This window comes from Brassica napus, chromosome C9 (assembly GCF_020379485.1).
Source record: "Brassica napus cultivar Da-Ae chromosome C9, Da-Ae, whole genome shotgun sequence".
NCBI lineage: Eukaryota > Viridiplantae > Streptophyta > Magnoliopsida > Brassicales > Brassicaceae > Brassica > Brassica napus.
In genome coordinates, this window is record NC_063452.1 from 58,471,386 (window position 1) to 58,599,270 (window position 127,885).

The window sequence follows — 127,885 nt, forward strand, 5'->3', positions numbered from 1 at the left end:
ATCCAAATTTTGATTAACAGTCTACATCTTGAAGACTTGAACTATATAATGACTGAAATTGCCTCATGTTTCACCATTGTCATCATCCATAACTAAGTCTTCAACAACTAATATAAATTAATTTCTAAGTCGTTGATAGACATTCATGCGTTTTCATATATACAATGGAATGGGATCTTTGATAATTTACCCCCAATGCTACAGGAATCGCAATGGGACCTTTGATGAAATCTCAAACATGTTCACCGATATTGAAGAGCTCGATAATGGAAAATAGTTCTGTTGCAAACTTTAATGTAAGACATGTTTATTGCTTGGTTGGACAGGTTTATGAAGATGTAAATAAATATAACTACGGTTATTGTAGTCAACCGAAACATTTTTATATGATAGAAAATGAAAATTTTCTTATCCGAATAAGAATTTTTTTAGAAGGTACGTTTAAAATCATTCTATGGACGCCACATCAGCATATAGTGCTCTGAAAAAGGACACATCAGCATGCTAATTTTGTAAATAATACAAAGTAGAAGTTTACTATTTTTAAAATGATTCTTTTTTATATATATTGGATTATATATTTCTCATCAAATACCACAAATTAATTAAAAGTTAACAATTAATAATTTTCTTTTTTTCCTTAAATAAAAGTTACGAAATTACCAAAAATGAATAAAATATATATTTGACAGTTAATGATTTTAATAATAGAGATTTGGTAACAGTTTACATATCCTTCATTATTTTTATTTAATATTATATTATTAAAATAAATTAAACAATCAAATTAACCATTTAATAATTTTTTTTCGCATATATTACATTTTAAAATTTTAAAAATTACGATAAATTACTAAAATTATTAAAAGCTTCAAATTGAAATTTTTGTGATCAATGTTTAAATTTTTTGTTATAGCAAGGTACAAATGATTATAAAACCATATGAGTAAAAATGATATTTATATATATTTAGATTAATAAATATATCTACAAATATATTAAATTATATACCTCATAAATATTTTAATTTAAAAATTTGCATTGAACAAGCATTGCGAAATTAATATTTTAATTTAGAAATTTGTATTGAAAGATTATAACTTATTAAAAATATTAAAAGTTCCACACTAAAATTTTTGTTATTAATTGTTTAAAATTTTAGTTAAGAAAACACAAATGATCATAATACCATATGATTATAAAGTTTCATTAAATAGATAGTAATATTAAAAATATACTATATATCTATGTTAATATTATTTAAATTTAATTACATGCCATATAAAATAGATAAAATAATTGTTTAAATTTATTTACCATAAATGATTGTAAGTAAATAAAAGTAATTTTTAATTTACGTACTTGTGTCAATTTAATTATATATATAACAGTTAATAATTTTCAGTTATTTAATATATTTTATTAATTTGTTTCATAATATGTAAGAAGGTTAAACAAATAATAATACACAAAATTAATTTGTATATAAAATTTTCATTCCGCACAAAGCAAAGATCTTAAACTAGTCTATACTTTATAAAAGTTGAGATTATAAGCCATTGAACGCGTCCACATATGATTTAAAACCACCAATAAAAATATGACAAATCATATTTGTAGTTTATTATTTTTTAAATGTTTAGTATTTCAAAAAATTATATTAAAAAAAAAATTAAAATTCCATATATAACTTAAACTAACAAAATAAATATTAACATTTTTCAACTTGCTTTAAAATAATAAAATAAAAAATTAAAAGTAAAAAGTCTATAAGCCCTTGAAAACATCCATATAGGATTTTAAAAAAAAACAATCATATTATGACACATCATTATATTAGTTTATCATTGATAAAAGATATTAATATTTCCAAAATTATATTAAAAACGAAATTAATATTCCATATAGAACTTAAACTAACAAAATAAATATTAACATTTTACAACTTGATTAAAATGTTAATTGTTATAGTAAAATGGAGAAATTACTTGTTTACCACTTTCATGCTAATACTTTTCATATATAACACCACTAAATGGACATTTTCAAAAATATTTTCTTCATTAAGTGGCAAAATACTTTTATGCCCTTGTTCTTTATATATATAATAAATAAATGAAAATCTAAAAAAATATAAAATAATTTTTTTAATTTTTTTCGAATTATACTATTTCGAAATTCAAATCCTAAAACTCAACTCTAAAACCCTAAACCATCAATCCTAAACCATATATTTTTGAAATACAAACTCTAAACCCTATACCATCAATCCTAAACCATTTTTTTTTTAATACGAACTCTTAACCCTGAAACATCAACTTTAAACCCTAAAGCCCGAAACATCAACTCTAAACCCTAAACCCTAAACCTTCAACTTTAAACCCTAAAACATCAACTCTAAACCCTAAACTTTAACTCTAAACCCTAAACCACCAACACTAAACCCTAAACTATCAACACTAAACCCTAAACCCTAAACCCTAAAAAGTAAACTCTAAACCCTAAAACATCAACTCTAAACCCTAAACCCTAAACCTTCAACTCTAAACCCTAAATCCTAAACCCTAAACCCTAAAACCTAAAACCCTAGAGTTAATGTTTTAGGGTTTAGATTTGAAGGTTTAGGGTTTAGGATTTACGTTTAGGGTTTAGAGTTGATGTTTTAGGGTTTAGATTTGAAGGTTTAGTGTTTTAGGGTTTAGGGTTCAAATTTCAGAAAAATATAGGGTTTAAGGTTTAGGGTTTACGTTTAGGGTTTAGAGTTGATGTTTTAGTGTTTAGATTTGAAAGTTTAAAGTTTAGGATTTAGAGTTGATGTTTCGGGGTTTATGGTTTAGAGTTGATGTTTCATGGTTTAGGGTTTAGAGTTGATAATTTAGGGTTTAAAGTTAATGTTTTAAGTTTAGATTTAGGGTTTAGGGTTTACGTTTAGGGTTTAGAGTTGATGTTTTAGAATTTAGATTTGAAGGTTTAGGGTTTAGGGTTTAGAGTTGATGTTTCGGGATGTAGGGTTTAGAGTTGATGTTTCGTGGTTTAGAGTTTAAAATTGATGATTTTAGGGTTTAGAGTTGATGTTTTAAGTTTAAATTAGTTAACCATATGTTTTTTTTGTCAAAGTTAATCAAAATGTTATAAATGCATTTTACACTTCATTAGTGTAAACATAAAAAGTGGTACTCTGAAAATGATATTTTTGGCAATTTCCGTAGTAAAATGGAAAATCAGAAGGAAATTCGTAATATTAACAAAACATTATTGTTTTCTCAGGTATAATAATTGTAAGAATATATTTTATAAAAAATAAAATGGTAATCTAATGTTAAAATAGTAATGGTAACAAAAAATCATCTAAAAATTCACAATGTATAAAAAGGAATTTTCTAATATCACAAAAATATGAAATTTGATGTTAAAGAAGTTAAAATAACAAAAAAAGCAAAACATCTAAAATGGAAAATTCACTTAGTACATAAAATAAGAAACTGTTTAATATATGAAGTATTAGGGTGAGTATAAATAGTTGCCAAATATCCTAGACTTTTCAAAATTTACTTTGACAAAGAGAGAGAGACTAAAAAGAAAAGAGATATTTACATAATTGTTGCTTGTGAAGTTTAAACATGTTTTAAATTATCGTTTATCTACTCATTCATTGAGAATATGTCTAATATGATCTAAAACCACTATTCACAAAATGACACATCAAAATTTTTATTATCTATTTATAAAAATGTTAATAATACAAGAATTGTTTATTTCAAAATATAGTGTAAACCAATATAAAATAAGGTAAATTTACAAAAGTAAAACATCATATATAAGCTAAATTAATATATAATATATTTTAGAATATTAATATAAAGCAATAAAATAAATAATAATTAATTTTAAAATGCAAGAATTTTAAAACTATAACTATATAAATTTAAATCACGTGATTTGAAAGTTTAGGCTATATGCTATTGAAAATATTCAAAATAACATATATTATACATAAATTGATGCTATAAATCATTGAGAATGTCCACTTATTATCTTAAAACACCAAGGAAAATATGTCAAATCACCATTTTATTTATTATTTTAAGAAATATCAAGATTTAAAAACTATTACTTTCGAAATTAAAAAAATATAATAAAGTTAGTCAACAAAAGTGGCAAAATCATTAAATGTATCCTTTGATATATAAAATAAGTCTTTGGAAAATTTATATAAACTTATAACTAAATCTTAAAGAATATGTGAATTAAAATAATAATAAAATATGAATATAAAGCACATGTGATTTCAAAATTAAGGCTATATGTTATTTAATTCTAAGGTTTTCACATAGAATTACAAATATCTTCAGAAATATAACAAATCAGCATCTTAATTTGATATTTTATATTTTAGTTTTAAACTTTGTTTCACTAACATAAAATGAAAGTAAAATAAGGTACCAAAGAAAATAATTTTTATTAAAAATGCTAAGTTGATACATAAACTAAATATTTGAAAATTAAATATGTAAAATTTTAACTAATAAAAAGAATATTTTTTTAAGAAATAAAATTAAAAAATAATCATGTATCTAAAAACTAAATTAAATACAAATATTTAAATTGAAAAGTAAAAAAATATATTTAAATTTTAGATTGCTATTGATACTAACTTACTTAAAAGTTAACATAAAAAGAGTTTGAAAAGAAAAAAAAATCAAAATTATGTCCACCATTCTTTTACTTATATGCTATTAAAAATATTTATATATAATTTGAAAATGCCAACAAAACATGCCAAATCATTATAATAGTTTAATATAAATCTTACAACTTCTAAAAAAAATCTATGAAAATTAAAATTTTAAAAATATTAATTAGGATGAACAAAAAAGAGAAAAATTAAATAACTTGATTTATATATGCTAAGTTCTTCAAAAATTAAAATCAACGAACTGATAAACTTTATGTTAAAGTATGTCAAGATATACAAATAGCTTATACATCAAAATAAAATATATGTTTAAACTGAAATTAGATGGTTTACAATAAATTTACAATTTTTTATTTAAAATAAAGGTAAAGTAATCCACTTGTGTAAGACACATATGGTTAATTAAACCGTTTTAATGTGTTTTCGAACTATTTTATTAATAAAATGAAATATAGTTATTTACTCATCGACAATTAAAATTTAATAACAGTATTGTATTATGTTTTGACACAATATTTTTAAAAAAATTGTAATTCAAATTATCAGTAACCTAATCAAATAGGCTTTTGTTAAACAAACCTTAAAACAATTTATAGTGTACAAGATTTTTTAAAATACAGTAATTCACAATAAACCAAAGTATACGATGACTCTTCATGCCTTTAATCTAATTCACCAATAAAAATTATAGGATTAATGCTTATAAAATTTATTAAAGCAATTAACATAACATGTAAAACTAAAAACGATCTCACATGAATTCCATTAAAAAAGATATTTTATGAACAATTCTAATAAAATATATGAAAACATAAAAATTTAAGTATGCTCCAAATAAATAGTTGAAATTTCTAATAATTTTTACATATTGACATTAAAGTATAATCCCAGTAACAACAAAAAAGAATGATATGGAGAATACTTACTATACATTCATCAATTAGAGAATATATTATTTAAGAATATTAATCAATAAATCGAAAATATGAAATTTGACAAAATAAGAACAATTAGAAAAAAATATCTGTGAATTATTAAAACATAATAGTCCCAACATAATATATAATGTAACTAGATCAAGTAGAATATATATCTAATATTCTAAGTCAAGTAGAGTATAATTTATTTTACTAAATAAAATATTACTTAATGTTAGTTTAAAATTCTATATATATATATATATATTTCCCCTTTTCTTATATATAACAAAAATATTTAATATTATTTAAATTTCATCAAAATATTTATTATGATTAAGAACTAAATCTAGATATTATACTTTTTGGTATGCATTTAAAAGGAACTAAATAATAGTATTTGAAATACATATATTTACACTATAAGTATATAATATCATACTTTCATTGTAAAATGTGGTAAATACAAAGAAAAGTTGGACATTGTGCATTTGAACTAATCTTTTATGTCATTCAAATAGAAAATAGATAAAATTATAATTGAAATATTTATAATAGTGTAGTATTAATTAATGCGCATTGAAAATCTTTATATGTTTTTTAAAAATATGATTAGTAAACAATATAAATACACATACATTTACAAATACAAACAAAGAATTCTGAATGTTTGTTATTTAAATGGTATGATTTAATCAGAACTTAAATATGAGAAATATTAAAGCATACTTTGAATACAATTATATAGAAAACTGTATATATGGCATTTAAATATTATTATTTTAAAATTATTTATAAAATAAAACTAATTATTAATACAACTTCCTCCACACACCACATATTTCTCTCCCGCCTTTCTCACCCCCACGCGCCGATCGTACCTCCTACTGCTCCACTTGTCCTCCGTCGTCCGACATCGACAGTGGTTACATACAGGCCTATACTCAAAAAATCTCATTACTAATCACAAGCTCTCCGTCCATTTCAAATATGACTGCTATCTACACGTTAGCCTCCGCCACTCGACTCTCCGTTTCGCTCCCGAATCATCACGTGCTTGCTTCCCACGCGTCGCCGTTTTCATTGGCCGTTAGCAACTCTTTCCTCCTCGTCTCCAGAGTCTTCATCGGCATCATCGACCCTAGCTCGATTCCCGTTGTCCAGTTCTTGTGGAACTCGCGATAAGGTTGTTGTGGATGATAACTCCCCATTTGCTCGCTTCTTTCGTTCCACCGAACCCACCGTCGAGAGGGTGATTAACAACTAATCCATCAAACCTTTTTTTGTCATATTACTCTGTTTCTTCTTATCTTATGGTCTCTATTGAGCTGTGACATGACTGGAAAGTTGAATAAAACAGATCATATTTGATTGCTTGTGATGTGTTTGTGGATGGAGCAGATCATATTTGATTTCCGGTTCCTGGCACTCTTGGCAGTAGGAGGTTCGCTACTTTTTGTTGGTTCTTAAATCTGAAATGTTCCGACACAACTACAAACATTCTCTCTACTTAAAAGTAGTGAGTAACTATGTAGGGGTGCGTCTATGTCATGGAAGCATATAAAGTCTACTGGACTAACTGTGTCAAAGGCATCCACAAGGGCCAAATGGTTTTACACCTCGTCGAAGCTATTGGTAAAATTCCTATATGTATCAGAATGTATGACCTATTGATTCTCTGTGAAAATTTTGATTTGTAGATGTTTATCTGGCTGGGACAGTAATGCTAATATTTAGTATGGGTTTGTATTGACTCTTCATCAGTAACTCACCTCCTGATGTCCCTGCTGAATCCGACCCCTCAAAGCCTCTTCTCTATTTGGAATGTTTTGCCATGAAGGAGAGACCGAAATGGATGAAGATCAGCTCGCTTGATGAGCTCAAAAGCAAAGCTGGACATGTTATTGTCATGATCCTTCTTGTGAAGATGTTCCAAAGAAGCAAGATGGTTACCATCGCCACTGGACTTGATTTGTTATGTTATTCCGTTTGCATTTTCTTGTCATCTGCTTCTCTCCATAACCTCCACAAAGGACTCTTTTACGGCTTAGCTTTGAGAGTCATAACTCTTCCACTTCTGTCTTTTCCGATCTATGAGTTTTAGCTTTACTTTGATCTCTCCTGATCAATCAATGATTTGCATTCCTAATTGTCGTCTTCAAAACTGTAACTTCTATATGACGATTCACTCTTCACGTAATCCTCCACTATATATACGATGCTCCAGATTTACACGGCTGAGATATATATTCATCACTCTTCCACCACATATACCTCTATAGGAGTGACTCTTAAAAGTCCCTAAACCCATCAACGCAACAATCTCTCCCACCGTTTTTTTTCCGATGACCTGGTCCCCATATCCTCCCAGAACCGGATGCTAATTGGTCTTCAACTAATCTTCATCGACGAGAAGATATTCTATTTCGATTCCTTGAGCTTAAACTGTTGGGTTTTCCCTCATTAGCACAAGAATAATAACTAATCAAGTTATAACCCAAGAGCCCAAGAAGAGGAGATATGTAGAGAAAAATGGAGAAGGATGAAGAAGTGTGTAGAAGAAGAATTGTGTAGAAGAAGAGAGAAAGTTATGGAGTTAGATATTTTGAAATAAATAATAATTTAGAGAAATCTAGAACTTGTTGGAGTATGCTCCTCCACTTGTATAAATAGGGGTGCTTGGCACCATTTGTAATCATCCAAGAATCAAGAAAACAAAGAGAGAAAACATTTGTAAGAGAGAGTTCTCAAAACAAAATCTTTGTAAACCTTTTCCTAAATATAAAGAGTCTTCTTCTTAAATCTTTTAGTTGTCTAATCCCATCTTCATCTCATCGATATTGGGTAATATTCCCAACAAGTGGTATCAGAGCTAGGCTCAAACATAACATCAAGACCTGTGAGATTCAAGATGGAGGCCACCGTTACCTTTGAAGGTGACATGTTCAAGCTCACGACGGACAACTTCTCTTATTGGAAACCGATGATGGAAGATCACCTTTATTGTAAGGATTTGCATGAACCCATCATCATGAAGGAGAAGCCGGAAGGAAAGGATGACAAAACATGGGAAATACTAAACCGAAAGGCGGTTGCTGTAATCCGTAAGTACATTGACCGATCTCTCTTTGAATATGTTTCTACCTACACAAATGCTTTTGAATTATGGACAAAACTTGAATCCATGATTCAAAAGAAAACACCTCGAAACAAAGCTCTTCTTGTTCGACGGTTGGTAAAGTTGGAGTACAAGGATGGCCAGAGCATGATGGAGCACTTGAACAATTTCAAGGGGATTGTAAATCAGCTTAACAAAGTTGATATGAAGGTTGAAGACGAAATGCAAGCCCTTTTACTCCTTAGTTCACTACCGGAGAGTTGGGACACACTAGTTGTCACTCTAAGCAATTCAGCACCGGAGGGAAAGCTTACCATGGACACCGTCACTGATAGCCTTCTAAACGAAGAAGTTCGCAGGAAGGAGCGAGGTTCGAGTTCTTATTCAGAAGCTAACATTGTTGATAGACGAGGTAGAGAAGAGACTCGTGGCCAAAACAGAAGCAGAGGACGAGACCAATCTCGAGGAAGATCTAAGTCACGTCCGAGAGTTACTTGCTATTACTGTGGCAAACCGGGTCACATGAAGTCGGAATGTCGGTTTCTCAAGAAAGACAAACAAGCCGGTAATATCAAACCAGACCGGTTCAATCCTACAAAGAAGCATGAAGACAAGACTACCACCATTGTGGAAGACCAGAGCGAAGAATTATATCTCGTTGGAGAATGTAATCTTAGCTCTGATGATAGCTCATGGATCGTTGATTCTGGTGCTTCTTTTCACGTCACCCCTCATGGAAGCTTCTTCACAACCTATCAAAGTGGTGACTTTGGTAATGTTCAAATGGGAAATCAAGGAAGAAGCAAGATCATTGGAAAGGGGGATGTTATTCTTACATCAAACACTGGATGTAAGATAGTTCTCAAGGATGTGAGACATGTTCCCGACATGCGACTCAATCTCATATCAACCGGGAAGCTCGATGATGTCGGCTTGGACAGTCATTTTGGTGGTGGCAAATGGAAGTTAACCAAAGGAAGTTTGATCATGGCTCGAGGAAGAAAAGAAGGCTCATTATACGTTACTCAAGCCAAGCTTTGCAAGGAAGAAGTAAACGTTGCAAGTGATGACATCGATATATGGCACCGAAGACTCGGGCATATGAGTGAGAAAGGTTTAAATATACTTTCTCGCAAGAAACTTCTTCCTGATATGAAAGGTATTTCTCTCTCACCATGTCATGATTGCTTAGCCGGAAAACAACATAGGGTCGCTTTCCGAAGATCATCTACGCCTATGAGAAGAAAGCATATTCTTGATCTTGTGCATACTGACGTATGCTCCATGTCCGAGAAATCCAATGGAGGGGCATCATATTTCGTCACCTTTATTGATGACCATTCAAGGAAGGTATGGGTATACCTTTTGAAGTCAAAAGATCAAGTTCTTGATACTTTCAAGGAATTTGTAGCCCAAGCAGAGCGAAGTACGGGTCAAAAACTCAAGTGTGTTCGATCTGACAATGGTGGAGAGTACCGAGGTCCCTTTGAAGCGTTTTGCAAAGCTCATGGAATCAGGATGGAGAAGACACCACCAAAGACGCCACAACTGAACGGGCTAGCTGAAAGAATGAATCGAACGATCACAGAAAGAGTTCGGTGCATGCTCTCTCACGCTAAACTACCCAAGCCATTTTGGGGAGAAGCCATAAAGACTGCAGTGGACGTCATAAATCTTACACCATCAGTTCCTTTGGAAGGCGATGTCCCGGAGGAAGTTTGGTCGGGTAAGAAGGTCTCTTACAACCATTTGAAGGTGTTCGGTTGCAGAGCATTTGTCCATATACCTAAGGATGAACGAGCCAAGCTAGACTCCAAGACTAAAGAGTGCATCTATCTTGGGTCACCAAGAGATGATTTCGGCTATCGGCTTTGGGATCCGGTTAACAGAAAAATTATCCGAAGCAGAGATGTTGTTTTCTTCGAAGATCAAACAATCGAAGCAATCAACAAATCAAAGAAACCAAAGCTAAGGGTTGTAAGGAATGAAGATTCTCATAAGCTTCAAGATCATGAACAAGTGATTGGAGATGAGGGCGAAGGGGATCCTATCATGGATCCGAATGGTGATGAAGGTGAAGAAGAAGTTCAAGTGGAGCCAGAGGAAGAACATGAGCCAAGAAGGTCTGGAAGAGAGACAAGACCATCTGTAAGATATTATCGAGATGAGTACGTTAATCTTACAGATGAGGGGGAGCCTCAAAGCTATGAGGAGGCCATAGGAGACACTCATAGAGATGAGTGGGTTGAAGCTATGCAAGAAGAAATGCAATCCTTGCATGATAATCACACTTATGAGCTGATGAAGCTACCAAAAGGAAAGAGAGCCTTGAAGAACAAATGGGTGTACAGGTTGAAGTATGAAGAGAAAAGCTCAAATCCAAGATACAAAGCTCGATTGGTTGTGAAAGGATTCAACCAAAAGAAAGGCATAGATTTTGAAGAAATATTCTCTCCAGTGGTGAAGATGTCCTCTATCCGAGTGGTTCTTGGTCTAGCAGCGGTTCTAGACTTGGAGATTGAACAACTCGATGTCAAGACGGCCTTTCTACATGGTGAACTCGAGGAGGAGATCTATATGGAGCAACCTGAAGGATTCAAGGTTCCAGGAAAAGAAGACTTGGTGTGCCGATTAAAGAAGAGTCTTTACGGTCTCAAGCAAGCTCCAAGACAATGGTACAAGAAGTTTGACTCCTTCATGGTGGATCATAACTTCAAGAAAACCAAGAATGATCATTGCGTTTTCATAAAGAGGTACGAAAGCGGCGACTTTCTCATATTATTGCTCTATGTTGATGATATGTTAATTGTGGGTCAAGATCGCAACAAGATAGCCGCATTAAAGAAAGATTTGGGAAGGTGTTTTGCGATGAAAGATCTGGGGCAAGCGAGACAGATTCTTGGAATGAAGATCACTCGGGATAGGCCAAAGAAGCTTTTATGGTTGTCCCAAGAACGATATGTTGAAAGGGTGTTGGAGAGATTCAACATGCACAAAGCAAAGCCGGTGAGCACTCCACTTGGTGGACATTTCAAGCTAAGTTCGAAGCAAAGTCCAACAAGTGAGAAGGAGAAAGAGGAAATGAAGACTACCCCATATGCATCAGCAGTGGGCAGTCTCATGTATGCTATGGTGTGCACCAGACCCGACATTGCCTATGCTGTAGGAGTTGTGAGTCGCTTTCTAGCGAATCCAGGAAAGGAGCATTGGAAAGCAATTAAGTGGATCCTACGCTATCTACGAGGCACAACGAAGAAGTGTCTATGTTTTGGCAATGAAAAATTGGAGCTGAACGGTTACACCGATGCAGATTGGGCTGGTGATAAAGATTCAAGGAAATCAACATCAGGCTTTGTTACTACCTTTGCAGGGGGAGCTGTTTCCTGGCAATCGAAACTACAAAAGTGTGTTGCCTTATCCACCACGGAAGCAGAATACATCGCAGCAACGGAAGCATGCAAGGAGATGCTATGGATGAAGAATTTCTTGCTTGAGTTAGGAGTAAAACAAGAAAAGTACAACATGCTATGTGACAACCAAAGTGCTATTCACCTAGCAAAGAATCTAACATTTCACTCTCGCTCGAAGCACATCGACATTCGGCATCATTGGATTCGAGAAGTTCTTGAAGAGAAGCTTCTACATCTCAACAAGGTACACACCGATGAAAACTGGTCAGACTTTATGACTAAGGTATTACCGATCAAGAAGTTTGAAGATTGTTGCAAAGGCACGGGGATGACAACGGTTTCGGGCTAAATCGGGAAGGGGGAGATTTGTTGGGTTTTCCCTCATTAGCCCAAGAATAATAACTAATCAAGTTATAACCCAAGAGCCCAAGAAGAGGAGATATGTAGAGAAAAATGGAGAAGGATGAAGAAGTGTGTAGAAGAAGAATTGTGTAGAAGAAGAGAGAAAGTTATGGAGTTACATATTTTGAAATAAATAATAATTTAGAGAAATCTAGAACTTGTTGGAGTATGCTCTTCCACTTGTATAAATAGGGGTGCTTGGCACCATTTGTAATCATCCAAGAATCAAGAAAACAAAGAGATAAAACATTTGTAAGAGAGAGTTCTCAAAACAAAATCTTTGTAAACCTTTTCCTAAATATAAAGAGTCTTCTTCTTAAATCTTTTAGTTGTCTAATCCCATCTTCATCTCATCGATATTGGGTAATATTCCCAACATAAACCTGTATTAATTGTTTGATCTGAGGTTTGCACTTTTAATTGTTATTATTGTGCAGTGTTTGGGTTGCAAAAAGACCACCTGGTTACGGTTTTCTTGATTTCGAAGACTCAAGGGACGCCCGCGACGCCATCCGTGACTGAGATGGTAGCAAATAAGAATATTTTTAAAATTATCACAGTGAAGCTGATGTGTTATTGTGTGGGTTTAAGAGTTCAATATTTTTGTTTATGTCAGGCAAGAATGGATGGAGAGTAGAGCAGTCTCATAATCGTGGGGGTGGTGGATGCCGTGGTGGTGGTCGTGGAGGAGGTGATGGTGGTCGTGGCCGTGGTGGTTCTGATTTTAAGTGCTATGAGTGTGGCGAGTCTGGTCACTTTGCATGTGAATGCCGCTCCTGTGGTGGTGGTGGTGGCGGCGGCTCTAGGAGGGGTCGAAGTCCTTCTCCTCGTGGTCGCAGCCGTAGCCGAAGTCCTCCAAGATACAGAAAGAGCCCAACCTATGGAGGGCGCAGGTTCTTTGTTATTTGACATATATATATATTTTTTTTTTTAACGAAAAAAGAACTAGGTGTTCTTGGAAATAAATAATCTGTCAGATAAGTTATTTGCTGATGAACGATCACCTTTGTGTGTTCAATTAAGAAACAAAATGAAAAGGGGAAGGGTGGGCATTCAAAAAATTGAAGTTGGGACCAATACCACCTAAAATGAGTTCTGCATCACACCAAATACGTAAGAACGATACTAGGGAAAAAAAACAAAGAAAAGATTAAACAACATTTTTTTCGTAACAGAAAGATTAAACTACATTTCTCGTATTAGTTAGAGTGTCAGTCATATTAGTTATTTTTGGATTCCGAATTGAATTATATCACAACATCTGTTAAATGGGACAAAGATTAGAATTTCATGTTTCAGTTACATATACAGTAGAATTTCAATAAATTAATACTTGATAAATTAATAAACACGATAAATTAATTAAAAAATCCAATTCCGAGTTGGCCATGTTCAAAATACGACACAAATCGATAAAATAATAAAATAATAATTTTTTTAATAAAATCTAATGTAAATATATAATTCTATTAAAGTCATAAATTAATAATTCATATATATAGTGTTTATATAACTACAAACAAATCATTCTATTATTTGTTTTATATTCACAATGATGTTCTATTTTATTTTTCTTAATATTTCAATATATTTTGATAATATTTGGTAAAATTATATCTAAAACTACATTTAAATTATATGAAACATATGGTACACACCAAATAGTATAACAAAATAATATAAGTGTAATTTTCAATTTTTTTTATTAATATATGTATGACAGAATCAACTATTTAACTTATTTTATATAAAAATATATTTTAAAAATAGAAAAGTTCTAAAAAAAAATATTTGATTAATAACTCTGTAAATTAATAAAATTCCATATTCCCAAAAATTATTTTATAGAGTTTTTACTGCATATTTATTTTAAAATAATAAAAAACTTTTAAAATTTGATTTTGACAGTTACGTTCAATGTTTGGTTTTTTATATAATTTTTTGGTTCTAAATGTATATGTCTAGGTGTTTATGAAATTATATTCGGTTTTCGATCAGTTATTTCAATATATGTATGATTAATAAAATTGAGAACCGGTTAATACATGAAATTTCTTTTATTCCAAATAACTTCGGTTTTTGAAAATTTATGGTTATTTAGAATAAATATACCGGTCGGATAAAATACAAGGTAATCACTGTTTTCATATAGGAATATGGGTCTACATCCCCATATTTATTGCTTAGTCATGTTAATATTAGGCCTGAGATTTTTATCCGAGATCCGGATTCGATCCGGATCCTATCCAAAAATCTGGATATCCGGAATGGCCGAATCCGGATCCGGATAATAAAATGTTGGATCCGTCAAAGCCGGATCTGGATCCGGATATTTTAATATTTTAGTCCGAATATCTGGATCCGTAAGTTTTATTAATAACTATTTCAAAAATAATAATATCTATATATAAAAATTATTTTTTTATTTAATATATTTCATTTTTATAATAGTATATATAAATTTTATGTAAATTATGTAATATTATACATAGAAATAATTAAAAAACATTATATATTTTTTATTTTTAATTATTGTTAATATTTTATATATATTAATATTATTTTTTATTTATTTTAAGGATCCAAATCCGGATCCGGATCCTTATCCGGCGGATCCATAATTTTACTATCTTTATCTGGATCCGATTGTCGGATATCCTTCTAAAAATTGTAATATCCGGCGGATATCCGATCCGTCCCAGGCGGATTCAAAATTGAAAATCTGTTTTGTAATAACACAATGTGGTAAATGGAAAAATATTAAAATTATTATATTTTATTTTCAAATCAAACAAAAACATAAAAAATAAATAATCAGAAAACAGGTTAAATAGATATGTAAACATTTACAAAATTTAATAAAATATTAAAATAAAACAATTAACATATTAAGTCAAAAAATCAAAATCAAAATTTTAAATAAAAATATATAATCCGCGCGTAGCGCGGAAACGGACCTAGTATATATAACGTTTAATGATATTTGTTGTTTAAGGATTTGAGACTATCATTAATTCAATAAAAATGTAAGAATTAGAGATGCAGGGCTCACCGGCAATTTGGCTAGTCTAGACTTGTGAGCAATATAGCCCTAAGGATGGCCTGTTTGAATTCTGATCCACCAGTAGACATAAGTTGATAGTTTGTTGCCACGTTCAGGATCAAATCTCTCAGCTCCTCTAAGTAGCCCTATGCTTCCTTCTTGAATCAGGTCTTGAAGATCAACTCTTTGCATTGGTATCCTGTGGCAATAGAGACATACAAGCCTCCGGTAAAAACGAGTGATCTTTTCTCTCGCTTCTCTTCTTCTGCATAATATCTCATAAGCGCTACGCTTCTTCTTCCCTTTGCCAGTATTTGACAGCAAAACTGATACAATTTCGTTATCTGCAGCACTTGGTCCAAGGTTTTCAAGTATAGCTCCTTTCTGCTTGTTACCAGAAAAAAAAAGAAAGTTTTTAAGTACTTGCCTCGATGAGATATTCGAAAACTTTCCATAAATGATGCAAAATTATATACCTATACCTTGAGGTACAAGCAAAGCTGAACCTCTTCTAAACGACTCAGAAAACCAGAACGTGAAGCTCCAACAGGAACATTAGATCGTTCTACTTCTTGGTCAATATTTTCATCTTCTTCAGGCTCTAGACGCTCGAAACCTTCTCTTCTTCTCCTCCTTCTCCTCCTTCTCTTCCTCCTCTTTTCTAACTGAGATCCCCATTTTCCAGGATTGATCATCACAGAGCTCTCAGCCGCTCTATCCACAGTGGCATTATTGAAAAACAAAGTGGTACCAAGCTTTATGGATGATGAAGAAGGAGATGGTTGACATTGGTGACTTGTTCTGAGTAACGGAGAAACTGTTGGGAGAGGAGGAGAGGGACACATGGTGGCGGTGGTGGGCCGGTGGCTGTGGGCCGGTGGCTGTGGTTGATATGGTGGCCATGGATGAGCTGCAGCGCTTCCACACCGTAGATTTTTTTTCTTTTATCTTCTTTTTGGTCCAGTGGATGGAAGCAGAAGATAATTCGCTCTTGGGTTACTTATTATATCATAGAGACTGTCATCTATAGTTATCCCCTAAACTATATTTGCAAAATGATTTTGCCCCATGTACTTTCTACAATCAATTTCACAAAACAAATATGAAGTAGCTACTGAAATTGATGACATGTCTTATGACTTAATATGACATAGACAATTGCATTTAATGTTAATTTATATTTTTGGTAAACTTTCTAAAATATGGTAATAACTCATATATTACATTTAATGTCAATTTATATTTTTAGAAATTTTTGTTAGAATATGGAAATAACTCATAAATCATCATTAAAATAAATATATTCAAATATGACATTATAAATTTTGAAATATAATTTAATTATATATTTTTTAATTATATAATTTTATTACTAAAATTTTCAAAAATGTATACAATTTTTTTAGAAAATTATAAAAATTTAATCGTAAAATCATTATTTTCTTATATATCTACAAATTTTATAAATATTGTTTAATTTTAATTTTTGGTAATTATGCAACTTTTACAAATGTATTTAATATATTTAATTAAAATAAATAAATAGAAAAATCTATCTAAGATTATAATTTCAACTCTATACATGCATATTCTTAAATATAATTTTATGTTTAATTAAATCAAATTTATATTAAAATATTGGTACGAAGAAGCAAATTTATAATATTAATAAAATTTTATTTTAAAATATAATTTATATTTATCTGTTAAAAAATATTTAAAATTTTTTTTACTGCAGGAAGACACCTAGTCACCAATTAAATTTGGTGGAGTTGGTTTCTTTTATTTTTGTTTTTATTTTTGACGAAATTAGATTAAAGTTATGGCTAATCATGGTTTAATCGCGGGATAAAAAAATTAAGTTGCCAAAAATTAAATTCTGTGGAATAAAAACTGTGTAATGATTTTTTTTATGATTGGATAAATTTTTGGGGATGGTAAAAACATGTCATATTGATCAAAATACTTTCTATACTATTTCAAATTCTCAGGCGTCAGATATTGTGGCTCAAGCTCTTTCTCCTTGTATATCAGACACTACTAACGAGAAGCTCATATCCACCCCCTCACCAGCTGAAGTCCAAGAAGCTATGCTTGCCATCCATCCAAATAAGGCCTCGAGACCTGTCAGATTTTCAGCCAGTTTCTTCCAATCTAACTGGAGTTCAGTGGGGCCTGCAATCACCTGAGAGATACAAAGCTTCTTCTCTACTGGACATATGTATGCAACAATCAATGCCACACACTGACACACATTAGGCTTATTCCGAACATGGCAAGTCCTAAAAAAATTTCGGGCTATAGACCTATTGCCCAATAAAATATCTACTACAAAGCTATTTCTTAAACTCCTTGCTTTAAGGTTAAAGCCATTGCTACAAGATCTTAGATCAGAGAATCAGTCGGCATTTATACCTGAGAGAGCTATCACGGTAATGTGCTCATCACACACACAAAATACTCCACTTCCTCAAGATCTAAGAATTCGAGAAACATTGAGCTATGGCTGTGAAGACAACATCAATAAGGTTTACGATCGTCTTGAGTGGTCTTTATCAAAATAGTCTTCGAGAGAATAGGTTTCCAAGATCTTTGGACAACTCGGATACTGCAATGTATTTCTATGGTGGAAAATTTATTCCTGATCAACAATGAGGTTCAAGGAAATTTCAAGCCATAGCATGGAATTTGACAAGGGGACCCTTTGTCCCCTTATATCTTCATTCACCGGAGGAGGTTCTCTCCGGACTCTGCAAAAAAAAAATTCAACAAAAGGGTTCCTTGTCAGGCATTAGGGTCTCAAATCATAGCCTTAGACTCAATCCTTTGTTATTTGCGGACGATACAATGTTTTTTACTCAGTCAAATTCACAAAGTTGCACGGCTCTAATGAAGATCCTAAAGGAATATGAGCTAGCATCAGAGCAAAAAATCAACGTGACAAAATCCTCTATTTTATTCTCAACTAAGACTCCTCAATCAGTCAGAGATAGAGTTAAACCTCATCTCGCTATTGAGAAGGCAAGCGGAGTAGGGAAGTATATGGGTCTCCCAGAGCACTTTGGAAGGAAGAGGAGAGATCTTTATGCATCCATTGTGGACTGTATGAAACAAATGGCTATTAGCTGGACCTCCAGGTTTCTCTCTACAACAGGCAAGATGACACTTCTGCAATCACTGCTATCACCAAACCTTCTTAAGCAATGTCATTCTTTCAACTTCCCACGAGTCTCTGCAGACAAATCCAATCAGTTTGAACTAGGTTCTGGTGGGATAATAATATGGATAGCAAGAAGAAGATATGCTGGGTTTCTTAGGAAAATTTAACAAAGCCTAAAGTTTGTGAGGTCATGGATTTAGAGATGTTTAGACCTTTAATCATGTGCTCCTTGGGAAGATTGCCTGGAGACTGATTAATAATCTTATTGACTCCTCTCACGCATCCTACTAGGGAAGTATTGCTACAATTCCTCCGTTTTGACTACAACAGTTCCCTCATCCTCCTCACATAGATGGAAAAACATCCTCTTGGGACTAGACCTTCTGATCAAACAAATCTTGGCAAAACCATTGGAAATGGTAATACCACAAAAGTATGGAGTGATTCTTGGATTCATCCAACGAGCAACCTTTGAAGCTTTGGTCCCCTTGCGGAAGAAAACCAGGACCTATTAGTGGCAGATCTTCTACCTCGAGAAATAAAAGAATGGAATGTAGCTAAGATAAACAACTTATTCCCAGAGCTTATTAATCATATCCTCAGACTATGCCCAAGTATCCTTGACTCGGAGGACTCCTACGTTTGGACATGTAATATTTAACACTATCTTAGACAGATTTTCTTAATTTAAACATTTAAAAATGAGATTTTAGAGAAATGTCATTTTAGTTTTATTACATGTGAATAAGTTAGAGTTCAGTCTTAAATTTGTGAAACACAGAGAAAATGTTAATTTGAGATGTTAATATTTTAAAAAGTATTTTTAATACAAATTTCAAAATAAAATATTTATAGTTAATTATTCAATAAACTAACTTATCATAACGAAATATCATAATTTAAAAAAAATATATTTTAATTCAAATAATTAAGTTTTGTTTTTGGTATTAAATATTCAAATTAAGAATTTATACAAATATAACTATATAATAACTCATATATTTGGTGTATATCGCATTTTTAGTTTATTTTCAATGAATTAATATTAAAACGGAATAGTATATCCTTAAACATTTCTTGCATTAATCAAATTATATCTTTATTAAACTTTAAAAGAAATGATCTAATGTGATTGTTAAAACCATCTCGTATTTGATTAATATATTGCATGATTTATGATCTTACCCGTGAAATATATAATCGAACGAATATCAACTATAACATGTTCCACTATATTCTAAATGATATAAATATTTTTTAAAATTTTAAAATTTTATTTTTATCAAGTAAACATACATTTATTTAATATTTGTGTTTTTAAAAAGATATAGTAAAATTTTATTAGATTTCAAGATTAATAAACATTGTATGAAAATATTTTTAGTTGTTTTATTTTTTAATTATTTAAATAATTATTTTGGTACAAAATTACATTTAATAAAAAATTTAAAGGACAGTTCAATAATAAAAATTGTACATGAAAAAGATCATGTACTTATGTTTTCATATATAAGATTGTAATAACTATTCTATTTGATTTTCTTAATTTACATATTTAGAAAAAAAATTATGAGAAATATGTTATTTTTAGTTTTAAACTTTTAATACATGTGTATAAGTTTAGATTTCATTATTTAAGTTCTGAACCAAAGCAAAAGCGTTAATTTGAAATGTTAATATATTTATACTTAAGCTGTGAAACTTAATTTGTAATGAAAATTGCAAAAATATTTAGATTTATTAAATTAACGAACCTGTAGTATGACACGATATCATAATTTCTTAAAATAATATTTTAATTTTAATAAATTAATTATTGTGAATTTAATATGTATTGCCTAGACGTTTAATATATTTTTTTAATATGTTCATATAAATTTTAATTATGTTTTTAATATTTATATTCATATTAATTTTATATAAATACTACTATATAATAATCAAAATAGTATAATTATTTTATTTGATGTGTCTTGCACTTGTTTAGTTTGTTAGCAAATTAAAAGTAAAACAGAGTAGTATATCGTTTAATATGTATTGTATTGATCAAATTATGTTTTATAAACTTTTAATAAAAATAGATTAATATGTTTGTTAAAGCCTTCTCGTATTTAATTAATATATTTTATAACTGATGAGATAAACCATAAAATCTATGATCATAAAAAAATCAACCTTAACATGTTCCACTATATTATAAAATTGTATAATATTAGTTAATTTAAATATTTTTATTTTTATCAAGTAAATATATATTTAACTAATATTTATATTTTCAAAAATATATAGTAATATTTGATTAGTTTACAATCTTAAAAAACATGTATGAATAGCGTTTAGTTATTTTAGTTTAGAAATATTTAGATATTTATGTTATTACAAATATACATTTAATAAAAAAAAATTAAAGACTATTCAACTATAATAACCACACATGAAAAAATTTGTGTACTTCTATTTTAATAGATAAAATTATAAACATATTCTATATAGGTTTTCTTAATTTAAATATTTTTAAAATAGACTTTTATGAGAAATGTCACTTTAGTTTTATTACATGTGTATAATTTTACATTTCAGTCTTAATTTTGTGAAACAAAGCAAAAGTTTAATTTGATATGTTAATATATTTTATATTTTATATTTGAAAAAATAATTTATAATAAAAACTGCAAACAAAATATTTATAGTTATTCAATTAACTTACGTACTATAACATAATATCATATTTTGAAAAATTAATATTTTACTTTTATAAAATAATCATTGTAAGTTTAATATGTATCGAGTTGATTTTTTATATATTTCTTTCATAGAATAACATATATTCATACAAATTTTTACTTGTGTTTTTAATATTCTATATTCAAATTTTAATTTTATATAAATATAACTATATAATAATCAAAACTTAATAACTAGATTAGTTTGTGTGTCTCGAATTTATTTAGTTAATTTAAAAAACAAAATTAAAAGTGAGACAGAATAGTATATCGCTTAACATGTCTTGCATTGATCAAATGATGTTCTTAGAAAAAAATTAATAGAAATGAGTTAATGTGATTGTTGAAATTATTTTTTTATTTGATTAATATATTTCATGATTGATGTTCTTACCCATAAAATATATAATCTTAAGACTATCAACCATAACATGTTCCACTGTATTCTAAAATAATACAAATATTAGTTAATTTTAATATTTATGTTTTTGAAAATATAGTAATATCTTATTGTATTGTAATTTTTTTAAAAAAATCTGTATGAATATCTTTTAAGTTTTAATATTTTATTATATTGTTTCGATTTGGTGGACATGATTGGTTATCCAATCTAGTGTCAACGATTGCTTATGAGCTAGTCTCGTTCCGCCTTTTAGAAGATGGTTTTTCGGGCTTCACCTTCTCTCGTATCCCTAGATCCAAGAACATGTGTGTAGACTCTCTTGCCAAGGAAGCAAGGTGTAGGTGTTCTCTTTTTGTATGTAGATCAGATTCGACCGAACTGAGCGTATGTTCAGAATAAATCAAACCCGACTACCACTTAATCTTATAATATGGATGTTGATAAATTAAAAAAAAATTATAGTTATTTTATTTGAAAACTAGGTGATTTTTCCGTGCTCGTGCACATATATAAATATTTCTAAAGTAAATATATTATAATAATTGATTGCAACTTACATTTAATATTAAATTAATTTATAATTTATATGCATCATTTATATTAATAATATTATATTACTTAAATATTTTTATATATGTTATATCTAATCGATTTTGTTGTTTTTAGTTGATTTAGTTATCATTTGGGTAAATTAGATTGCATATATGAATTCAACTGTAATATTTTTTATTCTATATATTAAAATTTTGATTAATTTCTTATTTATATTTAGGTGGTTGTTATCTTAGATATGTAAATATATTTTATGAAGATTATGTATAACTTAAGATATATTGTGCTTAGAATAAAATAAAATAAAATAAACTAAAGTGTATGATTTCAAATTACATAAATTAATATAACGAAACGATAATATTCTGAAATCTCATTTATATATATAAATTTTACAAAAAAAATAAATTGTAACAGTTGGTTAATATTTTATTTTCATTTTTAATATTTTTTGAGTTGTCCTATGATTTATATTTATAAGTTCGAATCATTCATGTTGTGAGTATATTGAGTTCCATATATTCTTTCAAATTAAAAATGAAGTATAATTATTTTTTTATTATAATTAAGTCAAATGTGCATGTATTTTCATAACATTTATCAAATTATATGTTGATTTTTTTTAAAAAAAAATATTAGAAAATAAAGGATGATCAATATGAAGTTACATGCGTAAGTAGATGATACATTTTTGAAAGCTCATGTACACATATCAATATTTACAATAATTAAAATATTTTAAAGATTCTAAATAACTTTATGCCTTTGATTTATTGAATGAAAACTAAAATTTATTTGAATAATCTTAAAAATGAGAATTCAGATTTGCTTTGGTATTTTGATTATGGTTCTATTAAGTTCCACAAATACAAAAACATAAAATTTAAAATCATATTTAATATTAAGAAAAAATAACTTTAATAATGATAAAATATAATATATCTACCTCATTAAACTATTTTGTAACTATTTGATCAAACGATGTTTATTTTAGAATTGTTTTTTTAGTTTTTTTTAATATCTCTTAAAGGAAGCTGTAAAAAATTGTGATTGTATTTAAAACTAATATTATATAAGTAAAATATAATTTATAGATATTTTTTGCTGTAATTGAAAGATATTATAGTCAACTAAATTTATGAAACTCTTAAAAATAAGCAGTAAAAAAATTGTGATTGTATTTAAAATAAAATAAATTGTGAAAAATAAATAAAACATTTCAATATTACTAATTATAAAATATTTTTAGATAATTAAAAATATATTAGTTTATGTTACTTAATTATTTTATGTAATCATCTAAGAAAATATATAGGCATATAAAAATATTTTTATTAATTTGAACTTTTTTGTATTGTTTAAATTATGTTTTAGAAGAAATAATATTTTTGTTTCTAATATCAAGATTATATGTGTAAATTGTTTTTAATGAAATCATGTTATATAGAAATTTATAATTTTCATCTAAGAAAATATAGATATAAAGAAAGTATTTTATTAGTTCAAAATAATATTTTATGTTATTTAAAGATATTTTTTAAATGTAATATTACTATTTTGTGAACTTTCCTTTTTGGTGAAATCATAATATATATACAAATATTTTCGTTTTTCAATTCTTCTTTTTTTTAACTTTATAAAAAAATTTCGTTTTGATTTTATGTGTATATTTTTCGAAATTTTTTAAAAAGGAAACTAAATAAAATAATAAATAATAGTATCTTTAATGTAAGTTAATTCATTAATGGTATCAGTATAATCAACCATCGTGAGAGTTAACGTGAGAGCGACACATAGGAAACTGATTTCTCAAATAATATTATAGAGATATGTAAATATTTATGTTAATACATTAATGCATTTAGTAGTAATTAGGTCTCATATACCTTATACCTAGAAAAAACATAATTAGATAAATACCTTAAACATCTCTCTCCCTAGCGAGGTAAGTGTCGTCAGAGAAGATTATCAACCACTATCAAATCCGTCGATTGATTATTTCAGCGTCGGTTTTAACTCCCTAGCGAGGTGAATGTCTTTCGAACAACTGTTTCGCGATTTCAAGTAAAAATTCTCCTCTCATTTACCATATCTATTTTTAACATGTTTTAGTTAACTTCGTTTATGGTCTTGACGTCGAATGCACCTTCGACTGTAATCATCTAAACTCATTGAAGTTTTAATTTAATATAAATATTTGGTGTTGAATAAAAGTAACTGTATAACCAAAAAACAATAAATTCAATAAACAAAATTTTAAGGAAGAAAAATAATTTGTGTTCTTAGAAACTTCATTCTCCTCAGTATCATAATCAAGGCAGACCCAAATTTCAAAAATAAAGATACATATCATAATAGTCTTTTTATTTGTAAGATAATAATATAATATCCGATATAGTAACAAAATGTAAATGATGAAACCTAATGCTATTTTAATTGATAATAAAGTAATAAACTAAATATTTTCAGATAGATACTAATTAAAGTTGAAGATATTTTATACTCTTTCTGGATACGAATGTAAGATATTCTATATTTTTATTTTGTATACAAATGTATGATGTTTTGAGATATAATTAATGTATTTATTTTTAAATTTAAATATAAATTAAAAAGTAAAATTATGAGTGTCAAAACTTTATTGATATAATCAAAAAGTAATAATTAAAATAGTATATTTATTATTTTTTAATATATGTGTAAAACCTTAAACATCTTATATTTAAATTTAGAGGGAGTATTACTCATTCGGTTGTTCATTCATGTGTTTACCTAGGGTGGGTAGAACTCTAGTTTTTACATTCAAAAGTGTGCTAAATATAGAAAATGTGTGATAGTGTAACTGAATTTTTAAAAGTTGTCTAAGCGGTAAATTGTTCCACCCAGTTTCCTTTCCGTCTCCATTATCCTACGTGACATCCAAAAAGACATTCCCACGGCGGTTACCGTATATCATATACGGAAAACAACTCTTTTTTTTTTATAAATTATGTATTACGTATCTGGAAATTAATTTGTATTTTGCTGTGAGATACGTCTTTTAGCATTCCGCTTCTCTTCAAATGATAGATCACAGCAACATTGTTTATGTTTGTATGTATAATGGAAACAATATTGTCTTTTAATAGTCTCTACTCTACTTTGTTGTCTCCATTAATTATGATAAAAAAAAAATTGAACGCCTCACAAGATCATTACAGTACAAGGTATTTAATTTGGTATCGTGCCACCATAGTCAATTGTCTCTTCTTTCCCATCTCCATTAATTATGAAAGATTTTCTAAAAAGGAATACATTAATGCATCACGTGTAATTCGATCTCATAATTAAATATATATACTAAAATATATAAAATGATTTTTATTACAAAAGTAATTATAAATATTATTTAATAGTAATTTTTTTTAATTCAGATCAAAAGATAATTGCAAAAGATTATTTGATAATAATTTTCTTTTTAATATTGTGACATGTGTCTAAATATATGATGATTAAAAATATATATAATAAGATAATAAAAACGAATTTTGAAAAAAAAAACTACTTCTAAAAATGATTTAATAGTAAAATTTTTCTTTTGAAATTATTTAGTAGTAATATTTTTTGAGAAATTTTTCTTTTTCAAAATCCTAAAAAATATATTTGAAAACAATTTATTTAATATAATTTTCATTTTTTAAAATTTTAATAAAAATATAATTATGAAGATCATATTGATCTTGGTTCCTTAAAATTTCTAATTAACATGATTGTGACATATGTCAGTTATATAGTTAAAAATATGATATGTGTTAAACTATCTATATATAATAAAATAATAAAAATGATTTTTCTTAAAAAATAATTATAAATATTATTTAATAGTCTAATTATTATTAACTTTTATTTTTATAAAAAAGCTTGGTTTGGTCAAAGTTATTAATTAACATGATTGTGACAAAGTCAGTTATATATTTGAAAATATGATATGTGCTAAACTATCTCATAATCAAAAATGTATATACTAAAATAATAAAATTATTTTTCTCAAAAAGTAATTATAAATATTATTTAATAGTATTATTATTATTATTATTTATTAAAATGTTTGTTTTAAAAGATACTAAACATGGAGAATTATAAAAGATAAATTTTCAATTTTAAGAAAAAAATGTTAAACAAAACCGAATTGTAAAATCTTACAAGTACAATAAATTATTTAATAAAAGCATGAAGAAAAACTAACTTTTAAATAAATATTATTACTTTTCTAAAAGTCTAACTAAAAGAAAATTGTAAAAGTGCTCTTATTATTTTCTTATAAGTAACTAATTTTGCTTTTTAATAGATAATTGTATGTTAAAAATTATGACCAAAAATAGGTATAAATATTTCACATCTATATTTAGGTTTAAGATTCTACATATTATTTTTACAAAACACAATAATATTTACATGAAAAGTATTACCTGAGTATTTTTCTTTTAATTTTTTTGATACAACTCAACTTTTTATTATCTTTATTACATCTTATGATGCTAACATAATTTTTAATTTTGATGTTGTTGTCGTACATGAGTATATATGAATATGATGAATATGTGTTTGTATGTATAAGACAAACTATATAAATAATAAACAACTTTTTATATTAAAAATAAAATAGTTGTATAAAAATCTTAAAAAAAATATAGAAAATAATTAATTTCTTTTTTAAAATTCTAAATAAAATAAAAATGTAAAAATTTTTACTTTTCTTATAATTAACTAACTTTACTTTTTAATAATTTTGTGTTAAAAAATATAAACCAAAACTAACTTCAAATATTTCACCTAATATGATTGTGACATGTGTCAGTTGAAAAAAATAGATTGTGAATGTTGCAATAAAAACTGTCATTATGTGAAAATAACTTATTATTTTCCTAAAATCTTAAATAAAAGAAATTTCTAAAAAAAGATTATTTTCTAATCTTAACCAATTAAGATTTTTTCTTTTAAAAAAAAGTTCTGACCACATAGAATTGTTAAATTTTATGCAATAGTAATTTGTACTTCAAAAAATTAATGATAAACATGATAGTAAAAAATATTTAATTAACAAAACAAATTGTAAAAATATTAGTGATATTGAAAAAAACGTATTTTGAAAATGTCAACTTTTAAAAAATAGTTAATATTAACTGGAAATAATTATTTGATAGAAATTTTATTTTTCTAAATCCTAGGCAAAATGTAATTGTAAAAGATTATGCAATATTAATTTTCTTTTCTAAAATCCTAAAAAACTGTAAAAGAATATTTGATAGTTGTTTCCTTTTTTTATAAAAGAAAATCTCAAACAAAAGAAATTTGTATCATATTTTTAAGTCATAACCAAAAGAGAATTGTAAAAAAAATATATTATAATATTTTTAAGACAGTATTTGATGATGAACATGATACTAAAAATTATTTAATTAACAGAAGAAGTATAACTAAAAATAATTATTTGATAGAAGAAGTATAACTAAAAGTATAACTACAAATATTTGTAAAAAAATATTTTATTATTTGATAGAAGAAGTATAACTAAAAATAATTATTTGATAGAAGAAGTATAACTAAAAATAATTAACAGAAGAAGTGTAACTAAAAGTATAACTACAGAGAAATTAATTTTAATATGTTATGTGACAGTAATTGTCCTTATCTAAAATCTTAAAAAAAAATTGTAAAAGAATATTTAATATTATTTCTTTTATTTTTAATTGTTAATAAAAAGGAGATCGATAAAATATGATTTTTTTGTTTTAAAAAAATCCTAACAAAATAAAAATTTAAAGCGTTTTATAATAAAATATTAAATTATTACATAAGAACATGTATAATGTTGTTATTGACTCGATTGTGTATTTGACTTTCATTTCTTTTTACTTTTCATTCAATTTCTTATTTGGGGTTCTGTTCAGTTTAAACATTTAGGTATAATGTTTTTTTAATCCTAAGTACAAAGTTTATAATAATTCATCTAGGTACCATACTTAAAAATACAAATATTAACTTGAATTTATGTGTAACAACATGTTTTAATTATAAAATAAATATAAAACAATATATGAAAAAAACATAAAATTCTAATAAAATGATTTATTATGTTATGGTTTTTATTAAATTAAAACATCAAACAAAACCCGTTGCAACTCAACGGGCTCATATCTTGTATGAAATAAGGGGAAGGTAGAATGTATATTCATTAATTAGTAGAATAAGTGAAACGCTAAAATATATATTCTAAATAGTAGATCAGTGTATAACATGTGGTTATTTGAGTAGCAAAAACAGAACAAAAAAATAGCATGATTGTCTATTCGGTATAATACCATTATTAAGTTGTCTTTCTAGTATAATTTTTTTCATAATACCAAAACTAACCTTGATTAATCAAATTAAATACATTAAACAAAATTTAAAAGCTTAACTGAACTTTAAAAGTTTAATAAAAAGGAAAATAATGTTTTAATTTAAAAGTTTTATTTTTTATTAAATAGTTTAATAAAACTAAAAAGTTCACAAACGTTTTATATTTTTTATAAAAACAAAACTATGCAAAACTTTATTTATAATGTTTATTTAATGTTTTATTAGAAACTTTCTTATAAAGTTTTATTTTTATTTATAAAGTTTTATTTTTATTAAAGTTTATTAAAAACGTTTTACAAAGTTTTATTTTTATTTTTCTACAAACATATTAAAAACGTTAATATTATTATTTTTTATTTATTTTTATTAAAAGGTTTAACTAAAAGGAAATAACTTTTTAAAAAAAAAGTTTAATAAAAAGGAAAAAACGTTTTTGACAAGGTAAATCGACCTGTACACATTTTAAGGAAGTTAGAATATTTTTTGAATATTTTCTTAACTGAAATTTCATCAATTTTCGCAAAAACATATTTTCTTATCCGTAGAAGACACTTTCTACACTGTGTAGAACAATGAAAAAAGTTCAGAATGAAATTTCTACCTCATGTAGACGTAAGAGTATTGTTTAGATTTCGCATTCCGAGAACTTTACAATATTTCATAAAAGTAGAAACTACATTACAAAGAAAAGTAGATATCATTACAATTAGTAGAATTTGCATTCTACATATTTAGAATTTTAATTAAAAGTAGATTGTTTCTTCTAAAAAAATTATATGAACTTGTATAATCTAGATTTCGTTTTCTACTAACCCATTTATGTAGCAGACAAAATTTACTTTTAGTAGAACATAATTTTTAAAAAAAAATATTTATTAAGTTTTTCAACTAAACAAAAATATCATTTTGTGTATATGGGTGTTTTAGTAATTTTTTATATTTTTAGTAATTTTTTTGATTCACGAAATTATTTATTTCATTAAGTTTCAGAAATGAAAAGGATAAAAGGAGATAAAATGAACAAAAATGGTTTTATACCAAAGGAACATTTTTTTGTTCTGTTTTGGCAATTTTCCCTGGTTATTTGACCTTTGATTTTAGATATAAGAAACTTGATTAGTCCAGTTACTCATCCCCTACACTATTTGCGAAGTGATTTTGCCACATGTCATTTCTACAATCAATTTCATAAAACAAATATGACATGGCTACTGAAATTGATGACATGTCTTACGGCTTAATATGACATGGACAATTGCATTTAATTTTAATTTATATTTTTGGTAAACTTTTTAAAATATGGTAATAACTTATATATTATATTTAATGTCAATTTATATTTTTGGATTTTTTTAAAAATATGGAAATAAATCATAAATCATTATTAAAATAAATATATTCAAATACGACATTATAATTTCGAAATATAATTTATTTATATATTTTTAAATTATACAATTTTATTACTAAAATTTTCAAAAATGTATAAAATTTTCTTTAGAAAATTATAAAAATTTAATCATAAAATCATTATTTTCTTATATATCTACAAGTTTTATAAATATTGTTTAATTTTAATTTTTGGTAATTATGCAACTTTTACAAATTTATTTAATATATTTAATTAAAATAAATAGATAGAAAAATCTATATAAGATTATAATTTCAAATATATACATGCATATTCTTAAATATAATTTTTTATGTTTAATTAAATCAAATTTATATTAAAGTATTGATACGAAAAAGAAAATTTACAATGTTACTAAAATTTTATTTTAAAATATAATTTATATTTATCTGTTAAAAAATATTTTAAATTTTTTTACTGCACATGGTGCAGGAAGACACCTAGTTTTATAGGTATATTGAGTAACATATGTTCCTTCAAACTAAAGTATAAATATTTTTATTATTATTAAACCAAATCAGATTGTTTTTTTATCGTATTAGTTCAGTTTTTTTTATCTTAGGTGTGTACGTAAATTTTAATAATATTTTCCAAAAATTTGATATATTTCTAAAAATATTATAAAAATAAAGTGATTATCAGTAGAAAGTTACATAAGATAAAATAAATCTTCGTTTATCTAATTATTTTTTTCTGTAATTATCTTAGAAAAAATATAGATATAACTAAAATACGTTTATTACTGTTAAAATATATTTTTATCTTACTTAAGATTGTGTTTTAAAGGAATTATGGTTTTCTTAATATCAAATTATTTTTTGTTAACTTTATTTTTGTAGGAAATCGCATTATATATATTTTATTCTTCTGATTTCTTTTTTAAATTTATAAATGTTTTTATTATATATTTTATTTAAAAAATAAAACTTCTAATTAACATAAATTATTAAATAAAAAGGAATATCAATTTTACTAATGATAATTATATGCAATATTTTTAATTTATTAAGGATGACTCAGTAATTAATCATCCTAAGAACAGAAAAACTGATTTATCAAATAATATTATAGAGATAGAGGCATGAGCGATCAGGTCTTCGGATCGGCTTCTAGCCATTTTCTTTTGGGTTTGGGTCCTTCGGGTCCTAAACATTAAGACCCAATAGGTACTTAAAAATTTTTGGTCCGGTTTCGGATCGGTTCTTCTCGGGTCTGAGTCGGTTCGGGTCTATAACTAAAATACCCATAAAATACCCGTAATTGTTCAGGTGCGGGTCGGGTTAGAGTATCTAGGATATGAAAAGGACATGACCTACCCAACTCCTTCAAATTTGGTCGATATTTTATATATATATCTAAAATTTTACAAAATAACTTAAATGAAACTATTAATAACTAAAATAAAAAAAATTTAAATTCTAAACTTTACATTTTAAAGGTTCATATTACTTAAAAATGTTACAAAATAATAACAAATATTAGTAATAAAAGATATTTCAACTAAATTATAAAATAATATATATAAAATAGAACACAAAATATCATAGTTTTGGATATACAAGTTTTTAAGTTGGGTACAGATCGGTTTTTACCGGGTCGGATCTATTCGGATCGGTTCTTTACGGATCCGGGTCTATTCGGGTCGGTTCCTTTCGGTTCCAGTGCTTTTGGGTAAAAATAATTTAGACCCAAAAGATACTTATAAATTTTCGGTTCGATTTCACGTCGGGTATTTTCGGGTCAGTTCCAGTTGGGTTTCCGGGTCCAGGTTAAAATGTCCACGCCTGTTAAGCAAAACAATAAATTACATTATAAATATTGGAATTTTTCTATTTTAAATATATCTTATATTTTGTTATTACCATAAACATGTGAGATAGATATTAGAAGAAAAGTAAAACATGACAGTTGGTCATAATAAGTTTAATTTACTAAATTCGACCTCATAATGACCTTTTTACCAATTTGCTCCACTATATATATATAAGGGAATAGAAGAGTTTAAGATCAGGATTAACGCTGAAACCCCTTTTTTATTTTATTTTTATTTTTTTTATTTTTTTTTGTCTGAGTAATAAAAAAATTAAAAACCAACCAATTGTGGGCCGCCACGTGTCAGTGGGACCCGCAAACAGTTCAAAAACTCACCAAACAGCGTTCCTTATTTTGGCTTTCCTTTAACCGATTTTTCCCTTTTTTGTAGCCCCCACCCCCACCTAAAAACCCCACTAAAAACCACTTTTTCCCCTCCCGTTAAGGACTATGCTGTAAATACTATTAGTCTAAACCCTACTGTCGTTTCTATATATTGTAAATCTCTGTACAATATCAATATACAACATTCCATAATAATATACACGCTCTTAATACACACATATATTCGAATCTGTGTGGTGCGCATTGATTATATTTCTAAGGCTTTTCAAATATTCAGTTACCGTATTTTAACATTCTTTCCTTTAAATTCTGGATTGCTTTGGGTTATAAGGTTGGGATTTCCTTGTGGTGGATTCAAATTTTAAACGTGGAAAATGGCTAAGGAGTACAATGAGGCGTTGTTGGAGAAGCACTACCACGAGGGATGTCCTGGTTGCAAAGTGGAGAAGATGAAGGAGGTCCGTCGAGGATATCCTTACCTGGAGCTCTCCTTCATCTGGATCGTAATACTCTCCACATGTAAGTTTGTCTTCCTCTTCTTTCGTGGGCTATTAGTAACGATTCTAGGGCTGGGACTTCGGATATTCGGTTCGGGTTCGGATAAGATCCGATCGGGTCCGGGTTTTTCGGATAAATGAATTCTATACCCAATGGGTACTTAGTAAATTTCGGTTCGGGTTTCGGATCGGGTACTACCGGTTTCGGGTCGGTTCCGGGTACCCGTTTCTTATGTGAATTATATAAATATTTACAAAATAAAATAATTATATACCAGTTTTTTATTTATTTATTTTATTTTTTTAAAAAAAGTTAATAGAAATCGTATATATATTAGTAATATGTATTAAATACAACGAAGTTGAACTAGTCTAGTGGTATTGCAGTTGTTGCTTTGCCTATCCAACCCGGGTTCAACCCTCGAAAGATACAAATCTATGTTTTTTAAGCATAGAATTCGGGTTAAACGGGTACCCGTTCGGTTTCGGGTAAAAACCGGAACCGAACCGATACCCATGGATAATTAACACTAATACCCATCGGATAAATTGCCTAGAACCGAAACTGAACCGAACCGGTCCATTTCGGGTCGGTTCTGGTTCGGGTATTCGGTTATGGATAAAAATCCCAGGCCTAAACGATTCTCTAAGCAAGCCTCTCATATGAATTTTCTTGTATGTTGTGCAGCTCTCTTCCCATTTCTTCATTGTACCCCTTCCTCTATTACATGGTGAATCTTCTTAATTTCTTAAGATAGGCTGTCTTCCAAGACCGTTCTTTTGTTGTCTCTCTTACATGTCTCTATTTTTACAGATTGAAGACTTTGGTGTTGCCAAGACAGAGAAAGACATTGGATATTATGCTGGCTTTATAGGTGAGATTATAACTTGTAAGTTTGTGCATTGTTGTCTCTCAATTATCTCTACTGATTTGATGTCCTTTTTTGCGACTTACAAGCGTGCGCATTCATGTTTGGACGAGCACTGACATCAATTTTCTGGGGAATAATGGCTGATCGATATGGAAGAAAGCCTATCATTCTCTTGGGAACCATCACAATGTGAGTGTATTTTCTTTTTACTGTTTTTTATCTCCCGTTTTTTTTCTTACTAACTGGCTTGGGTGGCTGTTGTAGTGCTGTGTTCAATGCTCTGTTTGGCATGAGCACGAACATTTGGATGGCAATTGCGACTAGGTTTATGCTTGGCAGCTTTAACTGTCTTGTTGGAACCATGAAGGGTGACACTCTTAACTCTTAGCTATATATATATATATATATATATAATTTTTTATTTTTGTTTTTTGTTTTTCATACATTTGTCTGTTCTAATATTATAGTGTAAAATTTGTAGGCATATGCTTCCGAGATCTGCCGTGAAGAATACCAAGCGACGGCAATGTCAGCTGTCAGCACGGCTTGGGGAATTGGCCTCATCATTGGCCCAGTTCTAGGAGGATTTTTAGCACAGGTAAAGTTTGATCATATTATCTGTCTAAATACTTGAACCCTGTCCATCTCTCCTTCGGATCATTTTTTACTGTCTGATTAATGCACATTCATTGTTCTCAGCCTGCAGACAAATATCCGAGTGTCTTCTCCAAAGAATCCATCTTTGGCAGGTTGGTTTTATTAATATCTGTTTAGTGTAATGTGTATAATGGAATACTCATGGCACTGCAATGCAGGTTCCGTTATGCCTTGCCATGTTTTACGATATCAGCTTTCGCTCTGGTCGTGACAGCACTGTGCTGTTTCATTCCGGTAATCTATTATTCCTTCATTGTCTAGTCTTCCTTTCTAAAAAAAGATACTATTAATTATTACATTTCTTAAGAGTTCTCTAACGGATGTTCTATGTATCTTAGGAAACACTTCACAACCATGAGCTGGATAATAAGACTTCAGATGATGACTCAGTTGAAGCACTTGAAGCTGCATCTCTTGAAACAACCGGGATGCCAGGAAACAACAAAAGGGCTTCTCTGTTTAAGAACTGGCCCCTCATGTCATCTATCCTAGTCTATTGCGTTTTGTGTCTGCATGACACAGTGTATTCTGAGGTAATAAAAGAACTAGCATTAAGACTTTAGGCTTTTGCAATTATAGATCCTTCGCCACTTCATTAGCTGGCTTGTGCTCTTAGTCTGAACGAAAATATTAATCACTGTTGCAGATTTTTGCTTTGTGGGCAAATAGCCCTTGTAAGTACGGAGGTTTGGGATACTCAACGAATCAGGTCGGCACTGTTCTCACGATATCTGGTATGTCTTATCATTTCACTGCTCTTCTTCATGTCTTGTGCATCTGCTTTAACTTGATTTTTAGTACGTGAGTTAACCAAGCCATTTTGTTTTAGGTCTTGGCCTATTCTTTTTTCAGGTCCTCCTCTATCCATCAGCCGATAGACTGCTAGGACCTGTGCAGCTCGCCCGTTTAGCCGGGGCACTGATGATACCTGTTCAGTTGAGCTATCCTTTTATAGCTCAACTCTCAGGTGTCACTCAAAGCCTTCTTTTGAGCTCTGCTTCTATCTTAGTCAACGTCTTCAGCGTAGACGATTTTCTTCCTTTCTCCATTTCGCATGTTAATACATTGTTTGACACATTTGATTTATGTGTGTGTAGATCTCTGCCATAACCGGCATGGTGATTCTCCAAAACAGAGCCGTGGTATGATTCTTAAATTCATCTTTTCCAGTATTGTTTTCACTAATTAATAACTCTCTAACTCTTATGAAACAACAGGATCAGCACCAGAGAGGTGCTGCCAATGGACTTGCGATGACTTCCATGTCACTCTTCAAAACAGTTGGACCAGTTGGTGCTGGAATACTGTAAGTCATTTCTCCATTTAACACAAAATAGATAGGTTTTCATCATTTCATGTCTTAAACTCACTTAACTTGTTTTTTTGCTTGACAGTTTCTCTTGGACTGAAGGGAGAAAAGATGCTCCTTTCTTACCAGGACCCCACATGCTCTTCTTCTTTCTTAACCTGATGGTCATTGTAGGAGTATCTCTTACCTTCAAGCCTTTTCTGGTCACAGCTAGAAGGTGAACTTCAGTGAAAGTGGTGCTAGGAAGATGTACGGATTCGTGGTTGCGTCCTTTTAATTCTAGTTCGAAATAAACCTTAGGATTTCCAGTTTCTTTATTTCCTTGTCTTGTGTGATTGAAGTTATCGGTTTGCTACTGTAATCAGATTTCCTTCGGTTATCGTTTTAATATAAATTTCTTTTGTTTGTCGTCTCAATTTAAATTTTATTGCTTTTATTTCAACCAGACTTGCAAAGTGAACGAAAGCTTTCTTCGACAAAGTGATGATTTAAGATTATCTGCAATCGTTTGCGCCAAAAGAATAAGGAGAGGATTAATTGTCATAATCACGAAGAAAAAGTACACCATGAAGCTTGTGCCTGCTATTAAAGTCTCTCTAAAATCGTAAAAGGCACATCTCCCTAGATAGTTCCTAGAGAAATTTGGATACATAACCATAATAAGGCACCACAAAATTAAGTTTGTAGAGGCTATGGTTTCTTACACCAAAAAAAAACTTATTCGAATCTTTTATATATCTTTAAAATATAGATTATTTTTGTATATATTTTGAATTGAATATGTACATTTATAATAAGATTATGTTTTATTCTATTTATGAAAACTAGAATGATATTATTATCAATCTTTTTTTCTTCCATCTCTTTTTCTCTCTCCCATATGTCGTTCTTTCTCTCCATCCTTAGTTTTACTCTCTCTAATATATAATGTTCAAATAATATATTGTTGTAATTTTAATCTATTTTACGAAACATACGATAGAATCGTAAGTACTCTCTCTCTCTCGTTTTTTTCTTTATCATCCCATCCTTTTTCATACTTCTATTTCTATTTGTCATCCTCTTTTTTTTTCCTATATTTTTACATATACACCGTACTATTTCATATATACCATACATTTCCCCATTTTCATCTCTCCTTATTCTTCTTTTTAATTCCCTATATATGTTTAGCTACTATACTCCCTTTGTTTCCAATTGTAGGTAGTTTTAGTAAAAAAAAAATTATTTCACAATATAAGTAGTTTACATATTTCGATGCACCTTTTTAATTTATTGGATATTATGTGACCATTGAAATAATGTTAGATTTTTTATAAATGGTTGAATTTATTGATTAAATGATATAGATATTTTAAAATAACAACTTTCTTAATATTAGTGTTTTTAGGTAAAACTACTTATATCTTAAAACAGAAGGAGTAATAATTAGTCAAAAAATATAGAATAGTAAATTTTTGTTCTTTGGAATATATCAGTCAAATATGTTCTTTCACATAATATAATATACACTAAACATTAGTCACACGAATAAATAGGTACTTTCATATTGTCTACTACTTAAGCTGCATTGAACTCTATAAATAAATAATATTATAAAAATGATATTATAATTTGTTATAACATCATGGTTAAAACGATATTCTATATCGCCGTTGTAAATAGAATGGCATATAACTGTAGTGTGTAATATACGCACGCTCACTCACCGCAAAAGTCTGTAATGTCTATTTATGTGGCAAAGTGACACATTTTTCGAGGCATGGCTATATGGTTAATCTTTTCTCTGCTATGGTTATACACCAAATCCACCCTAGTTTCTATCTACTTGGTTTCAGCTTCTGGTTTTTACTTTTAAGTGTGTTTTTTTAATTAATTTTTTCAAAGTAAAACCATCTTTTTGTTACTTGCTTTCTTAAATTTAAATAAAGACTGAAATGTTTTACAAGCCTTTGGAAACTAACCAGAAAACTTAATTAAGAAAATCCCTTTGTAAAGTTAAGGGAATAATCGATGATGAAGTTATAGACGGTGGAGGAAAGTCGAAGGCGATGAAGGTAGTCAATCCAAACGAATCCATCTCTGCATCATTTGTGAGGATCGAGTCGGATTAGTTTCTCTGGAGCTTTGAATCTTGTTCCTCAGTTGATGATCCATCAGCTTGAAGATCTGATCCGAAGAACTGAAGGTATTTGCATGCAGGCGGCCATTTCTCTCATTCAAGAGCCAATACATAGTTGCTTGCCAAGCGAGGATGGTCAAATTTCTTTCCGAATTTGGTGGAGGGAGAGTTCAGAGTTGTCATCTGTGCAAAACTGTCAGTCCATGCTCGTTGATGTATTAGTCGAAGTCTTCTAATCACCATCTTCCATAGATCATAACTGTACATACAATAGAAATAGAGGTGATCCCTTGATTCTCGTGTGGGGTTGCAGAGAAGGCAGCAATCGTCTGTTTGGATCCCCAACCTGATCAGTCTATCACGCGTTGGAATTCTTTCTTGAATCACTAACCATGAATGGAAACTATGACCTAGAATTGCTCTGGAGAACCAAACAGCATAAGCCTATATGACATCTGGTTGGGGTTCACTAAGGTAATCGTAAAAAGCTCTCGTTTTGAATATGCTTGATGTCTGACCATTTATCTCCCATTCATAATAATAATCTTGATTACTTTCGAACTGAATGGTTGTTAAGTAGGCATAGAGCTGCAGTTGAGGCTCAGATCGAGCTGGAGGAAGGCCTCCAAGTTCCATTAGAATACAAAGAAGAGACTGTGGCAAGTTGATGATACATAATCTAGAGCTGGACCCAGAGAGATAGTGTGAAGATCGCTAAAAGGTGACCAATTGTCAGTCCAGAACCTTGCTAATTCCCCATTCTGAAGCTGAAGCTTAATCAAGGGGAAAACAAGATGCTTGAGTTTTAGAAGCTTGTTGACTAGACGTGAGAAAGATTTTCGTGGAGGCGTGGTCGAATAATTATGCAGAGAGCCTTTGAGTATCACCTTCTTAAATCATTGGACCCAAGCTGAGCCAGGTCAAAAAAAAAATAACAATATTAGACAAAGATTGCATGCCTTATTCCATGATAGTAGGTCTTTAATTCCAAGCCCTACTTACCTTTTAGTATACCAATGTTTCCCAGGAGACTCTAGCTGAGTTATGACCTTCAATATTACCCTTCCACATGAGTATGCTACATAGAGAGTTGATTTGAGAGATGCAAGATTTCGACAATATGAAAGCCGAACACCCAAACGTTATGATTCCATATATCACATTAATCATGAGTAGTCTTCCCGAGAAAGAGAGAGACTTTACTGACCAAGAGGAGAACCGAAATTTTATTTGGTGTAATAGTGGCTCATAGTTAGTAAGATACATCATCCTGGAGTTGAGTGGAACACCTAAGTATCGGAACGGGAGTGTTCCTAGTGACATACATGTTGAAGCTTGTATCAAGTCTGTTTCGTCGGTTGAAAGTCCTTATGCAAAGAATCAAACTACTATACAAACATGTATATTCAATGACTGAGCATTTTATATTTGAAAACCAAAACCTTAACGTAGAGATCGTGGTGAATCAAACTACTATACAAATAACATTTTCATTGATTTTTTCTTCGGATTAATTAAATTTTACTATATGTCTCTACCAAAAAAAACTTAATATATACGCCATTTTAATATAAATATTTTTATGACATTCCAATTTACAACTAGAATAAAAAAATTAGTGAAAAATATGAAATCAGTCTCGTGATTGGATGATTTTGTGTAATACTATCTCTGTTTGGATAATGTTGTTAATGATTTTCGTTACATCATAGTTTTTCTTATAAGAACTTCAGCAGAAATGCTAACATATGTTTAAATCATTGCAACATTCTGAAAAGGAGAAAATATATGAAATGCTGTGAATGAGAGATACTAATTCAATTCTCACATTGAAAGTTTAGACAATGAGTATCTAATATATAAAGATATGTCAAACTCTAACTAATACGAGCTTTTTGGGAAGGAAACTAAAAGTAAAACCATGCGAATTTAAAGCTCAAAGTGGACAATATCGTACTAGTCAAACAATATAGAGTTGAAAATGAATTTAATAAATCTCAACATTGGTATCAGAACAAGGTTTATGCAAAAAGATCAAAATATCCTTCGAATAAGAATGAGACCGTTCGAAGTAGAAAGGGAGGTTGGGCAGAGATAAAGATCGATGTCGAAGCTGCGACAAGATAGGTGCTAAGTAATTTCGTTAAAGGAGAAGACATAAGATGAGTGTGGTCCTTGGTTTAAGGGTGAGAATGAGAGATATCAATTCAAGTCACACATTGAAAGTTTAGACAAATAATGTCTAATATATAAAAAGATGTCTAACTCTAATTAGTACGAATCTTTTTGGAAAGGAAACAAAAGATAAAATCATGCGGGCTTAAGGTCCAAAGTAGACAATAACATATAGAGTTAGACATGGATTTAATAAATTCCACGCGTGGTTACGCTCGAGACGGGAAAGATCGCTGGCTTTGCAGATGGTTCCATCGTGCTAGGCATGGATGAGACCAAAGTTTCTCTCCACTTCGTTACTTGTGTGCTAAGTGATTTCTTAGCTCTCACTGTATGTTTCAAACCTATTTTGATTATGAAGCTATTGTGGTTGTTTGTATATGTTGGCATCCTTTGAAGTAATCTATGATCCTGGTACCTTACTACCTTTATGCTGTACGTATTTTTTGAATTCACTGATGAGTCTATCTTCTGCCATGAGATGAGAAGTTTGTTATATATATATTATCAGGTTTACTGTCAAGAGAAGCAATACGCTTAAGGTTTGATTCCAAATACGTATATGTGTAGAAAAGTGCTCCAAAAGAGCGGGAACTTTTATGTGGCCGCCTCAACGGTAAGCCAATCAGACCATTGTTTCCTTCCTGGGTTCAGGTATGAATCCTTAGGAGATTGATCTATGTGGAAGTATCTTCTGGGGAATCTTCATTTGTTAAAATATTGTCACGTTGCAGATAATGGCAAGTGTTCTATCATCAGATGGGAAACAGGATCCAGATATTCTTACACCTGATGCATCATCGCCTGCGCTCATGCTATCGGATGTTTCATGGGGAGGACCCATTGGAGTCATCCGATTAGGTAGGATAGCTGGCCAGATTGTTGTGAGTCCAGCTATGGATGAGCTAAAACAAAATCTGTGTAATTGGTATGTTCCCTTAATTCATAGATTGTGTGGCCTTTTTCTCATTTCTTGTAATTTGGGTATGTGGTTGAAACCTTGTATAGCTCTTAGTTCAAGTAATCTTAATTTGATATCACTACAAGAAAACACGCCGAATTCCGACGGAGGTTCCGACGGACATCAATGTCGTCGGACATTTGTGACGGATTACTGACCAATTTCCGACCAAATCCAAAAAATGAAGTCGTCGGAATTCCGTCGGCCATTTCCGACGGAATTCCGATGAAACAAGGGTCGTCGAAATTTTCCGACGGCTTTTCGACGACATTCCGATAAAAAATGTAACCGTTGTAGTCGTCGGAAGTTCGTAGGTATATTCCGACGAATTTCCGACGACATTCCGATTAACAGTAAAGTCGTCGGAATTTCGTCAGTATTTTCCGATGAATTTCCGACGAACCATGTGACCGTTGCCGACAAATATATATGACCGTTGTATAGCCGTTTGAGATTGGACAATACCGACGGAATTCCGACGGACTGCTTTACATCCGTCGGAATTTCGTCGAAAAGTCGTCGGAGAGCCATAAGCAATTTCCTATAAATACAACCCCTCCTCATTCAACTCATTCACACTTCATTCTCTCTTCATTCTCTTTAGTCATAACAATTCCGTGAAAATCATGTCTTCAGAAGTTTATTATCGTTCGTGGATGGATAAGCCTCATTTGGATCCGAACACCAATTTGCTTACGGAAGAATACGTTCAAGGGATTGGAGAATTCATGAGGCTTGTTCAACAGCAACCGGATGCAAAAAGTGGTATGTTAAGATGTCCCTGCTCTTTTTGCAATAATAATAAGGTTATAAAAGAATTTGATATTTGGACTCATTTGTATATGAAAGGGTTTTCACATAATTATAAAGTTTGGTACCTTCATGGGGAAACTGGTTATGAATATGGTAGTACTAGCGAACCTCAGCCTGTTAGTGAACTTCAGCCTGATATTAGGTTAGAAGAATCTAGAATGGATATAGATTATGGTGTAGGTACTGAGCAGATGGTACATGATCATTATAGAGGGGAAGAACCAAATCCCGAATCTAGGAGATTTTTTGACATGTTGGATGCAGGAAAACAACTTTTGTATCAAAATTGTAGAGATGGTCATTCAGTCTTATCATCTGCAACTAGATTAATGGGTATTAAGACAGACTATAATTTGGCTGAAGAATGTATGGATGCGATTACTGATTTTGTCAAAGGTATTCTACCTAAGGATAACCTTGCACCGGGTTCATACTACAAGGTTCAGAAACTTGTTGCAGGTCTTCAACTACCGTATGAAGTGATAGATGTATGTATTGGCAACTGCATGATCTACTGGAGAGCGGATGAGACACGGAATGTATGCAAATTTTGTGGGAAACCTCGTTATCAGGGGACGAGGGGAAGAGTTCCGATCCCATTCAAAAGTATGTAAGCTGATCAGGTATGTAAGCTGATCCGATATACATCAGTTCATTCGCGGCGGAAACTTCAATATTATGATCCCTTCATTCTTGGTTCGCAAGCTGATCAGGTATGTCAATCTATTCATAATTTTTTACCAATATAATTAATTAATGTTATATATTTTACTAATACTTGTATAATTGATATGTATAGGTGTGCTACATCAGTTACCCTCGGGTGACGTACAGAGACGATCCATGGGTTACTGTAAAGCAAATCAACCCAAGAGGACGAGTGGATGGAACTTCTGATGATGATGAACCATTGCAACCAGAGTCTACCAGCAACGCCTAGGCAGTTGAAGATTTGGAAAATGTTCAACTCGTTGAGAATTCGACTGTGTTTGGACATGATGTTGTCGTACATTCAGAGCCAGAAGCCGAGGTTGGGGAGTTTGATGAAGATTCAGAAGATTCTGATTAGTTTTTTTTTTTTATTGGTCTGTCGGAAATCCCTCGCAATATACCGACGACATAGCGACGACATTGGGTTTCATTGAAATTTGGAAAGGTCGTCGGTAATTCGTCGGAATATACCGACGACATTTCGACGACAAGTTCGTCGGAATGTCGTCGGTATATTCCGACGAATTACCGACGACATGTGTTTCTATAAAATATCAATCATAAAAATCTATAAATTTAGATGCCAAAACTATGAAAATAACACATAATAAGTGTTTAGTATAGTATTAGATCGCAACCGTTCAAATATAACAACTCATTAAAATATTTATGTATGCATATCATTGTTTTCATAACATCTCATCTTAACATTATATACTTATACAATCATGTTCATATAAGCTTACACTACAAAAAATGTTGTTGTGTAAAATCGTGTTATAAAACATTTTTATTGTTAAATCTTTATGCAAATACTATATATATTATCAAAGATTTGGATTTTGCATTTAGAAACTTGAAATCAACACCCTAAACACTAAGTCGTCGGAATATACTGACGGACACATTCTGTCGGAATATACTGACGGACACATTCCGTCGGAAATTCAATTTGCCCGGGAGAACCAAACCGCTTGAAAATTTTCGCGACTCGGCATTTGGTATATTTTAATTATACCGACGGAATACCGACGAACCCGTGTCCGTCGGAATCCTCGGATATAATAACTCTCCTTCTTCCTTCTTCGTTATCTCCGCGGCCTCTCTCTCTCAAAACGAACACTCTCCGGCGATTTCTCCATCTCTCCGGCGATTCCGGCCCTTCTCCACCTCTCTTCACCGACAAATCCTCTTCTCACCCTCATATCTCTTCCCCAAGCCCCAAATCATGTAAGAATCATCCCAAACCTTCTTTTATATCAATTGTTTAGGGTTTTGGAAGTTAGATCTCGGATTTTAGGTTGTTTGATTGAAAATTTTAGGATTGAATGGATAGTTTAGGATATATAAGTTAGGATTGTTGTTTGGATTGTTGTTTTAGTTTTTTTTGGAACATTTTTTGATTTTTAAAAACGTTTTTTGATTTTTTTAAACGTTTTTATTTTATTTTTAAAAACGTTTTTCAAGTTTCCAGTAATGAAATATATATAATAAAACGTTTTAAAATTTTTAAAAAATATTTAACAACATTTTTCTATATTTATAAATTTTTTATAATTTTGTATACATATATATATATAAATCATGTATAATAAAAAATTTAAAATTTTTTATAAGTTTTCACTAATAAACTATGTATAATAAAACGTTTTTTAAAAAAAATTATAAATATTTAACAACATTTCTCTTCATTTATAAATTTTTTATAATTGTGTATACATATATATATATATATATATATATATATATATATATAAATCATGTATAATAAAAAATTTTAAATTTTTTTTATTATTTTTTATAAGTTTCTATGTATAATAAAAGGTTTAATAGTTTATAAAACCTTTTGTAAATATATAAATGAAAACATTAAAAATAGAAATGATTTAAAAATATGTTTGATGTATTATTATTTTTTTAGGGCCGAGGATGAACACCGTCCCGCAGCCCGTCTTCGACGTAGTTCGGTGAGCAGTTCCCGTGCATCGGGATCGTTTCATGACTCGGTTCCCGCATATATTCCCGCTCCAGCTCCCGCTGCCCCTCACGCTGCTGCTCAACAGGATCCGGGGGTCATGCCGGTTCATCTATTGGTTCAACAACCAGGTCGAGAGCATCTCCCGGTTCTCCAACCCAACCCACGACGAGGCTATAGCACTTGGTTAGTATTTTTTTTATTTGTACCGTTATGTTTTTTTTCCTTTAATTAACTTGCTAACTTGTATTTTTTTAAAAGGTTCACCAAGTCGAAAAATGGCATTAGCCGGAGCATCAACCAGATGATGTACTTCATGCTCCGTTTTGGATATCCAAAGTGGAGTGTGATCCCTTCCGACGAACGAGAGTTGTGGTTTCGTCAGTTTGCGGTATAGTAACTCTTTATTTTTCAAAAGTTTTTATATTTTTTTAATATATTTACTTATTAAATTGTGTTTGTTTTGTAGCAAGAGTTCAACTGGCGCTCCGATCTTACGGAAACAGTCCGTAAGAAATTCAACGAAAAGGCCATGGACTCTTATACAAAGCAGATAAACGCGTGGAAGACAGTTTGGCAGAAGAACAAGAGGCCACGGTTCATCAACGGGACGGTGTGGGAGCAGTTGATAGCTCATTGGGAGAAGGAAGAAACTGCAGAGACGTCTTCTAGGAACTCCAAGAACCGGAAGAGCGATCGTGGCGGAAAAGGTATGTATGTGCACAACCTCGGCGCTTGCTCTATGTCTACTAAGGAGGATGAACTTGTAAGTTTTTTATTATTATTTATCTTTATATTTTTTAAATAAATATTTTATACATTCCTTGGCTAATAATGGCGGTTTTTTTAGATCGAAACAAATGACGGTAATCCTGTTGATCGTCTCCAACTCATTAAGGTGGCTCACACTAACAAGACGACGGGCCAAATTCAGGACCCCGTGATCAAAGGTGTCGTTGATTTGGTGGAAGCTGAAATAGTTTCTCAATCTCAGCCTCTCTCTGATGACGGCGACTCTACGGGAGCTTCAACCAACTTGTCTCTATTGCAAATAAATGAGATGGTTGAAAAGGTAATTTTTTTTTATTAATATATTTTTTTTTTATAATGTCGATTACTAACTTGTCCCTATTTACTTACTTTAAATATTTTTGTAGGCGGTTCCTAAAAGGAAAGGAGGTCGTTTAGTTGGGTTGGCCCGCCGTTCTTCTTCGTATCCGGCATCTTCTTTGCAAGCTCCGTATGCCGATCCCATGATTCTCGAGGAGTTACATGACAAAGATGAACGGATTGGGGCATTGGAGGAGCAGAACACCACTATCCTTTCGGAGAATGCCACTATCCTTGCTGAGTTGGCATCCCAGAAGAAGTTCAACACCGAGATAATGCAGAAGCTAGATCGCTTGATGTCTTCGAGTTCATCTTAGTTTTTTCGGCTTTTTAAAACTTTCGTAATGTTTTTTTTTTCTATTTCGGTTTGTATGAATTTTAAACTTTCTGAATGTTTTTTTTCTATTTCGGTTTGTATGAATTTAAATTATATAATATTATTAGTTTTAAATTTCTGATTTTTTTAATTTATTAATATAAAAAAATATATAAAATTGCAAAATCAATTCGTTTTTAAAATTTATATAATTCGGTATATTCCGATGGACAATGGTCGTCGGAATATACCGACGGACAAATATCCGTCGGAATTTACCGACGAACCAATATTCGTCGGAATATTCCGACGGACAAATATCCGTCGGTATATTCCGACGGACAAATATCCGTCGGAATATTCCGACGACCATTGTCCGTCGGAATACACCGAGGAATCCACTACGTCGGAATTGTCCGAGGAACGATCTCCGTCGGTACATAGTTTTTCCGATGAACTCTGGTCTCGTGTGTCGGCATCGTAATATCGTCGGAAATTCGTCAGAATGAAGTTTCTCGGTATTCGTCAGAAAGTCGTCGGAAGTTCTGACGAAATTCCGACGAATTTTTTTTTTCCGACAAAACGATACCGATGGACAGGTTCGTCAGAAATTCGTCGGAATAGACAGATTCCGAATCTGTCTATTCCGACAAATTTCCGACGATTTCGGCCATCAGAATCTCCTTGTTTTTTTGTAGTGTATAGTCTTGCACAAGGGACAAACTATGATGATTGACGTTCAAGCCCGTGAAATCACAGATAAAATCTTGCTGCTGCTCCGAAGCTAGCTCACCCAGACCTATGTTTGACAACTTTGTTGGATCCCCAAGTACTGTTTAATAGTATATGTTTGACAACTTTGTTGGATCTCCTAGCACACACAACACAAAACCTAAGTATTTGAACGCAGAAAGAATCAAACCCTAAAACAGATTATAAAACCCAATATGTTTGGCAAAAAAGAAAAGGACTTACCTATTATGATCTAGTTTTGTAAATATAAAAACCATAATTTAAATTAGTGTTTGAGATTGGACTTTGTATTGTATTTTTTCTTATATGTATTTAAAACATTTTTCAAAATGGTTATTGGAAACTATTTTAGTAAAAATCAAATTTTGAATATATGTATATTTTTGAATCAATTTTTGATATATCAATTTAAATTAATATTTTGATTTGAAATATGTATATAAAGTTTAAATTTTGTTTTATGATTATTGTAGACAAAAGATCTTTTTAGCTAATTAGATTGAGTCATTTTTGTATATTTTAAAACTGACCCAAATATATAATATTATGGACTTCTAATTTTTCTTAATAACATAAACCTATTACTTTTTCTTCTTTAATATATTATTATCCATGTTTTCAAACAATATTATATCTATTTTTTACTGATATCCACGTTTTCAATCACTTCTTAAAGATACTTCTATTTTAATAAGATAGATTAGAGATTGACTTGCACGTCCGTGTGGGTGTTAATTTTTAGTTTTTTTATAAATTGATATTTTTTTTTCATGATTAATATTATATATTTTATATGTGTATTAAATGTATAAGTATATTTGAATATTTTTAGGTTTTTATATATCAGAATCGAACTCGAATCAAATAGGGTAATATGGTTACTATTGGTTATTTGGTTATTTTTAAGTTATGTTTAGTTTGATTTCAAACTACCTGAATTGAATAGATTAATATTGTAGCTTTAGTACAAATATCCAACCGGCTTCAAATACATTAGTTTTATTATATTTGTAGGTTTCTATATATCAAAATTGAATTCATCTTGACTTGGGAAGATCCGATTTGAAACCTACACGAAAATTTATAATATCCGAGTGAAGCCTAATTTTAAAACTCAAAAAACTTGATACCCAAAATAAATAACTCGTAGCTGAACAAATATCTGAATGTCTATGTCTAACTGATTATGTAAACAAAAAAAAATTGTTAACCATTTTGAATTTTTGTCACAAATAGAATAATTTCATTCAAATATGTCGATTTATTATAGTTAATATGTAAAATAATTGCTGTCAAAATATTATAATAAATATAATTAATGAAGCAGTTAAAAAGTGAGAAAATGAATGTAAGAGATAAATTAAAAATTGAAAACAAATAAATTTTGTATTGTTCTTCAATAATAAAATATATCAATTTATTTAGTAAAGTAATGGATTAAGTGGTTAGAATTGATTAAAAATAGAATAAAAATCTTTTAAAAATAGATAAGTATTATTTTGTACTACCATTCGTGTTTTCAAACAATTCTCATTTATATTGTTATTCGTTTTTCTAAACAATTCACATTTATGATGTTATTCATGTATTCAAACAACTCTTATTTATACCTCAATTTTCATAATATAGATACTACTTTTAGAAATATACGTTCATACAACATTAGTAGAAGATAAATCTACATCACATTTTTAAAATTAAATTCAAAATCAAACAAAACGATTAACATAATATTATAAGAATTAAACGTTGAGAAAAAAAATAAAATACAATTCGCGAGTAGCGCAAAGAAAAGAAACCAGTAATGTTAAAACTGATTGTTTCCGACTACGAAGAAAATAAAAAGATATTTGATCATGTAGTACCATATCGAAATCCGTTTTCAAATCATGGTAAAATGCGCATGAGTGATTTACGAGAGTATATTTATATGGAGAATGGGCCGATCTACGATTCTAAATTAAGCTGATTAGAACTTTTCGCTTTTGAGTCCAATGTATTGGCCCATCATTATAGAACTTTTACGCGATCCACTTACCGCGAAAGTTTAAATCATAGGATAAACCTGGACTCTTCTTAATACTGCATGCATATCGTCCCATATTTGATGGAAGTTGTTAATAGAAACTACATAATTAGTATGTTCTGAAAATTATAGCATTTAGGTTAAAATTGATTCTGGAAACTTCGTATATGATGAAAAACAGAACTAATAGGGCCGCCAAACCTAAGGATCCAAAATGTATGTGTTTTTGTTATATATTTTTTATAAAGCATATTTAATATATTTGTTTATTTAAACATTTTAGTACTTGTAAAATTTGTAAGTATTACTATTTTAAAATTTTAATTATTTTTATCCACAAATATAATAAAATTAGTCAATTTATGTTTTATTTCAACTTTATACAAATAGATATTACGTTTATGTGTTATAAAACATTGAAAGTTTTAAGAATATTGATGATATGGGGTGAAAAAAAAACTAGACTCAACATTGTATTGGTATATTCCCCTAACTCACAAATTCTGGCCTCTTTCTCATTTGCTGTAATTTGGTTTGATGTCAAACCTCGTGTAGTAGCTTAGCTCAAGTGATCTTGATTTGATATACGCTTGCACAAGGGATAAGACTATGATGATTGACGTTCAAGCCCGTGAAATTACAGAGAAAGATCTAGCAGCTGCTCTGATACTAGCTCATCCAGAGGTATGTTTGACAACTTTGTTGGATCTTCTAGTATATTGTAATAGTATATATAGTATTATTTGTGTGTATATATGTGGTCTTTACAGGCTGTCAAGTACATCGATCCCCAAACTAGATTGGCTGCGAAACAAAAGGAGTACAAACTGTCTATGCTTTCAGAGAAAACTTTAAACAAGGTGACTCATTTGGTTGTACAAATTGTCCATGCTCTCTCTACCATCACACTTGTAGCCCCGGGATATGGGCAAGTTGTCTTCCACTCACGTTGTTCATTCTCCTTCTCGCTTCCGTGATCGCGATGTTTAGCTAGCTAGGCGTTTGATCTTGGGGCAAGACAAGAATCAATGGTTATATTTTCTTCTGCTTTACAGTTTAAATTAGAGATTATTATTTAAGTAGCTGAGTGGTGTATGGAAAGAGAGTTATTGTTTTGCGTAAATTTGATGATTTGGCAATTTAACACCGTTTGACAAATTAAACACATGTCCAGGAACCAACTTTTTACTAATTAGGATTTTTTTTTTTGTATATATATTTGATGATTTTGCAAGTTCCGTAACGTGACCAGTCTAGTGATAATTTTTTGGACTCAATTTCTTTGTGTGTCATTAACCCAAGAAGGTTTGGTTTGTCACATTAAGTGCAAATATACTTTGTTCAATAACACCATATGTTTGTTGGTGGTATCATGGTTTCTAGAACTATAATTTTATTTATTTATTAGAGAGAACGGTTGTTGATAGAAAAACAGGAGCCTAATATTTATTAAGTAAAATGCAGACAGAATAAAGGTCTAAATTCATACAGCACAAACACACCCCCTCAAAAGCATTACTGGCGTTCAATCTGAATGGTGACGTGACTGATGTTGTATTCGGTCTTGATGTAGTCAATCACCTTGTCCAGAACCATATCTCCATCCGCCTCTGGTCTGACCTTCACATGACACACCAGTGTAATTTTATCAGGAGTGATGGACCAAATGTGCATCTCATGGACGTCCACTACTTCTTCCATCTCGCATACTCCCTTTTCAAGCTTGTCCGCGTCTATCTCTTGTGGGGTTGACTCCATTAAAACATCTAGAATGTTCCTAGACATGCCTAACGTTGTCCCCAACACAATCACTGAAAAGAGAAGGGTGCATATGAGATCAATGATCTTCCACTCAGGTTTGTACCAAATCACTGCCCCTCCTAGCATCACCCCCACGCTCTGGATTAAATCTCCCAAAGCATGAAGATAAGCTCCTTCCAAGTTTAGATTCCGCTTCTTCTCACTCCTAGTGCCATTTTCCTCGAGCAAGGCTTCAGATAGTTGTGGGTGGTGGTGGTGATCGTGTTGATTTTCATGGTCGTGGCCATGACCGTGACTGTGACCACCGTGGCTGTGCCCTAACAGAAAAGCCATTGCAAGGTTCACCATGAGACCAAATGCAGAGATACCAAACATGAGAGAGCCCTGAACTTCGCCACCGCCGTTGTGAAGTCTTGCGATAGCTTCGTATACTAAGAATCCAGCAAGAAGCCAAATCATCTGGACCGATACAAGGGCACCAAGGACCTCGATTCTGAAGAATCCATAAGACTTGCGTGGGGTTGCCTCCCATCCTGAAGCCCAAAGTGAGAACAAGGAAATTCCAAAAGCTGTTACATCCACGAAAAGATGAGCAGCATCAGTGAGAATAGCTAGGCTGTTGGCCTTAATGCCTCCGATCACTTCAACGACGATAAAGAGACTACATAGCGCAACCGCCACCAACAGTTTTTTCATCGCTGCTTTACGGTCCCCAGCCTCCCTTGATAATGAATTGGCATCAAAGAACAAGCAAGGTGTTTCTCCACATGTCTTCTTGGCTGCCTTCACCAAGCTTGCCTCGACTGATGAAATCTGAACCACGTGGTCGTGATGGCTTTCCTCATAGTCAAGTTGCCTTTGAACTTCCATCTAAACAGAGGAAGGAAAAAAAAAGTATAAACGCAACGAAACGTATATGTAGTTTAGCAGAATTAGACAAACTATTGACTCTGAAATAAAATACGCATCCAACCTACCTTTGAGAGAGAGAGCGAGATAGATGTGCAAAAAAAATCAGCAAGAAGAAAAACTACACTGATGAAGAGAGAACTAGGAACTTCCACAATGCTACTCGTCTCTCCTTCCATGATTATATATACAAAATCCTAGAATATTTGACTAGAGAAAAAGAAAGGAAACTAACTCGTGATTAACTTTTTTGGATTTGAACTATTTACTTTTGCCCAATTTCTTTCCAAAAGAAAAAAAGTTACGTCTGGGGTAATTTAATAGCATGTAAAAAAGTTAATTTGTTTTAAGTGAAAAGCAAGAAGAAATCAATTAATAGTGTGGGATGTCTTATTTTTATTACGATTTTTTTTTTTTAGATTGTTATTTATGCTATTACAAACTATGATAAATATTACAAGACAATTCTATAGAATGTACTTGCGCCATGCCGGAGATCTCCTATATGCTTTTCTCCATAAATCTGCATAATTCGCCTTTGCTAGGATTCGAAACTCAGACTTTCTGTTGTTTAAGTACTAATGAACCCTTAGTCAAACTATTAGACTAAGGGGGCTTCCACATTTTATTATCATTGGTTATAAAGTATAAAAATTTACCGAGTAAAAAAATCCTATCCAAACATGAGTATAAATATTGAGGGGACTATCTCATTATGACTACTTGGTACTCGAAGCAAATGTACAAGTATCCTAAGTAAACAACCTAAGCTCAGTATGATGTCTTTTTTTATGCTTCATCTCATTAACACTGTGCAGACACCACAAGATATTTTTTTTATTAAAAGTGTGCACCAAATCATGATTTCAGGTCTTTGGATAATATTCGAACATATAGGTATCTCAATTTTCTGTTTAATTTTGGATCAGTTTCAACAGAATTTTGGTTTGTTCGGATCGTATAACTAAATATTTATAGGGCCCGATTGGTAATGGCTGTAGGTTTAAAATTTTTGCTGTAAAAAAAAATCTGTAAATTTTTTTCTGTGGTTTTAAATTTTATTGCTGTAGAAATTTATGGAAAGCACTAAACAATTGTTTTGAATATTTGGCTCTACAGAGCACTTGCACAGCTGTAAGTTCTTTCAAAAGCTGTGATTTCAAAAAAAAATTTAAAGCTTGATTGCTCTGAATTTGATGTTGTAGAAATAAATAGGACTGTGGATAGCACCTACAGCAACTACTAATAAATAACCGATAAATTTCGAATGTGCTCCGGATTCAAATTGGTTTTGATACGTAGGACCAAAAAGATGTGAAGTACATAAACTATATGTATCTGAATAAAAACACACTTGAAAATCCAAAACTAATCAGAAAGTAATTACGAATATATATATATATATATATATATTCAAAAATCAAAATTTGTATCTTAAACATGAAACTAATTTGAAAAGCCGTACTTGAAACTTAAAATGTGCAAAAGAATACCCAACATATTTTTTTGTGTAGGTTCATACCATGAACTGAATTTGTATAATTTTTGGATTGGTTTTTGTTAGGGCTTCGGGTCTGGGCAAAATGTATCTCTGAATTAGAGCATATATATGTGTATATATCAGAGCATGATTATCCCCAGGGCCGGCCCTGGGCCAAGCCCAATGAAACATTCGCCTTGGACCCCAAAATTTTTGAAAATCTTTATATGTAAATAGGCCCCCAATTTGTAAAAAAAAAATTTTTAGACCCCCAAATTTTTGAAGTCTTTATTAAATGGTCTTGGGCCTCCAAACTTTCAGGACCGGCCCTGATTATCCCTAGAAACCCATAAGGTTTCTTAAATACATTTTAATGACTATTTAATTAATAAATTTTAGTTAAAGACCTTAGTTAAGAATCACCTAATTTTTGAGCTACAATGGTAGTTTCTTAATTTGAGTTTCTTAAAAAAAATGAACTTTTCTTAATCGTAACAGCAACAACAATAGAACCGAACCAAACCAAACAAAGCCAATCATATCCAGCGAGAGAGATTGTTACCTCCCATGGCCTGCAATGACCTTTTTGTGCAAGCGCAACATGGCAAACACCTTTGTAGTCCGGATTAGCCTACAGATGAGAAATGAAACTTTATTCACATGCAAGCAAGATAGGAATTCACAGTTTTCACTCCATGGAAATTTTCAAAACTACCATACTTTGAAATCTCTGCGGTCTGTGATATCATAGAAATATTTGATGTTCTGTTCCCTGCAGTACTCCCTCATAATGTCCACGTTGCGGTTTGCACGCTTATCAGTTGTAAATATTCAAAATGAATAATGTGGGATGTATTTTTTTTATTATGATTAGTATAAAAGTTAACATGTGATATCACAGAGTAAAAAAACAGTCCAAACAAGAGTATACATATTGTGGGACTATCATTTTTTGGACTACTCGGGATCACTCAAATCAGAAGTACAAGTATCCAAAGTTTTGTATTATAGAAGTATGCGTTAGCGTTACAAAGTGAAAAGTAAAATAACCTAAACTTGCTATGATGTTTTTTATGTTTCATCTCATTAACTCTTGTCCACACACCACAAGATATTTTTTAGTTAAAATATAAAGTGTGCACCAAATCATGATTTCGGGTTTTGGATAATGTTCGGAACAATATCCGTGTGTCTCTTTGGATGAGAGGTAATGGACTGGATAATGTTCGGAACAATATTCGTGTGTCTCTTTGGATGAGAGGTACTGGGGTGAATAAGGTCTGGGCGTTCAGGTTTTCGGGTCGGGTTCGGATCGGTTCTTTCGGAATCCGGATCCGGATCTCTCTGGTAGTAAACATTTAGATCCAGTGGATATTTGTAAATTTTCGGTTCGGAATAGTTATTATCGGGTCTGGGTCGGTCCGGATGTATAACTAAAATATCTATAAAATACTCATAACTTTTGGGTCTATAACGGATTCAGATATTTAGGATCTGAAAGGGACATAACACTCTCAAACTCTATCACATTTAGTTGATATTTGTCATATATATATCTAAAATTTTAAAAAATAAGTTAAATTAACCTATTAATAATTAAAATAAAACATTTTTAAACTCTAAATTTTACATTTCAGATTTTCATATTACTTAAAAATGTTACAAAATAATACAAATATTGTTAACAAAGATATTTCAACTAAATCACAAAATAGTATATAGAAAAGAGAACACAAAAAAACATAATTTTGGATATACATATTTTTAAGTCGGGTACAAATCGGTTCTTCTTGGGACGGGTCTATTCGGATCAGTTCTTTTCGAGTATGGATCTATTCGAGTCGATTTCTTTCGGTTCTGGTTCATCTGGTAAAAAAATTGGACCAAAAAGGTACTTGTAAATATTTTATTCGGCTTCGGATATGGTATTTTTGGATCGATTTCGGTTACAGTTTTCGGGTCCAGGTTAAACTGCCCAAGCCTAGGGCTGAACTAGAATGCTTAAGCTGATTATGACTTTTAGCGTTTGAGTCTAATGTATTGGCTCACTATTAAAGACATTTGGCAATACGTGGAAACCAATCTACTTCTACGCGAGCTACGTAGCGTCTTAAAGTCACTTGAGACGTGTGCCTCTCCTACAGCGAGTAGTCTTCACCCTCTTGACGCGAAAGTTGGAATCCCATTGGACTAAATTTTGGATTTTTCCTAATCATGCATGCATATCGTCCCATACTGATGAATATTGTTTTCTTTCTGAGCTTAAACTGATGGATATTGTTAATAGAAGTTACATAGTCTGTTCCAAAAACTGTAGCATTTAGGTTAAACTGATTCTGGAAAACTTCGTATTTGATCAAATAAAAGAACAATAAGTAACAGGACAACAAACCTAAGGATCCAAAGAGAGTATAAGTATATTGTGGGACTAGTATTATTATTAAGAGAAATTGTACCCTATAACCAAAAAATTCAAACTGAGCAAGTAAATTGTGATTTTCGGACTTGTATAGACTATAGATATTGATTTTCCCGTGCACATGCACGGATATAAATATTTCTAAAGTAAATATACTATAATAATCGATTGCTATTTACTTTTAATTTTAAATTAATTTATAATTTGTATGCATCATTTATAATAATAATATTATATTATTTTAATTATACATATGATTTTATATATGTTATATCCAACCGGTTTTGTTGTTTTTACAATCGATTTAGTTATCATTTGGATAAATTGGATTGCATCTCTGAATTCAACTGTAATATTTTTTATTCTAACTATTAAAATTTTGATTAATTTCTTATTTGCATTTAGGTGATTGTTGTCTTAGAAATGTAAATATACTTTATGAAGATTGTATATAATTTAAGATATATTGGGCTTATAATGATAATATTCTAAAGTCTCATGTATATATATAAATTTTACTAAAAACTAAATTATAACAGTTGGTTAATATTTTATTTTGATTTTAAATTTGTTTTGAGTTGTCCTATGATTTATATTTATAAAATGAATTACTATTCGTATAAAATTATATATTCTTATTGTAGTTAAATCTATGATTTTAGATATAAGTTGGATTAGTCGAGACACTCATGTTGTGAGTATATTGAGTTACATATATTCTTTTAAATTCAAAATGAAGTATAATTATTTTTATTATAATTAAGTCAAATCAAATCGATTTTGTTTATCGTTGAAATTTCCATGTATTTTCATAATATTTATCAAATTATATGTTGATGTTTTTTTAAAAAAATATTAGAAAAATAAATCAATGATCAATAGGAAGTTACATGTATAAGTAGTTGATACATTTTTGGAAGTTCATGAACACATATCAATATTTACAATAATTAAAATATTTTATGAATTGTAAATAATTTTATGTCTTTGATTTATTGAATGGAAACTGAAATTTAATTAAATAATCTTAAAAATGAGAATTCAGATTTGCTTTGGTATTTTGATTATGGTTCTATTAAGTTCCACAAATACATAAACATAAAATTTAAAATCAAATTTAATATTAAGAAAGCAAATAACTTTAATAATGATAAAATATAATATATCTACCTCATTAAACTATTGTGTAACTATTTGATCAAACGATGGTTATTTTTAAAATTTATTTTAGCTTTTTCTAATAACTCTTAAAAATAAGCAGTAAACAAAATTGTGATTGTATTTAAAAATAATATTATATAAGTAAAATATAATTTATCAATATTTTTTGTTGTAATTGAAAGATATTATAGTCAACTAAATATATAAAAAATAAAAAAAAAAATCAATAATACTAATTATAAACTATTTTTAGTAAATTAAACATATATCAGTTTATGTTACTTTATTATTTTATGTAATCATAGAAGAAAATAGATAGATATATAAAAATATTTCTATTATTTTGAATTTTTTTGTATTGTTTAAAATTATATTTTAAAATAAATAATATTTCTTTTTCTAGTAACATTATATACAAATTTATAATTTTCATCTAAGAAAGTATAGATATAAAGAAAGTATTTTATTACTTCAAAATTATATTTTATGTTATTTAAAAATATTTTTTAAATGTAATATTACTATTTTGTGAACTTTTCCTTTTTTATGAAATCATAATATATATACATATATTTTTGTTTTTCAATTCATTTTTTTTAACTTTATAAAAAAATGCCTTTTTATTATATGTTTTTTGAAAAATTTTAAAAAGGAAACGAAATAAAAAATTAATAATAGTATTTTGCATGTAATATTTTTAATTCATTAAGGGGTATCAGTGTAATCAATCATCGTCAGAGAACTGACTTCTCGAATAATATTATAGAGATATCCCGGAACAATAGCATTGTTCCGAAAATTATAGTATTTAAATATTTGGATTTGTATAGGTAATTGTAATTTTTGGTTTGGTTTTGACTCAATAACAATCAGATTTGGAGTGATTCAGTAAATTTTGATTATATATTGGATCAGAATTGTTTCAAAGATTTAAAACCCGAAAAGGACATGAAAATATATTCGAATAGAAAATACTTGAAACTGAAAATACTTACAAATATTAGAATATCAAAATATATTTCAGATAGAATCCAAATCTGAACAGAGACCCGTTGGTCGAGTACAAAAATACTTGAGAGATTCTGTAGTATGCGTGGCGTCACTTGAACATATAGTTTCGGGTTGGTTCCGGATAAAATGTGTGAATTAGTTGTAAAGATAATGGGCCGACGTATAATACTTGTGCTGTTATAACTTTTCGCTTTTGAGTCCAATGTAATGGTCCATTATCAAATCGATAATCTTATACAATAAAACAAACAGGGAGGGCAAATCTCGACACGTGTCGACATCTGATTTGTGCCGTGTTTTTTTACGTGCTTTTGTTTCTTAAGTCGTCTGATATGGAGATTGTGGACTGGACTGTCTGATTATGAAGAGTGTGAACTGGGCTGTCTGATATTTGAGCATGAAGCCCATAGTGGAGTCCAGTCTGTCTCAACCCACAAGTGATTTAGGGTTTCTCTCATTTTCTTCTGTCGGCTCGAACACACCAGCGAAGCCAGCGTTAGACTTAGATCGCCGTTCCCATATACATAACGCCTCAGATCTCCATAATTGCGTTCTTAACTTCGTTCTCCACGTTTTTCCTCCACTTATTTCATTTGAAGCCATCAAGAAACCTCTTCGCCTATCCCTGTAACTGGTTTCAGCTCTAGCTATAAATACGGTACTCATCATTCCTGCGATGATCAGTTTTTCCAAAGCGATTTTCAGAAGCAAATCGAAATTTCGAGGCAAGCACTTTCGTATCAACCGATCTCGATGGCGAATTCGTACACGCTTCTACAGAACTTGAGAGCCGGCCGTTGCTCAAACACCGCGGAGGTCCGCCTGCTGAGGTTCTGGGAGGCCAAGAATGTCAACAAGGGCGGAGAGCTTATTAGCGTTGACATGTTGCTTATCGATGAGAACGTAAGCACCGCCGTCTTTTACTGATTCCTCTCTATGTAGCTTCTTTATTAATATCTTGTCTTGATCTGTCTTTCAGTCTACGGTGGTCCACGGTTCAATCCCTGCGTCTCGCCAGCTTCGGTTCAAAAATCGTCTCAGCGAAGGCTCTGTCTACACTCTTAGCGGATTTGATGTCACGCGTAGCAGTCCCAAGTACCGGTTGTCTGATGCTCCTGTCTCTGTCCGTTTCAATGCTGAGTCTGATTTTGAGAAGCTACCAGCAACTGATAGGATCATACCGACCGAACACTTCCGTTTCCGACAGTACGACCAGATAATTGAGCTAGCAAACACTGGCAATCAGCTTCCTGGTATGACTTTGTTTATTTCTGCTTTTAATATAATTGATAATTGAACTGTCTGAGCATTTGTGTTTATTTGTATTACAGACGTAATGGGGGAGCTTTGTGCAATTAGGAGCACAATTACCGATCGTATCCCGGGGGCTCATCGCGTAATGCTAACCTTGCGACTTGAAAGGTGTCGACCACCCTCTATATTCCGTTTCTGGGGTTTAATTTGATTGTTTCATATTTTAAAACATAAAGCAAAGTTTTTCTAAGCAAAGAAACACGTAACTGCATGTGTTTTTTATTAAATTTGCCTTTGAATATAGTCAACAAATTCGTTCATTTTGTTATAGTAGTAGCACTTTTCGCATGTGTTGTCCATGTCATGACTGCTGCGATTATGTTGTGAGGAATAAAGATTTGCAGAGTTTTTTAGAACATAAAGCCAAGTTTTTCTAAGCAAAGGAACACGTAACTGCATGTGTTTTTTTATTGAATTTGCCTTAAAATTAGTTAACAAATTCGTTCATTTTCGCACAGAGTTCTTGAGGCTGAACTTCTAACGGGTACTCATGTTGGACACTATCCATCCTTTCACATTCCGCAGAAGGCAGTACCCAATCAAGCTGTGTTATTCAATGACTATAAATAAGAGCCAAGGTCAGAGCCTGAAGCAGGTAGCACTCTATCTTTCAAGGCCTGTTTTAAGTCACAGTCAACTGTATGTTGCTCTCTCCCGAGCAACATCACCGGAGGGTCTAAAAATTCTTGATGATACTGAGGGTGCAACTAGAAGAGATGTTGTCACAAATATTGTGTATAAAGAGATTTTCGCTGATCTCAGACCACGTAAGTCCAAACTACCCTAATCTAATGACAAAAGTTCTAACCAATTACAAATAGATAGCATCCACAAATCTACTCTGTTCGTTACAGGAAGCATCTAAGGAGATCAGTCCAATTACGAACTGACCCTAAGCCAGCTGCGATGTCCGGGTATCAGTGCAGTCAAACTGCAGAAAGAAACTTCAGGACCACTGTGTCTTCTTTGCATTTGTTTTTGTTTAAGTATTTTGACAAGATAAAAACGATTTAATGCGTTTCCATGTGTTCTACCGCAGACAAAGAAGTTTCGATGTTATGGCTGACAGCCTTGAGAAAAATAATGTTACTTTTGAGGATGTAGACTATAATTTAGTTTTTGTATTCATCAGTACTTCGTTGATCTTGAGTTCGAGTTTAGATTATATATGGCTCAGAGCCTCAGACTGTCTGTGTTAGTATGAATTCAATTGCAAACTTATCATGAGAAGTTACACTCTTGGACAACACGTAATAATATTTAGCTGTTAATATCATTAGTTGCTGTCTGTGTTAGCTGTTAAAGTTCATTTGCTCCTGTCCTTGCCAACCAAAAATCGATAAATTTAACTAAATTTTTGGAATACACCTTTCAGAAGAACGTGGCACCTCAAGGGCATCTTCATCAGTGCACATGAGTTAGCTTACAAAGTCATATTCTTTGGAGAATCTATTGTGGTATTTGAAGGTTACAAGAATGCTGCAACAACAATTACAAGTATACAAATACATAGTTTTATATAATAATTGTTGATGTGTTTGTGTAGTATTCACTCATTATGGTGTGCAGTTTAGATGATGTGTAGAAAATAATATTCCAACACTTTAAGTTCAACTGAGGTCAAATAAAACTTTTCTCAACTCCATGGACAATGCAAGAGTTCTCGCCCAAATATCATAGAGGCAGAAGAAGATGCATATAGAGGTGGAAGAGAATATTTTAATGTGTTTCGAATGATTTAGGAGAAGTATATGGCCTTGACGTACATTCAGGTAAGCTAATCATTGGCGCGGGTAAGGAATCTAAGGATTCTACCATTTTCGATTTCTTTTCAAGTTTTTGTTTGCATTTTTCAATTATGTTGACTCCTTTTTTAATTAACAACTTTCTCAGTTCATGCTACTCAGACTTAATAGTAAATACAAACCCACACATATATCGTATTAACCAATTCGAAAATGAGAAGCAACATTCAAGAACCTATATTCTAACTTCATGAAACCGAGGACATGACAAAAGATATTAAATGAATATATAGATAGCTCAACCCAAATGAAACAGGGCTTATATAGTTACCTTTCGAATTAAAAAATTACTTTTGAGAGAACGAATTTCTAGATATTAATTAGAGCCAGGTGAGAGTCTTCCAAAAAATTCTAGACACCAGAATAAAAAACATTTTTCCATATAACCTAGCGATCAAACATGAGTTATGAAAATAATCGAAGGAGACACCTGATTAAACCCCATTTGCTTATATCGAGTGATATCCAACACAATACGAGATGGCTACTCACAGACGTGATTAGAGGCAAAAAAATGCATGCGCATATGAGAAGGCCATATTTGTTTTGTTGCGGTCCCATGCAAAACCACGTATCTCATATTTAAAGATACAAAATTATAAAATAACAAAACGTTTTTCATATCTATCGTTCATCCTCCGTAAAAAACAAATATGCCACTTCAGCCATGAATTATATAAAATTAACTCAATTAAAATTCATGCGAAGCATAGCTATGACCCAATTCGTTAAGAAAAATATTTTTTACAAGTAATTAAAGATTAAAGGTTATTCTTATAATAGAGGTCTTCTCTCTTCTACCCTTATCAATAAGAAAAATCACATATTATTAATATACTGATCGAAGCCGGTCAATTTAAAGACTACAACAACAACGCGACATCAACACTGAACGTCATCTCATCATCACCGACCTAGATCATACTAATAGATCAAGCTTTTCCTGTTGCAGAGAAACACCATGAACAAATACCCAAAATAGAAAATCCTTTAAAATTATATATCCGAACCCGGCGTACCACTAGTTAGCAATACAAGGAACTGAGGAAGCCAATCAACTTCTGCGCTAGCCACGTAGCGTCTGAAACTCACACGGACACGTGTGGCTCTCTCATACAGCGAGTAGAATTCACCGTCTTTGGACTCTAAATTTTTGGAGTTTTCCTAATCATACATGCATATCGTCCCATATTGATGAACGTTTTTTTTTTTTTTGAACAAAATATTGATGAACGTTGTTATCGCAGAAGCTACACATGTAGTTACTGTAGCATTTATTTAGGTTCAACTGATTCTGGAAAACTTGGTATGTAATGAAATAAGAAAAGAAGAATTAATGAAAGGAAGTATATATGTCAATTTATAAGCACATGTTTAAAATATATAACACAATATCGTACCAATACATGAAGAAAGTCAACATATTCATCACGCCCAAATGGCTAGAAGGGACATAAGAGCTGAACCCGAAATAAATGAAACGCTAGAAAGTAGTTGTATCGTAAAGGTGGTTGTTTGACGTTCGTGGTGGAGGAGCAGAGGAGACGCCAGGTCGACCAAAGCCATATAGATGAGAATGCCAGCGGAAGCGGCATTAAGGAAACCGGACACTAGAAGCGATACTGGGCTATTCTCGTCATAATTTTGGGATACACAAATCCCGATTAATATCCCTAGTGGTGTAGTGAGCGAGAAGAAGCCGACCATAACCCAAGTTTTTGAAGCTTTAAACTTGGCCTGCAAGAAATAAAAGAAGCCTCACGATTGTTAAGTTTGTTTATTTTAGTTGATGATATAAGGAGATTGTAAGATTACCTCAGAGATGCAACTACCAAGGCCAAAACCTTCAAACAGTTGATGAAAAGTTATTGCAGCCACGAGAGGCTTTATTGCGCTTACACTCGGAGAAACTCCTAGAGATATTCCTATGATCACCGAGTGGACCACAATCCCCAATTCCAATATCTAACAACATAAGGGAGAGGGGGAGGAATAAATAAATTGTGATTAAATACTACTCAATATAGCAAGCGTGTTACCAAGAATTTTATATTGAAGAAAAGGTTAGATTTTGGCAACGGGGTTTTTGTTCATAATTGATCATCTTTTCAAATATTAATAAAAAAAATTGTTTACCTGAGTTAAAATCCTTTTCCTCGGATCAACGTGATCATCTTGGGAAATGAGCAGAAAGCCATGAGAATGGCCAATTGATGCATGAGTAGGAGCAGAGACAGTATTATCAGACTGTTCCTCGTTATCTCCACCGATACTCACCGGCAAGGCCTTAGCTTCATTCTCCAACCGAGATCTGTTCAAATATCCTGAAGCAAAGGACTCAGTCAACATGGTCAGAATCGCTGCGGCCATGGCTACGAGTTCCGTCACCGGAAAGTCTCCCCACGGTGGATTTTCTCCAATACACGGACTTGTGAGGCTATCGATGGCATCGGGAAGTATATGGACGAAGCCGGTGGCTAAGATTACTCCGGCTGCAAATGCCTTGACGAACAAGAAAAACTTGCTGTCTGACTTGAGGCCGAAGATAGGTAAACAGACTCCAAATACTCCGGCAAGAAAGATTGAGAAGACAGCTCCGATCTTATAGTTGAGTGTGTGATACATCTTTGCTTTGCTTGAATGTTGTGTGTGAAAGTGAACAACTGTCGCCCCTTATTTATACAGTTTTTTTTTTGGGATATACAGAGAGGTTTCTCGAGAGATATTGAAATATTTATTTACCGTATGTGAATTGTGAATCTCTGTACACAATGTGGACATCCAATACATTTCTGTTAGTTTTTTAACATTGAGATTAGGTGTTTTTGGAAGTATGACGACATTATTCTTAGTCTGTTGCTGTTGTTAACAGTTTTCCGGACATGGCAGTTTTTTATTGAATGCAGATCAATTATTTTTGTAATTACTCTTTTAGCTACACGTTCAAACATACTATTTCACAGACTATTATTTGTACTATTACTTTTTTGTAATTACTCTTTTAGCTACACGTTCGAACATACTAGTTCACCAATCCTCCCGTTATCACATAGTTTTTTCCTGTTAAAACTGGTTTTACTAACCAAAACAAATAAAAATTACTTCGAAACCAAACAGAATAATAGAACTGTCTCTCACGGACAAATGATTCAAAAAGAAAAACAAAAACAAGTTCCAAACGTTACGGATGTATAATATGTCGTGGAACCCATCTACTTTTCACTTTTCTATCAACGAATGAAATCGTTCAATTGTGTAAACGCTTTCAATAAATAGTACTCCTTTCCCTTTTGGTATACTTCCCTCTTACTTTTTTTTGGGATCAAAATAACTTATATTAAGAGCTATGTTTTCTCTACTCGAGAATAGATGAACGTAGATAATACAAAGCTGATTTCGCTAAAGAATCAGCCTGGGCATTTGCTAAACGGGGAATGAAAAGAAAAGAGAGAGAGGTGAAAGACTGAGCCAACAGATGGATGTCATGATGCTTTTCAAGGCCACATCTTGTTATTGTGACTTCAGGAGCAAAATAAGAGCCTTTGACTCAGAGAATACTTGGAGACTGCTGACATGTGAAGATACTGCAGCACTAATTATAGCTTTAACTGCCAGTGTCTCAGCTACAAAGGCACCGACGAAGAACAGAATCCTTCGGAGTTCGGAGTTGCCATCAGAGACAGTGCTAGCATGTTCAAACTACCAACATACAGTATATCAATCGGATGCCTTGACCGCCTTTTTCGAACAAGGCATAATCGCCATGGCTGAGACCCGCCAAGCGTTTTCAAAATCGAAACCGAGGTGAATACTATCTAATGTAGCGCTCTGAACTAATTTTAGAGCAAGATTAGTCTAAGATTTTCACCATCTATATCCAAACAGGTTGGATTCTAGCTATCGATCCCTATTTGAAAATGTTGGAAAGTAGAGGATCAGTCTCAATAGGTATTAAATTTGTTATCTGGTTGGGATTTGCAGGCACAATGACATTACGAGGAAGAAAAAGGAACCAACAAGCTGATCAAAAGAAGATCAAATCAATAACAAAATTAAAGTAAAGAAATCACTAGTGAATTGTACAAGGGTAAAAATGAGAGTATGAAAAGAGTTTTGAAGTAAGGAGAAAAAAAAGAGAGACTATTCCAGCAAAACTTCCCAACACAACATGGGAACACATTGGAACATGAAGTCGGTATTAAAAAGCAGACAAGGTTATATATACCCTCACACTCCCTCTACTGATAATAAGCCATTTCCCCCGCAAATGATCTAACGACTACAAAGACTGATAAGCACAAACACTTATCATCCACTTTCCCTTAAGCAGTTACCAGGTAACAAGTACTTGTAACTCTCAGCCTTTTCGATCAAATGACCTGGAAGATGAACAGCTGAATAAGACCGCGGGATCGGACCTAGCTTCGCGATGATCTCCCTGAAGGTATACTCTTCAGGAAACATGTCGAACAGATCAGTTCCTCTGCATATCACATCTTGTATTCTCTCCGGATTCAGATAATGAGAGAATCTAACACGGTCGGTGTGACTGTACGCTTTCATCTTGAATACAAACTCGCTGATGCGCCTGAAACAGAAACTGCAATGCCAACCAGCGTCTGCCAAAAGCGTGTCGCCCTGACGAAAATGAGCGTATCTTGTCTTCCCCCGCTTGTACCGATGAACCGAAGCTCTCCAGCTTTTGCTGTCGATGAAATACTCAAACGAGTACAAGTAGTTCTTAAGCTGGAGATGAAGAACCGGCGGGTAACCATCGCACCACCTAAGGAGGTCGATGGTGTGAGCGCTGGGGATCTCATCTACATCAGACATGATCAGAAGATCGTCTTCCTCGATCCCCGCGAGCCTGATGAGCTGGTCCAACGCGATCCTCTGGTAAGCTTCTTCCACGAAAGGGTTCTCGCCTCTCTTGAACCTTCCTCCGATGTTCCCGTACGTCAGCCTCGGCTCCACGAACTCGAACTCCCCTCGGTTGGCGGCGAAAACCAGCGGTTTAGGCAAACCGGTGAAGGTGGAGTTGGACTCGAGGATCACGAACTGGGTGATGTAAGGGTAGAGCTCTTTCCAGCGGATGGTGAGCATGTCGACTTCGTTGCTGAACAGGACGGCGTCGAAGACTCGTCTCGGAGACTCGCGGTGTTTCCATCCGTGGAGGGTGCAGAGCGTTTCCATGGAGGCGTTTGGGTGGTAGTAATGAGGAAGCGTTTGAAATGGCTTAGGTGGTGATTCCCAGAGCGGTCTCAAGAAGTATGTGAGCTTCTGCCCGTGCAGATAGACTCCAAAGACGAATAAGGGGACAAGGGTGAAGAAGAAGATGTACGTCTTGAAATCGAGTCCTCGTAGTATACATCTAACCCTTGAAAAGGCCTTCCCTGCTCTAGAACCATCCTGCTAATCAAAAAAAAAAAAAAAAAAACAGATTTTTTTCACACAAAATCAGAAAATTAAGAATTAAAATAACAAACATAGCACAATCATTGCATCACGCAAAGAATCAAGCCCTAAAACAGATTATCAATATGGTTGGCGATGATCACAACAAAACCTAAGGAAGACAAAAAGGAAAGGACTTTACTTTTGACATTCGCTTCGAATATGTTTCAGACAAAACATAGATATCACCCCAATCGTTCCGACAAGACAATTATATAAGATTAAGAACTATTATGACATCATGTAATGTATAATCAGAATCGGAAAATTCGCATTACCACCAATTAGAATCCCGATTTCGTTAATGCGAAACAAGGAAACGGAAAAACAGAACAGAACCGTTAATGCGGAGACTCAGAAACTCTAACCTGTCCGCAAACATCATCGCAGATATCGTCCGTCTTCTTAGAACTGTAGTATCCATCGGACATGATATTATCACCCACAATGGAGTTTTCTCAGGCGAATAAGATTATCGAAGCCCGATAAATCAAAAATTTCTCTCGAGACTCAAAACAATATATAAAAAAATTTAAAACCAACAAAAGTAATTAGGAGAAGGAAGAACAAAGAAAAATAGATAAGCAAGCCTCAGGAGGGTAAATATATATCCGAATAAACGTTCTTAATATTAATCTGAGCCGTTCGATGCTTTTCGGTTTATATATTATTCCCAAAACTGCTGGGATTTATTATTTTTTATGGACAATCATTAAATAGGAATATTTTGTTAGCTTTACAAGAATATACGAATAATTTCATCCCTTTGATGTTACTATAAGCGGGCCTTTGATATTGATCCCACGGTCATTATCTTTTCTTCCGTGCTGATCTGTCAATTATTATGACATTTGCCAACTCATCTAATCTTTGACTAAGACCTAAAAATTTCAAACATGTCAACAAATCTTTTCTTGGTAAAATTAATTTTTATGATTAACTGTAAAACGAAAAATTTGTATTTACAAACTGGAGTGGTAATTGATATGATTTCAAAGGTTACGGGAAAATAAAATTCAATCTTATCCAAAGTACTTTTCCAATATGTTTAATTATCTTTTATTTCTGTATATATTTTTAACAGTGGTAATAATTTAACCAAACTAAATAAATTTATTCATATAATGTTTAATCAATACCTAATTCCAGTGTAAATAATTATTGAGGTGATAATTTTTTTAAGAAAAACACTGATATTTTTACTTATATTCATAGTATGCTATAAAATACCTGTTTTGATAATATCTACCAATGTATATAAAAATGAACTTTTCTGATGATAAATTACTTTGTATTAAATTCTGCTTGGCATTTATCAAGAAAAAAAATTATATCGTTCTCTTTTTTATTCTAGCAAGTCAATAATATTACATGGTCCCCGTAATGAATCTTTAATTTTGAATATGTATAACTAGAAAGAAAATTGTTATTCATATAGCATTCTACAAAGAGGCTTTATATATATGATAACTTCCAATGTCAAAGAATAATAAATAGTAATTTGAAATTTTAAACTGGGTCTTCGTCTCCTCAATTCTTGATAGTCAATATTACATGTTCGAGGTGACCAAGTAGTACTGTCTTGGTAAAGACCGAGTGGCATTCTTTTCTTTTTCAAACTCAAATTTATATAACATTGATTAAAAGCCATTCAAACGATGCTAATATATTCTCAAATATATTGAAACTTGAGTATAACTAACACTACATCTTTGTTTGTTTCAACTTTCAACCCCAAAAATTGTTAACTCAAAATAAATGAAACCGTGATATAAATATGGAGGAACAAGCACGAGAAGGAAGAAAATATCATATTCATACATGGTGAAAGGAATAATCCAAAACATTGGTAGGGCTGAAAATAAAAGAATCCAACAACTCTAGACCTAGACTCGAATAGAGTGTTTGTTGACCCAACAAGTTAGATTAGATATCCAACCGTCTTCATAGCTAGTTATACGTATCTTCATAATTTATTATCATACCCATTGGTCGACCACCGTTTACAAAACGCGCGTAAAGTAGAACATGGTCCATCACGCTACACGATCACCCCACCAATTTTGTAGTAACATGTTTGTCCCTTTAGGATTTTCCAAAGACTTTGTCGTTTGCGTTTGCTTATTAGTACTTTTATTGAGTTAGATCCAATTGGTTGGAGAAGCATCGAAATGTAGCTGAAATATATTTTAACATGTTTTGAATCTTAAGATAGAGATGCGGGAAACATGTAATTTCTCAAAAAGTGTCATTTTGGTATTTTTCGTTATAGTATAAAAAATGTCGTTTTATAATTTCAATGCATTTTATATATATTTTCAGTTGAATATTAATTGTAAAATGCATTGGTTTTAATAAATAAATAAATTTATTAAAAATACTATTGATTAAAGATGTAATACATTTCAATTATTTTCTTAATACATGTGAAATGTGTGTAAGTGATAATTTTTTAAGAAACATAAAGAGTATATAATCTCTAACAATTAAGTAAGGTTCATTTCCCCCGATCTAATTCGGTTTGTATCCTCCAGCTTTATGTTCATGAAAAATACTTAGATTTCGTCATAAAGAGCTTCCATATTATTCAGAAGGCCCAATAATTTATTAAGATAAGGCCAATTAGCTATTGGTCAACGAATCTATTCAAGTTATCAGTTACTGAAGACTTTATCAAAGACTTGATCCTTACCTGACGTGTAAAAGTTATCCGAACACGAACTCAGCGGGACCCATATATGTGAAGAACCAAGCTATAAATAGACGCGCACGCAGTCTAATGAAAATTCACTACGTACATCTGAAATTCATAATAGGCGAGTATGGATCCAAATCCGAAACCGGCGAGTTCCCGTGAGGATAACAACAAGGCTGTGTTGGAGCATCGCTCGTTCGCTAGAATAGGGTTTCTGGGAAACCCTAGCGATGTTTACTTCGGCCGCACGATATCCTTTACCATCGGCAATTTTTGGGCGTCGGCTAAACTATATAGAGCCATCCGACCATCTCTTGATCAAGCCTCATCCTTACTATGACCTTGTCCGCTTCGACTCTCTCGATAATCTCGTACGTTCGGCTGTCTTTGTTCCGATTTAAATGCTTTTTGAATTGGTTAGCGTTGTTTTTAGGTTTCACGTGGTTTGATTTTGCACCGGTTCTATAAGTACAGGGATTCATTTCGTCCTTTGACTGCTTGATGTTGTTTAATTACTGAATCTAGCATGTTATGTTTAGTCTTTCAAATCTTTGTTCAATAGTTTCTAACACTTGTGTCTTTGGTTCTAGGTTTGTCGATTGAAAAGTGAAGGGTACTACGGAGGTGTAAGGTTACTAATGGCAATATGTAAAGTATTCCGCAGCTATTGCAAAGATAATGACATTCATCTTCATGACAGAAACTTCACTCTATCTTATGATACCAATATCCCCAGACAGGTTTCTCTACTAGCTTGTTTTTTGTCTATGGTTTGAGCTCATGTTTTGATGTATTAATTAACTGAAGTTTTTTTTTTTGAGACGGGGCTTTCGGGTTCTAGTGCAATTGTATCTGCTACTCGATTTCTACAGTGTCAGGCATTTAATAAGGATAGAAGTTAGACCTAACCTTATTCTTAATGCCGAAAAAGAACTTGGTATTGTTGCAGGTCTTCAAGACCGTGTTGCTCAAGTCTATGGTGGTGGTCTTGTTCACATGGTTAGATTGACATCCTTGCAACTCTGATGATATAAACCCTAAAATTCCAGCATTCATCAATATCGCTCGTGTTCTGATCTTCTTTGCTCTGCAGGATTTTAGTAAAGAGCATATGGAGAGAGTTGGTTATGGAATTTACACTATAATGGATATCAACCTTCTTCCTCCTCTGCATCTCATCTATGCTGAGAATCCTAGTGACTCTGGGAAAGTAAGAGAGAATATTAGATTTTGGGGACTATAAACATATTTTAAAAACCTTATAAAAAATCTTTAATTTAGAGGACGTATATCTATGTATATAATTTTCAAAAAGTTGGAGATCAATGTCAATATTTCAGCTTAGATCCGGCTTTTCAGAGACCTATTTAAAACTGTTTTACTTAGAACACCATTGATCCTAGTACCCCAAGTGGGTTGGGGTGCTTAATTTTTTTTTTTTTTTCTGTTTAAAAAAAATTTAAAAAATCAAAAACAAACCTATCGCGGGCAAGTATTAGTGAGACCCGCGAAACAGCTTAAGCAGCGACGCCTAATCAGGTATTTTAAGCACTCTGTTTTCTTGTTTTATGGTGGGTTCCACCAAAAAGCACTCCATCAAACATTTGCGTTGATGGTGATCTTAGAGCATCAACATTGCTAGTTTCTCACCAAAGCTCTTCTCGTTTAAAAAATAAAAAATAATTAAAAAAAAAACAGAAAAATTGAAGAGGGAACAAAAATGTCTCTTCTTGAGAGATGAGTTTTTTGCTGACTTGTCATGTTATGATTGGTTTTAATTTTATTTATTAATTTTAATTCGTTAAAAACTTTTTTTTATCAGCGATGATGCTCTTCCGGTTTCTGTTTCTGCTCTTGTTTTATTGCTATATTTCTGAGCATTGCTTATATTTAAATGGCAGGTTCATAGCACGGTTCGTAGAAAGTGGTTAGATGGTGATGAGTTCATAATATCATCAATGGCAGAAATTGCAAAACTAGCAGAAGAAGGTCGAACTGCATTACTAAATAAAGATTACACCAAGCTCAAAGAACTCATGAACCGTAACTTCGACCTTCGAAGCTAACCAATAATAAGACCCACCACACAGTTCAAAACTAAACAAAACCTAACACAAGTCATCTTTTTTTCTCTCTCTGCAGGATTATGTTTGGAGATGAATGTTTGGGAGCTATGAACATAGAAATGGTGGAAGTGGCACGTAAGATCGGTGCAGCTGCAAAGTTCACTGGAAGCGGAGGAGCTGTGGTGGCTTTCTGCCCCGACGGGCCATCTCAGGTCAAACTTCTCGAAGAAGAATGTAAGAAAGCTGGATTCATTGTTGAGCCAGTAAAGCTTGTCCCTACGCGTCTGAACAATTCTAATCTTAAGACTTTATCAAAGCCCTGAGCTCATTACTAGAGCAGTAGAACTCTTAGACTAAGAAAACACAACTTGGCTCTTTAGGTTGTATACTTGAGCTTAGTACATGTCATAAAGTTTACATTTCTCTTGATTGTGTCCGACTACATATTTGTTATCCTATGTTTTAGACTAATGTATTCTTTAAAACTTTCACAATTATATTAGTATTTTAAATATTAACAGTATGTTTATAATTTTTAAAATTTTGATAGAATAGTTTCAAATGAAAATCTGAAGCCAAAACATAAATAAATAGGGAAACTGGTATGATGGATCAACCGAGTACTAAACCGAATAATGGACTAGATCAATTGAATAGTCAATCCCAAAATCAAACACTTAAGTGAAGCCAAGCAGACCATGTGCCGTCTCAACGATTGAAGAGAAAACATCATGTCGTTCTAATTCATCACTCAACATAATTATCATCTCCGCTGGACGTACGGCGAATAATCGCCGCCGGAGTTGGATTTGATAATTCACCCGCCGCCAATTCCCACCAATGGCGAAATCTCTACACTTCACAAGACTAATGTCATCATCAGCAATAACGGCTCTCTCCTCTCACTTCCCCTTCTCAATCAAACCGAGAATCATCCATAAACCCTACTTCTTCTCCTCAACTCCGTACCCACTCCAATACGACATGATCATCAACCGCCCCACACAGTCCTCCCTCTCCCAACCCCGCCGCCGCCCCCAATCCCCTCGAGCCATCGAATCCACCTCCTCCCCCGACCCGGACTTCGACTCCTGGGTCGACAACAAACTCGCCTCGGAGCGCGAAAAGGGCCGACCCGGTTCGGGAGACCCGGAGATGGACAAGGAGAAGAGGAAGTACTACAGCAAGAGGAGGAAGAGGCTGTACGGATCAGATTCCGAGGACGAAGGAGGGAGGAAATCAGATGAAGGATTCGTGGAGCTGAAGCCAGAGGTGGTGGAGTTCGATAGGTTGCATCAGAGGGAGGAGGAGTTGTATTTCTACGACACGTTTGCGTATCCGTGGGAGAAGGATAAGCATTATAAGATGGTGTATCAGCTGGAGAAGAAGTATTTTCCTGATCAGGGCTTGGATAAGGCTTTCTTGCAGCCTGGAGAGTCTCCCTCCGGGAAAGTTACTGGGAAGAAGAAAAGGGATGGTGGTGATGCGGAGAATTGTGATGATGAGAAGTTTGTGTTTTTTGATGAAGTGAAGGATAAGGAGAAGGTAGAGGAGAGTGTTACTGAGAAGAAAGTGGAACAGTTTTTCAAGGGTTTGACGAAGTCAGCTAATGAGAGAGGTGTGGCTAGTGGTGGTGGTGATGGTGATGGAGAGCCTTTTCTTGTGACGAGGAACGGTGAGCTTCCTCCTAGATGGGATGGTCCTAACGGTACAGTGCTTTTGGTGAACAAACCCAAAGGTGTGTGTAGTCTCTTATCTCTCTCTCTCTCTCTCTTTTTTTTTTTTTTGTCTTTTGTAATGTGTTCTGTGATTTTGTTATCGTGTTGTTTTGTAGGATGGACTTCATTCACCGTCTGTGGTAAGCTACGACGAATAGTCAAAGTGAAGAAGGTTCTTGCTTTAACCCTTGTCCAATCCAAGATTTGGAAAATGTAGCTTATTAGTATTTCTCAGGTTGGTCATGCTGGGACACTTGATCCTATGGCTACTGGTCTCTTAATCGTCTGTGTTGGTAAAGCTACCAAGGTGGTTGACAGGTTTGTGGATTTATTAATCGAGAAATGTTTCTCTCTGTGATGATCTACAGAAAGAAAAGCTAAAAACAGTCCTTTGTATCTGCAGATACCAAGGGATGATCAAAGGTTATAGCGGAGTTTTTCGTCTTGGTGAAGCCACTTCAACTTTAGACGCTGACTCTCCTGTAAACTCCAACGACACCTTTCCTTGTTTGTGATAGTTCATTTCTTCGTTAGAGTTTGCTTGCTCAATGGTGATATTGATGCAGGTGATTCAACGAGAGCCTTGGGAGCATATTAAGGACGATGACATTAAGAAAGCTTTGACATCTTTTCTTGGCGAGATATGGCAAGTTCCTCCAATGTTCTCAGCTATTAAAGTGAGCATTGCTGAATCTTTAAAGTTTTAAAGCCGTGCCTTATCATGGGTTACATTGCTTTCTAGCTTTCTTTTAACTGTAAGTTCTGTTCAGGTTGGAGGTGAGAAGATGTACGACAAGGCGAGAAGAGGAGAAACCGTGGAGCTTTCTCCCAGACGAATTTCGATTTTTCAGTTTGACATAGAACGCAGTTTAGATGACAGGTTCAATTCATTTTCTGTACAGTGCATAAGCAATTTAATAACAGTGTTTCTGTATAGGTCTCACTAAAGATTCTCTCGTTTATCTTTTACAGACAGAATCTGATCTTCCGAGTTGTATGCTCCAAGGGTACATACATAAGATCTCTCTGTGCAGATCTTGCTAAAGCTCTTGGAAGGTAAAAAAAGTTTCACCGTTGTTGATATACCTAACACATCCAAAAAGTTACTAAATATCATTTCTTTTTGCTGCAGTTGTGCTCACCTCACTGCTCTCCGGCGAGACTCAATCGGTAGGTTCTTTTATTGTCCGCGTATCAATTTGGTCTTCAGTGAAGAGTAATTCACTCTTACGGTTTTCTTCTATGGGGTTCAGGTGAATATTCTGCTAACGATGCTTGGGAGTTCAATGAGTTAGAAGCAGCAATCACCAAAAACTACTTCTAGAAGAAAACGAGTAGAAGATCCATCAACGGAGGATTCTTTTAAACGACAAACAAAGGTTTACAGAGGCTTACATAGATCATTGTTTGTTCTTTTAAAAGCTTACATTATCGGCTAAGAGTCTATCTAAGACCCAAATCTTTATTTTGCTTCAAACTACATTTCAAGCTCTTTGTACTAAATCTCACTGTCTATAACAAGCTCGAGTGATTGGAACTGGAGGGTCTGTGAGCAATCCACCATGTGTACGATCAGCCACATGCTTGTTTGCAGCTTCGGTATAGTGAACTCCATCCCAGCTCACAGCCGTTGCCGGGTTCCGGCATGGGGCACCGTAGATTTCGGTATTGTTCACTTTCCCTTTAGTTCCGCACCAGATGTGATCATACTTCTCATGGTAGCCGCAACATACCTTCAATGGATTTGCAAATCCTACAAAAACAAGAACAAAGTTTACAACTTTCTAGAGAATATGTTGGTTGCAACGATTTGGATTGCGTTGAGAAGGGTTCTTGTAACCTAGTCTCTTAGGATTGCTCATCATTTCGTATTTGGCAGAGTAGACATCAACGTAAGTGATGGCTGCTCTGGTGAGTTCTTTTCTTAGATTAATGATTGTTTCCTTGAGCTTCCTGTTGAACTCCATCGCCATTTCGTTCTGAGCTTTCACGCAGCCGGATTTGTCCAAGTAGCCTGGCGCAGGAGTCCCCATGTAGAACATGTTTACTGGTAGACAACCGAAAGGGCCTGTGTTGTGGATCCAAAATGTTCTTCCTCCTTGCTGATATATGTTCTGTGAGCAATCATAAAAGCGTTATTCAGAAGCAGAGAGAATAACATTGCATACTCTTTCAGAATCTAACCCGAACAGCAGAGGCTAAGTGGCTGACAATGTCGGGTATCGTCGCCTTGAGTTGGTCGACGCTCATTGTCCTAAACCCAACAGAGAGATCATTCTGCCCAATATCAAAAGTATACAAAGCCTTTGCAAACTCTTCCTGTCTTGGAAGCTTCTCTCTTTCAGATCTAATCTTAACTGAGAAGCAACAGACGACACACGTCATTATCATCATGTGACTGTGACAAGAGATAACAGAGAGCTTTAAACAAAAGGAACTGACTTTGTGAGAACAGCTCTGCAGATCTTGATTTGAACTGATCAAACTGAGCAATCTGCATATCGAGAGAGAACGGGCTGATCCCATATTGAAAAATGGTTTCGTTTTGCCTTCTTATGGTTGATCCACCTGTTGCAAAGTTAGCCCCATGTCTGAAGTTCGATCCTAGTGAGTTTAGGTACGCGCTCAAGTACGGTAGTCCCACACGCTCAGCTACGAAACAACGAATCATAAATCAATGGTTTAGGTTTTGGAAGCTCTGTTTTTCTATGTAAACTTTTTTGTCACCTATGAAATCAATGGTGAGACGACCATCGGAGTCTCGTCCAGCGGGTTTGTGGAAGAAACCTTGACCGTAAGGAGCTCTAATGGGCTCGAAGGCGGCGGAGATTCCTCCAGTGTCGGAGTTAGAATCTCCGAAGTTGTAAATCGCCGGAAAAGCACACGTACGCTGAACTGGAGCAGCTGTTGTCACTGTTATTAGGAGGGAGAGAAGAAGACATGGAAACACAGCAGAAGATACCATAAGCCGTGCCCTTTCAAGATCGCTCTTCATCGTGGTAAAGTGAGAGAGAGAGTGTGTGTAATGATAATGTCACTTCTTCACACTATGTGTCTCTCTCTAGTGTCTTAATTATAAAGGCATTTAGTTTTAGATTTGTCTGAAAAAGGGTTCGGAACAAAAAATGATTTTGTCTTGTTATGAAAAGGACAGAAGTAGAAAAAAGAAAAAGGATAAACGTGTCTTGAGAGTTGGACCGGACCACAGTTCGAACAGTCATGAGCTGTGCTGTAGTTGGAAGCCAGAAAAGACGCGCTAACGGTTATTATTGTCGGTACCTTCAATTTACCTCAAAGCCATAAATATTTCTACGACTTTAGATAATAATTAGAGAAGAAATCCACCAACTATTTTAAACCGTAAAGTAGCACATGTTTCTTGATCTGTTCCGTTAAATCAGCTGCTGGTGAAGAGAAGGTAGTGTGAACAGTGTGGGTGAGAGACGGTAGATTCCCGCGAGAGATCAGACAAAAGGACTGCGCATGTTAATATAAAAAGACGCGGTTAAAATTTAATGGGCCTGTAATTGTATATTTTACGTTTAATTGTTTGTAATCGATTGGGCTTTATAGATGTTTCTTTTTCTATTCTTTTCTTCCTTTTAGGGGGGTTCGAGCCCATAACGTATTTCGGCCCAAGACCAACTTTTAAAATCTCCATTATTCGAACCAGGGACCCACTCTTTGCAAATTTACTTAGGTTCAGCTTTTGGGCCGGTGTAACTGATGATTTCGGTTCGGGTTTGGATATTTAATGTTATCCTCTGATTATTTGGTTTATTAATAGTGCATTCCACGTACATCTTGCTTGCTTCTTGAAAGAACGGTCCAACAGCAAAAAAAGAGAAATGCATAATTCACGGGGTAAGGAAGCTTCATAAACTGAAGTCCATTTAATTTTCACGTGTCGTGTCTGCTCCCCAAAGGAAACAATAAGTGTCATATTGAAAGTAGTACACGTTAATTAGAGAATTACCATGTTCCAGAAAACGCTAGGCGCTGGTCGGAGAGTGGAGTTGGACCTAGCGCTTAAAGAGAAAATCGGGGATTAATCGAAAATTATGTGGGGCAGAATTTTTAGATGGTTTACTATGTTATAAAACATGTTAATCTTTAATTGTGTATAACATTAATACATTTTCATGTTTAAAATTGTATAAAACATACAAATAGAATATATAAACTTAATATAGTGTAATTTTCATCAAAATTATGAATATAAATGATATTTATAAAAATTTAGATCAAATAAACAAATAAAAATATTATTTAAAATAAAAAAATAATAAAAAATAATAATAAAAATAGATTAGGCGGCCGCCTAGGCGGCTAGACGGTCATTTAGGCGGTCTAGGCGAAAAAAGTTGGATATACGATTTTTTAAACCGATTTGACATAAATTGGGGCGGAAGAGTGAATTGTAGCGTCTAGGGGGCCGATTTTTAGAACAAAGGAGAATTATATACATTTTCATTGTCTGACGACCAAAACAAAAGAGAAGAAATGATAATAAAATTCAAAAGTCAATACCTATATCAAGCAATAACGGAAAGAATAGAGCAATAGACAACGGTGACACGAAAGAACAAAAAAAAACACTGAAGATAGATATGACGTGGACGGAAACGTCTCATTACCATCCATTTCTATATTTCACAAGAGTCTCATTGTTATCATTAACTACTAATTTTCCAAAAACCAAGCAGTGTTCTTAAAAATGATTTTCTAATTGTGATTAATAATTCTGAAGGTTTGCAATATTTAGATCCTAATTAGCTGTAATCACTATAATATATATTTATCACTTGAAAATCATTAAAAAAAATTAACTATTACCTATTTGTAATTTAAAAATTGAAAGCAGTCAAGAAATTGTCAACTGATTATTTGTTTTTAGACTTGTTTGGACTTTGTAAAAGTTGGAAGAGTAAATAATATTAATCAAAGTGATAATTATAAATTAACCGCCATTAGCGTGTTTATTTTAAAGAAAAAAAAAATAGAAATTTGATTCTCTTAATGATTTGATAGAAACAAAACCGAAACAGCAGAGAGAGAAGAAAGTGAAACTGCTTTAGAAGAAAAGGCGAACTCTGCTGGATTCGATTCACCATTCACTCACTCTCTGTGATTCGTCATTCATGTTGCTTCTTCTTCTTCCTCCTCAAATTCAAAAAGGTAGACACTTTATCTATCCTCTCTTATCACTACACTCTTCCTCCACATAATGTCGGGAGATTCAACATCGTATCTATGTTTTGCTTGATTAATTCGTGGAAACAACTAATTGGAGAGCTCGTAGATTTGTCAGAAAAGTAGATTTTCTTTTTTATACTAATTCTGAGGGGGTTAGAGAGTATTGCAGCAAGTTTCGTCAAAAGACTGACTTTATCTTAATCTAGAAAGTCATCGTTTTTATTGGTTTGTTTGCCCAGTCTATGAGGGAGACGTGATTGAATTGAATCTCCTTTCTCTATAAAGAAGACCACCAACCTTCAATTTCATAAGATAATTCAACACCTGTCCCAAGATCAAAGCTTTCACCTTTTTAAACAAATTAGGTTCCTGCATCCATCATCTTTCGAGTTATACATCATAACCTCCACCAAGTTTCTGCATTTTCTTCTGGGTTTATTGAATATACTCTAAATACCAAATCTTTTTGTTGTGTAGGTTACTGAATTGAATCAAAGTGGTTTAGCTGTTTCATGGGGACAGGGAACTCAAAGGAAAACTGGAGACAGGAGTCTTCATCATCGTCTAGGTCAGCTTCTTCACCTTCAGCAGCATCTTCTTCTTCATGGGCTTCTCATCAAAGCTATCCTCAATACGGTCCTGATAGCTATACCTATCCTCCTCCGCCTTCATATGCTCCTCCACCTCCTGAGTATACACACCCTCTCCCTTCACCTTCATATACCACTCAGCCTTATTCTCAACCTCCGCCGTCTCAAAGCCATGGCAATAATAAGAAGAGGTTGGAGCGCAAGTATTCAAAAATCTCTGATGAGTACTCCTCTTTAGAGCAGGTGAGCTGAGAATAAGGAATCTTGTTTGCTTTCTTAGTTGATGATGATCACAAAGCAGTAGAGTCTTATGTGTTTTGACAGTAAAGCTTCACATTATTGTCCTGTTTCATTTAGGTGACGGAGGCTCTTGCAGGTGCAGGTCTAGAATCTTCTAATCTCATTGTTGGTATTGATTTCACCAAGAGCAATGAATGGACAGGAGCCAGGTCCTTTAATAGGAAAAGCCTACACTTCATAGGCAATAGTCCCAATCCTTATGAACAGGCCATAACCATCATAGGAAGAACCTTAGCCGCCTTTGACGAGGACAACTTGATTCCATGTTACGGTTTTGGAGATGCGTCAACGCATGATCAAGACGTGTTTAGTTTCAATCCTGAGGATAGGTTCTGTAATGGGTTTGAGGAAGTGCTTGGTCGCTATAAAGAGATCGTCCCTCAGCTTAAGCTCGCAGGTTTCTTTCTTTCTTTCCCTAAAGTTTCATCAAACGTTAACTAAGCTATTCAAACCATTGATGTGAAAATGTTTCAGGGCCAACCTCATTTGCTCCCATCATTGACATGGCCATGACCATTGTCGAGCAGAGTGGTGGCCAGTATCATGTCTTAGTGATAATAGCAGATGGGCAGGTTACAAGAAGTGTTGACACTGAAAACGGACAGTTAAGTCCGCAAGAACAGAAGACTGTGGATGCTATCGTGGAAGCAAGGTTTTGAACATTCTCTGATCTTTTCACTTTGATTCCCATTGAAGCTATCTCTCTTTGTGTATTTTTGATTTGAGTTGTCTATGGCAGTAAGCTTCCTCTATCAATCGTCTTAGTTGGGGTTGGGGATGGACCATGGGACATGATGAGGGAGTTTGATGATAACATTCCCTCCAGAGCTTTTGATAACTTCCAAGTATGTTACTTTTAGAGCTCACTTAAAGATTTAAAGATTCAAAGTTGTTTTCAATCTTTTTGATATGATTTTTTTTTTCTGTTTCTAGTTTGTGAACTTCACAGAGATAATGTCAAAGAACAAAGCTCAGTCCTTTAAAGAAACAGAGTTTGCCCTTTCTGCTCTCATGGAGATTCCTCAACAGTACAAGGCGACATTAGAGCTTAACCTTCTAGGGTAAACCCCCAAAACATTATCTTTTATCTTGGCTTCAAGGTTTTACTCACGAAGTTTTCTTGCAGAAGAAGGAATGGGTATATACCGGAACGATTCCCTCTTCCACCTCCAATGCATGGTGGATACAACAAGCCAAAGGCCACTCCTCGTGTTCCAAGTTTCAAACCGAGTGTACCTCCTTATCCAACTGAAAGCTATCCAGTAAGGTCTAGTCCTGCACAGCCAGCTACTACAACCTCTGCTTTTGATAACCAGGTATGCTTCCAAAATCTGTTTGAAATGGTTATGTAAAAAGTTTGGAACTTAATGTTCTTGGTTCTGTGTAACAGCTATGTCCTATTTGTCTGAGCAATCCTAAAGACATGGCCTTTGGTTGTGGCCATCAGGTAAATCCTCTACAACGCACAATATTAATCTTCTTCTTCTTCTAGGACTACTGGATAGATTGTAACATGGAATTGAACTTTGTTTTTTTTGTTTTGATACAACAAGACATGCTGCGAGTGTGGACCGGATCTTCAAATGTGTCCGATTTGCCGTGCACCAATCCACACAAGAATAAAGCTCTACTAGCAAGCAAGTAGACCAAGATCCACAACCTTCTTACAGTTTCTTTTGGGGATCTAATCACTGAGCTTCCTCCACCGAGAAAGATGGGATCTTCTTTCTGTAAAAAGAAAAGTAATACGTTAGTTTGTTCGTTGAATCACTTTCCTAACTTTGATCTTTGAATTCTTTCATTCTTCTTTGCTTTGGAGTAAATGTTGTTGTCAGTGTGTAATCCTAAGTCTACCATCGTTTTGTTTTCTGCTCTTTTGGTGATTGTTTCTGATAAGTTTGATTCTTGAAATTGGTTGTAGTGACAGTTTACACTATTCACCTACTTTTTCTTTCATATAATGAGCCTCCGTGTTAGCTTATATAGTGAACAAATCACATGTTGTCCTAAACATGTGGGATTATTAATCAATCAGACCAACTAACCATGTACTCTACTCTTGCTTGCGTAACAAAGACAAATGTGCATGTTAATCCATTTATCCATCTTACACCATATAATAATATGTGTTTTGATGCAACTGAGAATTCATTTTAGTGGGATTATACTGAATGTAGATTTGTAAAAATCATGTGATATATTCTCAGCCATAATCCCTACTTTGAATAACATTAAAAAATACAATAATTTATTGCAAGGAAAAATAAATATTAAAAAACTTTGCAAACCTAGATTGAGGCATCGCATTAAATTCATGTACACACAACCTAACCACTTATCATAAATCGACCCACCAACTATACACATTGAAACATCAACAATAATGACAACTCATATAGTTAATGTGTGATATACATCTCTCAAAGAACTCTCTACGAGACTATTCAATATCACCATTTTGATCTAATTTCCATGGCTTTTTCTCCCAAGATCACCAATCTCCCTTACAAGAGGCTTTCTCAAGAAGATGATGTCTTCAACGAAACAACAAGTAGATCGTCATCATATCCATACAGGTTGATTGTTTTTGATGAATACTATAATGTAATAATGGATATGTACACAATCGTCATCAACACAATTCTATGATATTATATATAGAAGTATTACTTGAGGAGTTGAGCGATTTTTTTTGTAATAGAACTTTTCTTGTATATAGGTTCAAGAGAGTACTGTCACTGAGAGGAAGGAAAAGGATTAGAGTTAGAGTAAAGATCCGGAGACTTAGGGGATTTGTGAGGAAGAAAGCGAGTAAGGTTAAAATTGGAGTTTTAAAAATATTGAAGAGGTTGAAGGAGAGTCAATCACACTTTGGTGATCTCTTTGCTGGTAATTACCTTTTCATGCAAGTTAATCCTTCTTCTCTTAACACTAAGTATGTCTTCGACCGATCTTTTCAAGTTCAAAATGGTAACTTACCTCTCTCTAAAGTATCTCTTCCTAGAGTTCTTATGTAAAGAAGACGTATGAAAAAAAAAACATCAATTATATATCCATTTTCAGATAAGAGACTATGGTTATGATTCTCTATTTTTAATTACATTTGATTATGTGTCTGGTCTGTAACTATTTCAACGGAAATGTAAAGTAAAAAACTTATGTAATATAATGGAATTAAAGTAGTTGAAATCGACAAATGTTTTAATATTTAATTGTATTTAATTATTTATACAAAAGGTCATATACATAAGCAAATATTTGAACTCACTGATTTAATTTTGTTTTGGGCAAATTACTCATTTTGTGTCAAAATCCCAAGATGGCAACACGAAGCTAATCAATATACAGACCATGACTAGAGACAGTACTTGAAAATGACGGAAGCAATAACATCTAACAATTATTAAGTCAATGTTGTTGAAACACTGGAATTTTTAATTGTTTGAAAGTTACATTAAAGTTACATCTAAGATGGATTCCTTGGTTGATCAAAAAAAAAGATGGATTCCTTATTAAAGCAGTTATATAATGTTCATGGGTTTAACTTGTTGGGTCGATCTCCAAAAGCATGCCTCTCTTAAACTCCACGTAAGGATGCGCTATTGGCATTTCATCTGACTTTGTTTGCCACCTACCAGTACGAAATTTTTATGTAAGGTTAATTAGTAGAGGTGTCAAACATCAAGATCAACATCAACGACACGATAAACACACACATGTTTGCAACGCAGATTTATCAATCAGTGAAGTAACTGAAACCATGCAAAGTCAATATAAAAAATCAGAAGTTGATGAGATTTTTCGAAATTTAAATGGTATAATACATTTCTAAACATGACAAAATCCCAAAAGTTAAATAGATGACTATGTCTGATAACGGATAGTCCAATTTATTAGTCAAAATAAAAGAGATTTGATTTAGACTGAGACTTACCTATAAGAGAGGACAAGATGATGAAGGAAAAAAGCAATTTGGAGTTTTCCAAGTTCACCACCAGGACATACTCTTACTCCTCCTCCAAACGCCGTCATTTTTCTGTTCATCTTGGCCTTATCCTATTTATATAATTTTTTTAAACAAAAGGTTTCTTATTTCCATTTTTCCCCTTCTCATATGAATGTATCCATTTTCAAATATTTTACTTACGGTCCATCTCATGGGATTGAATTCAAAAGGATTTTCATGGAGAGATGGATCAAGATGTACTGCTGTGAAAATAGGAAACACCTTCCATCCCTTTGGAATCACATATTCTGCATTTCGAGCATATTATATTAACATTAATTTAACTGAATATTTGCTTCTAAATAGTACAAGTTTTATATATGATGATCGAAATTAACTAACCTTTGAATTTAATATCGTGGGTAGCTTTTCTATGTACCGTCTTGACAATATTTCCACATCGCAGTGCTTCAGACATGACCTGTAAATTCGATCCAATATAATTAACTTCATGACGTAAGGTAAGTGTATATATAAAATCAACATATTGAGAAAAAAAGACACTCAGAATATAATCCTACAATTGTAATTTGTAAAGTAGTATAGATTTTTCTGTTTTGTTAACTTGGTCACCAAAACAGTTTTGAACCCAAAAAAAAACAAATTATAGATGGAATCGGCTTTTATGGAAATGGAACCATACACATTGGGTGAATTCCATCTTCTGATAATCTTTCCAGTTCAAGAGTTCTCCATCTCCTTTCTTGGCTCTAATGGCTTCATGTTCTTCCTGTACACTTCCACATGAATATATTATATATGTAGATATATATATAAGTAGAAGATAGATAGGAATTAAACCTTGAGTTTTTGAAGGAGGCTTGGAGACTTAGCAAGAAAATAGACAACCAAGGAAAGAAGAGTTGCACTTGTTTCAAAGCCCCCAAGCAAAATGTCTAGTACAATGCTAACTTTCTCTTCATAGTTTAGATCCTCACTTGACATTAGCACATCTAGAAAATCTTCTTCTCGTAATGCTTTATTCATCTCTTCTTCTTTATTTTCTCTGGATTTTATCATCTCCATAACCCTCGCGGACAATCTCTTCCTAGCCTAGCAAACAGTAAAAATGATTTAAAACTATATATTATATGTATAAATTAGATATAGGTTCTGATATATCTGGATATAGCTTTTAGCCAAAAATGGATATAGCAGAAGTACAAAACCCTATAAAGTTGATCTACATGTTATAATTCTTATAAAACGTGTTAGAGAAACTGAAAATCTTACTGCTCAAAATTAAAATACAATTAGTAGCTCGGCTATTTTCTTACTGTCTGGGAAATTTTAATGTATTAGGATCTAACCTTAATTGCGTTTGTATAAGCCGTTCCTGGAAGCGGCACTGGTAACGATATAAACCCTTTCATATAAGATAAAAAATCTTGCAATACATAACGTCTTGCTGGGTCTTCTGGTTTGATGCTCAAGAGTTGGTTAACCATAACACTAAGAGTAAACTGTATGACTCAACCCAATAAAGATATTACAATTAGAAAAGATCGACTAATTAAGTTTTGTGAGGACTAAGGACTATATATAATAAATTAATTACCATTTTAACTTCGTTATGGAATTCGATTTCTCGGCAATTTTTCCATGACGCTAGCATCGAGATGGAGAGATTCTCTGCGCAGAGAAGAAACTCAGGTTTCGACTTTGTAAGATTGATGAAGCTAATGATAACATTTCTTAGTTTCCTGTGAACTTCTCCAGTGACTAATAAGAGGGAATATTCGCCAAGAATGTCATGCATCGCTTTTGGATAATCTGATGTAAATAACTTCCCTTCGTTGTGAAGTATGAACATGTTGAGTTCTTGTTCACATGAGACTATGGCTTTACCACCACATATATTTGACTTGAATACTTTTCCATACCTGAAAACATATTCAAAAATTAAAAATTATCTCCATTTAGGTTAATTGTTTTAGTAGAAGTATTATGTTGCGTTGCTTTAAATATATATCTTCAAAATAAATAAATAAAGCATTTATGTAAAGAATTATTACCGTGAAACATGTTGTTGCAAGAATGTGCCTATGGAGTCTGATCTATGAGGCTTGAAGAAAGAAATGGTTTCTCCAATAAACGGCCATCCCATGCTACCACTTAGAGATGAGTGATGATATGTTGTTTCATTTTGCTTAGATACTGATTTGTGAAGAATCAATATAGAGAGAAAGACAAATCCAAACGCAAAAAAGATGAAGACCACCAGCATTGTCTTTCTAATTAGACTGATCCTCTTTTGATAATTGTGTCTCTCTTATAACTTTATATCTTGGTCATTATGCCTCTATACAGACAAAGAAAGATAGAATATATTGCAGATCCATTCAAATTTACACAATTAATTAAGTTTCCCTTTTATTAATCAAAAATAATTGTTTTTCAACTTTTGTTGTTGATTAAGTTACTATTTTGTTGTGTTGAGTTGATGACTAAAAAAGTATAATAGTTAAGACCTTCAGATTTCTCCGACTACACAATCGGAATCAAATAAGTGACAATAAAACAATGAAAATATAATGATTCTTTTTTCAAAAAAAAAAAAATATATAATGATTCTCCATATAATGTTATGTAATTTAAAAAGATATTTTCGGCATGTGCCATTACTAATATTTACCATTTAAGATATGTAATATATTTTAGTAGAAGATCAGATTATTGTAATAGATACTAACCTATCTAGATTATTTCAAATTTAATATTTTTATTATTGCAGTATAATTAACAAATGTATAACTAAATCTGAAATATATTGAAGAATTTGCACACTTAGAAGTTATAACCAATCTGCTTTCACAGCAGAATGGGATCTAAGCTACCAACTTGTATCATATGTTCATTTTTTCACATTCTTAACAAAAAGAATATATTGAAGAACAAAATTAATGTTATGTAATTAATGAGATTCTCCGTATAATAAAATTTATTAATATCTAAAAGGTAAGTTTATCGTGTAAACTATATACTAGGTCTGGGCACAGATCAGATATCAGACTTTTTGAAGGTGTTTGTGATTTGCTTCGTATGCAACATATATCTAATTTTTCGATTTGCTTTGCTTAGGAAAAATATGGATATTCGGAAAAACGGATATCCAGAAAATAAATAGATATTTGCGAGTATTTACGAATACTTACGGATATCTCATATGTTTTTATTAATGCAAATAATATTAAAATTTTGATATAAATTTATTTTGCAAAATATTTTTTGCATGATATATAAGATAAAAATTAAAAGAAATAGTGAATTTACATATTTTATAAATTTTTTAAACTTAGTTAACAATTGTAATAAGACAAAACTTAAGAAAAATATATAATTGTCATAAATTTATTCATTTCCTTTTATGTAATATTTTTATATAAGTAATAATGTGAATAGAATTTGTCAAATCATATGTTAGAATAACAATTATATAATTTTATACATTTAAAACTTTAAATATAATCAAGATATACATGTATTTATATATTATCGGATCGGATCGGATATCCGCTTCCCAAAATTTTAATAATTGTGATTTGCTTCGATTTTAACGGATATTGAGTTTTAGTATTTGCTTTGCTTCGAAGGTTTACGGATATCCAAAATTTTCGAATCGAATCGAAACGAATAACGAATCGAATCAAATTTAACGGATGAAATGTCCAGCTCTGCTGTATATGATAAGTCAATCTGACAAAATAATGGAGTCAATCTGACAAAATAATGGAGAATGGAACAGAAAAGTAAATATCAGGAATGTAACAAGAAACTACATGATGAAAGTTTAACGCTCGTGCATGCAACCTGGGACCCTCGTGCAATCAGTTTGTTTGTACGTAAATTACATTTTTTGGCTATCTTTTGACTTCTATCTACTCGTTTGTTTATTTTCTCTCTTTTACATTTTTATTGCGTTAGACATTATAAAAATATATAAAATTTTAGTTAATAAATCATATCATTTGGTCTCACACTAACAACGAATGGAGTGCTTATGTTTCAAATCTGATATGATTTTTGGAATATATTTCTTATTAAAATTTTACATAAGTGAACTTGTCATTTGATTCATTCATTGTATTCATAATCCAACTTTATATGTGACAAAAAAAATGTGAATTTATAACACCTGATAAACACAAAATTTTATTTTTTTTCTTTATCAGGTATGTAAATTTCATTTTTTTTCTTTCTCAGCCCATCTAAATCTAGATCAAGTGAAGAACAGACGAACCAATTCTCGTATGAGCACCTCCATCTGTCTGGGTCTGATCTATATGGGTAAACAGGTAGCCTCTGGTCCTTGCATCCTTTGCTAGCGCATCTGCCCGACCATTACGACTCCGAGAAATATGAGACAGACACACATTCTTGAAGCCCTCATGTATCCTCTGAAAAGCCTCGATCTCTGTTGTGAAGGCTGGCCACTCCATCGGGTTTGTTATCATATCCACTAGGTCTAAGCAGTCCGTCTCGAACCGTACCGAGGTTATCCTCATGTCTCTCATGCAAGAGGCTGCCCAAAAGAAACCCTCAATCTCCGCATGCAGGGCTGAGAGGCTCCTCTGGCACGCACGTAATCCGAAGAGTTCTAGGCCCATTTGATCCTTAAGACTCCACCCTAATCCACTGACGCTGCCATCATTAATCCATGATGCATCAATTTGGCAGGTAAGGATTTGGGCCATCCAAGGGGCACTGCCTCAATCTCAATAGGGGGAGGGTCTTCATGTTCTTCGTTTGTTTCTTCCTTTTCGTTTGCTTTTCTCCAACATTCGGCCTCCAGGGATGCATGTTGAAGTATATCAATTGGTGATACTTCTTTCCCATTAAATAATTTATCATTCCTCGCCTTCCAAATGTACCAACAGATCCATGGAAAGGTATCGAATTGTAGTCTCAAGGGAGCCACCTCTTTTCTCTTCCAAAACATGAAGTTCATATTTTGATATATGGAAGTACTCGGGAAGTAACCCGGAAGGGACAGATAGTCCGATAAAGCCCACACCTGAAGAGCTGGGGGGCATTGAAAAAGAAGATGATTTATCGACTCCACTGGGCCAGCACATCTAGGACAACTCCTATCGGTGCCCATGTGTCTATACGTGAGTCTCTCTGCCGTGGCCACACAACCCGAAATAGCTTGCCACAGAAAGTGCTTCATCTTGCTCGGGGCCTTAACCTTCCACACCTGACCCTGTAGACCTGTAATGCTTGGTCTGATGGCCCATCCTTGTAAAAGACTCAACTTAGTCGATCGGATTAAGTCATATCATGTTTTAACAGAGTAAACACCTGATTTTTTATGGTTCCAAAAATATCCATCCGGGACAAGAGAGCGAGAGGGTTTCAGTCCCAGGATCAAGGGGATATCATCTGGATGAAAAAACTCTCGAAGGAGCTGTGTATCCCACTCCTTGGTATCAGTACTAATAAAGGACTGAACAAGGAGTTGGGGTAGTCTGTATACAATGTGACCAGCAGGTCTAGGTGGTCGAGCCACTTCATCTGGAACCCAAGGTTCACTCCTAACCCTCGTGTCTCGACCCGTACCAATTGTGTTCCGTAAACCCGAAATAAGTAACGGTTTCGCTGCCATAATACTTCGCCATCCATATGATGGTGAGTATGTACGTCGATCTTCTAATGGTGTAGTGTGATTATAGTATCTTCCTTTTAGAACACGTGCGAGTAATGAGTTTGGGTAATGGATCAGTCTCCACAGTTGTTTTGCAAGAAGCGCTATATTGAAATCATGAAGATCTCGAAAACCTAGTCCCCCCCAAATCTTTGGGGGTACAGATCTCGTCCCATGTTATCCAATGCATACCTCTGCTACTCTGTTTTGAGCTCCACCAGAAGTTAGACGTCGTGCTTTTTAATTTATCGGTTATACCTTGTGGAAGCAAGTAACACGACATCACATATGTCGGATCTGCTTGCGCCACCGCTTTTATTTGAACTTCTTTTCCTCCTTTAGAAAGAAGTCTTGATGACCAAGTGTTGACTCGCCCATTGAAACGATCTTGTACATAAGAGAAAACTTTCATCTTCGAGCCACCAATTTGTTCCGGTAATCCAAGGTACATCCCCATGCCTCCTTCTGAGTAGAACCCTAAAACAGTTTTAATGTCTTGCTTCCGAGAATGTTCCACTCTGTTTCCAAAAAAAGTCGATGACTTTGATGCATTTAGTCGTTGTCCAGATGCCTTCCCATATGAATCTAGGATGTCTATGATCTCCTTGCATTGGCTTAATTCCGCCTTACAGAAAAAAGACTATCATCGACAAAAAGAAGATGAGAGATCCTCGGGCTTGCCCTAGCAACACGTAGACCCGTAATCTTCTTCTCTGCTTCCGCTTCATTCAGCAGTGAGATCAATGCCTACGTACACAGAATAAACAGAAAAGGAGAGAGGGGGTCGCCTTGTCTTAACCCTCTCTTAGGTAGGATACTCCCTCTCGGTTGCCCATTGACTAAGACTTGATATGTGACCGACGTGACACAACACATAATGAGGTCAACCAGTCTTTCATCAAAGCCCATCTTTATCATCAAAGCAGCTAAAAAGCTCCATTCTACTCTAGCATAGGCTTTGCTCATATCTGTTTTGATAGCCATGAAGTCTTCTCTACATCGTTGGTTCGTCCGTAGGGCGTGAAAGTTCTCTTGTGCTATTAGGATATTGTCAATAATCAAACGTTTTGCCACAAAGGCCGATTGTGTTTCCGAGATCGAGTGCGGGATAACTCTCTTAAGTCTCTTGCATAGGAGTTTAGATATAATCTTGTAACTGACATTACAAAGACTAATAGGTCTAAAATTGGTCATTTTCCGGGGTTTCTTCTTTTTTGGGATGAGACAGATATTCGCCTGGTTCAAAAGTGGGTCAAAACTACATGTCGTAAAGAAATCGCGGACAAGTCTAATAATGTCTTGCCGCATCTCCTGCCAGAATTTCTGAAATAATTTGCTAGTCATACCATCAGGTCCGGGTGCTTTATCTGGGTTGATATCGAAAAGAGCTTTTTTAATTTCATGTTCCGACGGTTCCTTTAAGAGTAACCTATTGTCGGTATTGGACACCTTTTCCGAGATAAAACGGAGTGAGGCGTCTAGCTCTGTCGGCGAAGAGGTAGAGAAGAAATCTCAAAAGTATTGAATAGCTACGTTCTCCACCTCGATTTCACTCTCTACCAGCTTCCCATGTTTGTCTTTGATACTAATTATCTGATTTTGTGCTCTTCGTTTCTTTGTAATAGCATGATGAAATTTTGTGTTCCTGTCCCCATCTTTATGCCATTGATCTCTATTTTTTTGTTCTCAAAAGGTATTTTCTTCTCTAAACGCCAAAATCAGTTGTTTCCTCAAATCTTCCAGTTCTTCTGTGTAGTGAAATCATCATCCTGTGCGAAATCTATCTTGTCTTTGAACTCTTTTATCAATATAGCAGAATTTGTAGAATTTTGCTTCTTCCATGAGCTAATTTTATGTAGACATGAGGTAACTTTTTGGTGATAATTCCTCATTGGAATTTCATCAAATCGTCCCCATCCCGAAATTACTGCTTCCTTGAAGCCCGGCTTTCCAATCCATCTCTTGTCAAATCTTAAATTCTTTCGTGACCTCCTAACCCTAGACTGAATCCGTGCCAGGACCGGTCTATGGTCCGACCCCCATAATTGTAAAAATTCCACAACTGATTGGTTGAATAAGGCGTGTCATTCTTCATTTGCCACAACTATGTCTAGTTTGCATTTAACTTTCCCAGATCGTCTTTTTCCCACCCACGAGAATGAATTTCCTTTGTATGGGAATTCCATCATTACACAATTTTCTAACATGATTCGGAAAGGGAGAAAAGAACTCTCTAGACGACGTCTTCCTCCCCTCTTTTCATGATTACCGGTGATCTCATTGAAGTCTCCAATCATAAACCAAGCTTTACTACGTGTAGTACTCATGCGTGACAATCGTTCCCAAACTTGGTCCCGATGTTTGACAACAGAGTTTCCGTACACGAAAGTCATAAAGATTTCATGTCCTTCAAATCTAGGTTCGATATCAATCATATGATGGTCCACATACAAAATAGTAACAGATGGATCATCCATATAAAAAAGTGCTAAACCTCCGCTCCGACCAACCGCTTCAACAGTACAAACATGATCATAACCAAAAGAAACTTGCACATCTTGCAAGACATGTCGATTGTTTTTAGTCTCCGAAAGAAGAAGAAATTTAGGTAGAAAACAATGATAAAGTTCGTGGAGGTGCTCCTTAGTAAGGTCGGCACCCGCACCCTGACAATTCTACGCTATTGTGTTCATTTGGGGATCTTGGGTGGCTTGCTTCCCACCTTTGCAGTTTTGTTCTTTATCTTTGCAGAAACATCTTCACTGCCTCCACTTGAAGGTTTATTAATTCGACCCATATAGGAGTTAGAGCCCAGCGCTGGCCCATCCTTGGTTTTGGGTGAGGCCCGGCCCTTTAGCATGCTCCTCTTCCTCAGTGAAAGTCCCGCAGCATTAGGGTTCGGTGATCCTTTCTTCTTCTTGAACGGTGATTGCGATGAAAGGGTTGGTGGTTGCTGATGATTGTTGCTGGAGCCAGGCCATGTCGCGTTCCCCACGGGCCGGTTCAGCGTCTCTTCAGCCTTCTTCTCCCCATCGCGCTCATTGGCGATCGGCCTCGGCGTAGTCTGTGGGGCCATCGGCTGCTCAACCTCTTCTTCCTTGTGGTTCCCATCGTATAGCAAGTCATCCTCATCCATCAGGTCATCATCATCAAAGTTTTCACCATCAATCATCCAATCGTCGTCTTCCAGAATTTTCTACGCATTAGGGTCATCAACTTCATTTAATTCTGGATCACCCGAGTAAGGCTTATCTTTATCATCTGTAGCTTGTTTGCTTACCTCTTCTTCCTCCTCCAATGTCATCTCATACCAGCTCTTTTTCTTCCTTTCCTCGCTGTTAGGTGGTGATCTTGGGTGGGTTTTGGGTGGTGATCGATTCGTCTCAGCGGCGAACCTCAGACTCTTCTTTGCTGATCTTACGGATTCGGAGGAATCTCCCAAATCCCCAACTTTTCCTTTCAACTTCAAGTCTCCTGAAGATTTCTGGAGGGCTAATCTAAAGGGATGTTCCCTGACATGATCCGGGGAGGAGTTGACTTGTTTAGCCAGTTGGGATTGTGTCAGCGATGTTTTAAGAGGGACATCAACTATTTTCTCTCTTTTTGAGCTAGAGGAAGGCCGCGCAAGTTGTTTATCACCGGGTTCTTCAGGAGCTATCTCTCCCTTAGAGCTTTGTGATGTAGGTACACGCTTCCTCTCTTCCCTCCTGGCTTTTTCACGATGTTTGCTTGCTGCGAAGGAATCATCATACCTTCTCTTGTTGTATGCTTCTTTGCTAGGTGGTAGGATATCTCTTTCGCGAGGGGCATGTCGATTTTTCTCACGGTGGTCATCTCTAGGAGCATACCGGGAGTCCATGCGTTTCCAAACTCTATCCCGGTTATCTCTTTGAGTTCCTTTCCCGGAGCGTCTCTCGAGATAGCTTGGAGCCTTTGGGGCAGCTGCACTGAAACGCTTTGAGAGGTCTCCCTTTCTATTCATATCGAGTATGGATTGTTGGCCTTGGTCTCTGTTAGCCTCTCTGTTAGCTTCCTTTATCAGTCGATGGTTCTCTCTTTGTTCCTCAGATAGCGTTGGGCAAGTATCTTCTTCGTGGGATATTAGACGGCAGGAGTGGCACCATCGGTGGAGGTTGACATATTCCAAGGAGACTGGAACAATTTCCCCAGAGGGGAGCTGCGCACGAAGAGAAAATTTCAAAGGGAGTTCAGCATTAATCTCAACTTGGAACTTCGCTGTTTTTTCTTCCACCAGACCCACATTTCCAAGCCTTCTTCCAAGGGCTCTGAAGATCGGGTCAAGCCAGAAGTGTGTGGGGATCCCCAAAGCAGTGACCCAAAATGTCATAGTGTTAGGGAATGAGTCACCTATGTGAGGTGCCCATCTCTCTAGAGCAAAGGACCATTTGTTGTAATGGCAAGGCCTTTTACTCAGAACCTTCTGAAGATCATCTTCAGAATCAAAGTCAAACTGAAATCTTTGGTTTCCCAAGTCTACTCCACAGACTCTGCCTTTAACGTCCCAGATATTTGGTCGTGGGAGTAAAGCAATAAGGGATTCAACACTACGCCTCTCTCTGTTGAAGAGCCGTCCCACCAGGCTGAGCTTGAAGCGGGCTATCAGTTCCGAGTTATCAACTGCCGGGAGAATAACCAGGTCGTCATCCTCTTGCACTTGTACTATCGCCTTGTTCTTGCTGGAGGTTGTAAGTGACTGAGACATCTTGTATTTTCCAGGTAGCTTGTAGATCTAGGGTGAGAATTCTTGAATGACAATAGAACCGCCTTCTTCTGTGGGAGCTAGGACCCAACAAAGGAGAAGTAGATGTAATCTTGAAGTAAGGATCTGCGTTTTGTAACAGGGACCAAAACACTACAAAGAGTGCAGGTCGTCTGTAAAAACGAGACCATTCTTTAGCTGAGATATTGTAGTTTTCCAGATCTTCGAAGTACAGGGAGGATCCATGGTTTTTTATTTTTCTCTACTCTCTGTGAAGCAGATATGGAGAGAGCTTGGAGGTGTAGTCGGTAAAGGCTGTTAGGAGGAGATACTGTGGGATATGCCTGATGTGCCGCAGTCCACGGATCATTACATGGAACCAGCTCAGCATGGAGTTCAGGACGTTCTGAACATTTCAACCGAGGTTCATGTTTTTCACTGTACCAGACTTGACTTGGATCATGCCAGACTTGAGAAAGATCATGCCAGACTTGACTTGGATTATGAGGTTTCACAAAATGATCGAGACTTCTCTCTTTTGGCTCGATTGCCTCATACTGCAAATACCGGCGACCGTACTGATGGACTGATCGACCCTTTTGATCAGTTCATGCACTTTGATCAGCCAAATCTCACTAAGGCAAGGATCCTTCACCTATCTGAAGACATAGGACACACTTGGTCCAGTATGGTTCATAATCTGGACATGGTGGTTCATACGGACAGTCCCACATCCGCCGTTCTCCTTACTGCGGTTCATGCTTCAGGATACAACGAATCTGGACAGAAGCCGAACAGTCACCTTGTCTAGTCTTATCTCTTTATTTTCGTATTAAAGACTAGATCTAGATCTAGATCTACTTTTTCATTTAATTCCTAGATCTACAAAACACTATAAATATGTAGTCCATTTCATCAATAAAATCAGTTCAGTTTTGGTTGTTTATTTTGTTTCTTCTCTGATTAGAGAGAGAGTTCTTTAGCTAGTTCATTGGTGTGAACCGGCTTGTTGATTTGGTGGTCAGCCAATTCATCTTTGTGTGTTGTTTGGTGGTTAGCTAACACATTCATTCTTTCTTTGGTGGTTAGCCTTAGATCGTGGGTATATCAAGAGTCATTCTGCATCTCTTGACGATCCTTTCAATCCATCTCAGTTCCAGAAGTGCCGTTTGCCTTCTCGGATCATATCCAACACCCAGCTAAAGTGATCCTCCCTATCTTAGAGTTCTTCAGTTGGTATCAGAGCCACTTTGGCTGGTTTGTTTTCAATTCATCTTTTCATCTTCTCATCTCTCTACGATTTTATTTTCTTATTTCTTGTTGGATCCGGGCTGTTCCTTTACTCCCTTGTGATCGCCAGTTATTAAAAAAAAAAAGAGAAAAAAAAAATCTATCAAAAAAAAAATAGTAAAAGTTTTGGCTTGAATCACTTCTGAAGAGAAATCCAGGGGGAGTGGTGGAAGAGAAACCCTGCTGGCTGAAGAGAAAACCAGCCTTAGGACAGTTAAGGCGGATCCATATCAAAATTCTCTTCATCTTTCTTTCTCTTTTCTTTTTCCCACAAAAGTTTGTTTTGGGTTTTGATTGCTGAATTTTGACTGCCTATCATCCTTTAAACCAGTGGAAAGAACTCTGAGTGATCACCTAAAAATCATGAGCTAAACACTTTGAGAGTCTGAGGATTTTTATTTGCTAACTCTTTTGTTAAGTGTTCTCAGGATGTTTGGACTTCTCAAGAAATCAAAACTACAACAAGACGTTTACTTTCCTTTTAAAACCGTGTTAGAAAAAAAGCAAATGATTTTTGGAAATAAGAAACAGTTTGCTTCTAATGGATTTGATTTTGTGCAGAAACAAAGAAACCAAAGGAAGAGACAAAACAAGTTCGATGTTGATGAGAAGTGGATCAGGAGTGGTGATTGTCCCTTCACCAAAGCCAAGAGAAGCAACCGTGATGTGTCTGATCAGAACGAGCTTCAGACTTATGCCAGCTTGGAAAATATGTTGCATAAGGCGATTCATGTTGTCCGGCAACTCAAAAAGAAGGGAAACACCAACACTTCTTCTGCACCAAAACAACAAAATAATTCTTCTTCTCCTTCAAATTCTGATTTGAAAATTAATGTGTTGTCTTCTGCTAAAAGCAAGGCTGTGAAAACCACAAGCAAGGCTCTTTCTACCAGGTGCTTCAAATGCCATAGGGTCGGTCATTATACCAACAAGTGCCAAAAACAGAAATCGTTGGTGACTTTGGAGAAAATTGAAACCGAGCTAGAAAAGAAAGACCCTTTACCAATTTTCGATGACTATGCACATGAACCGAAGGAAGGGTCAGGTGGAGAGCAAAACTGTGGTCATAAAGAAGGATCTTCTTCCATTCACAAACCGGGCCGAACTCAAGGTGAGCAACGTTCTGATTATGGTTCTTTTGCTTATAATCCTTTTCCTTTTAATGTTTCAGATTTGAGGACAAATCTTTTTGAAGAGGAAGGGAATGATGTGCCGCAGTCCACAGATCATTACATGGAACCAGCTCAGCATGGAGTTCAGGACGTTCTGAACATTTCAACCGAGGTTCATGTTTTCACCGTACCAGACTTGACTTGGATCATGCCAGACTTGAGAAAGATCATGCCAGACTTGAGAAAGATCATACCAGACTTGACTTGGATCATGAGGTTTCACAAAATGATCGAGACTTCTTTCTTTTGGCTCGATTGCCTCATACTGCACGTACCGGCGACCGTACTGATGGACTGATCGACCCTTTTGATCAGTTCATGCACTTTGATCAGCCAAATCTCACTAAGGCAAGGATCCTTCACCTATCTGAAGACATATGACACACTTGGTCCAGTATGGTTCATGATCTGGACATGGTGGTTCATACGGACAGTCCCACATCCGCCGTTCTCCTTACCGCGGTTCATGTTTCAGGATACAACGAATCTGGACAGAAGCCGAACAGTCACCTTGTCTAGTCTTATCTCTTTATTTTCGTATTAAAGACTAGATCTAGATCTAGATCTACTTTTTCATTTAATTCCTAGATCTACAAAACACTATAAATATGTAGTCCATTTCATCAATAATATCAGTTCAGTTTTGGTTGTTTATTTTGTTTCTTCTCTGAGTGAGAGAGAAAGTTCTTTAGCTAGTTCATTGGTGTGAACCGGCTTGTTGATTTGGTGGTCAGCCAATTCATCTTTTGTGTTGTTTGGTGGTTAGCCAACACATTCATTCTTTCTTTGGTGGTTAGCCTTAGATCGTGGGTATATCAAGAGTCATTCCGCATCTTTTGACGATCCTTTCAATACATCTCAGTTCCAGAAGTGTCGTTTGCCTTCTCGGATCATATCCAACACCCAGCTAAAGTGATCCTCCCTATCTTAGGGTTCTTCAATGCCTTCACCGGAAGAAGTAGGAGCAAGCTTGAACCACCGTCCGTACATGTTCTCCGAGGGGGTCTTTGCTAATATCCAGGGGATAAAGATCAAACAGGTAACAATTTAAAAAACCTTTCAGGGTTGCAGGGTTTTTTTTCATAGATGGAAGGGGTCTGTTGGATAAAAGGAGGCTTGGGTTTGAAGTTAGCGGTTAAGGACCTTTTTCGCTTTTCGTGTCTGAGAGCTTTTTTGCCGCGGGAGAATTTTTCATAGCATATGTAAATTTCACTTGTGTGTTTTGTTTTTGTTGGTAAAAAGGTGAACAAGCTTCCTTCTTAATCAACAAAGGTGAACAAGCCAATTTTCAAATGAAAAGGTGAACAAGCTAATTTTCGAATAAAAGGGTGAACAAGCTTCACTTGTTGATAGGCCTACAAAACTATACGGTTATCCTGGGTAAAGCCTACATGAGTACAACTTCGAAGGCCCAAATCATCACAATCAGAGTAATATAATTTGGAATATTCAATCTCGCTTTCTAGAGGTTTGCTTTCTTTGTATAGTTTGTATGAGACTTGGTCATGCTTGTGGGTGGCCTTTGTGGAGACATGTAACATGTTCAGCTGTCTTTCGATTGTACCAAGTTTGTTTTGTTTGTTTAACTTTTTTTGTAGCAGGTTTGTTGTGATAATTTTTCTCTCTCTCAAACATTATAGTAATATGAACTAATATAGATTTCATGTGAAGTATATATACAATTAACTACCAGATAAATGCTAAAACAAGTATATAAACTCTGATTACTAAAGAAGAATATATCAATAACATATTTACAAGCTGTCACATAAGGCGTGAGTGAAGACCCACTATCCACAATTTGCTTTCCGCTACTTATAACTTCATGGACCCCCACCCATGAATCAAACAAACATACCCGGTCTTTATTCTTGTAAAATTAATTAATTAATTAATTATATCTCTATTTCTGACAATTATTATTTATTGTTTTATCATCTTAAATTCATTTTTAGTCGTTCATATTTCGTTTTCGTACACTTCAATTATAACATTTCATTTCATTGTGCCTTTCATGTCCACTCTTATATACTCCAAGACCCTTTTATTACGCTGCATTATTATTAGTCTAAAACCCTTGTATCTGCAAAAAGTAACCTTTTCCAATACTTGTCTACATGTATTTGACATAAGCTCCATCTTGTATGCAAATTTCCATACTCTTAAATCTTTTATCCTCTTCTTAGTTACTACGGATAAAAGATTTACAGTAGAAGTATTGTTATAATCAATTTCTGTTATTTTTTCCAATATTAATGAACTAAAGTTGCAAACTTTAATAACAGTTTGTTTGTTTATCATTTCTCTTCCCTTTACCCTTTCAAGCGCCACTTTTTCTTCCTAAATCCTCTCTCAAATCTCTCTCTCCGTTTCCGATAAAGGAAAAAACAAAAGCTCTAATCTCAATCTTTCAGTTCCTGAAAAAGTGTTAAGAGACTGTGTGAAGCAAAGGGATAGAGAGAGAGAGAGAGAGAGATGGGAGGTGTGACGTCATCAGTTGCGGCGAAGTTCGCTTTCTTCCCACCGAGTCCAGCCTCTTACAGGCTGATAACCGACGATATGACTGGACTTCTTGTGATGAACCCGTTTCCTCACCGCGAAAACGTGGAGATATCGAAGCTGCCGACACGTAGAGGAACAGAGATCGTGGCTATGTACGTGAGACACCCGATGGCTACCTCTACTCTGCTTTATTCCCATGGAAACGCAGCCGATCTGGGCCAGATGTATGAGCTCTTCATCGAATTGAGCATCCATCTTAAGGTTAATCTTATGGGGTATGTCAAAGTCTCACTCTTTCCTCTCTTTTTTTTTTTTTCCTTTTCATTACAACTCCATAATTAATACACATAGCTCTCGAATTTATTACACAACCTTTGTCTATAACTGTGTTCTGTTTGGTGATGTTTTTGTGGATATGATCAATTGAATTAATTTTGTTCTAGCCGTTTTTTGAAAATCTTAACTTGGTTGTGTTCTGATGCTTACTTAAGCTGATGTTTTCAGTTTATGTCTGAAACTTTAGTTTATAACGATTATTATCGCATTAGAAAAGAAAAAAACATAACAAGTTTAGATCATTCCTAGCTTGATTCAGCTACATTTGTTTTTTTCTTTCTATGTTTTTATTACAGGTATGATTACTCTGGGTATGGACAATCTACTGGAAAGGTTTGTTGTCCTTTAAGAATCCACAAGGAAATATATTAATAATGGTTATAGAAACTAATTATGAAAATGTATATTTTTTTTTGTTGTGTGTGATTTTAGCCAAGTGAGCACAATACATATGCTGATATTGAAGCTGCTTATAAATGTCTTGAAGAGACATATGGAGCAAAACAGGAAGACGTTATCCTCTATGGCCAATCCGTAGGAAGTGGACCTACATTAGACCTCGCTGCAAGATTACCTCAGCTAAGAGCTGTTGTTCTCCATAGCCCGATTCTTTCAGGTCTAAGAGTTATGTATCCAGTGAAGAAGACTTACTGGTTCGACATCTACAAGGTATTAATAAAACTCATTATTCTTTAATGGATTCTTCATGGTTTCAGGTTTATGTTTTCTTTTTTCTTGCAGAATATCGACAAGATCCCACTTGTGAATTGCCCTGTTCTTGTCATTCACGTGAGTTAACTTAAATATCCATTTCTCTTTCTTTTTGGGCATTTATGAATGACTTAAGAGTGTTAATTTTATATTCTATAAATAGTTTTTTAACATTTATAAATGATTTAAGAGTGTTAATTTTGTCTTTTTCATAATAAACTTATGAAAATGATTATCACTTAAAGGTAAATTTGAAAAATAGTATTGAATTTGAGGTAAATTTAGAATTTCCCTTTCTTTTTTTTCTGGAATCAAATGTCTTTAACTCTCTGTGGTTATTCATTTGGTGCAGGGAACTAGTGATGAAGTTGTTGACTGTTCCCATGGAAAACAATTATGGGAACTCTCTAAAGAGAAGTACGAACCGCTTTGGCTTGAAGGCGGCAACCATTGTGATCTAGAACAGTACCCTGAATACATCAAACACCTCAAGAAGTTCATCGCAACCGTAGAGAGGTCTCTCTCCTCTAGGAAGAGCACGTGCCAATCAGAAAACCAGAGCAGCGATGTTGAAATGCCGAGGCAGAGCGTTGACAGAAGAGAGAAGTCAAGACAAAGCGTTGATAGAAGGGAGAAAGAGAAACCTCCAAAGGGTCAGTCCAAGAAGAGTAAGTTGAGAATCACTTTCGAGCAGCATTTGGATCGGTCCAGGAGAAGCGTTGACCTTCACGAGAAGGCAAGGAAGAGCGTTGACCACTATAGTCATCATCATCAGAATAATCATGAGATTGAGAGAGGAAGGAAGAGTGTTGATAGATTGGATAGAGTACGGTCCGAATAAACACGGAGAAATCTACAATACGTACATACACAGAACAAGAACATTTGATCTTGATTGCAGTTCTAATGTTGATGTTTCTTTTTTTTTCTTGTTTTGTTTGTGAGTTATTCTGTAGTTTTATTTATTTGCGGTGTGATATTTTTCTGAACTTATGAAGCTTATGTATTAAGCAAACAATTGAGTGAGATTAGAGCTTTGCATTAGCAGGAATTTACTTAACCCTACAGTTAAATTGTATAAACTTCATAAAAAATTTAATAAAATATTTGTGTGAATTTCTTAAAAATTTTAAATGTTTGTCAATATAATACTAACATAATTTTATTTATGTATATATTAAATATGAATATATTTTTATACTGAAAGCTTAACTGAAAAAGTACCTACGTGGATATTTTAAGCTCAGCAAACTTCAGCATGTAAGAGTTGTCTGGGTTTGGTAATGGCTTGTGTGTGTGTGTTTACTTGTATTTTGGTGCAGCCAAAATATTGGGTATCAGTTTGGGCTTAGTGATAAACTCTTCAAATTAAAAAGCCCAAAATGTATTAAAAACTCAATTTCTGATTTATTTATTTTTCTGAATCAAACTCAGAGGTTATATCAGTCTCAGCTGCTTAAAATATTTTTGAGTCAATTAATTCAGAACTGTTTTCTTCGCTCCCTTGTATTTATTTTTGGACTAATTATTTTAAGATATTTTCTAAAATTAGTGTGTAACTTCATTTTCCTCTCGTATCCATCAATTTTCCTAATTTTTCTCATCTTGGAAAACATTTAAATTCACTATCCCATGACTCGTTCTTACATCCTAAAGCTTTGCAGTGTTTCTCCCTATAGTAAAAAGAACAAAAATCCAAAAAAAACATAATAATAGTACTGCCTTAGCTTTTGGAATATCCTCTTATTAATCTCAATAAAAACAAAAACAAAATGGCACGCCAGTTTATCGTATTTGCTCTATTGGCTATCATTGTTGCCACCGCTTTCGCCGCCGATGCTCCCGCAGCTTCCCCGAAGAAGTCTCCGTCTCCGACCACCGCACCAGCAACCAAAACTCCAACTGCCCCAACGAAGGCTCCTACCGCCACACCAAAATCTTCCTCCGCTGATGCGCCTAAGTCATCTTCAGCCGCTTCTCCCAAAACATCTTCCCCTGCTGCAGGAGGACCCGCCGCCGAGGATGACTCCTCTGCCTCTGGTCCCAGTGACAGCTCTGATGCACCTAGCGTGTCCTCTCCGCCAGCTCCCACACCCGACAGCACATCCACTGCTGATGGACCAAGCGATGGACCCAGTGCAGAGTCACCAACCAGCGGTGCCGTGTCCACCGTCAAGCTTTCTGTTGCTGGCATAACAGCCGCCATCAGCTTGTTCTTCTTTTCTTTCTAAGTTAAATTAGTCCATATTTTGCTTAGAAAGATTGTCGTCTAATCTTTCAACATGAGACGTGAACTTATTATATATATATATATATATACGTTTATAAGTTGAGATTAATTGGAGTTACTATAAACTCAAAAGTCGATATGAATTTTTGTTAGAAACAAATGTTTCATATTTTGTTTAATATAATAAAGTTTTGTGGAAACGCATATGATTTTTGTGGAGCATAAAATGGAAGAAAAAGTGTGGGTCAATGGAGATAGAACCAACCCTAATTGCGCTTTTTGCATGTATGTTTGGCTCTGATTGGTTCCCTTTCTCTTTGTCAGCTTTATTGATTCATCTTCAGCTTTTTCTTTATGGCAACGTCAGGGTCTCTGTAACTCCAAAATTTATTTAAGTTTTACCCTTTACTTGAAATACTAGTCAAATCCAGCAATTATTAACCAGGATTTTAAGAGAGTAATATCCCAAAATAGCAAAATAATTTTTTTTTCTAACTATATAGCATCGTTTTATAGAAAGTTTTTCCGAAAAAATATCTATATCTTTAAAATTTTCATTCATATTTCTCAAAATCCTATTTTTCCTATATATTTTATAATTTTTTTTAAAGCATTTATACACACGATTGTTATATCTTATATCTAGTTTTTTCTCTATAGGTGAAAGCAATATGTATTTTATTATGCCCTTTTAAAAAGAAAATGTATTTTATTATCACCAAATAGTGGAATTTATATGCGACATCCCAAAAGTATCTTCTAAACCTATCACGTTCAAATAGCATTTAACCAACATTATTATATTTACTAGAATCCACATTTTGTAATTTTGTAACCCCCACGCACACGGCCACACTTTATGCTTATGCACTAGAAAGTGCATAAAGTAGGGTTTACTTAAATATTGAACCCATCAAATCTAATGGCGTTAAATAGTCCTGAACATTTTTACCCCAACCCGAATACATATCTAAACCCGAACCGAAAAACCGAAACTGGATCTGAACTGTTATATAAAAAATATCCAAACGTGACTTATGAGCTTAGTACTTTGGGATTTGGTTATAATCCGAACCAAAAACGAAATTCAAACTAGAATCCGAAAATATCCTAAATTAGTTAAATATGTTAATGTTTCTATATGTGTTAAGGTGATTTAGATATTTTAGAGTATTCAAAATATTTTTGTAGTTTATTTTATTGTTACTTTGAATACTTTTTAGTTAATTTAGATAGTTTAACTAATTTTTAATCAGATTTGTGAATAATTTCTATATTTTGAATTTTTTTAATCAATTTTTGAAGTTTAAAAAATATATTTTTGGACAATTTCAAATATTGGTTACAATCTCATCTGAACTGAACCCGGAAGAAACCAGAAACCAGAAACCGAATCGAACCCGACCTGATACTTAATAAAACCCGAACGAGACTTATGAACATAACACCGAAAATCCGAATCAACCGAACCGAAACCGACTGGGCTTCTGAAAGCTCAGGCCTAGCGTTAAATGAACTACATAACTTGATTAACGACGTTGAATAAGCTGTATTTACATAATTGCAGCCTAAAGAAAATGTAAAAAGACAAGATAATGCATAGAACTTTATATAGTTCACGTGAATGTTATCACCAGGGCCGGGCCTGAATAGAGGCAGGTAAAGCATCTGCTTTAGGGCCGGACTATAATTATTAATTTTAGGGGTCAAAAGATACATAAGGTGGTCTTTGGTCTAGCGGAAATGATGCATTATATTATCTAATGGGGGCCGTGTTCGAATCTCCTCTCTACACATTTCAGTGTTTTTCATGTTTTTTTTTAAAGTAAAGGGCCAAAAAAAATATTTTGATTCTGGGCCGGTAATTCTCAGGCCCGGCCCTGGTTATCACGAACGAAAAATCTATTTTCTTCTGCGGAAGGTGTCACCAAACTGACAGTAAATGATCAGGATACTACTGTACTATATATATCACTTCATTTGTCATTGCTGTCGGTGGTAGAAAAAGTTGAAATGTATTACATATATTGGCTCGAAAAATCACATGTGGATTAGTTTCCGGAAGGAAAACTCATGTCTAACATGTTTGATTATTGGTTAACTCATGTTTATATCTATCTATTAATATAAATGTTGGAGCTCCTAATGTAATAAAGAACCCAAACCATTTAATGAATCCGTGTATCTAAATATCAAAAAGTAAAAACAAGGTGCTTTTTTATGAAAAGTTGAAAATAAAAATCCATAATTAATCAAAAGTCTAGTACACAAATGTATAATCCTATCCAACCTTTACTATCTTCAGACACATCCAAACAGAATCCAAGATTACAATACATTCATCCAATGACTGTTCGACACGTGTCAAAAGTACCATCACTGTCAGCTTTCCTTTTCCCTCCACCTACATACTTCTCGAGTGAGAGAGAAAAGGAGAACAGCGAAAGAGTTAATCAAAGAGTGAGAAACAAATTTGAAGAGAGAGAGAGAGAGAGATCGGAGATGTGTAGTTTAACCAGTCCGGCCGGCGAAGTTAATCAGAGCAAGAGAAGATCGAAGAGGATCAGGAAGAGGAAACAGATGGAATCAACTTACATGGACAAGTCTCCTTCGAATCCCGAAACGTCTCGTAAGCAGATCAGGAAGAAGACGAAAAGACCCAAGTTTCTCAGTCTCAAGCTCGAACTCGGCACCTCTCATGAGATCGAAGAGAGTCCCGGAGCCACGAAGAGCAAGAAGAAGAAGAAACACAAACCATCGAAGCAGAGCAAGACGAAAGGAGTCGATACGACGCCGTTTAAGGAGAAGAAGAGAGCGGAGACTGTGGGAGGAGAGAAAGAAGAAGAGCAGTACGACACCGTTGCAGCTTACCTCTTCAGCTCCGCCACTGACAGCTCAATGTCCTCGATCCAAGATCTCCTCCCTTCCTCCGCCGTCCACGTAGATTGCGGCGGAGGAAGGAATCTGCCTCCGTACGACCGTCGGGAGCATGGCGGGTCGTCTTCTTCTTCGCTTTTAAAGACGGCGATGAGGAAAGGAGCGAGCAAGGAAGAGGAGACGACGGAGGAGCGTTGGGTGAGTTATTCGGAGGTTGTGGAGGAGGTGATGAGCCGGAGCGGAACTCCACGGTGTTGCGGTGGAGATGGAAAAGATGGACGGCGTTCGCTGGCTCTGAAGCTTGATTATGAGCAGATCATGGAGGCTTGGTCGGATAAAGGTACTCTTTATGTCGACGGAGAACCGCCGCAGACGGTGCCGGACTTGCATGCTTCCGCTGATGTACGTAAATATCTATCTCTATATTTTTGTCATTTTATATAGGGCTTTTAATCAATGTTTAAAGTACCTAATTAAGTATTTAAGTTGACATATATTAATATATAATAACCGGTGAAAATTTTAATGAGGTCACGAGTGTTCTGCCTTGAAATTGAAACTGTAATGATGATAGCCTGACTAAATTATTAGCTTTGACTATACATAAATAAGAACTTTTTAATTGATAAGAAATCATTTGTAAAATCATGAAAACCTATTACCTATGGATGTTATCAAATCATACGCTATAGTACTATTGGCAAATGTACGAAGAAACTATTTAACATTTTTTTATAAACTTATAATCGCGCTATTAATAAAGCTGGTTAACAAGATTTGATACTAGGAAAGTGTGTTTTGATGGTGATTTAGGTGTTTACTGGCGGCGGAGACTCAGGGAGTTTGTGGACGGTGCCCGAGATGGAGACGACGGAGAGGTTATGGAGAGGGCATAGAGAAGCCAGCTTGCTCCGGTATAAGGAGAAACGACAAAACCGTCTTTTCTCTAAGCGGATTCGATACGAAGTTCGTAAACTCAACGCTGAGAAACGTCCTCGTGTTAAGGTAACGTTCTATTGTTATCTTTTGTATGCTACTGGATGTTGATTTGGGTTATCAACATTAAAGACGATAGCTACAGTGTTAGGAAACATTAACTGATTGCACTCATCGAGAACTAGCAGTGTTTGATGCATGGAACTGCTGGTTCCAATTAGTCATTGGTTTTGGTTCATCTCTTTTCAGGGCCGGTTTGTGAAGAGAGACGATTAGTAAAACCCACTAAGAACTGGTGGTTTAGACTTGTGGTTTGTGGACATACTAGTCTATTGAAATAACCAAGAGGCGGAACTGGAGTAGACCGAGACATGAAAGGTGTTGGTCTGTATAGGGGTCTCGACCAGCTCGGTTATGCAAAACTTTCGGTTTGTTTGCAGCTCTATTATTGGAAAAGTTAACTAATTTGTACCAAATCATCTGAACAAATAATAATAACGAAAGTGGATATCAACCACGCATCATATTTCTTGTTTTATTTCTTCAGCATGTAAGAAAACTAATTGAGAGTATGGAACTCTCTGAAAACTTTGACAAACATATTACATGTAAACATATTAGTTTTACAACTTCGAGGAGATGACATACATATAATTTAGAGCAATTTAGGCCAAAAACATAAGAAGATCCCTATATATGCATTAGGCATGACAATCCTATCAAGTTATTATTCTTGGCTGATTTTTTTATGTTTACCGAGAAGTTAACAAACAACAAATTTGCCAAATTTGTTTAGTTGTTTATACGATTATAGTGGGACAAGAAGTGGATATGTTGTTAAGATCAATAAGCCTTTTCTCTGTTAAGGCAGGACCTTCTAACAAAAACATATCTTTTTTTTCTGTAACACCAACCATGTGTGGATATTCACCATTGAACAATAACCGTTGTTGTTTTGGCTCTAAACCCGTAAGCAGTGTTAGTACCATCTTTAATTCACCTGTAAATCCACAAGTATAAATTAGTTCTAACATCACAAAATTTTGTATGATGTTAGACCTTTACACAAAACATAAATTTGACATGATCTTCCCCAATTGATATTCAGAAGGGTTTTCTAATTTTTAAATAAGAATTTTTTTTTATAGTTATAAATAAGTCCCTCCAAATTCCATAAGCATCAAGAAGTGTCGAGAGATGAGAAATTTACCGAAAGTGGCTTCAATGGAGAGATCATTGAAATGAGCAAAAGTAGAGACTCTAATGGAAATTAAATCTTCACCATCGCTTTCTTGTCTCTTCTGAAAAAGCATACCTCCTGCCATATGCTCGGTTGTTCCCATTTGATCTTATTGTTGCTGGAACAAAACTCGTTGCTGTTATTTCCAAATCCCTTTTGTTGTTGATCTTCTTGTGTGTCTTTGTTGTTGGTTCTTTTACCAAAACCAAATCTAATCTCAAACCTCTTGGACTTGAACTTTATCATCTATTTAAACAAACGTATATTTTAAGTTAACATTTATATTAAATATTTGAGTATGAAGTATTTAATTGACCATTTTTGTATTTTGATGTTTCAAATTAATTCTTTAGCCTTTTTTGACGTGAATCTGTAATTATTATAGCTTAATGTTTGTTTTTAATAATTATATATATATTTCCAAATATGATTAAGCTATTAAAAAGGAAGTTTAATCAATTAAATGCAGAAAATAAAGGAGAAAATATGGCCAATTTTAAAATTTAAATAGTAATAGCATGCTATTGTAAATAACAATAAAAATTATGGGCAGAATCCCTAATATTGTACATAACTCTAAAAATTATGGACAGAATCTCTAACAGAGTTTCTGTTTTAATAGTATAGATATTCAATAGTTCCCAAGCCACCATGGAAAATAAATATGGACTTGCCTCTCGTGCAATACCTCCCCAAGTTTGTCGCACACACAAGACTTACCAGTTAGAATCTTGTAGAGGATCTGAAATAGAAATGTGTTGGTTTTTCAACAGAGAATTATCCAATGGTGGGTGATACTTAAACAAGCAAGAACAGATTCAAATGAATGGACAAAAGCAGGTCAAGATTTACGTATATCTCTCAACAAAGGAAAAATAAATCATCATCATTCACAAACAAGGTTTGGAGGAGACTGAAAGAAGGGTGGGTAAAATATAATGTAGATGGTTCTTTTGTTAATCCGACTATGTTGAGCAAAGTAGGGTGAGTTGTCCGAGATGAGAATGGCTTTATAAAGGTGCATGTTAAGCTATTGGAAAGGAAGTGAAGACCACACTTCAGGCTCTCATCATCGTGATGTTAGATTAACAAGCAGAAATTCAGGCTCTCATAATCGTGATGTTATGTTAAATTAACCTGATTAAGTTGTATATCTTTAACATAAAATCAAACAATACATACACATGTATGTGATCAACATCAGGTATTTGATTATTAATGGACAAGGTGGTATGAAATAGCAACATGTTGAAATAGCTAGAAAACGGTACTTGAGATACGGTGAATCCACTTCTCATTTAACAAAAATAACTAGATTTTGACCCGCGCTTCAAAAGCGCGGGTTTTTTTCCGATTAAGAATATTGTTTGATATGAATTATTATTTTGGTTTTGATGTTTTGAAGTATATTATTAAGTTATAAAGTGTTATTATATCGAAAAAGTAAAAGAATTTTAGTTTAAAATTATATAATTTATCAAATAGTTTTTTTAGATTTTATATGTGTATTCTTATGTTACAACGTCATCGTTGCATTTTGTGTGTATTTTGTAAAAGTTATATTTGTTGAGTTGATGAGACAAAAAATTTAATTGGCAGATTTTGGGCTAATCTAATAGTATATATATTGTAGATTTTTTATAGTTTTAGCAGTGTTTTCATACCCGAACCAAACCTACAGTCTCAGAAGTAAATCAGGTGATTCATATAAATCTGGTCTGAATTTTGTTAAAACCTTATATATAAAAATCTGATAAAAATCAGTAAAAACGTAAAAACTATCATTAACCCGCTATCCAATATTAGTTGACCAGATAAAATCCCATATAAATTGGATGATATTTTTTCAAAACTCACTTCAAACTTTTGAATCAAGCTTTGAAACACGGGGTTAATACTTTTTCAAAAGAGAAAAATATTGTTTAACTTAGGTATTCCAAACTTAGTGAAGAGTTTATACCAATCTCAATGTGTTTAGTATATAATATATGATTGAATAACCCGCGGAAACTTGCAAGCTTGAAACTTAAATAATATAAATATTAATTCTGGACCTAATTATATTTGTAAATTTATTTTGTTATTTAAACTGAATTACAGAAGTGGACTTGTATTTGAGCATCTTTTATACTAAACATTTTTTGTTGCCAAAAAAAAAAATACTAATCATTAATTTGGATTTTAGTAATTGTGCTTCATAAGTAAAAATCAAGTCAACTTATTTTTTTATAAAAAAAAAGAGAGAATATGGAGCAATATTTTCTAAATTATTTGTATTTTTTAATTTTCCATAATATAGTTTAAGTGGTTGTATCTGAATTATAGTAAAAACTCAATTAAATAAGTTGGCCCGAGGATAATTTTTAACTAACTTCATATGCATTTTTTCAAATTTGTTCAGTACTTATATGTTAATATCGTTTTTTATGAACTGAAAATAATATAATATACTACTAAGTTTGATAGTTTTTTATGAACTGAAAATAATATAATATAACTAACTAACTTCATTAACTCATTTTTTAAAAATACATATATTACTTACCAGACTATTTTAATTCAAATGACATGTATTATTGAATGGTGATATGCACCATACCATTCGTTTTATACAGATATGAATTTAAGAATTAAAATAAACATTATATAATATATATATGGTCACATACATAATAGATTAGTCTATGGACCCACGAGTTTATATATTATTGCATCAAAAAAATGTTGGTTAGTAAATCGTATATGAAATATCAATAACTAAATGGAGAAATTTATAATCAAGGGGTGAGATTTATAGAAGGTAATATAGTAGTTACCATAAATATAGGAGTGACACACTTATAATATCTAAAGAAAATCAGAGAAATTTATGAAAATATATTGTTAGGAGAAATTTAAGTAGGACCATGAAATTATTAACTCTTAGGAAATAGTCCAAACAACCTTGTATAAGTAGATTTTTTTAGAGTGATTCTCTTTTAATAGAATAGATCCACCAATATATGGTCACTCATCATAATCATACATAAAATATATAATATGTAACATTTTTTTATGAACACAATAATGTGTCTTTGTGAAAGATTTTAAACATTTATTATTTATATAACTATGTGCATAGGCAGACATGTTTACTAGACTTTTAGTAAAGAACATATGACATTTGTTTGTACCCAATTTAAAGTATGGTGTTCAATGTAATTGTGTTCTGCAATACTTCAAAATTATATCATTTTAGTTGACAAAATTTGTTAATAGAATACTATATAAAGATTCTTTACAAATATTAGATAAATACTTAATATCAAATTTCGTTTTAATAATTAAAAGTTTTGGGGAAACACTATCAACAAAAAGAATTGAGAAAACGGTGCAACATATTTTTTTTTGTAATCTAGTTACAACTACATAATATGGTAGCTATACCTAGCATGAACATACCCAAAATAACTTTGTTGAACTCTCTAATAGCAACCATCGCTCCAATCGAGAGCATGCCGATAACTATGTTGCGGGATGCTAGATTATAGCCCTGGTGGTGGGACATGTATTGGCTTTGAATAGCCAATGCCCCAGCACCAAGGGCTAACGGATAGTCCTTCGCAAAAAGGACTACGCTAGCAATCCACACAACAATCGCTAGAGTAACGAGTCTAAAGATAATGACCAATACCCTCAACAAAGTAGGTCAAGATTTACGGATATCTCTCAACAAAGGAAAAATAAATCATCATCATTCACAAACAAGGTTTGGAGGAGAATGAAAGAAGGGTGGGTAAAATATAATGTGGATGGTTCTTTTGTTAATCCGACTATTGTGGGAACTGAAATTCACACTGTCGATTTCCGTTTAAATAAGAAAACTAGGAAAACCCTAATTTCCCAGAGGACCCGGATATCTGCTAATTACCACACGTCAAGCAATCAGAACACGAGAATAACAACGATAAGAATAAGAAATCAAAAAAGAGAGCAGAGTAGATCTTATTCCGAATCTGCGTATGAGCGTTTACAACAAGGTATAAGCCTGGGCTCGAGAGCTGTCGGCGAGGTTCCTAGTTCTAGCAACCCTAAGACGGCTAAACCTAATTGAGTCGCAGCTCGAAATAACAAAAACGGAAGATTGCCTAAATTGCTCTAAGTGCTAAGTTTGCTCTGAAAAGTTCTCTCCTCATGCTCCTCGCCTAGGACTCCTTATATACTAGCTCCAAGGTCGGTTTACTCTTTTACTCTTCTGCCCTTAAGCCGTCATAGCATAAAAATGGAGATATTCCATTTTTCCCGATCTTCCAATTATCTTGAAAACTCCGTATTTATCCGCGGAAACTTGACATTTATCCTTCCTTGTGGACCAAGCGTAAACCGTGCTGCGGTTTACGGGCTTTTGGTTAAGAAATCGTAGGATGGGCCTCGAGTCGTGTTTTAGATCCCTTTGGGCCGTCTTCCGACTCGACACGTTTACTACGAATCCTTTTTGATAAAGGACGAACTTTCCGCGGTTTCTAATCCGCGAAGTTTGATCGATGAATTTGAATAACGGAAAACATGGACTGAGCTTGCTACGGTCTTCGGGAGATAGCATTCGAAGGTTTGACGAGAATGCATGGATTGATGTCGTATCGATGTTCGGAAAGGTTCAATCGCTACACAGCGACTGAACTTCGGCTCGAGCCCGGTTGCTACGTAGCGACCGAGCGGGACGAGCGCTCGGTCGCTACGTAGCGACCGAGCTTTGGCTCGAGCTCGGCCTTGGTTGCTACGCAGCGACCGGACAGCGTGTATGCGTGGTAATTACGCAACGGTCAAGCTTGGTTAGTTTGGTTTGAATCTTCAAGGATATTTCTTCGTAAAAACTTCGTGTTTGGTTATATTTTACGAAAGTTACATCTTCCTTTTTACTATCTCTTTCGGAAATACGATCTCCGAGGATTTTTGGGTGGTAATTCCGTCGTAACCGTTTTTGACCCCAACAGTTAGCCCCCCAGCCCGTTAGGATCATGCATTGTAGGATCCTATCGTGCGGTTAGGCATGTTCGGCAAGTTAGGCGTGATGGATGGAATTAATATCCGAAAGTCCGAGCTTGAATAGTAAATCCTCATGCTTATAAGAAGGGAGGTAACTTGTTTCATAATTTTTTCACTTTCTCTCCACCCTTTTCCTCTATTTTCTTAGAAGAAGTTTAAAGATGTCGAGCAAGAAAAAGATTGCGAAAAAAGGGTCTTCATCCGCGAGTGCTTACGAAGAGCTCATTGTTCCGAAGATGGAGTTTGTGCCTCACTCGGTACATCCCGCCGAGAACGAGGCATGGTGGGTTGCTCATTATGGCTCGTTGACCCCTCCCAAGGAGAAGTCGTTCCCGGTCCTGACCCATCGTGGAGTCGAGAAAGGGGACGCAAGCAGGAGTACCGACGAGTTTCTCGCGATCATGCGATCGTTCTACCATATCCCGGATGCTGTGGAGTTCCGGGTTCCTCGCCGTGGGGAATGTGCTAACAGCCCCCCAGAGGGTTACTTCACTTGCTACGAGGCGTTCGTAGTGCGTTGTCGCCTATGGTTCCCAATACCCAAACTTCTCGTCCGAGTGTTGGACCGTTTTGAAGTTGCGATAAGCCAGCTGACTCCCCTTGCCATTCAGCATCTTATTGGGATCCTGATCCTGTGCCACGAGCATGGCCTTTCCCTTTCCGTCGATCATTATGAAGCGCTTTTGAGGCTTCAACTTGTCACAGATACGGATAAGCATATGTTGGTCCCTCGGAAATTTATGTCAGTGGTTAAGAAGTTCATTTCGAACTTCAACTCGTGGAAGAAGTTCTTTTTCTTTGTTCGTATAGACGCTGCGTCCGTCGAAGAGAGTTGCATTCCACTGTTCCGGAGGTTGCCGAATGATCGTCCCTTCATCAACCCTCTTGCTCTATTCCCTGAGGACATCATTGCTGTGAGGGATCTTCTCAGGAATGGTCCCTTCTTCTGGACTTCTTTTACGCCGAAGAGGGTTCAGAAGGCACTGAGATTCGTGCAACCCGGTCCTGTTTTGGCTGCGGACACGGGAAGCGACTCCGAATCTGACACCCAGAATCCTGTCGAAGCTCCAACAGCTGTGCCGGAGTCGAGCTCTCGGAAGGGAAAAGATGTCGATCTTGGCGACATAGAATTTTTGATGGATGACTCTATGCTTCCAGGATGGGATCCGAACCTCGCTTGCGGCGATGGGAGTGGTTCGAGCGAGGTTCCTATTCTGGATTTCGATGATTTCTTTGCTGATCTGCCACCGGGTTTCGATGCCCTCCTCCTACGAAAGAATCTGCGAGGCCGAGAGTTGTTGCGGAAGGATCTCGCATCATTAATGGGGTTAGTTTTTTGAGAATTTTTTGAGCGATCGTCCTATGTTATAAAACCTATGTATATATATATTTATAACATGTTAATCGATTTTGCAGGGCCTGAGCTTGCTGGGCTCGGCCATTGAGGCGGGTCATAGAGAAGCCATGGTCTACCGCTTCAAAGCGGAGAAAGCGGAGCGGGATCTCGCTCGCGTGCAAGGCGAGATGTTGGAGTGAGAGGCGCAACTTACGCGTGATCATGCGCGGGCCATCCGCAAAGCGGAAAGGAAAGGAAAGAGGGAAATCGTCGAGGTGATAAAGACTCGTGCCTCTCAATTCCAGGTTGAGTATGGGAACCTCAAGAATGCCTTTACCTTGGTGGGTGACTTTCGTGAGTGCCGCGGTTCGGTCGGAAGTCTTTGGAGGACGCGAGCCGATGACTATGCGTTTGAGGAGAAAATGAGCTTGATGAAGAGTGGGATGAATGAACGTGCCCAAGTTGAGGCGCTTATCCCTCCGATTGACGAGCGGATTCAAGGGTTCTGGGATTCCATCCCGGTTTCCCCTGATACCGAGGAGGTTTTGACTGGGTTTCCTGGTGATGGCGAGGAAGTGGATCGTCCCGCGGATGCGTTCGGTGCTTCGTTGTTCAGGGACTTTGACTTTGGATTATGAGAGGTGGAATAGTTATAGAAAGAGAGATGCTAGTCTTTCCGTTTCATGTTTTATGGCCGATTGTGGCCGAGAGATTTGTACGGGCCTGTTTTTATCGTTTATCGGGATTGGCCGTTGGTGGCTTTGAATCCCCTTGCCGCTTTACGCGGTTATTTATATGACGAATGTTTTTGTTTTCGAGTTTTCCTGAGTAGGTTTGAAGTAAATATGAGTTGTCATCTCATATTTAATTCCGATGAGACGTTCAATCTGTTGGTTCGTTCGTGATTTTCGTAAAAATTATTTATCTTTACGATTTTCGAGAACATTGAGATACGAACGGAGAGACATGCCTTGAGACGTTTGAGACAAGAGCGTTGGGTTTAGGGCAAGACCTAGGTTTACTTTTGGTTAAGGTTTATGCGGTGACTAGCCGGCTATCGTTTTTCCTGTTGCGATTTCTTCCTGATTCGCACCGATTTAAAGTCCGCGATATGTTCTCTGCTTATATGACTTGTATGGTACGAATCGAGCATCTTCTCAGAATTAACTGGAAGTGCTAAACCAAAATTTCATATTTTTGTTGTAACGCGCTTTTGTCCTTGTGCTGGACGTTTTTTAAAGATCAAAAGAGTGATCAAATTGCGTTTGTTTAAGACGGCTGGCGTGTTCGTTGGGGCCAATCGACGAACGGGGTGTAAGGTTTTGGTGGTCGCGTTCGGACAATTTGTTCGCATTATCTTCGAATTTTAACTTTGTGACGTCTCGCAGTTGTTTCGAGGATTATACGTGTATCTTTGTGCGTTTGAAGGATGATGATTTTTTACGATTTTTGGGCCGGATGAGGCTGCAGACAAGAGTCTTCATGTTTCCAGGCGTGTCCTGAAAATTTTTTGTGTTTAACTGAAGCGTAAACGTTTTCCGATAAAAAGGACAACGTATATTGTAGTAAAAGTTTTTGAAGTTTCTTAAAAACTTAACTACAATAGTGGCGATTTTTTTTTAAGTGGGAGTATACGAGTATACGCACCCACCCCCCCCCCCCCTTTTAGAGAGGGGGATAGCTGAACTCGTTTTTTGACGAGCTGCCTACGTACCCCTTCCGAGGATCAAGCCATCTCGTAGTTCTGTTTCATGCCGCGAGTGTTCTTACTCGGCGGTAGATGTCGCGATGTCCGCCTTGACTTTGTCGATCGTGGCTGGGTCAACGCTATTTTCCGGATGTTCCGGTTGAGTTGTAGCGTGGGCTTCAGACTTGTGTCAAGCTTCGACGTCCGATGCGTTTGCGTTGGTAGATGTTTTTAATTCGTTTTTTCCCGGGGTGCTTTTGGCCGAAGATTGGTCTATCTTCGTGCGCTTGCCGTTTACAGCTGCAGAAGTCGTAATTTGCCTTAACTTGTGCTCTGCGAGGAAGCATAGCCGCGACTGTTTTTGGCACCCCCAGATGGCCGCGACTCCGCTTGGGGTTGGGAATTTGAGACCCAGGTGGAAGGTTGACGGAACTGCCTGCATGGCGTATAGCCATGGGGTTCCCATGATCACGTTGTAGATAGCGGGATGATCGACCACCGCGAACTCGACGATTTTCGTGATCTCCTTGGCCATGACTGGCAATTGGATCGATCCAGGAGTCATCGATACTTCGCCTGAAAACCCCGTGAGTGGTTTTGGCGTCGGAATTACTTCTCCGAGTTCGATGCTCATCCGTTTGAGAGTGTCGCGGAAGATTACGTTGACCGTGCTTCCCGTGTCGACGAGTACCCTTCCGACTTCTAAGTCTCTTATAACGAGATCTATGACGAGCGGGTCGCAGTGAGGTTGATCGATGCCGCCGGCCTCTTCCTTTGTGAAGGTGATCGAGCAATTTTGGCCATCTCGGGGAGGAGACCATGTAGACCAATTTGCGCTTGACTCCGCCTTCCGTTGGTAAGCCTTGATGGCCGACACAGTGTCGCCGCAGTATTGTGATCCTCCCATGATCATATTGACTCTGCGGCGATTGTTATCGTTCCCTTTGTCGTCTGGCCTCCTGCCGCGTTTATCCCCAGGCTGGTTTTGTTGATGAGATTTTTCAGCGGACGGATTTCTGTCCGTCTTTGGAGGGCGATCAGAATCGAGGATCAGATCCTTGACGCTAGTTACTTCCGAGAGCTCTCCAGCGAGTAGCTTCGCTGCCAGTCTTGCTCCCAAGACTTTGCAGAAGGTGTTTTCGTCATGGTAGCTATACCTAGCATGAACATACCCAAAATAATTTTGTCGAACTCTCTAATAGCAACCATCGCTCCAATCGAGAGCATACCGATAACTATGTTGTGGGATGCTAGATTGTAGCCCTGGTGGTGGGACATGTATTGGCTTTGAATAGCCAATGCCCCAACACCAAGGGCTAACAGATAGTCCTTCGCAAAAAGGACTACACTAGCAATCCACACAACAATCGCTAGAGTAACGAGTCTAAAGATATTGACCAATACCCGGTTTACTCTAGTCCCCGTGTTCACGGCACGATTGGTCTTCCACGTTCCGAATGCTATGCATCCGCTCAAGACCGCATACATGCCGAGACTGAACAGCACAACAAATTGGACCCGTGTCCCCAATGTCCGGAATGTCGGGGATACTGCGATAGCCGCCACACCGAAACAGGCCATGGCTGAACAAACGAGCGGGTGAAGTAGGTGCAGCGCCTGTCTTCCTAGGTCTCCGAGCTCGCTGACCCATCTTGCTACCGGGTGAGGGTCACTCCCTTGTAACTGCGCCATTGCCCAACAAATAAAACAAATCTGATTCTGCAAAAAAGAAATAAATAATCTGATCAGTTAACTGAGAGATTCAACTAAGAAAGACTTTTATTCCTCAAGTGAATTAAAAAAAATAGCCAAAGAAATAAAAAAATAATACCAGGCGATGAGTACGAGTATCCGGCGATGAGTACGCGGCGGCTAAGATTATCCGACGATGAGTACGCGGCGCGGCTAAGTTGTCCTAACCGTTCTGATCCTGCAAAGAAGAGAATGACGATTCATTATCGGAGTGTTTCAATCAATAAAGAAAAGAAAAGCGTTAAATGTGAGATCTTTGTCATCCACAGTTCCGGACACAGACTCCGGCGGCAACCCATCCGACATACATGTACGCAACAGAGGGGAAGAACGGGAAAAGAAGTCATAATACCTGGCGATGAGTATGCGGCGATGAGTACGCGGCGGTGAGTACGTGGCGGCGATGGATTAGCCCAGCTTAAAAGTTGTCGGAACAAGAACCGTTCTAATCTTGCAAAGAACAAGCAAGAAAGAGCTTTAAATGTGGGATCTTTGTCGTCACAGTTCCGGCGAAGACCAACACAGTGTTAAACTATATAATCTAATCTCTCCTTAATACATTTACATGCAGTTATTTATGTTATTACAGAAAGAGTTGTAACTCTTCATGTTGTGTCTTTTAGTATAAAGAGTTGTGTCTCTTATACTTGTACTGATTCGATCTCTATATAAAGATCAATCATCTGTTGTAAACACAACACCGAATCTCAATAATACAAAAGTATTTTCAGAAAATTTTATAAGCCGGAAACGTCTATCTTATTCTTTCGTCTATCTTATTCTTTCTCTCGAACTCGTGTGTAACACACTGTGATCATTGTGTAACACAAGCGGTTGGTAAAAGATTAACATGGTATCAGAGCTTTACGTTTGAGAGAACAAAGAACAAAGCACTAGTAAGAGAAACACTTGGCGTAGAGAAAAAGAGGCTAGAGGATTTTGTCATACAATTTCAGAATCACTCGAAACGATGAAGAATCAAGTAATCCCCATATCTGATGGAGAGAAGTACGACTTCTGGAGCATTAAGATGGTAACCATTCTCAAGACCAGGAAGTTATGGTTTGTGGTTGAAGAAGGCGTAGCAGCCCCACCAGCACAAGTGGATGAAACCCCTGAAACAGCAAGGGCAAGATCGCTTAGAGAAGAAGCGATGATGAACGATACATTGGCTTTGCAAATCTTGCAAACTGCTGTATCGGATCATATCTTCTCACGGATTGTAGCAGCATCAACATCCAAAGAGGCGTGGGATGCATTGAAGGAAGAGTATGAAGGCTCTCCTCAAGTTCGTTTGATTAAACTTCAAACATTGCGAAGGGAGTATGAGAATCTGAAGATGTATGAGAATGAAGACATTAAGGTCTTCACAGATAAGATAGTTGAATTGGCAAATCAACTAACTTATCATGGTGAACAGAAGTCGGATGTTCAACTTATACAGAAGATACTCATCTCTCTCCCAGCCAAGTTTGATAGCATAGTCAGTGTGTTGGAGCAAACAAGCGATTTGACTTCAACAAAGATGACAGAATTGATCGGGATCTTGAAGGCTCATGAAGCAAGGCTGGCTGCAAGAGAAGAAAGCACCAGTGAAGGAGCATTCGATGCTCGTGTTAAACACAAAAATTCTGGTGTTACACAAGACAACTCAAAGCGCCAGGGAGGCAAGAAGTGGTGTGGTTTCTGCAAGAGGAACAACCACAATGAGAGCGAGTGTCTGAGGAAACAGAAGAAGGATGATTCAAAGAAGGATCACAGAAGTAACAAGGAGTGTTACAATTGTGGCAAGTTAGGCCACTTTGCAAATCAGTGCTACTCAAAGAAGAAAGAGAAGGCACATGTGAGTCTCGAAGAAGACTCAAATGCAGATCACATGTTGTTCAGTGCGAGCGAAGCAGCAACAACAGTGATGGAAGATGTCTGGTTAGTAGACAGTGGAGCAACAAATCATATGACAAAGGAGGAGAGTTACTTCTCAACACTTGATAGGAGTATCAAGGTTCCAATAAAGATTGGAAATGGAAGCACAGTCATGACAACCGGTAAAGGAGACATTACCGTCATGACTAAAGGTGGCAAGAAGACCATCAGAAATGTATTCTTGGTTCCGGGTTTGGCGAAAAATTTGTTGAGTGTTCCACAAATTGTTTCAAGCGGATACCGGGTGAGTTTCCAAGAGAAGAGATGCATCATAGATGATGCAAAAGGAAGGAGGATAATGGATATCCCAATGACTCACAAAAGCTATTGAATCAGGATGAGTTCGGCTCAGGTAGAAGAAGCCATGAGCGCTAGTGAGCAATGAAAGATGGAGACATGGCACAAGAGACTTGGTCATGTAGGCGACAAAAGGTTGCAACAAATGTAAGACAAAGACTTGGTAAAGGGATTACCAAAGTTTAAAGTCAAGAAGGAAGCATGTGAGGCGTGTAGACTTGGAAAGCAATCACGCAAAAGCTTCCCAAAGGAATCTCAAACTAAGACAAGAGAGAAGCTTGAGATTGTACATACGGATGTATGTGGGCCGATGCAGCATCAGTCTGTTGATGGAAGCCGATACTTTTTGCTATTCTTGGATGATCATACTCACATGTGTTGGGTATACTTCATGAATCAAAAATCAGAGACTTTCTCACTGTTCAAGAAGTTCAAAGCAATGGTGGAGAAGCAATCGGATTGTACCATCAAGACGCTGAGATCAGATGGAGGTGGTGAGTTCACTTCACGAGAATTCAACCGGTTCTGTGAAAAAAAAGGAATCATTGAACTGAAGTATTGCAAAGGGGATGATCAACTCGCAGACATTCTCACAAAGGCATTGGGCGGTTCAAGATTTGAAGATCTAAGGAAGCAGCTTGGAGTCAAGTCGAGATATGATTAAGGAGGAGTGTTAAACTATATAATCTAATCTCTCCTTAATACATTTACATAAGTTAGTTATTTATGTTATTACACAAAGAGTTGTAACTCTTCATGTTGTGTCTTTTAGTATAAAGAGTTGTGTCTCTTATACTTGTACTGATTCGATCTCTATATAAAGATCAATCATCTGTTGTAAACACAACACCGAATCTCAATAATACAAAAGTATTTTCAGAAAATTTTATAAGCCGGAAACGTCTATCTTATTCTTTCGTCTATCTTATTCTTTCTCTCGAACTCGTGTGTAACACACTGTGATCATTGTGTAACACAAGCGGTTGGTAAAAGATTAACATGGTATCAGAGCTTTACGTTTGAGAGAACAAAGAACAAAGCACTAGTAAGAGAAACACTTGGCGTAGAGAAAAAGAGGCTAGAGGATTTTGTCATACGATTTCAGAATCACTCGAAACGATGAAGAATCAAGTAATCCCCATATCTGATGGAGAGAAGTACGACTTCTGGAGCATTAAGATGGTAACCATTCTCAAGACCAGGAAGTTATGGTCTGTGGTTGAAGAAGGCGTAGCAGCCCCACCAGCACAAGTGGATGAAACCCCTGAAACAGCAAGGGCAAGATCGCTTAGAGAAGAAGCGATGATGAACGATACATTGGCTTTGCAAATCTTGCAAACTGCTGTATCGGATCATATCTTCTCACGGATTGTAGCAGCATCAACATCCAAAGAGGCGTGGGATGCATTGAAGGAAGAGTATGAAGGCTCTCCTCAAGTTCGTTTGATTAAACTTCAAACATTGCGAAGGGAGTATGAGAATCTGAAGATGTATGAGAATGAAGACATTAAGGTCTTCACAGATAAGATAGTTGAATTGGCAAATCAACTAACTCATCATGGTGAACAGAAGTCGGATGTTCAACTTATACAGAAGATACTCATCTCTCTCCCAGCCAAGTTTGATAGCATAGTCAGTGTGTTGGAGCAAACAAGCGATTTGACTTCAACAAAGATGACAGAATTGATCGGGATCTTGAAGGCTCATGAAGCAAGGCTGGCTGCAAGAGAAGAAAGCACCAGTGAAGGAGCATTCGATGCTCGTGTTAAACACAAAAATTCTGGTGTTACACAAGACAACTCAAAGCGCCAGGGAGGCAAGAAGTGGTGTGGTTTCTGCAAGAGGAACAACCACAATGAGAGCGAGTGTCTGAGGAAACAGAAGAAGGATGATTCAAAGAAGGATCACAGAAGTAACAAGGAGTGTTACAATTGTGGCAAGTTAGGCCACTTTGCAAATCAGTGCTACTCAAAGAAGAAAGAGAAGGCACATGTGAGTCTCGAAGAAGACTCAAATGCAGATCACATGTTGTTCAGTGCGAGCGAAGCAGCAACAACAGTGATGGAAGATGTCTGGTTAGTAGACAGTGGAGCAACAAATCATATGACAAAGGAGGAGAGTTACTTCTCAACACTTGATAGGAGTATCAAGGTTCCAATAAAGATTGGAAATGGAAGCACAGTCATGACAACCGGTAAAGGAGACATTACCGTCATGACTAAAGGTGGCAAGAAGACCATCAGAAATGTATTCTTGGTTCCGGGTTTGGCGAAAAATTTGTTGAGTGTTCCACAAATTGTTTCAAGCGGATACCGGGTGAGTTTCCAAGAGAAGAGATGCATCATAGATGATGCAAAAGGAAGGAGGATAATGGATATCCCAATGACTCACAAAAGCTATTGAATCAGGATGAGTTCGGCTCAGGTAGAAGAAGCCATGAGCGCTAGTGAGCAATGAAAGATGGAGACATGGCACAAGAGACTTGGTCATGTAGGCGACAAAAGGTTGCAACAAATGTAAGACAAAGACTTGGTAAAGGGATTACCAAAGTTTAAAGTCAAGAAGGAAGCATGTGAGGCGTGTAGACTTGGAAAGCAATCACGCAAAAGCTTCCCAAAGGAATCTCAAACTAAGACAAGAGAGAAGCTTGAGATTGTACATACGGATGTATGTGGGCCGATGCAGCATCAGTCTGTTGATGGAAGCCGATACTTTTTGCTATTCTTGGATGATCATACTCACATGTGTTGGGTATACTTCATGAATCAAAAATCAGAGACTTTCTCACTGTTCAAGAAGTTCAAAGCAATGGTGGAGAAGCAATCGGATTGTACCATCAAGACGCTGAGATCAGATGGAGGTGGTGAGTTCACTTCACGAGAATTCAACCGGTTCTGTGAAAAAAAAGGAATCATTGAACTGAAGTATTGCAAAGGGGATGATCAACTCGCAGACATTCTCACAAAGGCATTGGGCGGTTCAAGATTTGAAGATCTAAGGAAGCAGCTTGGAGTCAAGTCGAGATATGATTAAGGAGGAGTGTTAAACTATATAATCTAATCTCTCCTTAATACATTTACATAAGTTAGTTATTTATGTTATTACACAAAGAGTTGTAACTCTTCATGTTGTGTCTTTTAGTATAAAGAGTTGTGTCTCTTATACTTGTACTGATTCGATCTCTATATAAAGATCAATCATCTGTTGTAAACACAACACCGAATCTCAATAATACAAAAGTATTTTCAGAAAATTTTATAAGCCGGAAACGTGTATCTTATTCTTTTTCTCGAACTCGTGTGTAACACACTGTGATCATTGTGTAACACAAGCTGTTGGTAAAAGATTAACACACAGACTCCGGCGGCAACCAATCCGACATACATATACGCAAACAGAGGAGGAAAAACAGGAAAAGAAATCATAATACCTTGCGATGAATATGCGGCGAAGAAGAGTATCCGACGATGAGTACGCGGCGGCGAAGAGTATCCGCCGATGAGTATGCGGCGGCTAAGATTATCCGACGATGAGTACGCGGCGGCTAAATTGTCGTAACCGTTCTGATCCTGCAAAGAAGAGAACGACGATTCATTATCGTACAGTTTCGAGCAAGAAAGACTACATAAGCCTTTAGTCAAAAAAGAAGAAGAAAGACTACAAGGTGCCGGCGAAAACCGACCCAGATTCCGGCGATACCAACCAGACATACCTGTACGCAACTGAGAAGTCCGGCGAATAGATAATTAGCGAGCTGATCACGAACAAGACGTCGATCTTTAATTACTTCGTTTATGAGTATCGATTGCTTTAATGGGTTCTTATATACTTCGGCGGGGTTTAAACAACTTTTTTTTAAGCGGAAAAAAAAGTTTTAAAAACTATTGACGGTGTGTTTTTACGATAATTAATTTGAATTAAAGTATTTTTGTAATTCAGACTAAATCCTACTGAACAATGTAATGTTTTCTATGTAGTTTACATATTTTACTGCATCTGTATATTAATTATGCTGTCGTGTGAGTGCGTTATTTTGCAATGAAGTATACAATTTACGATTTAAGTTTTAACTATGATTTTTATACTTTATCAACTTTATGTGCGATTTTTTTTAATATTTAGAAATTAAAAGATAAATAATATATTAAAATACTATTACTGTTGTTAGATTCTTATTTTTAATATTAAATTTTTAAATATCAGCTAAATTTATATTTAAAATGTTAAATACATTAAGTGTTGTGACATATAAAAATTAACTTTTGCTACAATGTTAATAAATCAATTCTTAAATTATAATACGGGCCACAATGCAGGATGAGAATTTTATATACATTTATAATATTTCATTAAACAGAATGCTCCTGGTGTAAATTTAGTGTATACTATATTGATTTAACTATTCTTTATGGAAATCTATTCATATATTTTTATTTTTATATAAATATAATTGTGTGAAAGTTAAGATTGAATAATTGGTATATTAAATATTTAACCATTTTGTATTAGTTCAAACTTATTTTAATGTTTTTATAATAAAAAAAAAAAGTGTCTAATAACGATGTATAGAAACTGCAATAAGAAAAATAATGGATGTATCAACTTAAGGATGTGTAATTTGAATCAGAACTATTGAGAGTTTGTTCTCCTCTTCTGCAAATCAAAGAACACAAGAAAGAGAGATCAACCAAATAGTCAGATTTATAATAAGAAAACAAAAAGGGAAATAATTTAGAGATTATATAAAAGTATCACAGAGAACGTTATACTTACTAAAGAGCCAAAACAAATGCAAACTACTGGTATGACTATTCACTTCTTAGGCTGTAAGGCTTGTATTTTTTTCATTCTCATGCTTTAATAGAAAACCTTTAGTCAAAAAAAGAAAAAGTTGTATCCGCTGCGATGAAGATGAGAGTAATGAAAAGCAATTTGTTCATCAATTCATGATCCTTTGAATGTCAATTTTGCAACTAAACAATAAGATTAACAGTTAAGAGTCTCGAGCGAGAGACGGTAGACATGAGAGATAAAAGGCATAATCAACTGCAGTTGGACTAAAAGAGGAAACAATCTGGATTAGTTTTGGGAGAATAGAAGAAAAACCTAGTCCCTCTGGAATGTACCATCTTCCAAGCTGTCGCATGTTTCTTACTTTGATAGCTTATCTGTTGATATAAATGTACCATTAGCAATTAGCAAACCCTTTGGAATGGAAGATGGAGACAATGGAGAGAAGGCTAAAAATGACGTTTCAGATTTCTAGCGGGGCAAGTGCACGCTCTTCCATGGCGATGTGTCATTCAGCTGGACAAAATTAACATTCTTAGATTAATAAACTACACGCCGATAGATTAATATCGGATAAGTATTTTTTTAATATTAATAAAATGTATATTTTATTTCTCGATAGGTTTCTCCCCAAAATTGGGCCGTATTTGAGAGGTTTGATGAATAAGGACAGCTTTAGAAGCCCATAGATTATAAAAAATTATAAAATGAAACTAAATTTAATCTGGAAATATAAATCTATACACATAAACCAATAATCTCCACTAAAACATTTAAAATTTTATGAAAAATTAGTTATGTAGGCAAATTAAAATATAGAAAATAAACAAGAAAAACGGTTAAGAATGTAAGCATAATAAACTAGGGGTGAGGGTATCCATTCGGATTCGATTTTATTCAGGGTTTGAATATTCGGAGTCAAAGATTTCAGTCCTATTCAGATATTTCTAAATTTCGGTGCAGATTCAGTTCATATCTTTGCTGGTTCGGTTCGGATTCGAATAACCCATTTAAATTATTTTTAAAATTTTAAAATTCATTGTATACTTTAAAATTCTCAAAATATATAAACAAAATAATGTATTACATATAATTTTGAATAACATATATCAAAATACCTAAACTTAACATATAATTTAGTTTGGTTTGAATATTTAGATAGAAAATCAATAAATATTTCAAGTATATTTGGTGTTTTGAATATATTTTAGCTATTTTAGGTATTTATTTTTGACTATTTACTATATTTTTAAGTACTTTGGGCAACTTAAAAGTATATTATATATTTTGGATGATTTTAATATGGGAGAATTGCCAAGTGTGACTCAAAACTTGGAGTCAAACCCAAAACAATACCCCAACTTGGGTCAAAGGCAAAAGTAACCTAAAAGGCTATTGAAATTACAACTATCCCCTTGTGACCAAACAAAAAAACGGAATTTTTTTTACGTTTCTACCCCTCGCAAGTCGTCTGTTTAGACGACTTGAAAATAAGTCGTCCAGACGACTTAACTGAAAGTCGTCTGGACAGTTAGTCTTAAACATAATTTAAAAATTTTGTAAAAAATATTTTGATAAGTGAAAAATGGGAATTATGTAATTAACATATGTCTTAGGAGGTATAAATTAAGATATAACAAATTTCAATTGTTTTCAGCATAGATGAGTGAAAGTAGTGAGTCATGATATTCTTTAGTTTATGTTTCATCAACATATGTTGTAGTATTGTATGTGTTCTTAGGGTTAGATTTTGGAAAGCATTAAAACCGTTTTTGAAAATTTTTAAAATTACTTATGCGTGTTCATTTCTGTGTATAGTAAACACTATTTAAGTATAATTTGATTTTATAACGTGGTTAGTTAGTTAATCTAGTCATTTTAGTTTAGAGGTTCATTTTAGGGTCTAGGACGACTTAATATTTTGTCGTCTGAAAACAGACGACTAAATATTAAGTCGTCTGTTGTACATTATCAGCCAGAATAAGTCGTCTAAACCGGACCAAACCTTAAAGTTTACCAATGTACTTTTAAAGCTAACCGGATTATTTACCCAATATATAAGGTGATTTTTTTTTTGTTTCATTTTTCGCGAAATTCAGAAACCCTAACAGTTCTCTCTCAAAACCCTAACAGTTCTCTCTCAAAGGCGATTTCGAATTCCCACGATTTCCGAACAAACCATCGTTCTCAACGTCGGCTATCTATCTCACTTCATTCTCACCGTTGTCGCCGCAGCTTCTTCTAACCCTAGCGCCGCCGATTCCTCTAAACCCTAGCGCCGCCGATTCCTCTAAACCCTAGTGCCGCCGCTTCCACTATTTCCGAACAAACCGTCGCCCTCGCCACCGTGGTCACCAACGTTCTCACCGCCGCTTCCTCTAAACACTAGCGCCGCCGCTTCTTCTAAACCCTAGCGCCGCCGCTTCTTCTCTGTAAACCTTAGCGCCGTTTCTCTGTAAACCCTAACGCCGCTAAGTCATCAATCTCGAGGAAAAGATGAACATAAAACGTTGTCTCTATCAATTTACTCATTCTCACCGTTTCACGTTTATTTTTTCAGATCTATAACCGCAATGACGAGTACTCCAACTCCTTCTGCGACTGGAAGACTTGTAAGTAATTTAAGTCGTCCGGCTTTGTCTTCCAACTGGACGACTTAGTAGATGACTTAAATATAAGTCGTCCATTTGGAAGACTTTCCAGACGACTTAATTATAAGTCGTCTACTAAGTCGTCTGGACTTATATTGTTGTCTTTGATTATTTTGCAGACAAAAAGGATGGATATTCCAGAACTCCCCCGTAGGTTATACACATCAGGGGAAGAGCCAGAAGCCCACAATAGCATTTCGTATCATACGGATAACAGCAAGTTGCATACTGCTCTTAGGAAAGCTCTTACTGATGACGAATTTGAAGAGCTCAAGGAGTCGAGTTTGGGAGTTTTCATCAAGTTCAAGGAGCAGGGATTTGGTTGGGCTTCAAGGCTGGTTCACTACATGCTCAGTTTCAAGCTGGACATTAAGAAGAAGTATGAGATGTGGTCTCTCGTTGGTCCAGAACCTTTGAGGTTTTCACTGTTAGAGTTTGAAAACCTCACTGGTCTAAACTGCGAGTACATCGAGGACCTTGAGACACCAAAATGTGACGTTACCCCAGAGATGGTTTCTTTCTGGGGGATGCTGGGAGTTCATCTGGAAGCTGGGCCAACTACTGATCAGATAATAGCAGCACTGAAGAGATGCGGGGATTGGTCCAGGGAAGATCGCAAGCGGCTCGCGTACCTCTCCATCTTCACTGGATTCATTGAAGGGAGAAAGTTTTCAACCGCTACACGATCTACTCTGGCAAGGCTAGTGATGGATTTAGAACGGTTTGAGAATTATCCATGGGGGAGAGTCGCGTTTAAGGTGCTGATGGACTCTTTGTGGAACAAAGAAATTGCTGGCTGTTACACCGTGGATGGGTTTATACAAGTTCTTCAAGTCTGGACGTACACAGCTATGCCGGAATTGGGTGCTAGTATTGGTGGTCCCAGAGCAGACAGTCCGTCTCCACCGATACTGGCTTACGAGGGCAGCAGAGGCCGCAGATCAATGAAAGCTGCTATCTTGAGTCAGGTATTTACTTCAATCCAAAAGACTGCGCAGACGACTTATTATAAGTCGTCTGGAAGGTCGTCCAGCTTGACGACTTATCGGACGACTTATAATAAGTCGTCTGGAAAGTCTTCCCAGCTGGACGACTTATCGGACGACTTAATTAAGTCGTCTGGAAAGTCTTCCATCTGGACGACTTATTAGACGACTTATAATAAGGCGTCTGGAAAGTCTTCCCAGCTGGACGACTTATCGGACGACTTAATTAAGTCGTCTGGAAAGTCTTCCATCTGGACGACTTATTAGACGACTTATTATAAGTCGTCTGGAAGGTCTTCCATCTGGACGACTTATTAGACGACTTATAATAAGGCGTCTGGAAAGTCTTCCCAGCTGGACGACTTATCGGACGACTTAATTAAGTCGTCTGGAAAGTCTTCCATCTGGACGACTTATTAGACGACTTATTATAAGTCGTCTGGAAGGTCTTCCAGCTGGACGACTTAGTAGACGACTTATAATTAAGTCGTCTATTTAGTATTTTTTTTCAAATATCTAACTCGATTCTTCTATTTACTGCAGACCCGCGTGATCAACTTTGTTGAGAAGGACATTAGTGAAATGTGGCCAAAATGGGACTCTGAGGTTGAGGACCTGCCCGCGGAGAACATCATTAAAGTCATGTATGAGCGGAGACCGTGGAAGTGGACCATGGATTGCTGGGAAGTCACTGGTACTAAGGTCAATACAAAACCTAAGGTTGTGACTCCATCGAAGAAGGCCAAAGAGATGGTTGTGTTGGAGGAGGAGGAGGAGGAGGAAGACAATCCAAGACCTCGGAAGAAAGCTCGTAAAGAGGCTCCTGAAGAGGCTAGAGAAGAGGCTAGAGAAGAGGCTAGAGGGGTGACCAGAGAGGAGTTGGAAATTATGTTCAAGGGCGTAGCTGAGGCTATGAAAAAAGGGTTTAATAAGTGCATGAGGGAGTTTAGGAAGTTGTCTGATAGATTGGAAGCTGTGGAGAAGAAGGTTGGTGTCACCAATCAGGCTACCCCTCCACCTCTAACCAATCAGGCTACCCCTCAAGATAAACAGCCTACCCCTCTTGCCAAAGAAACCGGGGGTAGAAACAAACAGGCTACCCCTCATGCCAATGAAACCGTGGTTAGTAACCAGCCTCCTCCTCATCAAACCAAACAGCAGCCTCCTCCTCCTCAAAAGAAACAGCAGCAGCCTCCTCCTCTTCAAAAGAAACAGCCTCCTCCT

General features: G+C 34.6%; 14 protein-coding genes, 1 long non-coding RNA gene and 3 pseudogenes across 20 annotated transcripts; 11 read left to right on the top strand and 7 right to left on the bottom strand.

Annotated features, from left to right (window-relative positions):
* The first annotated feature begins 6,603 nt into the window (after window positions 1-6,603).
* LOC106417594 lies at window positions 6,604-7,728 on the top strand (annotated as a pseudogene).
* Window positions 7,729-11,933: 4,205 nt separating this feature from the next.
* LOC106417562 (RNA polymerase sigma factor sigD, chloroplastic-like) lies at window positions 11,934-16,698 on the bottom strand. 2 transcript variants are annotated; one of them, XM_048769187.1, is made up of 3 exons: window positions 16,069-16,698; window positions 15,596-15,970; window positions 11,934-13,421 (listed from the first exon to the last, which is right to left on the bottom strand). In XM_048769187.1, exons 1-2 carry the CDS (start codon window positions 16,429-16,431, stop codon window positions 15,635-15,637), a joined length of 699 nt encoding a protein of 232 aa, XP_048625144.1. In that variant the 5' UTR covers window positions 16,432-16,698; the 3' UTR covers window positions 11,934-13,421; window positions 15,596-15,634. The 2 variants fall into 2 exon arrangements, with proteins under 2 accessions (XP_048625144.1, XP_048625143.1); XM_048769186.1 differs by lacking the exon at window positions 11,934-13,421 and having other exon boundaries at window positions 15,432-15,970; window positions 16,069-16,697.
* Window positions 12,595-13,888, top strand: LOC106416709 (annotated as a pseudogene).
* Window positions 16,699-31,082: 14,384 nt separating the features above from the next.
* On the top strand, window positions 31,083-38,894 carry LOC125593119. Its single transcript, XR_007329050.1, has 2 exons — window positions 31,083-38,304; window positions 38,411-38,894. It is a non-coding gene; the product is annotated as an uncharacterized LOC125593119 (long non-coding RNA).
* An 11,152-nt stretch (window positions 38,895-50,046) lies between these two features.
* Window positions 50,047-54,499, bottom strand: LOC106417924 (metal tolerance protein A2). Of its 2 annotated transcripts, XM_048769188.1 has the most exons (3): window positions 53,541-54,499; window positions 53,383-53,451; window positions 50,047-51,301 (listed from the first exon to the last, which is right to left on the bottom strand). In XM_048769188.1, the coding sequence occupies exons 1-3, from the start codon at window positions 53,607-53,609 to the stop codon at window positions 50,186-50,188; spliced, it is 1,254 nt and encodes a 417-aa protein (XP_048625145.1). In that variant the 5' UTR covers window positions 53,610-54,499; the 3' UTR covers window positions 50,047-50,185. The 2 variants fall into 2 exon arrangements, with proteins under 2 accessions (XP_048625145.1, XP_013714091.2); XM_013858637.3 differs by lacking the exons at window positions 53,383-53,451; window positions 53,541-54,499 and adding an exon at window positions 51,409-52,698.
* Window positions 54,500-57,401: 2,902 nt separating this feature from the next.
* On the bottom strand, window positions 57,402-63,522 carry LOC106418106 (probable zinc transporter 12). Its single transcript, XM_013858766.3, has 3 exons — window positions 62,667-63,522; window positions 62,346-62,495; window positions 57,402-62,267 (listed from the first exon to the last, which is right to left on the bottom strand). Exons 1-3 carry the CDS (start codon window positions 63,153-63,155, stop codon window positions 61,959-61,961), a joined length of 948 nt encoding a protein of 315 aa, XP_013714220.1. The 5' UTR covers window positions 63,156-63,522; the 3' UTR covers window positions 57,402-61,958.
* Window positions 58,165-58,876, top strand: LOC106417561. Its single transcript, XM_013858344.1, has 3 exons — window positions 58,165-58,314; window positions 58,391-58,664; window positions 58,743-58,876. The coding sequence occupies exons 1-3, from the start codon at window positions 58,165-58,167 to the stop codon at window positions 58,874-58,876; spliced, it is 558 nt and encodes a 185-aa protein (XP_013713798.1).
* A 1,029-nt stretch (window positions 63,523-64,551) lies between the features above and the next one.
* Window positions 64,552-66,611, bottom strand: BNAC09G43030D. 2 transcript variants are annotated; one of them, XM_013859433.3, is made up of 2 exons: window positions 66,353-66,611; window positions 64,552-65,942 (listed from the first exon to the last, which is right to left on the bottom strand). In XM_013859433.3, the coding sequence occupies exons 1-2, from the start codon at window positions 66,413-66,415 to the stop codon at window positions 64,839-64,841; spliced, it is 1,167 nt and encodes a 388-aa protein (XP_013714887.1). In that variant the 5' UTR covers window positions 66,416-66,611; the 3' UTR covers window positions 64,552-64,838. The 2 variants fall into 2 exon arrangements, with proteins under 2 accessions (XP_013714887.1, XP_013714888.1); XM_013859434.3 differs by having other exon boundaries at window positions 64,552-65,939; window positions 66,353-66,608.
* Window positions 66,612-68,763: 2,152 nt separating this feature from the next.
* Window positions 68,764-71,277, top strand: LOC106418109 (annotated as a pseudogene).
* Window positions 71,278-71,457: 180 nt separating this feature from the next.
* Window positions 71,458-74,172, top strand: BNAC09G43050D. The gene is made up of 9 exons (XM_013859080.3): window positions 71,458-72,483; window positions 72,580-72,635; window positions 72,699-72,781; window positions 72,867-72,945; window positions 73,030-73,140; window positions 73,234-73,343; window positions 73,436-73,519; window positions 73,596-73,633; window positions 73,717-74,172. The coding sequence occupies exons 1-9, from the start codon at window positions 71,586-71,588 to the stop codon at window positions 73,785-73,787; spliced, it is 1,530 nt and encodes a 509-aa protein (XP_013714534.1). The 5' UTR covers window positions 71,458-71,585; the 3' UTR covers window positions 73,788-74,172.
* LOC106418385 (GDSL esterase/lipase At5g14450-like) lies at window positions 73,801-75,580 on the bottom strand. The gene is made up of 5 exons (XM_013859081.2): window positions 75,191-75,580; window positions 74,906-75,115; window positions 74,648-74,820; window positions 74,304-74,577; window positions 73,801-74,216 (listed from the first exon to the last, which is right to left on the bottom strand). The coding sequence occupies exons 1-5, from the start codon at window positions 75,456-75,458 to the stop codon at window positions 73,969-73,971; spliced, it is 1,173 nt and encodes a 390-aa protein (XP_013714535.1). The 5' UTR covers window positions 75,459-75,580; the 3' UTR covers window positions 73,801-73,968.
* Window positions 75,581-77,447: 1,867 nt separating this feature from the next.
* On the top strand, window positions 77,448-80,505 carry LOC106418626 (E3 ubiquitin-protein ligase RGLG2). 3 transcript variants are annotated; one of them, XM_013859366.3, is made up of 9 exons: window positions 77,448-77,641; window positions 78,137-78,492; window positions 78,607-78,946; window positions 79,024-79,201; window positions 79,289-79,394; window positions 79,483-79,610; window positions 79,676-79,865; window positions 79,940-79,996; window positions 80,103-80,505. In XM_013859366.3, the coding sequence occupies exons 2-9, from the start codon at window positions 78,172-78,174 to the stop codon at window positions 80,181-80,183; spliced, it is 1,401 nt and encodes a 466-aa protein (XP_013714820.1). In that variant the 5' UTR covers window positions 77,448-77,641; window positions 78,137-78,171; the 3' UTR covers window positions 80,184-80,505. The 3 variants fall into 3 exon arrangements, with proteins under 3 accessions (XP_013714820.1, XP_013714822.1, XP_013714821.1); XM_013859368.3 differs by lacking the exon at window positions 77,448-77,641 and adding an exon at window positions 77,665-78,024; XM_013859367.3 differs by lacking the exon at window positions 77,448-77,641 and adding an exon at window positions 77,865-78,048.
* A 386-nt stretch (window positions 80,506-80,891) lies between these two features.
* BNAC09G43080D lies at window positions 80,892-81,756 on the top strand. The gene is made up of 2 exons (XM_013858427.3): window positions 80,892-81,125; window positions 81,269-81,756. The coding sequence occupies exons 1-2, from the start codon at window positions 81,022-81,024 to the stop codon at window positions 81,564-81,566; spliced, it is 402 nt and encodes a 133-aa protein (XP_013713881.1). The 5' UTR covers window positions 80,892-81,021; the 3' UTR covers window positions 81,567-81,756.
* A 168-nt stretch (window positions 81,757-81,924) lies between these two features.
* On the bottom strand, window positions 81,925-85,752 carry LOC106417880 (cytochrome P450 724B1). Its single transcript, XM_013858604.3, has 9 exons — window positions 84,571-85,752; window positions 84,114-84,438; window positions 83,866-84,018; window positions 83,357-83,608; window positions 83,199-83,285; window positions 82,898-82,976; window positions 82,697-82,803; window positions 82,484-82,605; window positions 81,925-82,180 (listed from the first exon to the last, which is right to left on the bottom strand). Exons 1-9 carry the CDS (start codon window positions 84,780-84,782, stop codon window positions 82,090-82,092), a joined length of 1,428 nt encoding a protein of 475 aa, XP_013714058.1. The 5' UTR covers window positions 84,783-85,752; the 3' UTR covers window positions 81,925-82,089.
* A 5,643-nt stretch (window positions 85,753-91,395) lies between these two features.
* On the bottom strand, window positions 91,396-93,253 carry LOC106417559 (protein SON-like). The gene has a single exon (XM_013858343.2). It carries the CDS (start codon window positions 92,920-92,922, stop codon window positions 91,396-91,398), a length of 1,527 nt encoding a protein of 508 aa, XP_013713797.1. The 5' UTR covers window positions 92,923-93,253.
* A 4,147-nt stretch (window positions 93,254-97,400) lies between these two features.
* Window positions 97,401-99,974, top strand: LOC111210017 (alpha/beta hydrolase domain-containing protein 17B). The gene is made up of 5 exons (XM_022710222.2): window positions 97,401-98,158; window positions 98,516-98,552; window positions 98,652-98,888; window positions 98,961-99,008; window positions 99,283-99,974. Exons 1-5 carry the CDS (start codon window positions 97,857-97,859, stop codon window positions 99,769-99,771), a joined length of 1,113 nt encoding a protein of 370 aa, XP_022565943.2. The 5' UTR covers window positions 97,401-97,856; the 3' UTR covers window positions 99,772-99,974.
* Window positions 99,975-100,572: 598 nt separating this feature from the next.
* Window positions 100,573-101,364, top strand: LOC106417782 (classical arabinogalactan protein 6). The gene has a single exon (XM_013858530.3). The coding sequence runs from the start codon at window positions 100,703-100,705 to the stop codon at window positions 101,159-101,161; it is 459 nt and encodes a 152-aa protein (XP_013713984.1). The 5' UTR covers window positions 100,573-100,702; the 3' UTR covers window positions 101,162-101,364.
* Window positions 101,365-103,570: 2,206 nt separating this feature from the next.
* On the top strand, window positions 103,571-105,511 carry LOC111210014 (zinc finger protein CO3). Its single transcript, XM_022710217.2, has 3 exons — window positions 103,571-104,439; window positions 104,851-105,042; window positions 105,223-105,511. Exons 1-3 carry the CDS (start codon window positions 103,663-103,665, stop codon window positions 105,247-105,249), a joined length of 996 nt encoding a protein of 331 aa, XP_022565938.1. The 5' UTR covers window positions 103,571-103,662; the 3' UTR covers window positions 105,250-105,511.
* Window positions 105,512-127,885: the final 22,374 nt, after the last annotated feature.

Bases quoted from the DNA above. Each gene is read 5' to 3' on its own strand.
- LOC111210014 (XM_022710217.2), top strand. From the start codon at position 103,663: ATGTGTAGTTTAACCAGTCCGGCCGGCGAAGTTAATCAGAGCAAGAGA. The intron at 104,440-104,850 runs GTACGTAAATAT...ATGGTGATTTAG, and splicing joins ACTTGCATGCTTCCGCTGAT to GTGTTTACTGGCGGCGGAGA. The intron at 105,043-105,222 runs GTAACGTTCTAT...ATCTCTTTTCAG, and splicing joins AGAAACGTCCTCGTGTTAAG to GGCCGGTTTGTGAAGAGAGA.
- LOC106418106 (XM_013858766.3), bottom strand. From the start codon at position 63,155: ATGTATCACACACTCAACTATAAGATCGGAGCTGTCTTCTCAATCTTT. The intron at 62,496-62,666 runs GTAAACAATTTT...TTATGTTGTTAG, and splicing joins GGAAAAGGATTTTAACTCAG to ATATTGGAATTGGGGATTGT. The intron at 62,268-62,345 runs GTAATCTTACAA...TATTTCTTGCAG, and splicing joins TTGGTAGTTGCATCTCTGAG to GCCAAGTTTAAAGCTTCAAA.
- BNAC09G43030D (XM_013859433.3), bottom strand. From the start codon at position 66,415: ATGTCCGATGGATACTACAGTTCTAAGAAGACGGACGATATCTGCGAT. The intron at 65,943-66,352 runs GTTAGAGTTTCT...TTTTTTGATTAG, and splicing joins GCGATGATGTTTGCGGACAG to CAGGATGGTTCTAGAGCAGG.
- LOC106417559 (XM_013858343.2), bottom strand. From the start codon at position 92,922: ATGTCTCAGTCACTTACAACCTCCAGCAAGAACAAGGCGATAGTACAA.
- LOC111210017 (XM_022710222.2), top strand. From the start codon at position 97,857: ATGGGAGGTGTGACGTCATCAGTTGCGGCGAAGTTCGCTTTCTTCCCA. The intron at 98,553-98,651 runs GTTTGTTGTCCT...GTGTGATTTTAG, and splicing joins ATGGACAATCTACTGGAAAG to CCAAGTGAGCACAATACATA. The intron at 98,889-98,960 runs GTATTAATAAAA...TTTTTCTTGCAG, and splicing joins ACTGGTTCGACATCTACAAG to AATATCGACAAGATCCCACT.
- BNAC09G43080D (XM_013858427.3), top strand. From the start codon at position 81,022: ATGGCTTTTTCTCCCAAGATCACCAATCTCCCTTACAAGAGGCTTTCT. The intron at 81,126-81,268 runs GTTGATTGTTTT...TCTTGTATATAG, and splicing joins TCGTCATCATATCCATACAG to GTTCAAGAGAGTACTGTCAC.
- LOC106417561 (XM_013858344.1), top strand. From the start codon at position 58,165: ATGGCGAATTCGTACACGCTTCTACAGAACTTGAGAGCCGGCCGTTGC. The intron at 58,315-58,390 runs GTAAGCACCGCC...TCTGTCTTTCAG, and splicing joins TGTTGCTTATCGATGAGAAC to TCTACGGTGGTCCACGGTTC. The intron at 58,665-58,742 runs GTATGACTTTGT...TTTGTATTACAG, and splicing joins CACTGGCAATCAGCTTCCTG to ACGTAATGGGGGAGCTTTGT.
- LOC106417782 (XM_013858530.3), top strand. From the start codon at position 100,703: ATGGCACGCCAGTTTATCGTATTTGCTCTATTGGCTATCATTGTTGCC.
- LOC106418626 (XM_013859366.3), top strand. From the start codon at position 78,172: ATGGGGACAGGGAACTCAAAGGAAAACTGGAGACAGGAGTCTTCATCA. The intron at 79,202-79,288 runs GTTTTGAACATT...TGTCTATGGCAG, and splicing joins GATGCTATCGTGGAAGCAAG to TAAGCTTCCTCTATCAATCG. The intron at 79,395-79,482 runs GTATGTTACTTT...TTCTGTTTCTAG, and splicing joins GAGCTTTTGATAACTTCCAA to TTTGTGAACTTCACAGAGAT.
- BNAC09G43050D (XM_013859080.3), top strand. From the start codon at position 71,586: ATGGCGAAATCTCTACACTTCACAAGACTAATGTCATCATCAGCAATA. The intron at 72,782-72,866 runs GTTTGTGGATTT...TTGTATCTGCAG, and splicing joins GCTACCAAGGTGGTTGACAG to ATACCAAGGGATGATCAAAG. The intron at 73,634-73,716 runs GTAGGTTCTTTT...TATGGGGTTCAG, and splicing joins TCTCCGGCGAGACTCAATCG to GTGAATATTCTGCTAACGAT.
- LOC106417880 (XM_013858604.3), bottom strand. From the start codon at position 84,782: ATGCTGGTGGTCTTCATCTTTTTTGCGTTTGGATTTGTCTTTCTCTCT. The intron at 83,286-83,356 runs GTTTAATTCCTA...GGAAGTGTACAG, and splicing joins GCCTCCTTCAAAAACTCAAG to GAAGAACATGAAGCCATTAG. The intron at 82,977-83,198 runs GTATGGTTCCAT...TCGAATTTACAG, and splicing joins AGATGGAATTCACCCAATGT to GTCATGTCTGAAGCACTGCG.
- LOC106417562 (XM_048769187.1), bottom strand. From the start codon at position 16,431: ATGTGTCCCTCTCCTCCTCTCCCAACAGTTTCTCCGTTACTCAGAACA. The intron at 15,971-16,068 runs GTATAGGTATAT...GGTAACAAGCAG, and splicing joins AGCTTTGCTTGTACCTCAAG to AAAGGAGCTATACTTGAAAA.
- LOC106417924 (XM_048769188.1), bottom strand. From the start codon at position 53,609: ATGAGGGAGTACTGCAGGGAACAGAACATCAAATATTTCTATGATATC. The intron at 53,452-53,540 runs GTATGGTAGTTT...TCTCATCTGTAG, and splicing joins CAGACCGCAGAGATTTCAAA to GCTAATCCGGACTACAAAGG. The intron at 51,302-53,382 runs GTAACAATCTCT...TCCTCTGTTTAG, and splicing joins GTCATTGCAGGCCATGGGAG to ATGGAAGTTCAAAGGCAACT.
- LOC106418385 (XM_013859081.2), bottom strand. From the start codon at position 75,458: ATGAAGAGCGATCTTGAAAGGGCACGGCTTATGGTATCTTCTGCTGTG. The intron at 74,821-74,905 runs GTCAGTTCCTTT...GTTGCTTCTCAG, and splicing joins TGCAGAGCTGTTCTCACAAA to TTAAGATTAGATCTGAAAGA. The intron at 74,578-74,647 runs GTTAGATTCTGA...GATTGCTCACAG, and splicing joins ACTTAGCCTCTGCTGTTCGG to AACATATATCAGCAAGGAGG.